The sequence below is a fragment of the Hibiscus syriacus genome, unplaced genomic scaffold (genome assembly GCF_006381635.1).
Source record: "Hibiscus syriacus cultivar Baekdansim isolate YM2019G1 unplaced genomic scaffold, ASM638163v2 tig00110328_pilon, whole genome shotgun sequence".
Taxonomy (NCBI): Eukaryota; Viridiplantae; Streptophyta; class Magnoliopsida; order Malvales; family Malvaceae; genus Hibiscus; species Hibiscus syriacus.
Window position 1 is genome coordinate 1,847,258 of NW_024062685.1, and position 144,179 is coordinate 1,991,436.

Consider the following 144,179-nt stretch of genomic DNA (forward strand, 5'->3'; position numbering starts at 1 on the left):
ATGGAGTGATATATGATATCTGATTACTGATCTGATCTGATACATTCTTGTACATCTGTCTGGCACTATATGTGCATTATGATATTCATGATGTTTTAACTTCGTGAATTATCATATCTGGTTCTGATTTAGTATAGTAATGTTGTGTTCTACAGTAATTATACTTCTGTTTGGCACTAAATGTGATGTATATTACTGTTAGTGTAATACCCTAGACTAGTACGACACACCGTGGACCGATCTGAATGCCACATGGAACCATCGGAGTGGCTAATCAAAAATTTTCTTTAATTGTTAATTTAAAACGATCACTTGAAACACTTATGGCAAAGTAAATCAACCACAAATTAGATTAAATGAGTTTACACCAGGATATCCCAAAGTAAATGAATCAAAATATACAAACCAATGTTTAATAACGAAGTTACTACTAGAATATACAAAAAGAGGTCTACAAATATACATGACATCTAAAGAAATAACTCGAGGCGTACTCTGTTCTGGGTCTCGGTATGGACCTCGGCTGAACAAAAGGCTTCTCAATTGCTTCTCCTACTAACCTGCATAAGGAAACAAATTCCAAACGCTGAGCTCACTAGCCTAGTGCTACACTAACAACAAAACCATACTAAATGCGTTCATTAAACACTCAAGCTATCAAGGGAAATGTAACAGTGAGTATACTTGTATATTGCACTCTCAACTCTATGGTAGACATCATGGTGCGGCTGAGGGTTTTGCATCTTGAAGCTCATGCACCCCTTTAGTCTGCTGAGGATGAGGCCCGAAATCTCTACATCGGACACAACACCTTCAACTAACCCACTCCTCGTGACTGTCGGGCCTCGGCCTTAGTTAGTAAGTTTAAAGTGCCTCACTCACTACCTAAGGATATCTTAACTGATTCTATTTCTCGATACTAATATCATTTACTAAAGTAACTCGGGTGTTCTGATCGTTTCTCGAGTATTCAATAAAGGTTAGTTTTATGTCGCCTTAATTGATTTCGTTTCTAAGTGTATTTGATTATTAATTGTTCTCACTTGAATCTTATGGATAGTAATTAGGGAGTTATTGGAAAACCTCATTACATTGTAAAATCCTTTAGATTTAAAGCCCCAAAATATATGCTAATATTGATACTAAGCATCTCAGTATCGATACTGAACCAAGAGTATTGATACTTCACCTAGGGTATTGATACTCAACAATTGGTTTTAACTAAGAATTAAGGGGGTAGTATCGATACTCCCATCCCAGTATCGATACTCCCAAGCTAAGGTATCGATACTGACCAGGGTATCTATACCAAATTTGTATTCAGGAATTTAATTTGTAATCTCGGTATCGATACCACCCGATGGGTATCGATACCATCCCTCTAGTATAAATACTCCATTTATGATTATCAGTACTCCCTTTTTAAAATTAGGTTGATTCTACTTCTTAATGAAGAACAATATTAGTATTGTTCTTATAGTATTGATACCTCAGGCAATTGCCCTAATTGGGCTCAAAATTACCATTCAATCTTATTCTAACTTTTCTATTGAGGTTCTCAATCATTATTAATGTTTTATGGAGTATAAAAAGATCATAAAGAAGGTTTTAAACATGCTAATAACCATAAAACATCGAATCTACCATGAATGCTCTATAACTCTAAGCTAGAATGCATCTCTAATGACTCATAAGTTATATGAAGAAGTTGTGAATGTGTTACCTTGATTTTTTTGGCTGCAAGAATCGTCCTCAATTCACCCAATAGACAATTTCTCTTCTCCTCTTTCCCTTGAGCTCTCCCTTACTTCTTTCACTAATCAAGGGTAAGAAAAATGAATTACTAACTTAACTAGGTGATTGGATTAAAGTTAAGAACACTTCCTATAACTTGAATCTACTGAAAATGAGCTAGAATCCATAAACCTCTTTAAAACCCATTTTTGGAAACTAAGTGTAAAACTTGAGAAATGAGGCTTAAATTGAAGCTTGTTGATTGTAACACCCCAACCCGTATCCGACCCAGATACGAGTATGAGGTTTCACATTGACTTTTCAAACTTTGACTCTTGACAAAATTCAAAGAAAATTTAAACATTTCATTAAAGTAAAAGCGGTTTAGTTACATAAACTGACCACAATAACCAAAATCAATCAGAGCATACTTAATTCAACCAATTAGTACATGCCAATTATACTCAAAATAACCAAAAACATTTAAATCCTCTATTTTCTGATCTGAAACTTTGTAAGGGAGGTGCTGACTTATCTTACTCTTCTTCTCTTCTCTTCTCGCTTCTGTAACCTACGTGTGAAACAATCACACGCTAAGTCGAAGACTTAGTGAGGCAATAAACATATAAGGTAAACGGTAACTAATAATCATACATAAACAATTACTACTATCATTTCATACAACTTATACTTTTACATGTAACAAATATATATACATACATATATGTCATTATCATTCATATCTCTTATCTCATGTTCCTATGATCTCTTATGTTCATATCATATATCTTATAAACTTATTATTATATTATCATTTCAATCAATTATACTCATTCACATATACCTTAACCTGTACTCATGTATATCATATAACATATACCATATATACTATCATAAAACACGTACACCTAAGCAACTATAATATCATCTTCATTTTTATTAATATTATCTATTTAATAGCCCATGATACACATGTGAGAACTAAAGATATGCGAGTACATAGAGGTTGTGCACTAATGGTGTCACCACAGCTCATATAATTGCATCGAAGTGCCACATATAATTGCACCGGAGTGCCGCATAGAATTGCACCGTAGTGCCATATAATAATGTCCATAAGGACCACATATCATTCCTTAAGAATCATATACATATACTAGGGATCAAGTATGTGTCTCACCAGACTTCGCACATGTTCCAAAGAATGTATATATGTCCCGAAGGACCACATATCATTCCTTAAGAATCATATACATATGCCAAGGATCAAGTATGTGTCTCACCAGACTTCACACATGTTCCAAAGAATACATATATGTCCCGAAGGACCACATAGACCCTCGACTCTTGGCATGCCAACTATACCCCTAGCTCTCATGACACATAACATGGACATTAATATTTATGTTAACATACATTCACATATACACATAGTCATGTAGTCCTTTCACATAGCTCATTGTCATATAAATCACATATCCCATATACATATAAACACATGGTTTACTTACGCGTAGAACATTTTCATATAATCACATAGTCATATAATATTTCATATAACATATATTTTCTCTTTCATATATCTCATATCATATATCATATCTTGTGATCATATAATCATGTTACTTATAATCACATAACTTCTACTCATAGGGTTCAACATCATTAAACTTAGTTCCCTTTTTCATATCATCATACATTTATATATTCTTATATGTCCTATCAATAACCTATAAACTTACTCATATTCTCATATATCATATTTTAATATAATTTGTATAGTAATATTCTATAATTGTATCATATAATGATTTTACCCAAGTACTCCTTTATAAAGTTTATATTACAGGTTCAATTAGTCGCATTCTATCTTATAAATAATTTCCATTTATTTTATATCATTTTCCTTTTCCACTCACATAAACCATCTATTTATTTAGTTCAATTTCTCATGACTTCCACAATACTCTTTAATAAAACTTTGTAGCTCTTCACTTTAATACATAAACCATAGTTTCCTTTAATTTATCAATCTTCCCTATATAACTTATGTATCCTTATTTATGTTTATGCCCTCGAATTTATACTATCCTCGTAGAGTCTCCTAACATTTCTCGTATAATCACTTATACCATATCATATGACTTATATTTGATTATATTATTCTCTCATGTTCATTTCATTTCTTAGGACTCTATCATATAACTTATTCCATGTTTTTTCCATTATTACATAATAAAGTTTTACATAAATCATATAGCATATACAAAACATATCATTATCTTTAGTCATGCATACATACAATCAATGTAATACAGATAATCACATATAATTATAACAATACATAATCATGTCCATGACTTTATGCATATTACTCTAGGAAATAGACTCATCGCAAGTCTTATTTCCATTAAACACTACATGTCACTAGTATGCACTCACCTTGGACTCACTAATCAATTCCAACCGCTTATCATTCCCTTGATCGATCTTACTTGCCAAATGTTCTGGAATTGCTTTACGCTCAGAATCTACATAAATGTACATTTAAGGAAATCATTAAATACCTACACCTTATAATTTGATACTAGCAACTTAAACGAACTTATTAAACCAATATTCACATTTTTCCTTTAGGGGGAATCGATTCCCTCCTGTGGGGGAATCGGTTCCCCTATGAGATTCTAGAATTTCTGGTTCTCTTGAGGGGTATCGATTCCCCATTGAATGGGTACCTATTCTCTTGAATGGGTACCGATTCCCCTTGCCCAGAAATCATATTTTCAGTACGAAATTTACTTCATTTCATCTTAAACACTTCATATTTCAACCTCTTCTATATACTAAACTCAAACACACATACTTAAGCCCATTTGTACTCATTTAATCCATCTTAATTCTCAAAATCCTCTCCTCTTAATGAAATTCAAGAATTATACTCAAATTTCAACATGTTCTAAATTCCTTTCTATCACTCCAAATCTCTTAATTCAACTATTGACAAGTCAAATTCAACTTAAAATTCAACTTATCAACTTTATTTCAAGATTTCATTCAAAAACTCAAAATCTTTAATCTCTCTTGTACCTTTCATCTTGTTGTTTTAAAACCAATTAAGCTTTCCTTAAGCTTAATTACCATCCAATGATCAAAACCCAACCTTTAATTGAACAAATAATCAACTAATGAAGAAACTTACCTTTGCCCTTGAGCTCTTACGGGAGGAGAAAGAAGAAAGGAAGAAGAGATGAAATGTTTTCATCTTCCACGTTTTAATCTCCTATTAAAGGGGATAAAAATATCTTTATTGTCAAATGACCATTTTGCCCTTTATTATTTTGGATAATTACTAAAAACTTCCAGGGATTATCTCCACATAAATCATTGAACTTTTCAACTTTTCCACTTTAATCACCAAATTCTAAAATTTTACAATTTAGTCACTAACCCATAATTTGGGATGTTACATTTATTGTAGATTAACATTCTTACCTTATCTAAACTCAACTAGGCTTGAAATACTTGAAGCTTTCACTTGAAAGAGGAAGGATGAGAGAAAAATATGTGATGGAAAGGAAGATTGTTTGGTGAGTGTTTGGGGGTGGTTCATGTAAAAACTTATAAAAATATGGGTTTTCAGCTTTTGATTTAAGAAATGGGTAAATTGCACTTTTGAACCCTCATTTTTTATCTCACAATAAAATCATAACCATTCTCTAACTCTTGGGCCCAACACAAGCCCACTACCAACTAAATTTGGTCCAAATTATTCTAATAGGTCGTTTAGGTTCAGATTATGGGTCTCTGGTTGACCCAAACTACTAACCCAAGATTTGGGGCATTACAGTTAGTGTAGTGATGTTGTGTCTACAGTACATATACTTTTTTTTAGCACTAAAAGTATTATCTATTATTGACAGTAAAACTGCATATGGCACGCGCACTCGTTATCTGACCCGTGTACCATATATTCTCATGAAAATACAATGGGCAATGATATGAACTAAAATAGAAAATACATATATGAAAATGACATAGTACAGTCTGATTTATAGATTTTTATAGTAAATTCTTATTACGAGATCTGATATGATGTTATACATATTTTATTTTAATAATGTTTTTATACGATATTGTTCATTTTATATGTTAAAAAGATTTTATTTATTTTACTTGTTTCCTCACTAAGTGAAAAACTTAGCGTTTGATTGTTTCACACATAGGTACAAGTAAGAGAGCACAATAGACAACGTACCAACATCATTTCTGAAGAATCAAATTGCTCCAGAATCAGTAAGGACATAAAGAATTTGATCTTCATTGTTATATATATTAATTATAAAGTGGTTTGTGACATAAAACTTAGAGTTGTTATAAACTAGATAATATTAAGTATTATTAGTAATATAAATTAATAGTATAATATTAAATTATATTTTAAATATTAATTGGTTAAATTTTAAATTAGACAATTTTTAGACAGTTTCATTTATGTTATTGAACTGTACAGAACTGCTTAGTTGCTACCTAAAATCATATTTGATTTCAATATTAAATTATTAAATTATGATTTTATACGATTATTGGATTCAAATTAAAGAAATGTGATTTGGAAATTTTAAAGAAACAAAATTTCACTGGTTTTTGAATAGTAAAAGTTTTATTCAACTGACATGACATATTTGACTCGTATACGGGTATATATATGGGTTAAGGGTATTACATTATATATTCTCTATGTCACATCAATAATCCGTTAAAATTCAGAAGACATTTAACCTTTAATAACTACATCTTAATTAAATAAAAATGAAAATAACCAAATCTTATGTTTTTTTCTGTGAAGAAAAATATATAAAACTTAAACGAAAGTGAGCATGATGCAATTTACTCGTTAATCTTTTGTATTGATATACTTTTTTTAAAGTAAATAATTACATATGTACCAGGAAAGTAAATAATTAAATATATAAAATAATGTAATGTAATTTGCTAGCCAGCTAATCGAAAACAATAATTGTAAAAAAATCCAATTATATTAATGAATATTTGTATCATGTTTTTGTATTTTATTTTATTGTATATTTTTAAAATATTTTATATTTATATAAAACGTAAATTACATAATTTATATAACCCAACTATCTTTTCACTCTTATTTAAGTCATTAAAATTTAAAACCTTTTAATTTATTCAATTAACTTTAGAATGAATACCTCTTTTTTTAATTACTGTTACTTATTTTATTATTTTTTCTACCATCCGTCCACTGGCACTACACCTCCCAATCCTTGGCGTCTTGATTGATTGTACTTCAGAACACTCATCTATCACTATCGAAGCAAAAGCATAAGCAAATCTCGAATTAATGGATCCATCACTCTTGTAAGCTCACAATTTGATTAAAAAAATAATATACTAGTCGTCCTTATCATTCATCTACGGGATGTTTCAGGTACGATAATCTTAATATACAGCTAAGAAAATATATTATTGGAAATGTTAATATTTTTTTAATATTTTCGATAAAATATTACCTAAAACATTATTTTTTTCTACCGAAAATATTAATATTTGACGTTACCTAAAATATTTAATATTTCCGGTAAAACGCTACCTAAAATATTATTTTTTCTATTAGAAATATTAATATTGGGTTCTACCGAAAATTAGTTAGCGAAATTAAAATTTCCGAGTAAAAATAATATTTTAGGTAGTGATTTACCAGAAAATTTTTAAAAAATATTAACATTTTCAATAAAATCTTTCCTTAACAATATATTAAGACTGTCGTACTTCATCTACTCTTCTTTCATCAATGTGTGAAGTCTTTGATGTTGGGTAATGGAATACCTAGAATCAGAGGATTTTGTTGCGCTAGTTGATTGGTTAAAGGATTCACTTCATTCAATGAAAAAATAGCATTATAAATCATTGGCTAAGACCAATAAACAAAACCAACCTACCAATCACAAAAATAAATTAAGAACAACAACAATAAAAGCAACGGAAGTCGCTTACACATGGAAGCCTCGAGAGTTGCAGATAATTGACGAAGGAGCCCTTGTTCCTCGAGAGCGAATGTCGACTGCCATTCTTTAATCCATTTGGGTTTAGACGAAGTTGCAGAACTTAGGGTGAGGGTGAAGTCGTCGGGTGAAAATTTGTGATTTAGGGTCTAGAATTATGGTTTGAGTAGGATTTTAATTTTTTTTATTTAATTTTCTTTTTTATTTTTAATCCCACGTGGCATATATTAAACAAATAATGTTAGCATGTTAACAAAATTGACTAACATTTGTTATTTTGTTATTAGTGGACTATATAAACCTATCAATGTAATGGACTAAATGTAGCCATTGTAGTTCTTTCTATTCATTTGATGAAATATCTTATTTTCCCCTTTTTTTTATTTATTTTTTGTTCTCTTCACCAAACTATAGTTACTGGTTCTCCTTTCAATGTTGACAGTTGTTGTTCGGTAGCCTCTGGTTACCATGCCGGAGTTTCATTACTCTACAAATAGTAATAATAAATGCCACATCATAAAAAATAAGTCGAAGAGATTAAAACAATATGAAATCAAAGTCCATAATTTATTTAGAATTTATTTTACAATTTGTGGATCTCATTCACTATGACTATTGTAGACACTCATTTTCTTCCGAAGTTTTTTTTAAAATATATAATAATATAGTATAGTTTTTGAAAAAAATTTCGAAAAACGTATAACATATAGTTTTTAAAAAACGGTTATTGAAAACATATAATATATTCTTTTTTTTAAAAAATAGTTTTCGAAAATATATATATTATATAGTTTTGAAAACGGTTTTCAAAAATATATATATAATATAGTTTTGAAAATAATTTTTAGAAATATATATTATATAGTTTTAAAAAAAATATTTTTGAAAACGTTTTGAAAAATATATATAATATATAATTTAGAAAACATTTTCGAAATTGGAAAAAGGTTACAAGAGGAAAAATGTTACTGACCTAGAGAATCCCTTTAAAGACAACAAGAACAAGATGTCAAAACGATAGTTGAAATTGGAAACAAGCAAATGAACTTCAGATAATTCCTATCGATAGAGGGCTCTAATGGCATTTCCGTTAGGGAACAAGCTCAGCAAAGAGTGAAAGTCAGAGATGCAGTCGTTCGAGACTTTTTTGGAACAAGTACGAAAATCAACTCGATACTTGCACGGTTTAGCCAGAGAAGCCGGAGTGGTTCAACAGTATATTCAACCGGTGACAGAAGAAGACAGAAGACTGGTTAACTTGTTAGAAAATGTTCGAGGTCTAGAAGCCTTAATCAGAATGTACCTTTAGGATATTTTTGTCTCTTAAGAAATAAAACTTTTGTCCCAATAAAGATTATTTATAACAACATACTTGTTTTTGGATCAGTGCCTCGAAACTTCATGCATCATGCATTCTTGCATATTTCACATTATTTTTCTTTTCATTACATTCACATTAACTAACAAAAGATGTCTCATAAAAAAGGAACAAACATCAGGTTTACCTCCACAAGCTTTGGACACGCATCATCCTCACAACACCCGCACAAAGGAAAATGGAAGCCAAAATTGCTCAACTCGAAGAGAATATGTTGAGGTTACAAAAAGAGTTAGAAGAAAAAAATAAGTCAGAATAATCAAAATACTTTGGAAACGATCACTAAGAGCCAATAGTCTTTGGTCGATCAAATTGTTGCCAAGTTATCTGGCTTAAATCAAGCAAGTAAGCCTAGGGTAGGGGCATTTGAGGGTATTGTTGTACCACTTACTCCACAGTTGGTTATTTCACTTGGAATCTTACCAGGACGTCAAGGGGATTCATCTGTTGTAAAAGCGCGAGCCGTTGTAACCAGCCCTCAAAATAATCCAGATTATTACCACATCCTGAAGTTTGATGAGGAAGTCAAAACAAAGATGGTGGAAATGACCATTAAGAAAGGAAAGAAAAAAAAAGATAGGTCGAGTAGAAAACCTCCTATGAAGAAGAAAGAAAGAGAGATCATTAACGACTTCAACACTAGCAAAGGCGTTATAATCTCCAACCCAAAATCAACTGCAACTGTACCGTCAGGTACTTCTAGACAAGATTCGAGGGAACCAAGGAGAGAAAGAGGAAAGGAGTATTTCGATCTTATTCCCATGACATACAAGGAGCTTTATCGACAAATTTTTGACGCACATATAGTGTCACCATATCCAGAGAAACCTCTACCCTAGGTGGTATGACGAAAATGCGCACTGTGAATATCATGGCGGTGTTCTAGGGCATGCTATTGAAAACTGCCTCACCTTTAAGAGGATTATCCAAAGAATGCATAACAGGAGCTGGATTCATTTTAACAATTCAATATCACCCAACGTTGCACAAAACCCTCTGTCTAATCATCAAGAGAATGAGGAAAATGCAATCATTAAGGAGAAGGGTAAGAAGGTCAAAACTAATGTTTCTGAAGTGAAGTTACCTCTTGCTTGGGTGTGGAGGAAAATGATAAATGCGGGGTTTCTTGCACTGCATCCTAGCACATCAGATTGCAAATGTGGCAGTCATTGTTGTTGTCATAATGAGAATGGACATGATGTACAAGATTGTGTTGAATTTAGAGCCTTAATACAACTAATGATGGACAGAAAAGAGCTGGAATTTTACGATAAAAGCAAGGACACTCCCAAAGTAGAAATTTGTACGTCTGAGGGTTTATCTAAAGAAGCCATGGCAAGTGAAATGATTGAGAAATGGGGAGAAAATGCAGATGAATGCCCTAATTCAGTTATGCACTCAACATTCTAGAAATAATAGGGCATCCTAATGAGGCTTTATTCCATTTTGCAACATCCTGTTTGAACTTGTTGTTTTTTGAACTTTCTCATATTTCTTTTTGTAAGGATATTTAAATGAATTTATGCTACTTTAAAGATGGTGAGCATTGAATCAAATTTACAACTTGAAATTCTTTAGATATCAACTGGATTAAAAAACTCTGTAAATGATTCAGAGTTACATATCTTTGAAAAAGTAACATGATTAAAAATTGGTAAAACAACGTCCCTTGACCTTACCCCAGATGACACACTCGAACACCATATCCTTCTCTTGCAGGGACCGATATAGCCTTCTTCTCTCATAAGTGAATGAACAAGAGGCTTGGTATTAGATATGCATAGGAGCGGACAACATGGGGCATCCTTTGCGTATGACATTACTATACTTTTGTTGAGGACATTCAATGATGATCATGATCTTTACAGATGAAATAGTTGAGTAAGTGAATCTAGTTTAGGTCAGTTGCTTGGAAATTAAACTTTAAAGATGAGATTTTTGACTTTCAACAACACATAGACTATAACAGGTTCTTCTTGACAAGCTTAAGAAATTGAATACGTATACTCATAATGTAATTATATATGTATACAATAAAGCTGAGCTATTCCACTAAAGCAATTGGTTATAGAGGAAACTCAAAAGCCCTGTCTTTATAAATAGATTATATTCAAACCATGAAATTGCTCGGATATTTGGCAATTCAGTGTTTGCTCTACTATAATTGTCAGGTCGAAGACTTTGTGATCCTTCAGCTAGCCTGATAAAGGCAAATTACAATAAAGATGGATTCAGCTAGCCAGACAAGGACAAATTAAACCAAATTTATCTAAATAAGGAGTTTCAGTAAAGATGGACTCAAGAAGTTAAGGAACACCTGTTATAGTCAATTTCACACGAGCACTTAGAAATTTCATTTTTAGATTGATATTTTGGCATTGCCTTTGTTAGATGAGTCTACGAAGCTTAAACAAATGAAAGATTTCAGAGAACTGAAATAGAAGGTCTAGTAATTAATTATGCTAGTTGCGTCATTTTATCCACATCCAATTAAAATACCAAACCAAGAAATATGGGCATATTGAAATGTTTAAAGGGATCGAGAAAAAAATGACATTTTGGTGGCCGAAACCTTAAGAAATAGGAAGACAACCAGAAACCAACTCATCAATTTGGATATTTGTCAAAAAGCTACAACTCTGAAACCATTAAAGAGATATTGATTCTTTTGATTTTCTGTGAACTCATGTTTATGATTTGATTATATTGTGAGGTTGAATTAAGGGGCAATGTTTTACAAAATTCTTATATTCTTTTTTTCCTAAAATAAAAGAAATGAGAAAAACATTTTCAAACAAGACAGTCTCAAATGTGAAAGGTTCTTGAAGCTGGTGAGGCTCATTTTGCCTCTATTGAAGAAAGAATAAACAATGTCAGGATAATTGAGCATTTCACATTTTTGAAAGCAAATAGTTTTAGTGATCAGATAGAACATGTGACATTGTCAACAACCTGAGAAGAAAATGAGACATGACGATTCCAAGGACAAGACCAACAAACAAAAATGAGGCTCCATCCAGGAGATAAAACAATAAATAATTCATGTTGCATACATTTTATACATACTTAAGAGCATCACATTTATCATTTTTTGCATACATAATTTTTTCAGCTTTAGAGTCAAGTTTCAACTTCAAGACGAAAGATACTTGATTCAAAAACACCTTAAAAAAAGATTGATAGTGGTTGCTTAACTCAGCAGTAGAGAGCTACACCTAAACCAACTTGACATATTGAAAGATTGACGTATACGACGAGTGGCTAGTTTCCAATTAACGATTTCAAGGAAGATTTCAACTCCACGACGAATGATATCCAGCTGACAGAATATACCACTTGGCTTTCCCGTGAAAGGGAGTCATCTAAAGAATTATGACCGGCTTAGACCCGTGAAGGGGAGCCATTATTCACTTAAAGAAATTGTTCGTAGCATAGCTTAAGTCGAGAATGACTTGAAGTTTAAACTAAGGTGTTTAAGTCAAGAAGAAGACCTGGGTTGGCTGTGATTTAGCAACAGGGAACTATATCCCAGCCAAATTTACAGCATAGCTCAAGGCGAGAAGGGCTATCTGTCAACGAAAAACTTTTGAGTTCGATTCCATTCAACTCGAGGGCATGTCAACAGCATTGTAACAATAAGGAACTACTTTCCGGTTGAAGTTTAAACTGAGGTCTTTAAGTCAAGAAGAAGACCTGGGTTGGTTGCGATTTAGCAATAAGGAACTATATCTCATCCAAATTTACAACATAGCTCAAGGTGAGAAGGACTATCTTTCAACGAAAAACTTTCGAGTTCAACATGTCAACCGCACTGTAGCAGCGAGGAACTACTTTCCGGTTAAAGTTTAAACTGAGGTCTTTAAGTCAAGAAGAAGACCTGAGTTGGCTACGATTTAGCAACAAGGAGCTATATCCTAGTCAAATTTACAACATAGCTCAAGGCGAGAAGGGCTATCTATCAACGAAAAACTTTCGAGTTCGATTCCATTCAGCTCGACGGTATGTCAACCGCATTGTAGTAGTGAGGAACTACTTTTCGGTTGAAGTTTAAACCTAGATCTTTAACTCAAGAAGAAGACCTGGGTTAGTTGTGTTTTAGTGGCAAGAAACTATCTCCCAGCAGCATAGCTTAAGTCGAGAAAAACTATTTGTCAACGAAAACCTTCGAGATCGATTTCATTCAGTTTGAGAGCCTATCAACCGAATTTTCCAGTCAAATTTTCAAACTGAGGTCTTTAAACTGAGGAAAATACCAATGTTGACTACGATTTGGCAATAAGAAGTCACATTCCGATTCAAATTCCGAACTACGGTTTCAATTTCATGAAGAAGAATATCATTTCAAGACTGACTCGACTTCGCGACGGAGGAGTCATTCACAACTCAATTTAACAGGGAGTTATTCCTAATTGCAATATCAGAGTCAATTTTCAACTCCTCAAGGGAGGATATTAGACTCAGAGACTCCTTCATACCGAACGAAAATTTGTGTCCTTTTATCTTTGTCTTATTTTTCGTTACACAAAAAATGACAAAGAGGGGCAACTGTAGACACTCATTTTCATCCAAAGTTTTTTTTTAAATATATAATTATATAGTATAATTTTTGAAAACATTTTCGAAAAACATATAACATATAATTTTTAGAAAACGATTATTAAAAACATATAATATATACTTTAAAAACGGTTTTCGAAAATATATATTTTATATAGTTTTGAAAATAATTTTTAAAAATATATATTATATAGTTTTGAAAAAACATTTTTGAAAACGTTTTGAAAAATATATATAATATATAATTTAGAAAACATTTTCAAAAATATATATATAATATATGATTTTGAAAACCTTTTTTAAAATAAATGTAATTTTCATTTTCATTTTCATTTTATATATTTCATTTTCATTTATTCATTTACTTTTCTTTTTTTTTCTTTTTTAGAGTCCAAAACAGTTCAAAATGAGTCAAACCGGGACTGACCCAGCCCAATCAAAGGATTAAGGTTTCACGCTTAAGCAGGGGCGCCGCAAGAGAAGGAATCAATCACGCGCGTGGAGATATGCACTAACGAGTTGGCCGAGACTTGCGGCCGAATACCCGAGACTGAACCATCCTGGTATTTCCGGCCCAACGATGACCTCAACAGAACGTGAACAAATCGAGTTAACCCCGAGATTATCAGGACCCAAGCAGCCCTTCGAAGACTATAAAAAGGGGGCCTCACCAGAGCACAAGATACATTATCAACAATCGACAAGCAACCGAAATCACCAGAAAAACATACAAACACAGCCAACAAAAAACAACGAAAATACCCATCACAACATCAAAGCAAAAACAAAAAAAATCAAAACTACACAGCAACCCACAAACCACAAAGACCACAAGGAACCCAAAGATAATTTTCGATTTTGGCTTGGGAGAGGAGAAGTCAATGAGGAAGCAAAAGGATATCACCGAAAGAAAGGGTAAAAATCGAAACTTTATGCTTAGATCTACGTCGGAAAAGGCATTTTTATGAGGTTTTGGGTTCGAATTTTACTTCAGGGTGTTAAGGGGAACGATTTGGGGTATTTTTTAGTTTTCCTCTGGTGGCCGGAGGGACAGTTGGCGGCGGTCCGGGCGGTGGCACCCCTATCGAGAATGGGTAAAATGATTTTTTTTAGTTTTTGGGTTATATATAGCCGAGGGACTAGAGGGTAAATAACAAATAATTTACTTATTTTTGTGGCCCCTATAACTTTGAAATATAATTCATTTTGGTCACCTATTGTAATTTGGCTCTGAAATTTTGAATTAATTCAATTTAGTTCCCATTTATATTTCTTATATTTTGCAAATTTGCCTCCTAACTTTCATTTTTCCTTTTGCAACTTTCAATTAACATCAATTCGATCCTTAACTTTTAATTCTTTCCAATTTAATATTTTTTAATTTGAATTTTCTTTCATTCCTTTTATTTACTTTTTTTATTTACTTTATTTCGTTCTTTTCGTTCTTAATACTAACTCTTTGTTTTTGTTTGTATTACTTTTTAACTTTATTTTTGATCGTTTTAGGACAATTTTAATGGATCAAAAGGTAAATAATTATGATCGAATTTTTAAATTTTCGCAATTAAGACAACTAATAAATTGAAATGGTATCGAAATGGCAGTTCAAGGGTATTAATTCTTCCTTGACTGTAACCGACTCCCGAATCTGACACATTTCTGGTAAAATACAGATCATGTAAGATGGTGTCTGATCAACCAATTGTTTTTTTTTTAAAAGTAAATGATCGGTAGCGGCTCTAACGTGTTTTAGTTAAGTCGAAGCTCAATTTCGAGCACACCCAAAAGACGATTGTGACAACTATAAATGACATAATGAACCAGATCCATCAAATAATTTCTCGTTTACCAAGCAATGTACGTAGGCGTAATGACAAGTATTGGCCGGGTAAACCAATAGAGCAGAATACTCCACGAAGAGCCTTAAATTAGGTATGAAAAACCCTGAGATAAGCCTAAATTAAGCTTTTCAACTTCACTCGTCTATTATTCTTCAAACGATGATAGTGGATCTCGAAATACCAACACTAGCAACAGTCCCACCCAACAAAAGCATTATGAACAGTGTTATTATATAATGGTTAAGAAATCAAAGTCCACCTAATACTCTTAATCTTGTCCCCTTCTTTCGAATTCCATTGAAAAACAAAGTTGCTGACTCTGAGCTTCGCTGTTTTCCATTCACTAAAGTCACCATTAAGTAAAATCGCATGCTTATTTGCCACTAAAGTTTTGGCTTATCAAACCCTGTGGCTCTCGATTCTTGAATATTCTATATTCTACCCCACTCGTTATACTTTCTTATAAATTAGGGCAAGGTATACGAATGATCCCTGGTTATAGTATGTTGTTGTTTTTGAATTTTCCGATTATTAAAAGTTATAGAATGTTTATATGGCAATTGATAGGTTATAAACTCGGTATTTTCCGTTAAAAAATTGACGACAATCTGAACTCGACGTTGACCTCCTGATTGAGATATGATAAAATCTGATCCTACAATCTCAAACGACTATACAACTCAAACGATTCCGGAACCAGATTTACCATATCTCAGTCAGCAGGTTAACACTCTGTTCAGATGATCGTTAATTTTTTAAATAAAAAAGGATGAGTTTAGAATATATGAATAGTTAAATTACCAGTTTATAACTTTTAATAGTCGACATACTCACTAAAATAACAATGTATAATCGAGATATTATTTTTTAACTTTTAATAGGTACCCAATACAATCATTTAATTAATATCTATTTATTATAAATCATTTTATAGATATAAAATATAGTAAACATAATCATGGCATAGAAATAATTAATTCTGAGATTTACGTACACCTCTACTTACTTCCGTGACTCAATTGGCATTTAATTTTATAGGTTTAAATATTTATTAGATGCTCAACATCCACCCCCATTTACTTTAGCTAATGGAATCAGCTGTTGGAATTTGACATGCATGGCACATTTTTGTTTATATATTCTAAGACACCAAACGCATTGCTACATACTAAACGCTCTCCGGAATTCTCTTCTTCACAAGTTCACAAAAGGTACCTGTATAGATGTTATATATGGTTATTATCTACATTTTCAATTAATTATGCCAATATTACGTACATTTATTTTTACATCGAAACATATATCTCATTATGTGTTTTTAACCTAATTTTTTGTTAAGATGGAACAATTCGATTCATTTCAAAAAAAAATATTATTTTTTATTTTAAATAATTCGAATCAATTTAAATTTTCTATATGAATTTTAAGTCAGAATAAAGTTTAAATCTTTAAAGTTTGAATAATCGAAAATTAGAAAAAAATTAAACGATATCATTTTGATCTTACCCTAAATAATTTGAATGTTTTGCTACTTAGTCCTTTTTTTGTTTTTTTCATTTTAAATATTTTTTTACCAAACATAAATCAAATACCCCAACCAATATAGATTAGCTATGTAGCTTCAATTTCTCTTTTTGACAACAAATTTATTCCTTTTGTATTTGAGTCTCAACTTTATGTTGTTTCCTTTTAAGTCCATTTTTTGACCCAATTTAAACCAAATGCTCATCTATAACTGTAGAATACTTATGTAATTTCAATTCCAATTTTTTATAATATTTTTTTTCAATTTAATATCTTAACTTTACATTATGTTCAATTTAATCATCGGATTGTAGTTCTTTATAATTTTTTTCTTTCCACCTATTCATTGACTCTTTTATACTCTTCTCAATTCTTTGTCCTTAAAATTTGTTCTTCAAAATATAATATTATAAATATAATAAATAATTTCAAATGATTTTTTATTTATTAAATAACATTACAAATCTTACTTATACATAGGGATGGGCACGAGATTTGTACCCGACGAGTTCTGACCCGATCCAACTCTATTGGGTCTTTTTTTTTTAATTCAGGTTCGGGTCGGGTCGAGTTTTTTAGAGGATATGTTCAGGTCGGGGTCTGGTTTATGGTGAAAAATACTTGACCAACTCGATCCGAAAAATAATATATTATACCTTATATCTAGAGATAATTGTAATAATACACCTCTTTATATTTATTTTTTAATTAGATCTCTATTTTTATTAAATAAAAGTAACACATTTTTATAAATGTATTTATTTCGGGTCAGGTTCAAGTTTTTTTCTCAAAAAAGTGGGTCGAGTTCAGGGTAGGTAAAGTCACCCTAAATCCAGGTTGAGACGAATTTCAGGTGGAGGATGCATATTTTTTTGGTCAAGTCGGGTTGGCTAGAAACCCGACCCAACACGACTCATGCCCATCTCTATCTACACATGCAAATATATATATAATATGATTAAAAAGAATTGTTAAAATTAATATCATATCATTATATTATATATTAGATTTGACTCGAATTTCATAAACTTAATTTAAAAAAATTTGAATGACCATAAATTTCAGTAACTCAAATTTTTTATACTAGAATATTCACCTCTACTTTCCTTTTGTTCTTACGCGTAACCTTTAATTGTAATACAAGTATAAATTATCCAGATTTCAAAACTCAATTTTCCGAGTTGCAAAAATGATCTCGAATTGCTGCTAAAAGAATCAAAGACGTTATATAATATCTTTTCCATTTTTCAGGCCAATGGGGTTATTAAATCTCTTCATTGTGGCACTAATGCCCGTTCTCAAAGTAATTATGATAACTGGAGTTGGCTTGTTCATGGCTTTGGATCGCATAAAGCTCTTGGGACCCGAGTCAAATCACCATTTGAACCAAGTAATTCCATATAAATCAACCCTCCCCCCCCCCCCCCCCCGGACGGTAATTCTTCTATTTCTTTTCTAATTAACGTTTTATTTTTCTCATTTATAGATTGTATTCTACGTGTTAAGCCCTGCACTTGCAGCCACCAGCTTAGCTGAAACGGTCACTTTCCAAAGTTTCATGACACTGTTAGTTCCACACCTTCTTGCTTTTATCTTTCTTTCCTGCAATTTTTGGTAATGATTTTGGGTAATCAGGTGGTTCATGCCATTGAATCTTCTGCTGGGATTCGTTCTGGGTTCGATACTGGCATGGCTTCTCATCAAAATTACTAAAACTCCTAAACACCTTCAGGGCATCGTCATTGGTTGCTGTTCTGCAGGTGGATTCACCCGATTTATTCTTCTTTCAGATTTAAATATTATGGATTTGCGGATATCAATAACTCTATTATCATATTTTGCTTTGAGTTTTTATTTGGGCTATTTAAATTTAATTACCATGGATTTTCAACAGGAAATACTGGGAATTTGCCGCTGATTATGGTTCCAGCAGCGTGCGAGGAGTCAGACAATCCATTTGGAGATCCATCTATTTGTTCCATGCATGCTAGGCCATATGCTTCACTTTCTTTAGCGGTATTATAATCTTAAGTTTTTTTTACCACTTAATGTCATTAATTATTGTATTTTGTCTCTAACCGTTAATTTTATAACAAGATATGTTAGTAAAAGAGGTTAATTTTTAATTTGGCCTTTTTAATTTTATATAGAATACGAATAGACCTCTAAATTATATATAGAATATCTTATTCACTCATATACATTAGATGAAATATCAATTTAACCTTGAATTCAACTAAGGTCTCCTGCCATCAGTTGCCACTCATCACCGTCGCCTTCGATCGGCATTGTCCGCCATCACTGATCACTATTGGACATCAAAATTTATCCTTTTTTTATCTCTAATCTAACAAATAAATTTTATGTTAATTTTTTAATATAATAATTATGATTTGAATGACATTTATATAGATTGGAGCGATTTATATATGGTCGTACGTGTTTGTTGTCCTGCGATTGTATGTAAATACAGAAATGGAAAATGATTCCACTTCTGAAACACTCCCCAGGAGTTCCACTGAATTAGCTGTTCTTCCTTCAACTAATCCAATGCATCTCACCAGTTTCGGTGGAACAATGACCAAGGTCTGTTTCTTTTCCCATTCTCAACTAAATTTCGAACTTTTTTTCTCATAAAGATTTTTCTAATATAGATGTCAGCTTGGAAGAAAATAATGCAGCGAATGAAGAGCATTTCGAAAAAGGTTGACCTAAAGAAAGTGTGTGCACCAACAGCAGTTGCAGCGGTATGCTAAAATTGAAAATCCATCATATTTGTATATACTTCTTTCACGTATCGTAATCGTATGCGCAGATTGTCGGGTTTATAATCGGAATAGCATCTCCAATCCGGAAACTATTGATCGGAAATGAAGCTCCTCTTCGTGTAATCGACAGCTCTGCATATATATTAGGGTATGAATGCATGCTTCCTTACACATTCTATATATTCATTTCATTTACAAATAAAAATGATGTTAAATGCAGGGAGGCAGCGATTCCATGTATGACTTTGGTCATGGGGGCCAATCTTTTGAAAGGCTGGTGTTTTTCACTTTATTTTTTTTAAAACAACTAGAGTAGACTCTATTTGGGTCATTTTGCAAAATAAAAACTAATAATAATACTTCTTGTTATCTTTTAACAAATATGATTGTTGTTGTTGCAGGTCTAAAAGGATCGGATGTGAGTCGAAGTGTGATAATAGGGATAATAGCGGTGAAGAACGTATTATTACCATTAATAGGGATCGGTGTTGTTAAAGCAGCTCTCCATTTGGGGTTGGTCCCATCAGATGATAAGTTATATCAATTCGTTCTTATGCTTCAATTTGCTGTTCCATCTGCAATTGCCGTAGGTAATGTCTGTGACACCAATAAACGATCAAGTCAAAAATCTATATATGAATGCGAACAAACTAAATATATAACACACATTGAATAAGAATATAATATGATTAAAATACACCAACACAATATAAATATTTGAATATTTGATAATCTGTTGAACATTGACAGGTACCATGACCGAATTTTTTCAGCTTGGTCAATGCGAAACTGCAGTGATAATGCTTTGGACTTATGTAGTAGCAGCATTCACCCTCACACTTTGGTCTACCTTGTTCATGTGGATTCTGGCTTAGTTATTTGCTGCTCAAATACCAAAATCAAAAGGAATAAAAAAGGTTAACTTCCCTAGATGGGATAGAATATTTGTAGCTTCTAGTTTGTTTAGATTTTCATATAAAGGATACTGGAATTTTGAATGTGTAGTAAATTTGATCTAGTTTGAACAATTTATTTACAATGACGAGTTATGCTTAATGGGAACTGATATACGAGGCTAATATAAGTTCAATGCAAATGTACTTACATTATAATATTTTCTAACATATTAAATAACACTTCCAATGCAGATATACTTTATAAATGTGAACACTTTATAATATTTTCTAACAATATTATTGCTTTTCACTTAAATAACACTTTATAAAGTGTTCATATATTTTTCCATAAATATTAAATATGAACACTTTATAAAAATATATATTTCTAAAAATATATTTATGAACGTGTTCTTTAAGTAAAAATTAATAATATTGTTAGAAAATAAGAATGTGGTAAAATAACGTCAATAATATTGATAAGAAAGTGACAATGAAATAGCGTATATAGAAATTATTATTTTAAAAATAATTATATTTGGATTGGTGTAATATTGAAAGTGAACACTATCTTACAAGATTAATATAACCTTTCAAACTTTGTACCGTACTCGGAGTGAGGAAGTGAAATTTACTTGTGTTGCTTTCTTCTACAGGAAATTTTTATGAGAAGGAAATACTGAAACCATTAATTGTGTGTTCAAATTAGGGAGAGAAACTATTCATTTTATAGGAGTAGTATAGGGTAAAACTGTAAGTGACAATTATTCACTCCAGTCACTCCTTAAATATGATAATTCACTCCCAAAAAATAGACTCTAACACCTTGCATTACTAATAATCCCCAACTAATGTAAATAAATAGAGAATTTTGAATACGAGAAAAGAATAATAACGATATTAACCGCTTAAGTACTAGTGAACATATCTAAAACTAATACGTAGTGGAATGAGTGATTTTTCTCTTAATAGGTGAATGAATCTAGAACTTGTTAAAATAGGAGTAAACTCAACGTACGACTAACTTCTTTAACAAGTGACTTCCGTGAAAGATCAATAAATTTAGTCAAATATATCCCGAGATGTTGGTAAGTGCTTTAGAAAGATAGTCCAAAGTCATTCGTAGAAGGTGGCTAATCCTTTACACTTACGTAGGTGATTTCATCATGTCTATCTCAATATAGACCACTCAAATCAATGATATGAAAGCATTAAGAATATTTAAAAAGCTCAACCTCTTAATTTTTAGGATTTAATGAATTCATCAAGTCCGTCTCACAGGTATTACTCAAAGCATGAGATATGAATTCATTAACAACATTTAATAGTTCATATCACAATTTGATGTATTAATTATATGTTCATCTTACAATGACTACTCAAATCCTCAGCTACGAGCTTTTTAGAGCATAAAACTCAACCTCTCAAGTTAATGAATCCATTAAATTCGTTCTCCCTAAGGTCATCCAAATTTTGGGCTATGTATTCGTTAAGAATGTGAAACTCATTCTTTCACGTCGGTATATTTATCAAGTCATTCTCACTAGAACCATCTAAGATCTAAACAATAAATTCATTAAGATAAAAAACTTGTCTTAAAATAAATATTATATATATATATATATATATATATATATTTTTTTTACAATAATACTAAATATTTAAATCAAACAATCAAACACTCTTTTAAAAAGTATTTTTTGCATTAATTTTCAAAACCAAAGTTAAACTAAACATTAAACATATCAAAGTTAATTATTCATAAAATACAAGTAAATTTAAACAAAATTTAAAATTAATGAATATATATATATAAATCCCAAACTGTACATATTTTCTCATTTAGGTGTCTGAATCTTTCTTTTTATCTATTTAGGTGTCTAACGTTTCCAATGTTATTATTTAGGTACCTCAACTATAACATAAGTTAAAAAAATTGTCAACCACTTAGAAAGTGACACGAGACGCCTTTATAAATTTTTTAAAAAAATTATTTTTTAAAAAACTTAAAATTATTATAAATTTTCAAAGGTCTCAAAGTTTCTAAAATCTCAAAAATGTTTCTAAAAACCTTAATCCCAAAACATCTACCCACCATCCGTCCACTACCATTGTCACCCCCACTTATCGCCTACCCACCCATCATTGTTCCTCAATCGTAACTTCAAATCCCCAAAATCCACAAACCAAAACCCTTAAATTTAAACTCTAAATGCTTAAATTTTAACACATATCAATCCTAATCAATGTGTGAATTATCGAAGGTTGGTCGGCAAGTGAGTGGGTGGTCACTTACTATGATGGTGGCCGGTGGGGTGAATTAAAGCTCTTGTGGTATTTTACGAAAAGTATGAAAAGTTAGTGGTTTTTTATTTATTTATGAATTTTATTTTTTAAAAAATTAAAAGAAATAAAAAAATTTTGAACACTTGTAATAATTTTATAAGTTAGGTACTTATACTGACTAAAAAAACCTTAAGCACGTAAATAAAAAATATATAATTTAAACACTTATTTTTATATTAAACCTTCCAAAAATTTATAGCATGAAACCCTCATCAGTCACCACCACTCATTCTATTTGCCCAATTATATGTTTAAGTTCAATTAATTTTGCTTTCTTTTTGGTACCACTTTTTGTTCAATTACTATTATAGTTAAACCAAATTTGGTAAGATTTGAAAAAAAAAAAAACTCAAGCATAGATGAAGATAGAGCTCGCAATAAGTTTAGATTTAGTAATTTGTTTGTACTTTGCATAAAGATTTATTTCATATCTAATAAAACTAGCCGGTATTAGTTCAAAAATATATAATTTGTTATTACTTATTATCATTTGAAAAATATAACTCTAATTATTATCAATTATTTACTAATTTCACATATATATATATATATAACACTTTAGAACTTTATTTTCTACCTTTTCAATTGATTATATCTCTCATCACCGATTTTCAAAATTGTTTCTAGCTTGAAACCACTTTTGTTCTTACATAATTATAAGGGTAAAGTACATAAATAGTCTCTCCATTGTAGGATCCTATTTTATTGAGTCCCTCGACTATTAAAAGTTATAAAATGATACTTCGATTATAGACTGTTGCTTTGTTGAGTCCATTAACTATTAAAATTTATAAAATGGTCATATATATGAGTATTCATACGTTTCAAAATTTGTCATTTTGTATTTAAATGTTGACAACTATCTGAGTTAGACGTTGATATGATGACTGTGATATGATAGTCATTTGAGATTTTGTGATCATATTTTATCATATCATAGACAACATGTTATGTCCAGCACAGACTATCGTCATTTTTTTAACCGAAAGGACGAGTTTGAAATATATGAATAGTCGGGTGACCATTTTATAACTTTTAATAGTTGAGGGACTCAACAAAATAATACTCTATAGTCAGAGAATCATTTTATAATTTTTAATAGTCGAAGACTCGACAAAACAATATCAGGATCATTTGTGTAGTTTATCCATGTTACAATAAAAGTACAAATTATCCAGAGTTGAGTTTTCAGAGTTACAATAAATATCCGGTGTTGCAGCTAAAAGAACTTAAGAAATTGTATAATTTATTCTCCATTTTCAGGTCAACGGGGTTTGCAAATCTCTCCGTTGTGGCACTAATGCCCGTTCTCAAAGTAGTTCTGATGACTGGAGTTGGCGGCTTCATTGCATTGGATCGCATAAAGCTCTTGGGGCCTGAGCCAAACCGCCATTTGAACAATGTAATTTCGTATAAATCAACCCTTTTTGTCTTCAATTCTACGTGTTAAGTCCTGCGCTTGCGGCCAGCAGCTTAGCTGAAACGGTCACTTTCCAAAGTTTCATGACACTGTTAGTTCCATATATACCTTGTTTTAATCTTTCTTTTCCTAAATTTCCCTCCATAAATCTCTGATATATGTATTTGTAGAGTAGTGAGTTGATTTTTTGTTCATGATTTTGGGTTATCAGGTGGTTCATGCCATTAAATCTTCTGCTGGCACACATTTTCGGTTCAATACTGGTTTGGCTTCTCATAAAAATCACTATAACTCCTGGCCACCTTCAGGCCATTGTCATCGGCTTCTGTTCCGCCGGTAAATTTGTTAAAGATGGAATACATGGTATCTGATTATTTCTTTGTTGGGCTTGATGTTTTAATTATCATTTATAATCGACGTGGACATTAACCTTATAATATTCATTATTTAGACTTTAGATTACTTTTACATATAAGAATAAAGATGCACGAATCAAGCTACCTCAGTGATTAAAATAATAGTTGTTATTTTTAGGGTCTCAAATTCGAGCACTAGAGACTTTAAGGTATTTAAGAGTTCATAATCAAATATTTTTAAGTTTTTAGAATAGATACTACCACTTGAAAGCACCCTAAATTAATAAAAAAACATATAACAATTAAGATATTTAAATACTCTATTTGATATTTCAAAAAAAATTTATTTGAAAACTCATTTAGTTATCTTAATAATAATAAAAAAACATTCTTCTATTTTTAGAGGATTTGAATTTTAACAGTTGTATTTCTAAGGTGAATGTTTTATTGATTAATTAAGAAAATTTTGAACAAATATTATATTATAATCTTCAAAGACTATTAAAAAATAATGTAAATAACATAAGAATTATGAATTGTAACTTAAATATTATAAAAGATATAGATATTAAACTCTGTGTTATACCTTATATGTATCTATTTTTTTATTAAATTTTTTCCTTTGATTTTGAACAGGAAATGTTGGGACTCTCACTCTGATTATGATCCATCTCTTTGTTCTTTACATGCTAGGCCTTATGCTTCACTATCTTTAGCTGTATGTATCATTCTATATCTAAATTCACACACACGGATATATTTCTGTGGCTTTTATTATTATTTTATGAATGGAACGACCTTTATACAGATTGGAGCAGTTTACATATGGTCATATGTATATGGAATCATTCGGTTGTATGTAAATAAAGGTATACAAAATGACTCCACTTCTGAAGCAGTTGAAGAAAGTTGCACTGAATTAGATGTTCTTCCATCAATTGACGACGACGGTATTCCACTACTTCCCACCAGTTTCAATGGAACAATCGCAAAGGTTAGTTTCTGTTTCCTTTTTCATCTAAATCTCGAGCTTTGATTTCAAAATTTGTCTCTTCATAGTTGTCAGCTTGGAAGAAAATAATGCGGCGAATGAAGAGCATTTCGGAAAAGGCTGACCTAATGAAAGAGCAATTGCAGCGGTATGCTAAAAATGATGCATAGCCTCTCCGATCCGAAAACTACTGATCGGAAATGAAGCTCCACTTGGTGTAATCGACAGCTCAGCGTATATATTAGGCTATGAATGCATGTTTCCTTTTAAATTCTATTTATTCATTTTATTTACAAATAAAAATGATGTTAAATGCAGGGAGGCAACAATTCCATGTATGACCTTGATCATGGGGTCAATCTTTTGAGAGGTTGATGTTTTTACTTCATTTTTTAAACAATATCAGATATGAAATCAATTGATATATGTATGTACATGGTTTTCGTTGCAGGTTTGAATGGGTCGGATGTGAGTAGAACTGTGATAATAGGGATAATAGGGGTGAGGAACATATTGTTGCCATTAATAGGGGTCGGTGTTGTTAAAGAAGCTCTCCACTAGGGATTGATCTCATCAAATAACAAGTTATATCAGTTCCTTCTTCTGCTTCAATTTGCTGTTCCACCTGCAATATCCGTAGGTAATGTCCGTAAGTACACCAACACATGGATAAAAGATTAAGTCCAAATGGCTGTCCCTTGTTCCCATATGTAATGGGGTAAGGGGAGGTAAGAAAGTAGGCTGCCCCCAACACCAGGTAAGTCCAAATCTATACATTAACAAGTAGGAACTAGTAATTTAAATATATAGCATTTTAAATACGGTTATACTTTAAAATTACACAAAAGTAACATAAATATATGAAATTTTCTACTATTCTGATAATCTGATGAACATTGGCAGGTACCATGACCCAATTTTTTCAGCTTGGTCAATGCGAAACTTCAGTGATAATGCTGTGAGCTTGGTCAATGCGAAACTTCAGTGATAATGCTGTGGACTTGCGTGGTAACAGCATTCATCCTCACACTTTGGTCTACCTTGTTCATGTGGATTCTGGCTTAATTATTTTCTGCCCAAATACCCAAAACCAAAAGAAAAAAAAGAAAGAGTTAACTTCCCTAAATGGGATAGAATATTTGTGGCTTCTAGTTTGTTATATATGATATTGGAATTTCAAATGTTAACTAAATCTGCTCTACAATTTATTTTCAATGATAAGTTGAGCTTTTCTTGTAAGGAACCCTAAACCCTTGGGAGAACTTCTAATCTTATAGTTCTCTGGCAGGTACACTTTTCTTCTTCTCGTTTCTGGGTCTTTTAGGTAACTAAAGATGTAGTTAAAAGAAGCAAACTTTGGCTGTCAAATGTCATCTTTTTATTCAGAATAAATTGAGTTCGATTAGCATATTATTTTATTTTATTAATATGCGTTTACGTTTGATGCTCTATTGTTGTATGATTCTTATGTGAATTGCCGGTGACCCAAACTTTTCCGTTTCATTGTAATTATAGTGATAGTTGGAAAGTAGTTTCAAAGGGTGTGGTAGTGATTATATGCCAAATTTTTTTAGGAAATAGAAAGAGCGTGTATATGTGATCGTCTTTTAGTATATTATTCAGTGTTGTGAAGAGCACAAGACGCACTTTAGGTGCTAGAATAGCAAAACAGAGTTTTAGCGGTGCTTTTTTAATCCTATAGCGGCGTTTTTAAGCGTCGCTAAAAGCCCTTGCGGTGATTGTAAAAACGCCGCAAGAAGCGCCGCTAAAATCAGTGCCGCTAAAGTTAGCGGCGTTTGAGAACAAAAAACGCCGCCATAGGTCAAGATCTATAGCGGCGTTTTTGGAAAAAACGACAAACGCCGCAAAAGGTTGATATCTATACAAAAGGTTGAGATCTATAACGGCGTTTGTTCAAAAAACGCCGCAAAAGGTGAGATCTATCGAGGCATTTTTTTATACAAACGCCGCGAATTACCTATCTTTAGCTAAGATTAATTGATTTTGCATATTTCATTTCTGTTGTACATCACCTAAATTTAATATCATGTAGATTTATCTAATTAACAACAACCATACATTTTCATTAAGACACAAGTTATGCAGAAAAATACTTAACAACAAAATAAAATAAAATTTATAACATTAAGTATTAAAAGTAATGTAGTTCGACATTATTCTCTAGAATTTAGTCTAGGTTCTTTCACTTTCAACTAAAAAAAATATTGTTCACTAGAATTTAATCTTCATTGCTTCTTTGTGGGGAAATGAAGTAAAAAACAGTTTTCCTTGTTTGATGAGGCATCGTTCAGTGCTTCACTTGACGGGAGCTTCTTAATTATAGCCTGCCAACAAAAGTAAATAATCATCATGGATTTCTATGACAATCAAGAATTTTTCTAATTTAACTCAACATTATGTATGTTTTTAACTTAATCAAGACATTTTCATTGATTGAGAACTATAAACGACTGAATTCAACCAGAATCGGATTAGGCAACATCGGCAAAACACCTTAACAGTAAATAATCATCCAAAAACAAGTTACAGCGCAAAAAAAGAAGAAATGGAACAAATATCTTAAAAAAATTACCTCAGTGTATACTCTTGCAAATCCACTCAAAAGAGCCATCACCTGCAAAGCAAACAAAGATACAAATGATTAAAAATTTTGATTTTGAAGCAACCAATCAATTCTACTTTTCATCTTTATGGAACAAAAAGGAAAATATTTTGTCAACTTATAATGGCCATTATCCAACCTGGCAGAGGTGTTTGAAGTACTTGATCGGAACTACAAAACATAATGCAAATTTACTAAGGAATAGCCAAATGATAAACCCCATAAAAAACTCAAATTGAGAACATCATGTCCATATCCTCATGGGATTGAGAATTGAGATATCGGTTTCCCTTTCAAATATTCTACCCATAACCATATAAAGCATACATGTTAAAATTGTTCAATCATTATCTGACAATTTTTGGCTTTCATCAAGATGAAATTGACAGGTCTATCACGTTAAACCATCATAGAACATCACTAAGACAATCTCTAAAGTCAATAAGTTTGCATCAAAGTAAAAAACATGTGCTTAAAAACAAATTCTGGAAAAATTAGGAAAGGTTTAATGTTTCTTACCGAGAATTTATTTGTGTTGTTGTGCAGCCAGCACATAAGAGAATAAAAGCTGCCCATTGAATCTGACTTAATCTGAATTAAAGTATCAATAAAAGAAAATTTTATGGAATCCAAAAGGTGCACAATATATGTCTATTATGGTGTTTCTTCCACTTTAATGTATATTAGGTTTATTTAATTGAAATTTGCATAACTGAGATTCTGATCATTTCAATTGTTATGCTACGCTATACTGAACAATCAGCAGATTTTATCCATAAACTCTTTTTATGGAAAACATCGACGTGCGTGGTTTTAAGCAACTTACCATAAAGTACTGATAATATTCAAATTCTTCAGTATTTGATAACCCGGTGCGTTAACATAGGCAAAGATGTAATACTGCAAACATAAAATTGAAAAGGACATACAATTACATTTTGGAAAATAAGACCAAGATATAGTTACAAGGAAACCAAAAATCAAAGTCCACCCGTAAGGTCAATCCCATTGGCACCATGTCAAGTCATAACACAAGATGACTATTCTACTCACCATAAAGTTCGTTTTGGTAACACTATACTCATACTTCCCAGCTCTCTTTGACCAGACAATAAGTATTGCTTGTGAAATTGTAAGAAAAGTCAATGCAAGTGTAACAATTGTCCTAATCAAGGTGGGAAAACCATCAACTTTTTATCTATTTCATCTTTTTTAAAGCTAATATTAGTAAAAGGAAAACAAATCATGTAAGTTGATCTTACTTGCGTTTCCACTTGGGCTGTTCCCTTGGAGGAACATTACTTACGAAAGCTGCATATCAATGGAAATCATAAGAAATGAGAAAAACAAAAGATGAAATTTTGTACAATTAAAATTGCATAGCAATCAATCAAGCACTTTTAACCAAAACATATCAACCCCTGGAAACCCTGTGCCTCTTAGATTCTCAATGTCATCACTTACAGTTCCTCCATCATCATCCTACGAATCAAAATTCACTCAAACAAGAATAAAATATCGGATTTAAACCTCTTATGTAGATAATTTCAATCAAATCTAGGACAAATTTCACAAACTCAGCAAGTAAACATCATTCCTTCAATTTTACAAATCAAAATTCACTCGAACAAGAATAAAATGTACTATAATCATAAATACTTTAAATTAGCTTTCCTCCAGCAAACAATTACATTAAAGTTTCGAGGAATTCAAGAAAATTAGCCACCAAGTTCACAGAATAAGCTAAAGCAAATGACGTTAAATAAACAAACTAGGATTTTCAGGCAAAATCAACGTAAGCAAAGATATCAGTGACGATAGATCCAAATTGACATCCGAATATGATCATTAAGAACGTTGAGACGTACGAATTGAGGTGAAAAATAAAAGGAAGAAATCCACATTATCAAAGCACAAATTATAGATTCGAAACCCTAGGATTTAGAAACCAAGAGAAAAACAGATAAAACCAGTCGATAGATTAGATTTTTCCTCCAAACAATTCAAGCACAAAAGCTTGAAAAAAATAGATCTAATGGCCAGAAAAAAGGATTTCATAAGTGAATAGAAGATACTATTCGTACCTCAAATCAGAGAGTCAAGCGTTGATGGCGACACATTGGAGGCCTCGACAGCTTCGACCGGCGACGAGCAACACCAATTTTGCGTGGATGAAAAATATGAAAAAGGGGAAAGGGATTTGAAAAAATAGATCTAATGGCAAGAAAAAAAGGCTGTCATAAGTGAATAGAAGATACTATGTTTGGCGGAGATGAGCAAGAGGAAAAGAGGAAAGGGATTTGAACAATTAAAATTATCAAATTTTGCGGCGTTTGTGCCACCATTTATCATTTTATAGCGGTGTTTTCTAAAAACACCACTAAAGTACATGTTTTTTGTGGTGTTTGTGTAAAAACGCCGCTAAAGTTCTAATATGTTGTGGCGTTTATTGGGAAAAAAATGCCAGTGAACCCTATTGTGGCATTTTTATAAAAACGCCGCTAAAGTACTAAACTGTTGTGGCATTTGTATAACAAACGCCACTATAAATGGACCTATTGCGGAGTTTGTATAAAAACGCCGCTGAAGTACTACTATGTTGTGGCGTTTGTTGAAAAAACGCCACTACATATGTACCTATTGCGGCGTTTATATAAAAATACCGCTACAATATTACTCTATAGCGGCGTTTGTTTAAGAAACGCCGCTAAAATATCATTTTGTGGCATTTAGATTGTAAACGCCGCTATATGTTTAAATTTTACGGCGTTTACTTTCCAAACGCCGCTAATTTTGTTGTAGTGAACTAGTAAAATTCTGCTCTTAGTTCCCAGTAAATTGTTTGAACAAAATATTCGAAGCCATGGCTTAAATTGTTTGAACTTAGGTTTATTTAAAGACAAAATTCTTTTGGGTGTGTTTTGATAGAGCCATTGATGTTGTGTAGAGAGTAATAACGTAAATCAATAGAATTAGGCTGAAAAAACAAGAAGAAAGAAGTTGGAACTATAGAAAACGTAGAGTTGTAGAAAACCTCTAGTTATGATAGAACCATTGGTGTTTTTTTGGGGGGAAACAGCTGTAGATGAATAGAATTAGGCTGGAAAATGAAAGAAAGAAGCCGGAACTCTAGAAAACGTAAGCTTTACAGTCAACAACATTATGTCATTCTTACAATCTTACTATTTTCTTTGAATTAATAGAGAGAAAGTGGAGGTTTTTTTATAACCTTGTGTTTTCTAGCGTTCCAACCTCTTTCGTATTCATTGGTTCAGCCCTGTTTCTATTGTTTATTGATGTTTTTCCCCTAAACCACATCAACCATAGGTAGCCTAGCTTTCCTGTAGAAATTATTATAAGGCTAAGATTTGGAGAATGTTCTTGGTAAGCTAGATATTTTTTTCCTCACATGCCTCCTAGATTGATCTGCAGCTGTATAAGATCAATAGTTGCAGTATTCCGGTTATGGATGACAAGGTGATTGTATGTTCTCATGTTTATTTGATAATATATAAAGTCAATGGAAGATATTCTAACATTTCATGACAGTTAAATACCTGGAAGAATTGCTGATAACATAACGGAGGCCAACTTGTTGAATTTAATATGCTTGTAAGTTGTAAAAGGCAGAGTATACTCATGGGAGATTACTAAGATACCAACTTATCTTTTATATTCTCTTCCAAATAAATGGTTTATTCTACCAGTGGGCAATGTTGTTAAGACGTGCAACTAGGTACTTATAACTGCTGTCCCAGTGTGAGACAACAAAAACACTTTAAATCATTTCAAGCGAGCCACATTTGATCAACTACAAATTTGGTGAGCCTAGGCTGGCTATTTTCTAAGGTGGTAGATGCAGAAAATGGTTGCGTGATTGAAGTTTTCTTTAACTTTCAAATCAATTTCTCTACTCGTTGTTTAGTCTGGGAGCATAAGGAAATCATGCATGTTAGCCAAAAAAAAACAATTTTTTTTGCATGTTTTGTAGGGTAAAATGGACTGCTGTTCAGCATTTATTATCGTAATTATATATTTGAAGTTTATTATATATATAGAATACTGACACACATAAAAAAGATACACATATACACCTTAATTCACTTGGTTGAGTGCTTTCTCTGCACCTTGTGCTTTAGAAGATATAGGGGTTCTAGCATCTATAGTGTGCCCCCTTGACTGCACCACTTATGAGAAGTTCTGATGATGATTGGATCTATGCTTACTTTCAACTGCCTAAATCACTTCATCACTTACTACATCCCTTCTTCATCTTCGGGTGCCTAGGTTTTTTATTTTCCTTAGTGTTAAGATGTGACATCTGAGAAGCTGTATATGATATTCAACATTTAGTGGTGTTTCTATTGGGAGCTAAGATCCAATTCCTACAGATTCTAGTTATTTCTACTTTATTTATAACATTTCCTTCGTTCATTTTCAGGGGTAATTTAGGATGGTTGAGTGAAAATGATTTTACCTACCTACCTCAACAATTCCTATGCCATGAATGATTCTCTTTGTACATTTGTCTATATTGTTAGTTTCTATGTTATTCAGACTTAGGTTGGAATTTCGGATTGAGGTATGTGTCAAACATGGGTATATTTGATTTTTAAAAAGTTTTCGTGTATTTGTTGATTCTCGGTGTGTCATATCCCCATACAAATGTCCAGATATGCATCTAATTTCGTGTCGGATAGGAGTGTCAACAATAGTTCTTCAAGTAAAATGAAGAGTCAGAATAGGTTATTTTTACAACTTAGGTTGCAGTTCTGGTCGTCTTTACCTTTTACCATAATCTTATAGGTTTGCAATATTGAAATTGATCTTCCTTTTTCTTTTAGCAATCTTGACTTTATCTTGAGGTACAAATTGTACTTCTGAAATTGATTTTCTATCCTTTTTCTTATATACAAATGTTTTACGATTTTTCTTTCTTCGTGTACTTTTTTTTTGGTTGCTGTTTTTGTTTTCTTCTATTAGATTATGCTGTGTCTTCCACCATTTTTCAGGATTCTTTGCTTTTTTTCATACTTCTTAGGGTTGCAAACCAAAAAAAACCGCGTAAAAGTAAAACTGTTTGCAGTCAGAAATTAGTAACCTTTGATTGTTTAAGTTAATGCTATTTGAACCCTAAATTAATATACTGTATTGATTCTATACATAGATATGTTCTTTATAAGCTATGTTGTATGGACTCGTATTTATTTGTCGGAAATAGGTGTCTGTTTAATACAAGTACGTTCAATTTTTGTAAGTTCTTTTATATATCTCGGGCATGGGAGAAACACATCTCTGGTGACTAGCATAATAGTTGGCTTGTGCTTTCATTGGATCAAAGGAGGAATCCTCCCCAAAATCCCATATTTTTTTAGACTGCAAATTAAGTGGATTTTGTCCGTTCGGGTATACGCTAAACCCCAATGGATCCCAAAGACTGTAGCCTCCTGTCTCTTATGACGTTTGTTTTGGCGATGCTTTTCTTTAATCGATTATAGTAAATAAATTGCTGTTGATGGTGTATTTTAAGTAAGCTTGAATACATGGTTTTTATCTTCCATTCCCAATGCCATTTTAGTTGGTTAGGTGTTTGGCTTATCAGATGAGTTGATTTGGTCAGGTATATGCCATTGGAAAGAAAAGAAGGAGATGGGATCCAAGAAGGAATCACCCGACGAACACGATCAGGCTCCCGCTATCGATGACTCTCAATATGTATGATTCTCGAATTTTGTTTTTTCGCATTCCAAACTTGGGAGTTATACTGAACCGAGACCTTTTAATCTTTTGTGTACCTAATGCTTATATTTGCTGGCTGTTTGTACTTTGATATATAGAATTTCATGATTTTCTTTCTTTCTTGGTTTTTTCAATTGGTCATCATGACCTCCTCTTTTGCTCACATGAAGTGCCATGGTGTTGCCATGCGATCTTTCATAAATGTATAACCATTCGCCTTACCTTCTACATGTTATATTCTTTCACTTTGATTAAAGAAAAAGACTCTTTCACCTTCCAAGTATTAATTTGGTGTTGTAATTGCCCTGTTATTGACTCTATTGCAACATTTTCAATGTCTCCTTAATTTTTTTATTATTTATTATCACATTTAGGTATAGTAAATATATTATTTATATGAACTCATTGAGTGACGTGGTTAAAGTGAGTGTTATTTGCTCTTGAGATATTAGGTTTAAGTGACTGCGCTTGCATGGTGTGTACGTTATCAATGGTTAAAGAAGATTATGAACATATATTAATCTAAGACCTTAATAAATTACGTCAATATAAATTTTTCTCACCTTCTCTTTCCTCATTAAAGGTGATCGAAAGTGATGTCTAAACACTACTTAAGGTTTAAGAATTAAACTAAACTTGGAAGAACTAAAGAAAGTATAGAGGGATAATATTGATACTAAAGGTAGTTTAGTTAATGAAAGTTGTGCTTACTTATGGCGTAAGTGTTTGTGTCACATTCAAAGAAGGATAATGAGATTGAAAAAGAATGAAACTCTCCTAAATCTGAATCTTACTAACTTTGAAATATGTGTAGACTGAAAAATATCAAACACACAATTAAGAAAGCCACTATAAAACACACACAACTCTTTAAATTTATACACATGCATAAAAGGTGAGAATTATTAGGTATGACAAAGATGGTAAATTTTATGGTAAGTACAATGAAAATAAACAATATCCTAATTCATTTGTTAAATTTCTGGAAGAAAAAAACGTGACATTTAGGTTTGGTGTTTGGCTTATCAAATGATGTAGAAATGCTATTGCTAATTTCTTTAAAAAAATTGTTATATGTATATTGATTATTAAAATTAAAATAATTTGATAGTTTAAATATTAAAATAAAAACAATAAAGTAAAAAATATAATTTAAAGATTAAATAATGCATTAAGTCTATATGATTACCGACATCTGATTACAGTGGTCACAGTATCAACAACGTAATGCATGAAAACGCTGCATGTTGCAACGATTTTATCCAAAAATCACCTAAATATATTATTTGCCAGACACATTTTCCTTCAATTTTTTTAATCTAAAACCCTTTCTAATAAGACGTGTTTAGTGAAACGCGCCTTTACTTAGGTGGACCGAAGGCGCGTCTCATTAAATACACTTTTCAAGGAAAATATTGACATGACACCATATGTGAAGGCACGTTTCAAGAGACATGCCTTCTAGGTTTTTTGCCACATCATATTCCCTAAAAGTATTTTTAAAAAAATATGCTTTAAAAAATTTTAAAAAATAAAACTATAAGGGTGCGTTTGGTTCACGGAATGTAAGATTACCAGTGGGAATTAAAGATTATCAGGAAATAGGATTACTGGGAATGTTGTATTTTGTGTTTGGTTGGTTTAACAGGAATGTAAGATTATCGTGTTTGGTTAAAGGAATAAAAGATTATTGGAATGCATATTTTACCAAATTGTCCTTATTATATATTTGTTTTTTAACAAGTTGGAAAATATTTATATATTTTCTTTAAAAAATTTAAATTAATAAAATTTATATAATTTTTTTTACAAAATTAAAAATATAAAAAGATTTAATGAAATGGTAAAATTTTATTTTAATCCCTGAACTTTATATAAAATTTTAATTATAGATTTTTTTTTTTGTAAATCTAAAATAGTTTAAGGATAAATTTGTAATTTAACCTTTGTATAATTTTTATCATTCAATGACATAATAAGAATTTTTTTGAAAGATTTTTTTTAAGGGCATTTTAGTCCAAAACGCTGGTAATCCAACAATACCTAAAGAAAGGAAGTTAATGACATTCCCGATAATATACCCCAAAAAATCCACTATTGGTAATGTAAGATTATCGGGAATGACATTCTCGGCCAACCAAACAGGGGAATGTGGATTCCATTCCCATGAAAATCTCACATTCCCCCAACCAAACACACCCTAAGGGTTAACATCATAATTTAATACATATTAGTTTCATGAGTTGAAGAGGTTAATGGTGTTAATTTATATAAGCATATTGGAGCGTTTAGGTAATGTTTCATGACAATGTGGGATAAATGCTAAAAGGTTTATTTCATAACTTTTTTATATCTATATCTAATGAATCCACTTATACACTATTATTAAATTACATTATGTTAATATTTATTAATTAAGATTAGATATTTTTATATATTAATATATTTAAATATTTATTTTTAATTATGAGTTCAAAAAAATTATGTTGAATCTAATATAACAATATCAGATTAAACATGCATGATCATGACACCATTGAACACTTACAAATGGCTGATTTCTTTGTTGCTTATTTATACATAAGAGTTTATGCAACCTTCTGGTGTTTGTAAATTGTAGCCTCTTGTCAAAATTGCTCTATTTTGGTATATATGCAACAACTATATATATTACAAGTATGATTTGGTATGTCGAACTCGATTCACCATATATAGCTTTTAACTGTTACCATACTTCTAAAGAATTATGGTTCTCCAAAGAGGTATAACATTTGAAACGAATGACACTCACTTTAACATTTCGTAATATATTAGTGATTGTGTTTCAAATGGTATAGTCTATAATGGTAACATTTCGTAGGTGTGATGATTTATTTTACGGGCGAGGTCTCTGGTTCAAGTCTAGGATAGCTCAACTGTGCCAAGAAAAATAATAGAAAAAGCATCTGACTCCTTCATGCTTGCTCCACTTGGCTCGAGGGATATAGCTCAGTTCGTAGAGCTTCGCTCTTGTAATTGGTCGTTGCGATTACGGGTTGGGTGTCTAATTGTCCAGACGGTAATAATAGTATCTTGTACCTTAACCAGCGGCTCACTTTTTTTAAGTAACAGGGAAGAGGATCAAAACATGCCACTAAAAGACTCTACTAAGACAAAGATGGGTTGTCAACAACGTAGAAGAGGTAGGATATGTCGTTGGTCAGATCTAATATAGATCATACATGGACGGTAGTTGAAGTCGACGGCTTTCTTAGGTTTCCCCATTCGGGATCCCTAGGGAAGAGGATCAAGTTGGCCCTTGCGAATAGCTTGATATGAAACCTACCCTAATTCTAATAAGTTGGGATTTTCAATTGAAAAAAAATATATTTCTAACTAAATAGAATATATTTTTGACTCCGTTTAGATACAGGTAAATAAGTTTAGACATAGACAAATGAAAATCCATAATAATCAATAAATTAATAATAAATTAAATAATTTATTATTATTTATTATTAAAAAAAAGAAATACATAGAATTAGAATAATATAAATATGATAGAATAGTATAAATGGAAAAGGAGTCAAAGTGATATAATACCCAAAAAAAATTTGGACTTTTCAATTCATGCATGTGGATCTCATACCTATGAATGGGGATATTCTCAAAACTCACAAATAAAAAAGAAAGTGAGTTAGACAAAAAGAGAAGCAACTTGAATAAAAAGAAAAGTAACTTGGACCAAAAGAAACGAAGTGATTTAGACAAATCTTTTATCACGAAGAGTATCGCATAACTTAAACAATCACAAAGTAGAATAAATTGCAAGTACTAAAGGCAAGGGATAGAAGCTGTTTTACTCGTAAGGGGTTTGGTACCGAACTTACATTTTCATGCTCTGCCTTTGAATTAGCTTCTTTATCGAGCAAAATTGTCATGTTCATTTCGTGTACGATCTTGTTTATATTATTAATTAAATTTGTTATCGTAGTCCTCACCTCTCATATATATATATATATCAAATGACGTTAGTAGTTAAAGGGGATGTTGTTTTCCCTAAAACTCTCGTATATAGGATATGTGTATATTCACTATCAATTAAATGAGCGAATCATAAACAAATATTATCTTATAATTACATTAATCCTAATTTGTTGTCTAATAATAGTTTTCGAGATAAATAAAAAAACACATTTTTGTCAATGAAACAAATTATAAATCGTATTGAGTCCATAAACTTCTTTATAATACATTTCAGTAAGTTGGAAATTATGGAGGACTCAATCAACAAAGGGAAACCCAACAACTTTTACCACTTTGCTTACCAAGTAGTCATAATACATTCCAATAAGTCCAAACTGATATTAGGTGTGTTCAAAAATACTTGAAACCAACTATATGACCCGTCAATCCAATATAAAATTATCAAGTATTTTAAAAGTAAATATTCGATTTTGCGGGTCGGGTATCCGACCCTTTTTTGTGAGTTTACAAGGTGGGCCAGAGTCACAAAATTATCCTTAATTGGGTATCAGCTGACCCACCAATCTAGTTTCCCTTTTTTATTTTATTACTATTTTCTTTTAAATTGAATTTTTCATCTAATTTCAAAATTATTTTATCCTAACCTTCTAAATCTCTATTTTTTTCAAATTATTTCACCTTAACATTTAAATTATTTATTTTAATCTTAAATTATTTTAAACTTAGTTGTAATTTTATAATTTTATTTTATTTTTTATATTTTTAAATTTCACTTTCAAATTATATAATTTAAATTTATAAATTTTATGTTTATGTTACCTATTATAAATTTCTAAGTTTAAATTTTATGCTTTTTCTACATAATTTTTTTTAAATAATATAATATAATTTAATAAAATAAAATAAATATTAACATGATACTCGTGACCCAAAAATGTGGGTACCCAACTTAAGACTATCCACCTCTTATGGGCCAGGTCATGAGCCAAACTTTTATGACCTGAATGATTTAAACACCCTGATATGCGTGTATATATATAATCTTCAAATCATCCTCCATGTAAATTTCAAAAGATAACATCATATATCCTCATGGAATTACTAATGCTTGTTTTGGTGATCATTGCCACGTTGGTGTTGCTTGCACTTTCCGGCATGTTCATTAGCGTATTTGATGCCCTTGTTTTGACGCCCAAAAGGGTTCGTTCCCAACTCCGACTTCAAGCTACAGGCGAAAATGCTCTGCCGACGTCCTTGCCCAGAAACTTTCAGCCCCGAAACAACACAAAATCCAAAGGAAAACAGGTGAAACTAGTTCATCATCTTTAGTTGCTTTACTAGTAACATTCATATCTACAACCACGATAAACACAATATGTTATTTGGATTCGTTAGGTTCAACTCATATGTTTTCACCGAGGGGACCGCAGATTTTGCAGGGGAAACATTCGGATATGGCCGAACATTGGTACAACATCAGAGCAAAGATCATGATTACGAGCTGGATGAGTTGGGTTTTGCTTATCCATGGAGTCTCTAAGTGTCAACAATGTTGATCAGATGATGCTACAGTGGAAGCTTAATATTTTTATTTCACCTGCCCTTTTTCTATTGGTTCTTGTCTTCAACAAATTATATGGACTAAATATCTACGATTAGGTTGTTCGGCTAATGTAACAAGTATTGAAAGGATATAAATAAAAGTAATAAATGATCTCAATGGTAAAAAGAAAATCATTATTTAAATGATTTGAGTATAAATAATTGTATGTCTATATAAATAAGTTTGTTCATATTAAAAATTAAACCTATATTTGATGAAAAATATTAAAAATATATATTATTTCATAATCAATTAAAATCTTAAAAAATAAATTTACAATTATATTATTCATGTGGATAACATGTGATATTCACAAAGACAATTAAAATTACATTTATATCTTTTAGTTCAAGACTAAGTCCAAATTTATCTTGGGAAAAATTATAATTTTTAAAAGTTTAAATATAGGAGTAATTATTTAAGAGAAAATAACATCAGTAACCGAAAATTCCTTATAATATATGATTTTGACCAACTTTTTTTCAATTTGCCAAAATGACCAACAAAATCGCAATGCGATCTCTAAATCGCAACGCGATCTTCAGTATTGCAAATCAGTTTCCAGATTTGCAACGCGATTTTAACTATCGCATTGCTATTTTCCAAATTCGCGTTGCGATTTTCAAAGCGCCATTAGTATCGCAACGCATATTTTATTTTCAAATTCCAAACACGAATATTAATATATCCCGTAATCGCAACTCTTAACCTAAAACCCTAAATCACAACTCAGTCCCATCTCCATCTCTCACTCTCTACGGCGACATCCGTTCCCATCTCCGACGAAATCCGTCCCCGTCTCCGGCGAAATCCGTCTATCTCCATCTCTCAGAGCCACCCTCACAATCATTCACGATCAGAAATGGAAAATCAACCAAATCAACCACTGAGGGTTAGTTTTTTTTAATTATTTTTATTTTGAAATTTTTGCATTATTATTAGGTTTTTCATATTGAAATTGATGATAAATTTACTGGTAATTTCAATAATAGATTAACCATTTCACTTAGATTGCTTATTAAATTTATTCGATTGCTGCCAATACTGCTAAATTCTTTAGTCTTTAACCCTGTAAAGTTAGTATTTGTATTTGTTTTATCTTTTGGTTGACGTAATGCAATTTATTCAAGTTTCAATTTTAGACAATGACTATTTGAAACCGAGGATCGCAACGCGAAATGAAAATCACAACGACAAAATCGCAACGCGATTTTAGTTTCGCGTTGCGATTTTCTCGTTGCGATTTTCATTTCGCGTTGTGATTATCTCATTGCGATAGTCAAATTCGCGTTGCGATAGTCATTTTCGTGTTGCGATTTTCATTTTCGTGTTGCGATTTTAAGTTTCAGAAACTATTCTTCTTCTGCAAATTGAAACTTGAATGAATTGCATTACTTCAACAAAAAAACAAAGACAAATACAAAATTCACAGTGTTGCAAATTTAAGTTTGAAGAATAAACTACTACTACTCTTTATGTTTATTATTGTTTTTGGTATATCTTCACAGTGTAGTTTTTGGTATATCTAACTTGGTATGTTTATTGTTTTTGTAGAACATTTTTTCGGCTCAATTGGCCTTAAGGAATAAAATAAGCCTAGTCACTACAATTGCGTCGAAGCTTTCACCTGTACAAAGAAAATTGTTTGAGGATACTTGCTTCGGGCCATGGCTGAAAGTACAACATCCGGGTGGAGATGCTATGTTGACCCATTTGTGGCTTCAGACCATGACTAGCAATCTACCCGAGAGTATAAAACGTGGTAATGAAGAGACATGGTTTCATTTTCCACCGACGTATACGTGTTTTGGGCGGGATGAGTTTTGCTTAATCACTGGTCTACGCTTCGGACACGATGATGTAGGTCGATACACTAGTCATATTACCCGTCCATCATGGTTATCCCAGGTTTTTCCTGAGCTGTCAATGGAGAAGCCGAATTTACACGTCGACGACTTGACGAGATTATTGAATAAGAAAGATGGTTTTACTCGGATGGATGACGTTGATGTTATCCGAGTATGCCTTTTAGTACTTTTGCATGCCGGCTTTTTAGGCAGAGAGGCCAGACAACCTATTCCTAAGGACCTAATATTATTGGTAGAGGACCTAAATGCATGGAACATGTTTCTGTGGGGTTCGTATCTATGGAAAGCTACTTGGAATAAGTTGTCGTCTGCCTTTGATGACCGCAAAAGTTTGCGTGGCGATGGTTCCAAATACACTTTGTCAGGCTTTATTTGGGCCTTTAAGGTAAGAATTTCTATATAATGTTTCCAAAATTATAATTACTTATTTAACAATTACTAATGTTTGTGTATTATATTGTTTGTAGATTTGGATATTTGAGGCTTTTCCCGACATGCAGACATATGCATTAAAAACTTCAAATGATATTCCTAGAGTTATTTCCTGGAAGAGGAAACGGCGGCTGTTGATTTGGGAAGAGTTACTACGGTATACGACATTAAATGATGTAAGTTAACACAAATACTACCATATAAACAAGTTATTACTAGTACACGTTTAACTTTGTTTGAGCTTTTATATTGTTAGGAGGTCAACACTCCATTACAGAGGCTGACACCCACGGAGGCTGAGCTTGCCACTGATTAGTGGCAAGCTAGTAAGCATTTTTTTGATGGCACGAATGATGAGCAGCCTCCACTTCGAGAGCCATCACCTCACCCAGAGCCATCACCTGATCGACCACACTATACACCTCGACAACGAGAGCCATCACCTATTCCGTCACATCATCGAGCCTCTTCTCAACCATCATCTCATGATAGGCGACCGGCAAAGATGCCACAACATTTATCTCCCTGTTCTCCACCTCCACGGGATGAGTTAGGGGAGTTACGTGATGAGGTCAATGCCTTGCATGAGGAGGTTGGTACTTTACGCGATGACAATGGTGCATGGCGTGATGGGGTATCTACTTTACGTGGTAAGGTAGCGACTCTACGTGAGATGGTAGCATCGTTGCAGAATGAGGTTCATACTCTACGCAACGAGGTAAGTTTAAGATTTTTCATATTTAACTTGATTTACTCGTAATTTCACTTAGATTAACCATTTCACTTAGATTGCTTAGTAAATTCATTCAGTTGCTGCCAATACTGCTAAACAGTTCTAAAATAACCCTGTGAAGTTAGTATTTGTCTTTGTTTTATCTTTTGGTTGAAGTAATGCAATCCATTCAAGTTTCAATTTGCAGAAGAAGAATAGTCGCAACACGAAACTAAAATCGCAACGCGAAAATGACTATCGCAACGCGGAAATGACTATCGCAACGTGAATTTGACTATCACAACGGGATAATCGCAATGCGAAATAAAAATCGCAATGTGAAAATCACAATGCAAAAATGAAAATCGCAACGCGAATTTAGTTTCTCGTTGCGATTTTTATTTCGCATTGCGATTATCTTGTTGCGATAGTCAAATTCGCGTTGCGATAGTCATTTTCGCGTTGCGATTTTAAGTTTCGTGTTGCGATTTTAAGTTTCAGAAACTATTCTTCTTCTGCAAATTGAAACTTGAATGGATTGTATTACTTCAACCAAAAGACAAAGACAAATACTAACTTCACACTGTTGCAAATTTAAGTTTCAAGAATAAACTACTACTCTTTATGTTGTCCTTGAACATGCACTAAACCTATATGATGTCCTTTTAAATGTTTATATAAGTGCTTACTTCTGGAATGTTATCTGATGCATTTTGTGAACTATGATAGAATAATGACTTAGGTGAATACCGTGCAAGTTTGAAACATATTTGTCTTTGTTTTCACTGTTTAATATCATGTCTGTTTATTTACTGATTTATGTATTAATTTATTTTTAGCGGCCCGATAAGGTGGATGCTTTACGTCGGGTTTTTCTTGCACGACGGGGTTCACGCATCAGACGGCATGCACGTGCCATTACGTCTCTGTTCACCCCAATAGTGCAAAGACTCCGTAAGAAGAAGCCCGACTCACCTGTCATCGTTCAAGAGGCCTCTCCTATCGTTCAAGAGGCCCCTATTATCCCTCAAGAGTCCTCTCCCATCGTTCAAGAGGCCCTTCCCACCATTCAAGAGCCCGATTCACACGGCGTAATATGTCGAATTATTGAGAAACCCTCTCACGTGCCGGACATGATAGATGACTGTTGCCTTTCGTATGAGTTACCGGCCAGTACCATTCCGGCAGATGAAGTGGAGAGGAGAAAACTACCGGAAACAATTCTGGATAATACCCTTTGGGCTAAGACCGCAGTTGATTTTTATCTACATGAGCGGAGCCAGGGGTGTTACGCTGACATATACAAACTCAACGATGATATGCATTTGTTGATTGATCGGTCTTGGTGGGGTGTGTTATTAGGGGTTGAAGACAAAGTCTATTTCGATGGGGGGGGTAAGTCTTATATTTTTCTTATATTTCATTTTGATTAATTTTTTTTAAATTTATGTAATTCACTAATATATATGTATTTTTTTTGTAAAACAACATATTGATGCATGGGTGTCACGTCTTCTAATGATAAGGAAAATGAGGAAAAATAAAAAAATACGCGATATACAATTATGCCGACATCTTTTCACGTAGTTCACTTGAAGAATCAACGACAGAAATCATACGTGTTGGCTAATGGACAAGCTAAACTTTATCCTGTATGGTAGGAGGTCGATAAGGTTAGTATTTATTTTTTAAATATTTTAAAGGTGTTCATAAATAAGTGTGCAATTGAATTATTACTTATGATTGTAGGTGTTTATCCCTATTTTAGAACGTACTCATTGGCTTCTCGTCGAGCTTTAGCTCCCATCCCTGAAGACAATAGTATATGACAACATGATAAATTACATATCATTGTCTGATTTGAGAGATATTATTTAGGGATGGAGCTCTCATTTGGCTAAATTCTTGGATGCGATTAATTATTAGACTTATTCTGGAAACAAGAAGTCAAAGAAGTTCAATGTTACAGTTATCAGAGACGAGACCGCGCCACAACAAACGCATGAAGCCAGAGGGGATTATGGTCCTCTCGTATGCATGTGCTTGGAGCATTTGACGACAGGAAGTACACAGTTTCTACCTCCCACCGATAGAGATAGAGGTGCAGTAGGCTTGTGGTTTCGACATTTTATGGCTAGAACGATATATGCGAGATGTTGTCTACCTGCATCCGCATTATGAAAGTGTCCATAAACAATTTGTAAGTCAAATGCAAGTGTTGTTAAGTACCTAGAATTCAATAATAATTTGTTGTTTGTTGGTTTTAGATGTGTAGAAAGTATTGTTTGAGCAAATGTTTGGTTTCTGCAGGTTAAACCTGAAGTGAGCTGCATGAAATTGATGTATGGGTGCATAAACAACTGTCTGGGTACACTTTTTTGAATGTTTAATTGATTCTTAAAAGTCTGATTTGTTTAATTGATGAGGAAAATAAGAATTATTAGCATTTTTTGCTTGTTTAATTGATTTGTAAAAGTTGATTTGTAAAAGTTGATTTGTTTAATTGATGTGTAAATAATTCTTATTTGTGCTTGTTTAATTGATTAAAATGTAAAAGTTGATTTCTTGATTTCAATCTGCATCACATTGAAGGCAAAATACATGTTGAATGTACACTTTCGCAACGCTAAACTCGAAATTGCAATGCGAAAGTCAAAAGCGCAATGCGAAAGCCAAAATCGCAACGCGAAAGTCAATTCGCGTTGCGATAGTCTAATATGTTTTGTGATTTTCTCGTTGCGATAGTCAAATTCACGTTGCGATTTTTTTGTTGCGATAGTAAAATTCGCTTTGCGATTTTTGCGTTGCGATAGTCAAATTCGCGTTGCGATATTCAAATGAATGTGTAATAAGTGATAACAGCTAAACAGATCATAGCAATGTTCAAACTCAAGTTACTAATACATGTCTAACTGAAAATGTTAAAAGTTTACACATAAAATACAAATAATAGTCAAATTCGCGTTGCGATTTTCAAATGAATGTGTAATAAGTGATAACAACTGAACAGATCATAGCAATGTTCAAACTCAAGTTACTAATACATGCCTAACTGAAAATGTTAAAAGTTTACACATAAAATACACATAATACAACATTTGCATTTAAAAATCACCTAAGTTAATAGTCCCAAAAGGTGAAGCCGATTGTGATTGTGATTTTGATTTTGATTGTGATTTTGATTGCCTTTTTCTTGACACCATATGAGCTTTGGATTTTGATGAGGATCCATATTTTGGTAGAGGAAAAGATGATTGTGATGGCACTGGTGATCCACATGTCAACCTTGTATGACCATTTTCCTTGCACCGACTACATGTCGATCTCTTCTTCTCTTCACCCTTAGACGGTATACGATCGTGACTTTTTGGTCGGCCAGGTAGCCTTCTGTCCATGGTTGGTGGCAAAGCTGTTTGTAAGTCATCTGGTATGTCCCACTCAGAAGGATGTGGAATAGGGTAGATAATCTTGGCATAAGTCTGTCGATATACTTCTGTAGTGTAGCAATCCATAGCGTATGCGCTTGAATCATCTTGGTTTAGATGAAGAACAACTTTTATAACATGGCCACACGGATAACCAGATGTTTGTCATTTCATACAACTACACGTCTTTGCATTTAGATCGACAAGCCCATTTAAGTTATTATCCAGTACTTCAAACAAAGTGTTTGAACATGGTTCAACTCTCCATGACGTTGACTTTACAACACGTTTCGTTATCTTTTTTTCAGTCCATGGTGTAACACGATGTTCCAATGTTCCTGTAAATTTAAATAAATAATACTTAGTAAAATATATGATAAGTTACGAATTTAAAGAAATAATACATGCATGGTTTCTTTTCTTGTAGTACCACTGTTGAATAGAGGATCGAAAAAACTCCATTAACATAGTAATGGGTAATTTCCGGGAATGACAACTTAGAGCGTTGATTCATTCTGCACTATTAGACGTCATGAAACCATATCTTGCTCTAAGTTGATGTACTCTTGACCATCTTTCAAACCCGACATCTTCTAGTGTTTGAGCACACTGAGGCAAAACACGTTTTAAACAATTTATATGCTTATTAAAATCCACTTCCCGATAAGCTTTTACAGCCTTCTAGTATGTCCATTTGTGATTTTTTATACCAGAAGACCTTGATTTTAGATTTCTATACAAATGAACACCACAAAGTCCATGAAAAGCATATGGGAAACACCTTCTAACAGCGTTGTCAATTGAGTTTGCCCTATCGGATATGATTGTCAGATTGCTAATAGGACCTATGCAATCCCTAAGATGCCCCATAAACCATGTCTATGAATCAAAGGTTTCAGGTTTACCAACCCCGTAAGCTATTAGCAATATCCCATTGTTAGCATCCATGACTACTGCTAATAAGTTTACTCCAAGGTATTGACCTTTCAAATGTGCTCCGTCAACTATAATAATTGGGCGCATGCAAGTAACAAATGAACGAATCTACAAAATAATATACACAAGAAATATAATCATTTAAATGTGAAATGCATGTAACTAACAAAAATGAGTCAACAAAATTATATTGATTTACTAACCACAGCATCAATGGCGATAAACAACAACTCAAAGCGTCCATCTCTATCTGTTTTGATATAAGTTACCGACCCAGGATTTTTCAGCTTTAAATTGTGACAATAAGCCGGCAGTTGGGCAAACGATGCTTCTGGCGACCCCCTCAACAATTCCAAGGCATAACATTTGTCTCTCCAAGCTTGAGAATGAGATACTAATCTTGAACCGAGCATTCATGTCAGTCATAATTTCATGTCCCCGATATACCCTGTCATTCAAAAAAATTAATTCAGCCAGAAAACCACCCAACACCTTTTTGTTTGCCTGTCTATGGTGAGGAAAAACTTGGGTTCTTGAACATGTATGTTTATCAATAAAAGTCCTAACTTGAAACATTTTGCAATCTTTTATCCTCTTTGCAATCATACGCCACGTACAGTTTTTGTCAATCATACACCTTGTTTCGAAACGATCTTTGCTTGATTTGTTAACTTTTAGTTGATAGCCATCTTCCACACATTTCGTATACAAAGCTATCTTCAAGTCTTCCTTTGTATCAAAACAATCATCTTTCTTGATACGAATAATTTTTGTGTAACAATCAACTGCTATCTTTACCAACTCTTCTTCTGGTATCTGAAGTAATTCTGGCATATTCCAGTTATACTCCCATGGCATTTTCTTCGGGGACTTTTCTTCGGGGATTTATTCTTCTTCTTTTTCTTCTTCAGGGTTATATGAATTACATAATGGATGTTCAACATGTTCATTCACAGTCTTAACTTCCTCCTCATTATCATCAACAACATCTTCCTCGGTAGCGGCTGTTTAATCATCAAAATTCGGGTATTGACCAATATCAAAATCATTACACGCAGGGTCTGTTTCTTCTTCTTAAACAATATCAAAATCCGAGTATTGACCAAGATCAAATTTCGAATACTGATTAGTACTCACAATTTTTTCTGTTGGCTCATCATCGTCTAAATGGTCAATACGAAAACCGAAATTTGGTGCTGAAAGTTTATTGGGATTTGGATTAGGGAAAGGTTGTGGGTTTTGAGATTGTGTTTGGTATTGGAAATATGGTGAAACAAAATTTTCTTGGTGATGAAATTGTGGTGGAACCATTAAATTTTGAGCACCATAAACTGGGGTTGAAAAACTTAGTTGATTACTACCCGCTACTGACCCAACTTCACTACTTCTAGGTTCAACAACATACAATGTAACATCATCTTGCGAAACACTAATATAAGCAATGAATCGTTCAACATCTTCATTGTCGGTTAACAAATAAACTTTACCTTTTCTCTGATAAGATAGCCTAAATCCACTTAAGGGCTCTAAATTCAATTTATTTGCAACACGTAACATTAGAGTTTCATAAGTTAACTTTTTTAATGACAGTTTTAGTTGAAGATTCATGGGTAAAGGCATATATTGTAAAACACCATGAACATTCTCTCATGACCCTCCAAAACACAAATCTATCCAAACATGATCAACATTAGATGATTTCATTATTGTAAATTAATTTACTAAACAAACGAGCTGCGAAACTAAAACATGTTGTCGGATGGGGAAGGATGTCGTTGGATATAGGAACGGATGTCGCCGGAGAGAGTGATAGATGGAGATGGAATGAGTTACGATTTAGGGATTTAGGTTATGAGTTGCTGCTGCTGCATAGTTATATACCCAAAACATTTGTGTTGCGAAACTAAAACCTATTACAAATTTAAAATTCAGTGTTGCGACAGTCAGAATCGCGTTGCGATTATGTATTATTGCGTTGCGATAGACAGAATGCGTTGCGATAGTCAGAATCGTGTTGTGATTATGTATTATCGTGTTGCGATATTCAAAATCACGTTTCGAATCTGGAAACTGATTTTGTAACAACCCAGAAATTTGAAAAAAATTATTTAATTGAAATTTGAGGTTTTAATTATGAAAATTGGTAAATTTTAGGGATTAAATTAGAAGCTTTTAAAACTTGTAGCTTATTTTAGAGTTAAAGAAAATTCAGGGACTAAGCCCTGAATTTACCCAAGAAAAGTTGGTCAGATTGGTGTTATATACGTGAAAATGGTTTCAATCAGAAAGCAATTGCTCCCAAAATCCTCTCTCCCAACCTCAACTTCCGACAACGATTCCGACGCCGTCCGAATTCTGATCGTCGTTTTAAAACCACCATCGTGTTCGTTATCGAGTGAGGAACAATTCGCTTAAATTAATTGAAGTGAAACGCTGCCAAACGTCGAAAATTTCAAGACAAAGTCTCGACGTTTTTGTTTAGCTCCATCGCTGAGAAAATCTTAAATTCATCGCCGATCGTTGCTCCGTTTACGACACCTCCGGCATCATCGTGTTTCTTATGCCGTTCCGAGTCCACCGATGTCCTCCTTTTTCTCCAGCGGCGGCGGCGCGTGTGGTGGTGAAACGGTCAAAGTTTCCGATTTGGTGAAATCGAGCTCTCCGCCGTTCAAAAATTTGAACCGATCTTTGTAAGTATCTCGAAATCGCTCAAAATAATTTTTAGAAATTTTTCCGTGAATTTTACGCAGCCAGAAGAGACCTCACGTGCCGCCACTGCGCGTGGGGAAGGAAAAAATAACCGGTTTGACCGGTTTTTCAAAGGGTTTGACCGGTTTTGACCCGACCCGACCCGTTGACCCTACCGTTGACCGTTGGTCGGGTGCTATTTTGGGAATTTATTCGAAATGGGTGCTATTTTGGTAATTATTTTAAAAATGGTGTTATTTCTGTAAAATGGTTGACAGTTTGTTGACCTCCTTTGACCAAAACTTTGACCGGCTTTGACCGGCTATTAAATAGCCGTTAATCTTTTCCGATAATACCTATCCTGACAGTTTTCGACATCCCGAATCTGTTTTTAGGGTCCGTTTCGCTAAATTCAAACCCGAAAGTCTCCAAATCGTTAATCAAACCCGTTGTCTTTGATTTTGACCAAGAATTCAAATTTTCGGAAAGTCATACCTTATGTTTTTCGACATCCTGAATCTGATTCCAAAGTCCGTTTTGCCAAATTATGACCCGAAATTCCTGAATCGAGCTTGTAAACCCAAAAGGCTTAATATTTCAATATTTTGATTAATTATTTGAGATTTAGTTAAGGAATTGATTTAATAAAAATATTTTATGAAGGTACTCGTGTTTCACCTGAGCAATGATCAATTAGGTCTGGTGTTGTCCGTTCATTAGATCAGCCTGAACCGCGTACTACGAGAATTACCCGTAGGTTTCCGAATAATAGTTAAATAATATTTAGATTATTTATATTAGTTTCCAATATGGATTTTTCCAATTCGTAGGATCTAGCGCTGCAGCAGAGCGTGATCGACAAAACCAGTAATAAGCATCCCTATCTGATTTCTCAGACTGTTACAGGTGTGTTTCATGACAGTGTTATTTTACTGTTTTAAAAATATTGTTTGAATTATTTTAGATTGGTGATAATTCATAATATTGTTATGACATGATACATGATACTTGATTCTTGAATATTGATTTGTGTATTTCGGTATATGGTTTTTTTAAGCATGAATTATTCACCAATTTTACTTGAATACATACTTGTTTATTACTGACATTGAGGGAGAAAATTGTTGGAGGAAGAATACTTGCAGGCTCCTCGGCTTTGTGCTCAGGGCCTTACTGGACGTGACGGGGTGTATGGTTCTGGGGAACCTACACATTTTGTTCGTGACGGATGGGGGTAGTGTTAATATTTTAAATAAAACAAACATGTTTGATGAAATGATACTACTGAAATATTTTATTAAAATGTTTTTATACACTGTTTGAAGCACACTGGGCTTTTTAGCTCATTCTATAGTTTTTACCCTTTTTCAGATAACAGCAGACCGTAAGCTAGCAGATTTGGCATCAGGGAAGATCAATTACTTATTTTGTACGAAGATATATCTCTACATATTTTTTGTTGTATCTGGTGACATGTATTTGCTATCATTTTGGATATATCCATATTATTAATATTTTGTTTTGTATTAATATAATGTATTGTAAGATATATAAAAAAAACCTCTGAATGGGATATGTGACCACTTAGGTTTGGGTCTAACTTACAAACCGAGTCTGGGGGGTTACAGATTTGCGATACTGGAGATCGCGTTGCGATTTAGAGATAGCATTGCGATTTTGTTGGTCATTTTGGCAAATCGAAAAAAAGTTAGTCAAAATCGTATATTATAAGGAATTTTCGGTTACTGAGGTTATTTTCTCATTATTTAATTCTTTGTGCCGTAGTTATGTACTCACACATAAGACGCACATGTTTAAACCTATACAAAGTGGGCGGTGGTTGAGTTCGTTTGGTAACCCATCTAAATATTAGGAGTCACTAATATCATTGTTGTAAGTGTTTGTATATACACATAATTTAAAACTATTTAATAAAAAACTAAAACCCTAGTCGCTATCTCCTTTCCTTCTCTCTTCGTCTTATTTTTTTTTATAATTCGTGTCAATTTTTATAGATCAAATCAACATTTTGTTCTTTGATTTTGTTTAGCCGAAAGCGACATCAGTTTTAATACTGGTTGCCGATCGCCAATTATTTTTTTTCTTTTTTTTTAGTTTTTTTTAGTTTTTTAATGATAATAATTCTGTTTTTGTAACATATTTATTTATATCTTTATGACTCATTTATCTCTGTCTTTGTGGCACGTTTTTCTCTGTCTTTTGGTAGTTTTCGGTCGTTCGACCGTTGTTTTCATTTTTGTTTTCACAGGGTTGGATTTCACATCGCCACAACTGATCAAGATGGCGCTTATTTGTTATCACGCTAATCTTCCCTGTTTTGGACTCTCGGATTGATTTGGTTATGCATTTTGCGCTCGTGGATATTTTTCTCACGTCGTTTGACTCTGATTTGTGATTTATCGGTGATCTTTCAGTAGCGTCATCTCCTTTTGTGGTTCATTTACTTATGCACTCATATTTATCAGTATCTTTATTTTGTTCGAGCATTGGTTAGGTTTTTTAACCTTTTCTTTTATAGTCTTTATGTGATCTAGGTGGTTAGTTTTTGTGTCAATAATCATAAGAAAATGTCATTATTATAATTTAATTTACATTTATGATTATACTTATAAATCTTCATTGTAATTTTGATTATTTTCTATTTTTAATAAAACTTAAGTCTTTCTATCAAAAAATTATATAATAAAAATATATTTATAATTATTTTAAGAGAGAAAATAACCTCAGTGACCGAAAATGCCTTATAATATATGATTTTAACCAACTTTTTTTGGATTTGCCAAAATGACCAACAAAATCGCAACGCGAACTCTAATTTTTCAACTCAGTTTCCAAATTCGCAACGCGATTTTGCGATAGTCCAAGTTCGCGTTGCGATTTTCCAAATTCGTTGTGATTTTCCAAATTTACGTTAGTCCAAATTCGTTGCGATAGTTCAAGTTCACGTTGTGATTTTCCAAATTCATTGCGATAGTCGAAGTTCGCGTTGCGATAGTCGAAGTTCGCATTGCGATTTTCCAAATTCGTTGCGATAGTCCAAGTTCGCGTTGCGATTTTGGAAAATCGCAACAACTGGTGGTATTGCATTTGTTTCTTAAGAATTTTCTCTAAAAAGATAGTATCCGTGCGGGCGTGTCGAAGATACGTATTACCAAGACCACGACCCGAGACGGCGGCGGCGGCGGTGCGCGAGAGTTCCCCTTGTTCTCTTCCACTCAACAAGGAAGTGTGAAATCCAAGCCTTAAATACTCATTCCCAATAGTGTTTCCAATACTATGTGGGATTGAACATTGCCAACACTTGGGAATCTTTTACACTATCGCAACACATTCTTTATTGTTTCAAACTAAGATCTTACAAATGGCTTGGGAATCTTTTACACTATCGTAACACATTCTTTATTGTTTCAAACTCCACGTGAATTTGGAATAGTTAAAATGTAAACTTATTTTGGTTTTTTCACTATCGCAGCACTTTTTCACTATCGCAACAACACGTTTTTCAAACTCTCGCAACACATTTTAACTATCGCAACACATTTTAACTATCGCAACACATTTTTCAAAATCGTTTTGCGAATCTTACAATCGCGTTGCGAATCTGGATATTCGCGTTGCGAATTTGGAAACTGAGTTGAAAAATTAGAGTTCGCATTGCGATTTTGTTGGTCATTTTGGCAAATCCAAAAAAAGTTGGTTAAAATCGTATATTATAAGACATTTTCGGTCACTGAGGTTATTTTCTCTTATTTTAATTAAAAAGTTGATGTGATGTACTACATCATTAATTATGCATCTATAATAACGTTACATCAATATTTTATTTTAAGTGAATTTATTTAATTAATAAAAATATTAATATTAGTTAATCGACAATTTTTATTTTGTAAACATATTTTTTTTATTCTGATGTACCGTTTGAGTGTAAAATGACACTGTGGGTCAGTATAATAGGTCTTTAATTATCATTGTGGATTGTGGGTTCTAGCAGGATGAGTGAGGCTCGACCAAGGGTAGATAAGTGGCAGAATGGGGATGGTGAGCCAGCAGTACTGGATGATGGTTCATTCAAGAATGAAGATGGCTAGAGTTATTGGTGAGCGGCTACTGCCTACAATATTAATTAGGGTAAATTAAAGAAATGGTACCCTTACTAGGGTAATGCTTTGTTGAGTCCCCCAATTATTAAAAGTTATAAAAGTGTCCCTCAACCATAGGGTGAAGATTTGTTGAGTCCCTCGAATATTAAATGTTACAAAATGATCACCTGACTATTCATATGTTTCAAATTGTCATTTTTAATTAAAAATTTGACGTTCGTCTGAGTTGGACGTTAATTTATTTATGATATGATAAAATCTGATCCTATAATCTCAAATGACTATACAATTCAAACGGTTCTGCAATCAAATATTATCATATCATAGTCAACAAGTTAATGTTCAACTTAAATGATCGTTAATTTATTAACAAAAAAGGATGAGTTTGGAATATATGAATAGTCAAGTGATTATTTTGTAGCTTTTAATGGTTGAGAGACTCAACAAAGCATTATATATAATCGAGAGATCATTTTGTAACTTTTAATAGTTAAGGACTCAACAAATCATTATCATATAGTTAGGGATCATTTGTGTACTTTCCTATTAATTAATACACTATAATATAAAGGCTTAAAGTAAAAATAAGTATTGCTTTAGGTACTTATACTATTTTTGGTCAAACTAGGTACTTAAACTATTTAATTATTTTAAGTCATAATATTTTTTCAATTAGAAAATTATTTTTCGTTCAATAAAATGTTGGCACGTCACACAAAATTATATTTTTTTGACCAAAAAAATCTTTTAGGTGCTTAAAGAAAAAATTATAGTTTTGGGGGATTATTTTGAATAAAAAACTAGTTGAGGTTCTTAAATTGATTATATATAATAGTTTAAGTATTTATTTTAACCAAAAATAGTTTAGTTACTTAAAGCAAAAAATATATATAATTTAAGTATTTTTTTTTGGTTTAAGCCTAATATAAATTAAGATGATTCTTCTAAACTCGACGAGAAGCGATGAGTACCACTAATTACTAGCATTATTAATTTAATTTATAAAAATTTAAATTCTAAAGTACTCAAATTATAATTATAAATTAGTTAAAAATTTAAAGAGAAATTATTTAAAATAAAGGGTAAATTATACATGTGACCACCTAACTATTGTCCCTTTTAATTCTAAGCAATATTTTTGAAATTCTATCAATCAGATCGCTCAACTATTTAAATGCATTCAATTAAGCCACTTGTCGTTAATATTTATAGAGAAACTGATGTGGCAATTAAAATATTTGGTATAATTACACATTTGGTCATTATTACTTAAATATTCTATCAATTTGGTCCTATTTTTAATAAATTAAAATAAACCTAACCCTTATATCAAATGGTGCCATATATAATGACACAAAATTTAACTTTTTATTCTAATTTATTTTAATTTTAAAAGTTATGACATATTTTATATTTATATCAAAACAAAATTTATAACAAAACATTTTTTTTTTCTAAAAAATTGAATAACTCAAGCAATAATTTATGATATTAAATTTAAAGCAAACTAAATTTATTGTCCTTTTGATATAAGTCAATCTCTTAGTACAAAAGTTTTTATGCTAAGTCTACCGAGATAAAGATGGACATAAAATTTTATGGTAGGAGATGAATTTTTAAAATTTTAGATGAATTTTTAAAATTTTAATGGAATATTGTGCAAAAGTGAAAGAAATATATGTCACATTTTTCTATTAGAAATTTACTAGACTGACGAGATGCTTATAAGAACCATAAATGAAAATTCTGGTAAAAGTTTTGTTTTGTTATAAATATAGAATATGTCGTAACTTTTAAACTCTTTTAGAATTAAAGATTTGAAGGTTAAACTATTAAAATTAGGACCAAATTGATAAAAAAAATACAAGTAACAGTAACCAAATGTGTAATTATACTAAATATTTTAATTACCACATCAGCTTCTCCGTTAAATATTAACGGCAAATGGCTTAATTGAATGCATTTTAAATGAAAAGAGGCAATAGTTAGGTGGTCACTGGTATAGTTTACTCTTTATTTTAAATAATTTATCTTAAATTTTTAACTAATTTATAATTATATGTTAAGTCCTATAGAATTTAATTTTTTTATAAATTAAATCTGTTGAAAATATTTTGATGTTTCGATACAACAAATAAAGTGTTATTTGATTTTAAGATTTTATAATCATTTTTAAAGTAATTTTGATAAAATTATTCGAATATCAAAATATTACTCCAAGTTTTTCAAATGTCAATTTCAATCCTTACTTAAGTGTAAAATTGTGTTTTAATCTTAAAATATTTTTGAAACAATTTCGAGCCTTAATTGAGCCAAAAATAATTTTTAAATAGGGAGGTACCAATACCCCTCATAGGGTGTACCGATACCCCTATGCCAAATTTTGGCTCCGAGAAAAACATATTGCCCAATGGATACCGATACCCCATATAGGGTACCGATACCCCTATGCATGTTTTGGGTCCGAGAGAAACAGAATGCCCTATGGGTACCGATACCCCTTATGGGTACCGATACCCCTAGTCATTTAACGGTCGAAATATTTGAATTTTACACTGTAGGTACCGATACCCCACGCTCCCAACCGCCTTTTTCAAGAGGGTTTTCACACTACAACGGCTCTAACATCACCCAAATGATTCACAACGGTTAGAATCAATCCAAGGTGTATTTAAACAAGTTCTGAAGCCATTGATCAACAAGAATTCATTGAGAAACAAGAGAGAAAGCATTAAACATCAAGTTTGTGCATTTCAAGCCAATTTTCCTTCAATATTCATTTTGCTTTCAAGAACACATATTGTGCTCATTTGTAATCATCTTTGAGTGTTCTTTTCTTGTTCTAGAATTGTGCAAACACATTGCCTTGTGAGGTTTTTCTAAAAGTTTGCAAAATTTGTATTGTTCTCTTTGGGAGAGAGTGTTCTCAAGAATTTGGGGTATAATTCTTGAGGGATTTTTAAGGTTACTCTTTGTCCTCAAAAGAAAGACAAATTAGTGAATTTGTGGAAAATCCTTAGTGTGGATAGCTAAGGTAGTGGACAAAAACTTTGGTTGAGAAAGTCGAACCACTCTAAATTACTATGCAATTATTTTCTATTTTCTGCAAAAGCTTCCACCAAAAGTTTAATTGCCAATTCACCACCTCTTAGCTATTTCGTCGATCGATTAACTCAATAATTGGTATCAGAGCCTCACTTATTTGAAGGTTTAATCGCCTCTTGAGTCGATTCGGGAAGAGTTATATCGATATTCAAGTCATCAATGGCCTCCACTTCAAGCTTCGACCTTGGTCTTGATTCAATGTCTGTCAACAAGCCTCATTTCTTCAATGGAGCAAATTATGATTATTGGAAGAATATAATGAGGTACTTCATTCAAGCAAGTGACATGGGAGCATAAAATATCATAGAAGACGAATACTTCATTCCTTCCACTCATTTAAGATTGTGGAGTAAAGCATAGACAAAAATATTCCAGCTCAACTCAAAGGCTATCCATATTATTTTCTGTGCTCTTGGACCAGATGAATACGAGAGAGTTTCATCTTGTACAACCACCAAGGAGATATGGATAAACTACAAGTCACTCATTAAGGCACTAACAAGGTAAAAGAATCTAAAATTACTCTTCTAACTCATAGCTATGAAAATTTAAGGATGAAACCGAATGAAGATATCAAAGCTATGAGAGATAAATTTTCCACGATTGTCAATGGTATCAAATCATATAGAGAGATTCTTCGAAATGAGAAGCTTGTGAGGAAGTTAGTTTACTCTCTTCCAAAATCTTGGCAATCAAAGAAGACGGCGATCATCGAGGCTAAACACTTAAAATCTTTAACCCTTGATGAGCTAATTGGTTCTCTCCTCACGCATGAAATGATGTTTCAAGATGAGGTAGACCTTGAAAAGACAGACAAGACAAAGAAAGAGATGGAGAAGAAGAAAAACGTTGGAGTTGCTCTCAAATCCATAAAGGATGAGAGTGATTCAGATGAAGATGACAATGAAGAGAAAATGACATTATGTGCCAAGCGGTTCAGAAAATTAATGAAGCCCAACAGAGGAAGAAAATTCAAATGAAATGAAGGCTTCAAAATGAACCAAAGGAAAAAGACCCAATCATTTGCTAAAAATGCAAAAAACTGGGACATATCAAATACGATTGCCCATAATTAAAGAAAAATGGTCAATCCAAGAAGAAGCATAAGGAACATGTGGCTACATGGAGTGATGATGAAGCCTCTTATGAAGAGGAACAATAAGTAGCAAACTTGTGCTTGATGGCTTTCGGGGAGGATTCTTAGGGAAAGGAGCATTTCTACAAGGCATGAGAAACAAGTTCAAACTCATGGTACCTTGATAGTGGATGCTCATGACACATGACCGGAGACAAGAGTCAGTTCATCGTGCTTAATGACAAAAATGGAGGAGAGGTGACTTTTGGTGATAATTCAAAAGGTCACATTGAAGGTATAGGCACTATAGGTAATACCTCTTCCATACAAATTAAAAATGTTTTATATGTAAATGGGTTAAAACATAATCTATTGAGTATTAGTCAATTATGTGATAAGGGATACAATGTCTTATTTAAAACAAATGGTTGTAAACTCATTGACATTGCATTTAATCGGATTATGTTTATTGGTCATAGAATAAGAAACATATACATGGTGCATTTAGATTCTTTAAATATGACTAATTTATGCCTAGTTGTTAATGATGAACATGATAGTTGGTTATGGCATAGGAGACTAGGACATACTAGCTTGAGTGTTTTACAAAGACTAATTCAAGAAGATTTAGTAAGAGGGTTGCCAAAGCTAAAATTTGATAATGATAAAATATGTGATGCATGTGCTAAAGGAAAACATAGAAGAGCTTCTTTTAAGTCCATTAATGATCTATCAACTAGTAGAGTATTACAATTGATCCATATTGATCTTTTTGTGCCAATCAGGACTGTTAGCTTGGGTGGAAAACAATATTGCTTTGTATTGGTAGATGACTATTCTAGATATACTTGGGTTCTATTCTTAAGTACTAAAGATGAAGCATTAGAAAAATTCATCATATTTTCAAAAGTAATCCAAAATGAAAAAGGTTACTCCATAACTAGTGTTAGGATTGATCATGGTACTGAATTTGAAAATCTTGGATTTATTGATTTTTGTAATTCTAATGGTATTAACCATAATTTTTCAGCACCTAGAACCCCTCAACAAAATGGAGTTGTTGAGAGGAAAAATCAAACTTTAGAAGAAATGGTTAGAACCATGCTTTGTGAAAACAATTTACCAAAATATTTTTTGGCGAAAGCCACAAATACCGCTTGTTATGTTATAAACCAAGTAATGATTAGGCCTATTTTAAAGAAAACTCCATATGAACTTTTCAAAAATAAAAAACCTAACATTAGCTATTTTCATCCTTTTGGATGTAAATGTTTTGTTTTGAACAATGGTAAAGAAAATCTTGACAAATTTGATGCTAAAAGTGGTGAAGGAATTTTCTGGGTTATTCCTTAAATTCTAAAGCTAATCAGGTATTTAATAAAAGAAATTTAGTTGTAGAAAAGTCTATACATGTTTTTTTCGATAATAATCCTCTTCCGAGGAAGGATTCTTGTGTTGATGATGACGTAGGTATTATAAAAGCAAATGACGTTAGACATGACATTGGAAAACCATCATCAAAGGAAGAAACTAAAGATGAGGAAACTCACGATGTTCTTGAGAATCCAACCATTGAAGAAAGGGAAGTATCTTACACAAGCGAATACAACTATGTCAAGGATGGTGAGATAATAGGTGATCCATCAAAATGGGTAACAACTCGATCTTCTCTTAGAAATATATGTAATTATATTGCATTTATTTCATTCATAGAGCCTAAGAATATCAAAGAAACATTAGATGATGAAAATTAGATTATGGCTATGCAAGCAGAATTAAATCAATTTGATAGAAGTAAAGTATGGACATTAGTTGAAAGTCCTAGTAATAAATCTGTTGTAGGTACTAGATGGGTATTTAGGAATAAGCTTGATGAAAGTAGTAATATAGTGAGGAAACATATCCTCTCATAGCTAGGATGGAAGTAATGAGAATGTTATTAGCATTTACATGTTTCAATGAATTTAAATTATATCAAATGGATGTTAAAAGTGCATTTTTAAATGGTTTTATAAAAGAAGAAGTGTATGTGGAATAACCTCCTGGTTTTGAAGATTCAAAATTTTCAGATCATGTTTTTAAATTGAAAAAAGCGTTTTATGCTTTAAAACAAGCACCTAGAGCTTGGTATGAAAGATTGTCAAACTTTTTAATTGAAAAAGGTTTTTCAAAAGGGAAGGTTGACACTAAATTGTTTTTAAAGCATAAAGGTAAAGATTTATTAGTAGTTTAAATCTATGTTGATGATATAATATTTGGTTCTACTAATGATGCTCTTTGCCAAGAATTTTCTAAGCTAATGCAGAGTGAATTCGAGATTAGTATGATGGGGGAGCTCTCATTTTTCTTGGGACTCCAAATCAATCAAAGAAAAGATGGCATCTTCATCAATCAAGCAAAATACGTCAAGGATATGCTCAAGAAATTTGTATTGGAAAATGGAAACCTCATGCCACTCCAATGAGTTCATCAACAAAACTTGACAAAGATGAAGGAGGTAAATGTGTGGATGTTAAATTATATAGGTCAATCATTGGCTCTTTGCTTTATCTAACCGCAAATAGACCGGGCATTATGTTTAGTGTTTGTTTATGTGCTAGATTTCAATCATGCCCTAAGGAATCACATCTACTAGTCGTTAAGAGAATCTTTAGATACCTTAAGGACACTCCTAGTTTAGGACTTTGGTATCCTAGAGACTTTAGCTTTAGCTTGCATGCCTTCTCTGATGCGGATTATGGAGGATGAAAAATAGATAGGAAAAGTACCTCTGGTACTTGTCAATTCCTAGGAAATATGTTGATTTCATGGTTTTCAAAGAAACAAAAATGTGTTACATTATCTACCACTGAAGCGGAATACATTTTAGCCTGTAGTTGTTGTGCACAAGTTTTATGGATGAAACAACAACTTTAAGATTATGGAATTGAAGTAGGTGCCATACCCATCAAGTGTGACAATATAGTGCTATTTGTCTCACTAAAAATCCCATCCAACACTCTAGAACTAAGCATATTGAAATTAGACATCATTTCATTAGAGATAATGTCACAAAAGGAGATATAGTTCTACAATATGTTGATATTTTGCATCAATTAGCGGATATTTTTACAAAACCTTTAGATAAAGAAATATTTTGGACACTTAGGAGAGAATTAGGTTTAACTGGCCTATCTTCACTTAGTGTTTAAAATAATTTTTAACACTTTTAATTAAAATTGAAAAATACTTATAAAAATAATATTTTTGAGTGCATTCTTTGCTATTAGTTAGGGGGAGTTTATGATCTTGAGTGAAAATTAGTTATATGTTAAAATAATGTTTAAGGATAGATTTGATTGATTGAACATTATTAATTTTAGACATATGAGTTGCCAATACCACTAGAGCCCATTAATTTAGCATTCTAAGTGTTTAAGTGCAGATTTTTTAACATTTTTGCGCACCAGGTATCGATACCCCCTTTGAATGTGTATCGATACCCCCATAAGGGTACCGATACCCCCTTCGAGTTCTGGTTCTTAAATCCTTAAAATTTGTATTTTTAACCAAAACCCCCAAATATAACATCTAAACACCATTTGCTCTATCTTCAACCCCAATCTTTGTTTTTCTCATTTTCAACAAAATTAAGTCGGATTCACTCGATTTTTAACTCCTAATCCTGCTAGCATCATCAAAATCGTGCAAAAATCATCGCATCCTCTCAATCCAAAAATTTTCAAAGGTATTTTCCTAAAAACTCTATTTTATTGATTTTTGAACTCAGGACTAGTTTTGATTAGTTCTAGGTTGAACTATATATCATACATTGATTATATGATGTTTCTAAACTAGATTCTACAACCAATTTCATTAAAAACACATGATTTGATCAAAATTTTTCAAATTTTGAAATAAAAAAAATGTTTTGATTTTAAAATTATTGTTTTTGATTTAATTATGTTGTTTTGAAAACTACATATTTATTTTCAAACATAGTTTTCAAAATTTCCCATTAGGATTATTTTAGAGAACCTTGAAATATTGAGAACTTATTTGAGTTTTGGGAATTAATTGTATTGCATACATATGTTTTAAAATTGCAAGTATCTATCCTATTCCGATTTCTTGAACCATGTCTCATAAACGTCCTAGCTCATCATCTAGTCGTTCAAACCGACCTCCAAATCCACCTACAATCCAACCACAAAATCTAAATCTCGATGATTCTAAAATGACAATTCAAAATTCATGCTTTAACGAACCTGGCCGTAGGGATAACCTTTACCATAGGTTTTTTTATCTTTTTGAGTCTTATAAAATTTGAGAAGAACGTATTCCTTCTCTTCGAGTTATGGTAGAAATGAACTTTAGATATCTTCCTACCCTTCAAGCTTGGAAATTTGATAAACTTTTTCAACTCGAACCAATGGTTTATCAACAACTTGTTCGAATTTTCTATTCCAATGACGTTTGTATCCAAAATCAAGCTAGAATTCGAAACAATAGGAATTCGATCATATCTTCTAGGTCAATTCATTTATATTGACACGGATTACATTGATAATGCATTTGGTTTAGATAATATCGGTTTAGATAATGAAAAAGAAGTTGTAGGTACTCCTTACAAGGTCAAGTCGAGTGTGAGTGTGTTAGATCACCACGATCGTTTTCTCCATTTGATGATCTCCTGGTGGTTTAGACCATCCGGAGGCAAATACTCCACTTTTAGAGCTTTAGACCTTTGGTGGATACATTGTATCCAAAATAATAAGAAAATAAACCTACATCAAATTATCTTTTCTGAACTCGTTGAAACCGTAAACCTTGTCCCTAATAAGAAAATTTGTAAAACTCTAGTTTACGGTTGTCTTCTGAGTAACTTGTTTATCAAAGCCCAACTTAAGGTTCGACTTGATGTAGCCATCCCTCTCAAAAACGAAATCAAACTGACATCTTTAAAGAAATTAGGATGGAAGAAGGAAAATGATCAATGGGTTCGATCCCCTGAGAAAACACAGGGAGCTAGTTCTTCATGAGCTCTGCCTATACCGGCACTAGTTGCGGACGATGATCTAGAGCTTCAACAACTTATGCAAGATATCGACGATATCGACGATGAGCCGGCACAGCAAGATAGTCATATGCCTCCATACTTCTGATCGTTTATGGAGAATCTTGATATGAAGTTTGCCTCCATCGACTCGCACCTAACTACTAACAACGAAGCAATGAATCATCGTTTCGATGCTATGGACGAGAGGGTCGACGCGCTTACACATGATGTGGCCAATATATGGGCACATTTATCGCCTCATGCTCCACCGATGGACGATTAGACCATTCTTGCTTTGTTTTCTTGGATTGAACTCAGGATATTATTGTTAAAACATTTTGAATATTTGGATTTGTTTGTTATGGAGTTTGGATGTTTGAATTGTTTGTTTGGATGTTTATTTTGGTTTGAATGAGATTTATTAGTTATTTGAGTTTTGATTTAATCTTTAAACATTACATTTTTGCATCATTTAGAATATATGACCAATTACCATTACACAATGTTTATGAATATTGATTATGGACTAATGGCTAATCTTCTCTTGACTTTGATCTTATCAGCTTATGCTATATCTAAATATCAATTGGCGAATTTTTCAAAAGCCTTGTTTACAAACGTTTTAGAGTCTTTTTGATTTAACAAAGAGGGGGAGAAGTGTTATAGTAAGGGGGAGTAGTAATTTTTCAAAACTGATTTCAAAAATCATTTTTCAAAGAAAATCTTAAAATTACTAAAATGTTTTGTTATATCAAAAAGGGGGAGATTGTTGAAAACATTTTAATGTTTCGATATAACAAATTAAGTGTTATTTGATTTTATAATCATTTTTAAAGTATATTCAATTAAATTATTCGAATATCAAAATATTACTCCAAGTTTTTCAAATGTCAATTTCAATCCTTACTTAAGTGTAAAATTATGTTTTAATCTTAAAATATTTTTAAAACAATTTCGAGCCTTAATCGAGCCTAAAATAATTTTTAAATAGGGAGGTACCAATACCCCTCATAGGGTGTACCGATACCCCTATGCCAAATTTTGGCTCTGAGATAAACAAATTGCTCAATGGCTACCAATACCCCACATATTGTACTGATACCCCTATACATGTTTTGGGTCCGAGAAAAACATAATGCCCTATGTGTACCAATACCCCCTTATGGGTACTGATACCCCTAGTCATTTAACAATCGAAATATTTGAAGTTTAAATTACAGGTACCGATACCCATTGAAGAGGTACCGATACCCCACGCTCTCAGTAGCCTTTTTCAAGAGGGTTTTCACACTACAACGGCTCTAACATCACCCAAATGATTCACAACCGTTAAAATCAATCCAAGATGTATTTAAATAAGTTATGAAGCCATTGATCAACAAGAATTCATTGAGAAACAAGAGAGAAAGCATTAAACATCAAGTTTGTGCATTTCAAGCCAATTTTCCTTCAATATCCATTTTGCTTTCAAGAACACATATTGTGCTCATTTGTAATCATCTTTGAGTGTTCTTTTCTTGTTCTAGAATTGTGCAAACATATTGCCTTTTGAGGTTTTTCTAAAAGTTTGCAAAATTTGTATTGTTCTCTTTGGGAGAGAGTGTTCTCAAGAATTTGGGGTATAATTCTTAAGGGATTTGTAAGGTTACTCTTTGTCCTCAAAAGAAAGAAAAATTAGTAAATTTGTGGAAAATCCTTAGTGTGGATAGCTAAGGTAGTGGACGTAGACTTTGGTTGAGAAAGTCGAACCACTCTAAATCGCTGTGTAATTATTTTCTATTTTCTGCAAAAGCTTCCACCAAAATATTTGTTGCCAATTCACCCCCTCTTGGCTATTTCGTCGATCGATTAACTCAACAAAATCAATAGTGCTCACCATTAGTGGTGCTTATCGCTGTTCGTCGAGTATTGTAGAATTTTCCTATAAATTATAACATAAATTGATTAAAAATAATTTTGAAATTCTCTCCTAAAATATAATATGAAAATTCTACAGCGCTCGAGTAGCGACGAGCACCACTAACGACGAGCACTATTAATTTAATTTATAAAAATTTAAATCCTAAAGGGCTCAACGTATAATTATATATTAGTTGTATATTAGTTAAAAATGTAAAGATAAACTATTTAAAATAAAGGGTAAACTATACTAGTGACCACCTAACTATTGCCCCTTTTTATTTTGACCAATAGTTTTAAAATTTTGTCAATTAGGCCACTCGACTATTTAAATGCATTCAATTAAGCCACTTTCCATTAATATAAATGTTAAAACATTTCTCGGCCCCTCCTATGTATATAAATGTTGAAACAATAAGTTGAAATTAAGCTACCATCACTAATCCTCCATGTAACTACTATGGCTTCTCATGAATATCATTCTCACAATGGTGTTGCTTGGGTTAACTGCCATCTTCTTTCGCCTATTTGATGCTCTTGTTTCCACCCCCAACAGGATATGTTCCCACCAGTTCCAAATTCAAGCTATCCACGACGATACGCCCTCATCTTTCTTGTCCGAAAACTTTCCGGCACGAAACTGCACAAAGATCAAAGAAAAACATGTATGTCGACACCATTTTTCACCCAAGTGGGGAAAGACCGATACCAACTCGGGGGTTTTCTCTTTTTAAAAGATTTTTTTTTTTGAAATGTAAGGAGTCACCACCAATCATTTAAGGTGCGATTGGGATACCATAAAACTGGGTTATTTTAATAAACCATTTTTATTTTTATCAAAATACCAAGTTTAAGGTATGCGAAAATCCAGAAATCAGGTTCGGGAGTCAGTTACACGTGGGGAAAGATTAGCACCCCCACAAGCGTCCAAAATTTGGTACCTAGTTGATTACCCTGTATTTAAAATTGAAACTTTTGTGCTCGATCTTTATTTAACTTAAAAATAATTACGGATGCAAAGTTAAAAGGGTATTTGTTTATTGAGACCAATAGCATTCACTCACAAGTGTAAATGCGGGAGATCAACTATTGTGCCTAATAACCGAATATTGCCACATTTTTAAAAAAAATCATGATGTGGTCTTTGAAAAGAATGTTGACCTATTTCGAGAATCTCCAGTAGTCACCCCTAAGCATGATTGTGGGAAATATACTATTAATTCCCTAATAAGTGAACATTTCCTTAGGGTTAAAAATAAAATGCAATCAGACAAATTTTATTTATCCTAATTAAACTAAAAGTAAATTAAGGTTTTTTCTAGCTTAAAGTGTCAAATTATGAAAATTAAGGAACCAAGGGGCTCAAACCTAAAAACGTAGCTTCTAATATTAATCCCATTTTATTTTAATTAATTATCGAATCGAATAACCGAGATAGTCCCTCGAGCATTTACGCGAGGGTCAACTCTAATTATTCCCTAAATTAAGAGGATTATATTGAAATCTAGCTAAAAAGGAGGCTCTATTAACCTATTTAATTATGTCAATATTAAAGTTCTAATCAAAGTTTGGGGACTAAAAAGTCAAAGGACTAAAATACCGGGCTCTAAGAGACTAAAAGCTTAAGAACCTAAATTAATAATTTCCAAAGTTGAGGACTAAATCTAAACTAAAAACCTAATTATTATGTAAATTATTAAAACTAAAATATTTTTTAGAAATCATTAATTATTAATAAAAAAAATTTACCCGAGCAATCGATTCAAGTAATTGGGCATCTTATGCGAAAACTCAACTCAAATTTCTCCCTAATTAAACTAGAGTGTCATCCTAATTTCAAAGCTTGATTCGAGTGTTGATCTAATTTAAAACTAAATTTAAGAATTTAAACTATGAAATAATCAAAACAAATAATAAACTTAATTTTTAAAAAAATAACAATAAAAATATAAAAACAACATAAAAACAACATAAAATAAAAATATAATAAACATAAGTACAAGGACCTAACTGCATAAAATAAAATAATAGTTACTAAAATGCAAGAAAATAAAAGTTTGTAGTTAAATAAGAAATAAATAGTGATCAAAATGCAAAAAATAAAATAATAATAGTTAAATCATAAATTAACAGTGACTAAATTAAAATAAAACAAAACAGAAAGATAAAATTACAATAAATTAAAAAAAGGTCCAGTGACCTAAATGCAAAAACACAGCAAACATAGGGGGACCTAGAATGATATTTTACCAAAAAAGTACAAAGCATACATGTGAATGGGAAAATTATGAAAATAATCCCTAACAGTGAGTATTTTGCAAAAATATGACAAAGTTTGGGGATTTGGAATGATATTTTACCAAAAAACAGAAAGCATACATATAAATTGGAAAATTATAAAAAAAGTCCCTGACAATGACCATTTTGTAAAAACACAAGAAAGCTTGGGGGACTTAAAACGTGCTTTACCCCAAAAATTTTCTATAAATACAACTATTTTTCTTTTTTTATAATTTCATTCTTTTAAAGCTAGAGAGAGAGACTCTCCCCTATCTCTAGAAACCTGGCCATCACCGGTGGCCACCAAATTTTACCGGGAGACTCGTCTCGGCCTCCTCGTCGTATCTATCGGCTTATTTCGCGGCATTGGGGGTTAAAATAAAAAGGGACAATAGTTAGGTGGTCACTAGTATAGTTTGCCTTTTATTTTAAATAATTTATCATTAAATTTTTAACTAATTTATAATCATACATTGATTCCTTTGAAATTTATATTTTTATAAATTCAATTAATTGTTCTCGTCGTTAGTGATGCTTATCGTCAAGCGTAAAAGAATCATCTAATAGAATATCATTACTATTTTCATTTAGACTTGAATCATTATTTTTGTTATCATCTTTAAATCATCCTGCATGCAAAGTCAAAACATTTTTCGGCCCCTCCTCTCTATATAAATATTGAAACAATAAGTTGAAATTAAGCTACCATCACCGATCCTCCATGGAACTACTATGGCTTCTCGCGAAGATCATTCTCACAATAAGTTGAAATTAAGCTACCATCAGCGACAGCGGCGGCTGGAAAGGCGGCCGGCGATAGCCCGATGACCGAGTTTCTAGAGAGAGGGGAGAGCCTCTCTCTCTAGCTTTTAAAAAAACAAAAAAATGAAATTATAAAAATAGTTTTATTTATAGAAAAATTTTGGGGTAAATCACGTTTTAAGTCCCTCAAGCTTTCTCGTGTATTTACAAAATGATCACTGTCAGGGACCATTTTTATAATTTTCCAATTTACATGTATGCTTTGTATTTTTTGGTAAAATATCATTCCAGGTCCCCAAACTTTTCCTTACTTTTTTGCAAAATATTCACTGTGAGTGACGATTTTCATAATTTTCCCATTCACATGTATGCTTTGTATTTTTTGGTAAAATATCATTCCAGGTCCCCCTATGTTTGTCATGTTTTTGCATTTTGGTCACTGGATCTTTTGTTTTAATTTATTTCAATTTTATCATTCTGTTTTGTTTTATTTTAATTTAGTCACTATTAATTTCTAATTTAGCTATTATTATTCTAATTTTTGCATTTTGGTCACTTTATTTCTTATTTATCTACTAACTTTTTTATTTTCTTGCATTTTAGTAAAGGTTATTTTATTTTATGCAATTAGGTCCTTGTACTTATGTTTATTCTATTTTTATTTTATCTTGTTTTTATTTATTTATTTATTTTATTTTTTATTATTTTTATTTTATTTTTTTAAATTAAGTTTATTAATTGTTTTGATTATTTCATAGTTTAAATTCTTAAATTTAGTTTTAAATTAGATCAACACTTGAATCAAGCTTAGAAATTAGGATGACATTCTAGTTTAATTAGGGACCAATTCGAGTCAAGTTTTCGCATAAGATGCTTGATTACTCGAATCGATTGCTCGAGTAAAAAAATTATTAATAATTAGTGTTTTCTAAAAAATACTTTAGGTTTAATAATTTAGATAATAATTAGGTTTTTAGTTTAGATTTAGTCCTCAACTTTGGATATTATTAATTTAGGTCCTTAAGCTTTTAGTCTCTTAGAGCTCGGTATTTTAGTCCTTTGACATTTTAGTCACCAAGCTTCGATTATAACTTTAATATTGGCATAATTAAATAAGTTAAATAGAGCCTCCATTTTTAGCTAGATTTCAATATAGTCCTCTTAATTTAGGGAATAATTTGAGTTGACCCTCGTGTAAATGCTCGAGGGACTATCTCGATTATTCGATTCAATAATTGATTAAAATCAAATGGGATTAATATTAGAGCCTAAGTTTTTAGGTTTGAGCCCTTAGGTTCCTTAATTTTCATAATTTGACACTTTAAGCAAGAAAAAACATTAATTTACTTTTAGTTTAATTATGATAAATAAAATTTGTCTGATCGCATTTTATTTTTAACCCTAAGATAATGTTCACTTATTATGGAATTAATAGTATATCACCCGTAATTATTCTCATAGGGTTACTACTGATGATTCCCAAAATAGGTCGACATCCTTTTCAAAGACTGCATCACGATTTTTTTAAATGAGGCAATATTCAGTTATTATGCAAAACAGTTGATCTCCTGCATTTACGCTTGGGAGCAATTGTTATCGGTCTCAATAAATGAATGCCCTTTTTAACTTTGCATCCATAATGATTTTCAAGTTAAATAAAGATAGAAATCAAAATTTTCGATTTTAAATATAGGGTAATCAACTAGGTACCAATTTTTGGATGCTTGTGGGGGTGCTAATCTTTCCCCCATGCGTAACTGACACCCGAACCTAATTTATGGATTTTTACAGACCCTTAAACTTGGTATTTTGATAAAAATAAATTTTTTTAGTAAAATCACTCGATTTTCATGGTTTCCCAATCGCACCTTAAATGATTAGTGGTGACTCATTACATTTCAAAAAAAATCTTTTAAAAAGAGAAAACCCTCAAGTCGGTATCGATCTTTCCCCGCCCGAGCGAAAATCGATGTCGACAGCTTGGCGACTCCACTAAGGGCATTTTGTTTTTAAATTAACTTTAAAGTCGAACAACGTGTTGGTTACCCTATGTAGACACCCGTTTTTGACTGGGCTTAAACAAATATTATATTATTATATTTATTATTATTAATATTATTAGTATTATTATTAATAATAATTTTGGTTACAATGTTTGCAGGCCCATATTACAACAAAACCCAGTAGATCAGGAGCCCAGATCCAAACTCAGCCCAATTCAACAATAATATTAGTTAGGGTTTCAAAACCCTAAATCCAAAGCTGCCACCTCTAATAGTGACCAGTCAACTGCCGAGCCATCGCCGATCACCTCGTTGAGCCAGTCGAAAACCAAGCTACCGAAGCCACCATGGGTCGTCATTGCTTATGTCAAGTTCAACTAAATCAGTGCAAAATCAACTATCCACTGAGATTATTTTTTAATCAAATAAAATCCTCAAAAATTTGGTAATATATCATACCACTATATCAGTAGAGAGTCTATTACCCAGCAATAAAAGTTGGTTATAAATACATGAAGGGAGAATCGAACAAAAGGGGGAAGACAATTAACAGAAGAAAATGGGGAGCATAGCAGCGGTACAAGGGATTTCATCAAAGGATCAACGATTAGCAAGGGATAACACCAAAACAACGGGGATCCATTGTAAGAAAAAAAAATAGTACATGTAAAAGGGATTAAGCCTATTTTTTCCCGAAACAAATAGAAGCAATTTTTATTTTATTTTACTCTCAAAATCGAAAATCAACATTCACAAAAGGGCATTTAGCATTTTTTTCAGGGGAAAATAATACCAAACACGGAGAGTATTAACAAGGATGTATCTAACTTATTTTGTTTATTTTTATAATATTCGTGTGTGTGGTATTTGCTTGAAAAAAATAAGGATCAGGAGCTTACCAATTTGAGCCACCGGGATTGTGACCGAAGAGTTGAAGGTTGCTCAGGAAACCTTGCATAAGAGTTAGGGGTTAGTTTCTATGGTTGGGGTTTCTTGGAAGTGAGCAACGCAGTATGGAGTGGAGAATAAAGAAGAGTGATCGGTCGAAGAAGATAACGAGGAAGAGAGTAATAAAGAGTAAAAAGAGAATAGATGAGAGAAGGGTGAAAAAACGGCGTAGAGAAGGGGGAAGGTTTAGGTTTGGATAAGTTTGTTTTATTATTAGGTATTCTTAATAAAGTAACAAACTAAATATTGTGATTAGAATATTACCTTGCTTCACATAGCAAGAATAGGATGCTGGTGGGCTATAAATCCAATAAAATAATAAACTTGCATGTTGAATAGTCTTATTAAGAAAATAGGTTTAGTTTAAAAATGTTTGGGTAATTTATTGGCGTGAGAATAGCATTAGTTTACTTTAGTTTATATATTAAAAAGCTTAGGTAAAATTAGAGTTTAAGGTCACTAGTTTACTTTTAATTTACATGTTTAATTTCACATTTATTTAAATTTAGTCATCATTTTAGATATGTATTTTTTTTAAATTTATAGTTTGGCACGTTATGTTTTTATTTTTTTGCATTTAAGTCATATTTATGAATTACATATTAATATATATATGTATAATTTATAATTTATAATTACATTGTACATAGAAATTATATTATTGAATATGTGCATGTCATCACCCGTCCTAATATGTCGTTTCATTTTTTTTATACTCAAGTGATTTCTTTATGTTATTTTATTTTTTATATATATATTAAATATATATAATTTGATAAAAATATAGTAATGATCATTCAAATGGGGAATCCATAAAAACATGCCTTAACTAATCAAGAATGTGTTTTTTAAGATTGTCCATACTAATACCCCTTATATTTTTCATTAAACGGATCATAATTTAACTTGATATTTGATTCAGGATTTCCACTATTACAACAACGTGTAAATGACACAGTACCAATTTTGGGCGCTATGGGGGTGTTAATCCTTCCCCATGCGTAACCGACTCTCGAACCCGTTTTAATAGAATATTTGGTAAACGCATGCCAGCTTTTGTTTTAAAAAATGATTTTTCTTAAAATTGTTTTTAAAAGACGTTTTTAGGTATTCGACCTACCTAACCCAAAGGTTGATGGCAAATCTTTCTAATTTAATTCAAATTAATCCAAAATCACCAAATTTTCCAAAATTAAAAATCGTAACTGTTTTCTAAACAATAAACGATTGTCCCGCCGAAAAACGGTTACGACAGCTTGGCGACTCCGCTGGGGACTTTTTAGAGAGTCAAGTTGTAAGTCGTTTACAGATTGTCGTTGTGATGGAAATTATGAGTTTGAATTTTTAGTTAATTTATGATCATTTTATTGAAGTTTTTAATTGCTTCATTTTATTATTGTCTTACTAACATTTTTATTTTTGCTTTTAGATCTGTCCAAGTTTTTGACAAGAGGTTTCGTTTTTCTTTCGAGTCAAAGGGTTCCTCCTCACACACATCATGAACATTTGCATAACATAAGCTCTGAACCTTTTTAAGTGGGGGTGAAAGTGATGCCTTCGTGAGAATTTATTCTCTGTGCAGGCCTAGCAAGTAACATTAGGGATTCATATACTTTATGTCTTCGAGGGAATTTATTCTCCGCATAGGCATAAAGGAATGTATCCTCTCGAATTAAACTCATTCCGCTCGAAACCTATAATGGGTGAGGATCGAGGGTTTGGCAGCCTAAGGGGGCATCGATATCAAGGACAATTCGAGTACCTTTTCCTGATAGAGCCAAAACCATGCATATAGTGAACAGTAGAACGGTCACCCTAGGTATAGACATACCGAACCTCTGTCTATCAATAGATACCCAAAATAAGTGTACGCAAAGGAGGAGTGTTTCTGAACCTTTACTTTTTTTTCTTTATGTTCGTAGAATATATTTGTTCTTTTCGAATAACAGCATGTGAACTAGATACCATGCGGTTAGGATTAATTTCTTGAAAAAATCATTTTGGGTAGATAGCATGTCAGGGTAGGATTAATATTTAAACAAAGTATATGGGTAGAAATCATGTTGGGTAGGATTTACTAAAGCTTGATTGGGTAGTCAGCATGTGAGGGTAGGTTTTATTTACAATGCTTATTATTTTGTTTATATTATGTGTAATAACCCATTTTGGTTTTATGTCTATTTTATTTTGGATTTATTGCATTTGCATCCTCAAGTCATCCAAAGATGTTAATTCACAAGTGATTGACTAATAAGAAGGCTGGTCATAATGAGGCAAGAAATTCTTAACCTTGTAGTCAAAATCGGGAGATCCAAAAATGTTCAAATGATCCATGAAGAATGTCATCCGATGAGTGAAGAAATTTAAAGCTGATTGAAGACTTCCTTTAAAAGTACAAAGGCCAAGATATTCCCTCAAGAGATAAATACAGTCATACTAAGAACGAGAAGACCCTTCGTAAAGATATGAAGACCACTTCGTATTGGAGGTAAGAATGGAGATTTCAAGATTCAATTCAAGGACATCTGAAGCCATCAAAGGTGATAAAACACACCGACAATTTGGGGGTGCAATGTTAGATTCCATGAAGAGTATGACTCAAGGAAATTGAGAGATGAAGAATCACATTTATATTTTGACTAAATGGTGTACTTACTGAATTCTTGTCGTCTAAATGAAGGTTGTTCTATGGTGGTCACTTTTGAATTAGCACCTTGTGCATTTGCATTTGCATTTTGCATCCGTATTCTCGTTTTGAACTAGCTTATTAATTTATTTAATTTGTTATTTGCTTCTATAATAATTCTTGTCATCTTTTTATCATTTTTTTGTATTAACTAGATTATATGTTTTTTCCTTTTTGCTTACATTACATGATCATGACATAATCAAAAGGTGTTGATTTGTGAGTGGTCATCATATTAAAAGGTTTTCATGATGGACAAAGGGTTTCATGATCAAGTAAACTATAAAACAACTAAGGAATGTCATCTTGATGAAACTCCAAGAATAATGGAGAGCTATGTGTTCAAGGATCGTATGTCTGACGAAGAGCAAAAGGAGATAAGGGAGCAAATGTCCAAGATGATGGATAGAATAACTGCTTTGGCCAAAAAAAAAGACTTCTATAAAAGAAAAGATTGAGCTTGACAAAAACAGTTATACGATGTCAAGTACACAAAGGGCTACTTTAGAACAAGCTAATCCTAATCAATATGAGAAATCATGCACAGTTACCATTCATATCAACAAGTTGAATGGACACCCTAAGGAAATGGTGACAATTGTAGAAGTCCAGAAAGATGAAAAGAAATCATGCAATCAGAACTTGTAGGCATTTGAGAGTATAATGTCAGGAGGAATAAACCTGAAGACTACAGTTCAACCCAAGTCGAAAGGTGGCTCTCATTTTGATTCTATCACAATTTCATATAAGGAGTTGTATGATACATTGTTAGAAGCCCGAGAAGTGGCCCCGTATTATGTGAAGCCTCTGTAGCCTCCATATCCAAGATGGTATGACTTCAATGTTCGTTGTGAATATCATGTCGGGGTTTAAGGACATTCCATTGAGAATTGTACCGCCTTCAAACATCGAGTCCAACATCTTTTGGATTATGAAGTTTTGGAGTTTGAAATGAAAGGTCGACTAGGTTTGGTGACTGATTTTCCTGTTAAGGTGGATCCAACAGTGTTCAAAGGTAAGGGTATCAGTGAAGACATGCAAGAAGAAGATCGTTTACCAAAATATGAAGCTCAAATTTGTCATTTAAGGAGCGAAAATGACAAGCTGAGTAAAGAGATGGAAATTGTGCAAGATAGTTTTCAAAGGATCGGTCAAGCTTTTAACTTTGCTGGTATAGGAGATGTCCCAGATGAGTAGATAACAGGGGTCTCTAAACTTAAGAATGACACTGAACAGTGGAGAAAGAATTGTAAGGTGCTCGAAGGTTGAGCCAAGAAGCTTTCTAATGATTTACAGATTGCCGAAAGAAGGCGCGATACAACTATCAATGATTTGGGTAAATATCAAGTTGAAAATCAGATGTTGAACAGGTTCATTGCCAATATGGAAATTTTATATCAACGCCACAAGCGGGCGACTAATGTTGAGCTAGAAGCCACTAGATCCAAGAATAAGAAGTTGATGAAGATTGTGGATGACTGTAGTGATCTTATGCGAGAGTTTCGTAACCAAAATGACTTTCTTACAAGGAAAAATCAACAATAGTGTCTGCAACTCTGAGAATCGGCATTCAAGATAGAGAAAATGGACAACGTCATGAAAGAGGTTATGACCCAAGCAAGCAATGTGGTTGACAAATGGGTTGATTTAGCTGGATTTACAAGAGATTTGAAGCAGATTGATGGCTTATCATCGGATCATGCTTGGAAGATAACCTTCCTTCTGAAGGAGATAGAAAAGCTAGGAGTGAAAGCTGTCCATTATCTGTAAAGTTTGTTTGATGTACCGAGACCTTTGTGTTCAATGAAAGTTGTTTTAAGATAGTCACTCTGGAATGACACCTTTTGCATTTGCATTTGGCATCTGCATTTACATTCTGCATAACATTCATTTAAGCATTTTTACATGCATAATTCATAAAAAAAATAGAGCTAATTCATAGAGGATTCTATAAAGTGGTCCTACCACGTGACACTACATAAAATCAAGAAGCTGAAATAAGTATAGTTGGAGCTTGTTCAGCTGATTGTAGGACTGAGCCTTCCAGAATGATCTGAGAAAAGAGTCCCCATATCCCGAGGGATACGATGTTGATATTTTGCATAATTACCACATAAGAAGCTCATGGCGTTCCTTCGAGAATTGTGAGGCACTAAAGTGCAAGATCCAGAACCTGATTGATTCAGGGGCATGGATAATTAGAAAATGATAGGGGCATTGCATATATCATTACGTTGAGAGCATTGTTTTGTTTGAAATCATTTTTGTTCTATCTTTTATACTTGCTTAATCTTTTAAGTGACTAAACTTATGCTACCTTCTAAGGTTGAATAATTGAGCAAATTTTAATCTTTAGTTCTTCAAATATCGAATGAATTCATGATTTTTTATATGAAAAAATCAGACCTTTCTTATCCTGTCCAAAAAAAAAGTCCCTCGATTTTTACCCAGAATAATTCATGGAGATACAAAGAGTCATACTGATACCTTTGAGTTAATAAAGTCACACCATTGTCTTTTTAGATGCAAAACAACATTTTTTTTACCAATAAAACCTGTAGACATTGAATTCAAGATGTTCACTTGAGCATGAACCTTCATACCAGAAGACACAACTTGGGGCATTTCGTATCAATTTTCTGAAGTTGAGCCTAAACAATTGAGACATACTGGGAGCAAGAAGCAGAAAGGAGAATGAATTCGCAATAACTCTATCATGCATTAATTACATTTTTTCATGTGAATAAAATTAATTCTGAAAATCTATCCCCCTGGGGATACCTCTTCTGCGATGACTTTTGTGTATGAGATGATGAACGACTTTGTTTCATTTATCCATATATGTATATATATATATATATATATATATATATATATATATATATATCCCTAGTTTTCCCCTTTTGAGCCTATAGTGTTTTTCTTCGGATTCAACCCTAACCAAGGATCACCCTCCACACTAGGGGGCAAGGTGGAAGAAATCTGCTCACATGAATGTAGACATCAATCCAGATGAGATACCAAAAGGTGAACCAAAATATCAAGTGTGTAGATCCAATCAGAAATAAAGAAACAAAGAGCAAAAAGAAAAGGAAAAAAGAAATTAAAGCAAAGAAAAAATAGAAATAGAGCAAAAAGAAAAGAAAAAGAAATAGAAATAGAGCAAAAAGAAAAGAAGAAGAAAAAAATTAAAGAAAAGAAAAAGAAACAAATAGCAAAAAAAAATGGACGAGAATCAACACAAATGGCGCATCAAACTTCAAACCATGAGATTAATCAAGCACAATCATTCCAGAACCACTTCACTCGAAGATCATGGAGCATCCATAGAGCATCAAGAGAAGCACATACAAACAGATTCAAATTGAGCAAGACATGATTAAAGCCATCAGAATGAATTGATCCTTGGTTCAATACCCTGAAACACTTGTTTTGGCCTGATTATCCTTTTCTTTCATAACCATGAACCATGTCCTACATTATGTGCCTTAAAAAGTCCTTTCTAATTATACATAGATTTCTACACATAAGAGGCTATCTTCATATTTCATCCCACCCATCAGGATTAATCTTTATTTGCAAAAAGTTTTCTAAAATCTTTAATGCATGATAGGGAAAAATAACAAAAGGGGGTTTAAGACGTAAATTTTGAATGACGTTTTGAAACCAAAGGAGGATTCGAGTTGAAAACCTGAAATGGCGGCTCGAATGTAAAAATTGTCCAACTAAGGCGATCGCAAAAATTTCTTGATAAGGCATTGTACAATCCGAGTGTGACCATGAGAGTTGGGAGTCGGAGAACATTTCTAGTAGATGAGCTACCCCATCAAATCAGTGAACATCAAAGAAATAAGAAGGCCAAATCATTGACCAAACACAATAACCTAAGTTTCATTTTACCCTTTCCTAACCATTTCCCAAAGATAGCTTTGATCTTGACACTTGTCAAAAAGCAATAATTTATTGAAGGATTAACAGCGTAATTAATTCTTTGATATCCAATGAACTCTAGTTTTATGATTTGTCGCAATTATAAAACTTAGAGAGGGGCAATATTTTTAAAACTTTTGTTTAAACATTTTTCAAAACTCTTCTAATTGATATTTTCAAAACTTTTGAAAATAAAAGAAGAAGAAAAACACTTTTCAAACAAGACAATCTCTCTAGAGTGGATATTGGTATTTGACATGTGACTTTCAGACACAAAGCTCATGCTTAGAATTAGTTCTGAAGCAATAGAGGGCATCTTTGAAGATTCAACATCAAATGTTGGGGCATCTTTAGAGATTCAACATCAAATGTTGGAGCATCTTTGGAGATTCAACATCAAAATGTTGGGGCATCTTTGGAGATTCAATATTGAATATTGGGGCATTCAATATCCTAATGCGAACGATCAGATCTTCTGAAGGCATTTCATCCACCTGCAGGAACAAGAAAATTATCAGTATCCTCTGATGTTGTTTCTTTTAAAAAGAATTTTTTTTGTCTCACTTGAGATAATTTTTCAAAACAAATTTTGTCATACCTGAGACAATTTCTCAAAACAAATTTCGTCTCGCTTGAAACAATTTCTCAAAACAAATTTCGTCTCGCTTGAGACAATTTTTCTCTGAGATACAAATTTTGAGTTTGTTTCACTTGAAACAAATTTTATAATCTTTGAGTCAGTTTCTTTTGAAACACCCATCTGTAAGATCGTTTCTTTTGAAACGAATTTTGTCTCTCTTGAGACAATTTCTTTTAAAAAAATTGAGTATGTTTCATTTGAAACAAAGTCATCTCACTTGAGACTGTTTTACTTGAAAGAAGACATTTCATTTGACTCAAGATTGTTTTTCTCAAGACAAGAATTGTCTCGCTTGAGACAGGTTTTATTCAAAACAAGACATTTTGTTTCTTAAAACAACTTTCGTCTCGCTTGAGACATTTTTTTTCTTACTAGAAATAAAAAGATTTATTTCACTCAAGATTATTTTTAAAGAATATTTTATCTCACTTGAGATAGTTTCCCTCTAAACAAAAGATTTTGTCTCACTTGAGACAGTTTTTGCTCGAAACAATAAGATTTATTTCACTCAAGATCGTTTTTCCTTGAAACATAAGATTTTATCTCGCTTGAGATAGTTTCCCTAGAAATAGTTTTGTCTCTCTTGAGACAGTTTCCCTAGAAACGAGTTTTGTCTCCTTTGAGACAGTTTCCCTTGAAACAAATTTTGTCTCCCTTGAGACGGTTTCCCTTGAAACAAATTTTATCTCCCTTGAGACAATTTCACTTGAAACAAAAGATTTTATCTCGTTTGAGATAGTTTCGCTCGAAACACAATATTTTTATAAACTAAGCCTGATTTTCAGGGGTTTCTTGATGAAAAGTTTGAAGGACCATCGTGATATGAAGGGGTTCCTTGATGACAAACTTAAAGAACCATCATGATATGTAGGGGTTCTTTGATGACAAGATTGAGAAACCATCGTGATATGTAGTGGTTTTTTGATGATAAGATTGAAGGACCATCGTGATATGCAGGGGTTGCTTGATAACAAGTTTGAAGGACCATCGTGATATGTAGGGGTTCTTTGATGACATGCTTGAGAGACCATCGTGATATGTAGGGGTTTCTTGATGACATGCTTGAGAGACCATCGCGATATGTAGGGGTTTCTTGATGATAAGCTTGAAGGACTATCGTGATATGTAGGGGGTTCCTTGATGACAAGCTTAAAGGACCATCGTGATATGTAGGGGTTCTTTGATGACAAGCTTGAGAAGCCATCGTGATATGTAGGGGTTTCTTGATGAAAAGCTTGAGGGACCATCGTGATATGTAGGGGTTCCTTGATGACAATCTTGATGAACAATTGAGGGACCATCATGATATATAGGGGTTCCTTGGTGACAATTAAGAAATTGAGCCTTTAGGGGTTTCTTGATTTTTAAGTCCTTCGAGCCATCAATAAGACCTTCAGTGCAGGATGTTTTCAAATGAGATTTTAAGAAACTAAGCCTTCGGGGGTTTCTTGATTTTTAAATCCTTCGAGTCATCTGTAAGTCTTTCGAGCAAGATGATAAGACCTTTGGGCCATCCATAAGACCTTTGGGCAAGATGCTCTCAACATTTCCTTTTCTTGATTCGCAACACTTCGAATCAGCAACGTATCACTTGAAGGATCAACATTTTATAATGAAGGATATCCAAATCAAATGATAAACATAAAAAAGAAGACCGGACAAAAACTGGTTGTCTTTTTTCATCTTTGCCCTATTCTTGTTAATACAAGAATGTGCAAAGAGGGGCAGCTGTAGACACCCGTTTTTAACCGGGCTTAAAAAATATTATATTATTATATTTATTATTATTAATATTATTAGTATTATTATTAATAATAATTCTGGTTACAATGTTTGCAGGCCCATATTACACCAAAACCCAGTAGATCAGGAGCTCAGATCCAAATTTAACCTATGTCAATAATAATATTAGTTAGGGTTTCAAAACCCTAAATCCAAAGCTGACACCTCCAACAGTGACCAGTCCACTGCCGAGCCATCGCCGATCAAATCGTTGAGCCAGTCGAACACCAAGCTACCGAAGCCACCGTGGGTCGTCATTGTCTATGTCAAGTTCAACTAAATCAGTACAAAATCAACCATCCACTGAGATTATTTTTTAATCAAATAAAATCCTCAAAAATTCGGTAATATATCATGCCACTATATCAGTGGAGAGTTTATTACCCAGCAATAAAAGTTGGTTATAAATACATGAAGGGAGAATCGAACAAAAGGGGGAAGGCAATTAACAGAAGAAAAATGGGAGCATAGCAGCGGTACAGGGGATTTCATCAAAGGATCAACGATTAGCAAGGGATAACGCCAAAACAACGGGGATCCATTGTAAGAAAAAAAATAGTACATGTAAAAGGGATTCAGCCTGTTTTTTCCCGAAACAAATATAAGCAATTTTTATTTTATTTTACTCTCAAAATCGAAAATCAACATTCACAAAAGGGCATTTAGCATTTGTTTCAGGTGAAAATAATACCAAACACGGAGAGTATTAACAAGGAGGTATCTAACTTATTTTGTTTATTTTTATAATATTTGTGTGTGTGGTATTTGCTTGAAAAAAATAAGGATCATGAGCTTACCAATTTGAGCCACCGGGATTGTGACCGAAGAGTTGAAGGTTGCTCAGGAAACCTTGCATAAGAGTTAGGGGTTAGTTTCTATGGTTGGGGTTTCTTTGAAGTGAGCAACGCAGTATGGAGTGGAGAATAAATAAGAGTGATCGGTCAAAGAAGGTAACGAGGAAGAGAGTAATAAAGAGTAAAAAGAGAATAGAGGAGAGAAGGGTAAAGAAACGGCGTAGAGAAGGGGGGAGGTTTAGGTTTGGCTAAGTTTGTTTTATTCTTAGGTATTCTTAATAAAGTAACAAACTAAATAATGTGATTAGAATATTACCTTGCTTCACATGGCAAGAATAGGATGCCAGTGGGCTATAAATACAATAAAATAATAAACTTACATGTTGAATAGTCTTACTAAGAAAATAGGTATAGTTTAAAAATGTTTGGGTAATTTATTGGCGTGAGAATAGCATTAGTTTACTTTAGTTTATATATTAAAAAGCTTAGGTAAAATTAGAGTTTAGGGTCACTAGTTTACTTTTAATTTACATGTTTAATTTCACATTTATTTAAATTTAGTCATCATTTTATATATGTATTTTTTTAAATTTATAGTTTGGCACGTTATGTTTTTATTTTTTTGCATTTAAGTCATATTTATGAATTACATATTAATATATATATATATATATATATATATATATATATATGTATAATTTATAATTACATTGTACATAGAAATTATATTATTGAATATGTGCATGTCATCACCCGTCCTAATATGTCGTTTCATTTTTTTTATACTCAAGTGATTTCTTTATGTTATTTTATTTTTTATATATATATTAAATATATATAATTTGATAAAAATATAGTAATGATCTTTCAAATGGGGGATCCATAAAAACATGCCTTAACTAATCAAGAATGTGTTTTTTAAGATTGTCCATACAAAATAATACCCTTATATTTTTCATTAAACGGATCATAATTTAACTTGATATTTGATTCATGATTTTCACTATTACAACAACGTGTAAATGACACAGTACCAATTTCGGGCGCTATGGGGGTGTTAATCCTTCCCCATGCGTAATCGACTCCCGAACCTGTTTTAATAGAATATTTGGTAAACGCATACCAGTTTTTGTCTTCAAAAATGATTTTTCTTAAAATTGTTTTTAAAAGACGTTTTTAGGTATTCGATCTACCTAACCCAAAGGTTGATGGAGACTCTTTCCAATTTAATTCAAATTAATCCAAAATCACCAAATTTTCCAAAATTAAAAATTGTAACTGTTTTCTAAACAATAAACGATTGTCTCTCCGAAAAACGGTTACGACACCCTATATTTATGATTTTGGAAATTATGAGTTCGATCTTTTTTAATTTATGGTTCATTATTTTATTTCAAAAGAAAAATAGATTTTCTCTCTGATTAATGCTTACACTTATGTGAATATTTAGGATTATTGCATATTATAGCTCTAAACCCGATCTCAATCGTGGTTTACCTAAGTAGGGTGAAACATCACACATCATGAGGAGCATTTGGATTCCTTGTGTGGGTCTAATAAAGTATCTATGGAAAGCATCCTAAGTTACCTACCCGGATATTAGATCCGAGGTAAACCTTTGGTGGTGTGATCCCCTGAGCCGAATCTGATTTGCCAGTCTATTATGGGCTAGAATCGGAGCCAACCTTAGCAAGCTGTAAAGATGGCTTGGGAACCCGTTGATAGAATCCAGCCTTATGTAGAGAATTTAATAAACCTACCCCGCTAGAGCCATGTGTATAACCTAGGAGAACTAGAACGCATGCAGTTAAGATTATTAATTTCCTTTATATGATTTATTTTTCAGTCTCAACTTTTAGTCGAATTTAATTATTTCTTCTAAGATTACATTTCTTTGACTTATCATTTCAACTAACTTTATTCTTTTTGCTCGTTTCTACTAACATTTATTTTCCTTTTGTTTGGTCTTATTGCATTTTTTCATGAACATGACATATCATTCAAAGATATTGATCCCTTAAATAACTGATCATTTAGAAGGTTCTTGAAAAATAATGCCCACAACAATGCCTTTCGCTGTGATTGGAAGGATTTTGGAGGTGCTCTACATAGATCGAGTAGCGTCAGGAGAGAGTCTACCTACTAAGGAGACGAGCCAGACGTATGCATGTTGAGGTGACAAGTTGGACTCGAGACGATTCGAAACTGAAACCAATAGTTGAAGATCACGAACCAGCTCGAAATATTTTTGAAAGTAGGAGACGAAGTAGAAGCTTTGAAGATGATGCAGTACCCAAATGCTCGCAGAAGTTGGACAACTTATATATGGACCAGATTTTCACTTCCTCAGTGTACCGAAACATTGTTGATATTTCAATAATTGTTCAAGGAACAATTATTTTTGGGATCAATTCCTTGTTGCATTTGTATCTAGCATTTTGCACTCCCATTTTTGTATCTTTGCATTCGCATGTGCATCTTTGCATTTTTGGATTAGTATATATACATTGTACATTACATGGTATAAATTATATCTCAACGTGCATTAATCAATGATTCTAGGAATTACTTGTGGAGAATATCATGATAAAAGTTTTGAGGTAAAATGAAGTCACCCCATTCGTAACTAAAAGAGGATTGAGAGCTATGGATGTGATGTTAGCGCCGTCTGAAGTTCGAGGCACATCATTGAGATATATGGGGGAACTGAGAAGCAAGGCCCATTTTTTTGTTTGACCCAGGGGTATTGACATTTAACTCGTAATGAGACATTTTGAGGCCAATTAAAAGAAGTTCTTTCACCCACCATGAAGCCTTATGACATTGGTTTTGTCTTGTTTGAACGTGCTTTTGTTCTTTGCATACTCAATATATATTTTGTTGATTGAACTTATGGCTTTTCATAGGTTATGAGCAATAAATCAAGTTTTCATATTGCAATTCTTTGAATATCAAATTAATTAAAGGTTCTTTTACTACTTCATTAATTATAGATCTTTAACAAGGGATAGGATTAGATCTTCCATACCCCAAACAAAGCTGAAAGAACCATTAATTGTTGGGTTCCTTACCCGAAATAACACACATTTACTCCCAAAAGACCAAACCTTGACATCACTTCCCTCTGAGTCATGCCCTTCCCCCCGAGGCACAAAAACCTGTATTTTTACCTTCCCAGACAGAAATAACCTTTCCATAATGTTACCTTTTTCAGAATTACAACTTTAAAGTCACACATTTCCCTTTCTAGACACGAAACCAACATTCATTTCCCAACCTTAATGAATCCTGGGGGCATAACGAGGACCTTTCTTGCAAGAAAGATAAGATTGAGTGTTGCGGATCAAGTTTTTGAGAATTCAAATAATTAGGGCATACTAGGAGTGAATGGAAGAAGAATAAATAAAGGGAATCGTTGAAATAATTTTATCATGCATTAATTACATTGTTTTCATGTAAAAAAGGTTAATTATGAATACTCGTCCCCCTGAGGACACCTCTTTTACAAAGACTTCCGTGTATGAGATGATGAACGACTTTTTTTCATTTATCCTTTCAAATATATATATATATATATATATATATATATATATATATATATATATATATATATATATATATATATATATATTGAAAGGATAAATGAAAAAAAGTCGTTCATCATCTCATACCAAGGATCACCTTTCGATAACAAGATGTGAAGAAAATCTACTCACATAAGTGAAAGCCATCAATCCGGATTTTGTTACAAAAGCAAGTCGTGATGAAATAAAGTAAGAGATAACAAGATGCTACGAGGTAGACCAAATAAAAAGCACTCGAAGGTCAAATCAAGTTGACAACACAAAAAAGAAAGAGAGAAAAAAAGGAAAAAAGAAGAGAGAGAAAAAATAGAGAAAGCAAAAGAAAAGAAAAGAAGGAAAGAAGAAAGAAAATCGATCAAATACTTCAAGACGAGCGGTTTAAAGATCTACAATCAATTCACTAGAAGATCAGAGAACACTAAAAGGAAAAAAAATAAAAATACACACGAGCATATTCAAGTCGAGCAAGACAAGATTGAAGACAACAGAATGAATCGATCCTTAGTTCAATAACCCTTAAACACTTGTTTGAGCATATTTATCCCTTTCTTTCATAAACTTGAGCCCTGACCTACTTTATGTGCCTGAAAAGTCCCTTCTAATCATACATGGATTTCTAAGTGGAGATACTATCTTTAGATTTCATTCCTCCCCTCAGGGTTAATATTATTTACAAAAAATGATTTCTAAAATCTTTAATGCATTATAGGAAAAAGTAATAAAAAGAGGGTTTAAGATGTAAAGTTTTAGATAATGTCTTAAAACCAAATGAGAATTCAAGTTGAAAACCTAAAATGAAGCTCGAACAAAAAGATTATCAACCAATATACAGAATACAATCTTATACATTTTGGTACAGCACTACACAACTCAAAGGCGCTCGATAGGGCTGGGAACCAGTGAACATTTCCAGAAGAAAAGCATAACGGCTACTTCATTAGATTAATGAACACCAGAATAAGGGATATAAGATTTCAACCAAAGAAGCCAACCCTGAAACAAATTACCTTCCCAAGTCAGTCTAAGCTTTATATCAGCATTAATCTTTACACTTTCCAAATGTATATAATTTTTGAAGGATTAAAAGAAAATTTGACTTATTTGATATTCAATGAACTCTTGTTTTACAATTTGTTTTGATTGTGAGCCGGAAGAAAATGACAACACTTTTGAATTTTATGCAACATTTTTCACATTTCTAAAATAAAATAAAAAACATTTTCAAATAGGACAATCTCAAGTGAGAAAGGTCCTTGAGGCTGGTGAGGCTCATTCTACCTCTGTCGAAGAAAAAAGAACAAACGATGTTGGAATAATGAAACATTTCTTAAAAGCAAATAATATGAGAGATCATAAGGACTAGAGGACATAACTTCTAACACTTCATTGTGACGTTGTCAGAAGCAGATTATCGCCTTAGTTGAAGATGACACATATCCTAGCTCATAGTAAAAATGAAAGACATTTATGTTAGAAAAATCGATCACTTTTTAAGTATCCATCTGGTTGTGGCATCATTAAGAGAAGCCCTCAAGCTATTCGTTAACATTGATAATTAGCAACACAAGAGTAAGACCATTCGAGATTAAGGTCTTGGCACAAATAGAGTCATGAGTACCCACATTGGGGCATTACCAAAACTATATGTCATTAAGATCACAATATTTAAATCAAGCAAATGTGGCGGGTGAGCCTCACCGTTTGGAGTGCCTAGTATAGAAAACAAAAACAAAAGGATCTTACCTTGAGAAACAAACCATTCAAACTTCAGTTGGAAGACATGTCCTGAGAAATAATTTTGATTAAAAAGTCGAGTAGGGGACAGATAAGGTGCCTAGTCATCCACAAGAATTCAAGAGAGAAAACACTTCTTCTAGAATTATGTTGAAGAAGCGGGACAGAAGATAGAAGACGGGAGGGACATGATTGTACAATGATTAGTTTGACCATGTTGATGGTAGACTCCATACAAGAGTAATCAAGTGAAGGAGGATCGCGATCTCCATTTTGAAGTCAAAAGAGGATTACTGATAAACATTTCTGTATATAAGAAAGTCATGCATTACATTTAGATACATATCTATTGCATTCACATTTCATCCATCAAGATAGTCTTACAGACTGTCTAAAGAAAAAGAAGAATCATTACTTTGATGTGGGGGCACGTTACCCAAACGAGATGATATTTTCAAAAGAATTTTTTAAAAAAACCATGTCTAGTTTTCAGAGGCTCATTGATAGGATGTTTTCAAATGAACTTTTAAAAAGAGAAGCTAAGCCTAATTTTTAGGGGTTTCTTGATGTTTTCAAATGAGTTTTAGAAACTAAGCCTGATTTTCAGGGGATTCTTGATGATTATTTCCAAAGAATTTTTTAAAGAAGCTAAGCCTAATTTTTAGGAGTTTCTTGATGATAACTGAAAACGAAAGATTTTAAGAAACTAAACTTGATTTTCAAGGGTTTCTTGATGAGTAAGTCCTTCAGGCCATCAGTATGTCTTTCGAGCATGATGTTTAAATCCTTCGGGTCATCTATAAGTCTTTCGAGCAAGATGATAAGTCCTTTGGGCCATCCATAAGACCTTTGGGAAGGATGTTTTCAACATTTCCTTTGCTCGATTCACACATTTTGAATCAGCGACGCCTCACTTGAGAAATTAACATCTCGCTTGAGATAGTTTCACTCGAAACAGAAGATTTTATCTCACTTGAGATAGTTTCACTTGAAACGGAAAATTTCATCTCGTTTGAGATAGTTTCACTTGAAACATAAGATTTTATTTCGCTTGAGATAGTTTCACTCGGAATAGAATATTTATCTCGCTTGAGAAGTTTCACTCGAAACAGAAGATTTTATCTCGCTTTAGATAGTTTCACTCGAAACATAAGATTTATCTCGCTTGAGATAGTTTCACTCGAAACAGAAGATTTTATCTGGCTTCAGATAGTTTCACTCGAAACAGAAGATTTTATCTCACTTAAGATAGTTTCACTCGAAACATAAGATTTATCTCACTTGAGATTATTTTTCTTTAAAAAAACTACGCCTCACTTGAGGGATCAACATTTGCTTTGCTTGATTCACAACATTTTGAATCAGCAACACCCCACCAGAGGGGTTAACGTTTCTTTTGCTCGATTCACAACACTTCAAATCAACGACGCCTCACTTGAGGGACGAACATTTCCAGTAGAAAGATCATGATGAGAAGATCTCGTAGCTTGAATAACTGAAGATGGAGACTCAGCCAAGAGAACGAAGCAAGATGACATCAATTGTAGCAAGGACTCAACGATTTCACAAAAAGAGAAAAACTGACATTCCCAGCGAAGAGTTCGCAGAGTGACAAGAAGAGACCAAGATGAAAAATGGTTCTTTATTTTATTTGTTTCATTCCCATTTTACAACAATAAACAAAGAGGGGCAGTTTTGAGCACCATTTTTTCACACAGAAACATATCCAAATAGCCCAATCAATTGATCCAGATACAACAAACAACCCAGAGCCCAAAAAACAACCCGACTCGGGTCTAACCTTAGACCCTAGGCAGCCGCCCCTGAACTCCTATCAGATCTGCCACCCATTCCCCCAGCCAGAGGCTGTCAATCACTCAACAACCAGAGGAGAGCCACGCCCGCTCACCAGCACACCAGCTCCTGCAAAAAACATCAAGGAAAGCAACAAAATATAATCATCATTTTTCTCTTCGTAAAACTATTATAAAACCCAAAATAAAACAATGTAATCGGGGTTTGATTTTTCCATTCAAAAATCAATAAAAAAGAAGAAAATCGAAAAATTTCAAGGAAATTTATTACTGTTTTTTTTATTTTTTTTCAAAATTTTTTAAAGTAAAAAAAACGTTATCGTTTAGTTAGAGCCTCGTCGGTGTTCAGGGAGTTGGTTCGTATATCTAAACAATGAGGAGGAGTGTCTCAAGGAGGGGAGCAACATACTAAAATTTGGGCCCGATCCAACGGGGGACGGCGGAGATCCGGGTGGTGGAAGTCGAGGGGCTCTCGGCTCATTTTGCAGCGTTGGGGGCCAATTCTCGTGAAACCAAGCTCAGATTCTACGACAAGGAGGCCAAGATGGGTCTCCCGGTAAATTTTGGTGTCCACCTACCATCGACAACCGTGGCGGTCGGAACGACGACGAGCAATGATTCTACAATCGGCGATGGTCGAGTTTCTAGAGAGAGGGGAGATCCTCTCTCTCTCTAGACATTTTAAAAAACAAAAAAAAAATTATAAAAAACTAAAAAAATAAAAAAAAAATAGTTGTATTTATAGAAAAATTTTAGGGTGAATCACGTTTTAAGTTTCCCAAGCTTTCCCGTGTTTTTACAAAATGGTCACTGTCAGGGACCTTTTTATATTTTCCCAATTTACATGTATGCTTTGTATTTTTGGTAAAATATCATTACAGGTCCCCAAACTTTTCTGTGTTTTACAAAATAATCACTATCAGTGACTATTTTCATAATTTTCTCATTCACATGTATGCTTTGTATTTTTGGTAAAATATCATTCCAGGTCCCCCTATGTTTGCCATGGTTTTGCATTTTGGTCACTGGACCTTTCGTTTTTAATTTATTGCAATTTTATTGTTTTGTTTTGTTTTGTTTTGTTTTGTTTTGTTTTATTTTAATTTAGTCACTATTAATTTCTCATTTAGCTACTATTATTTTAATTTTTGCATTTTGGTCAATACTTATTTCTTATTTAACTACTAACTTTTATTTTCTTGCATTTTAGTAACTGTTATTTTATTTTATGCAATTAGGTCCTTGTACTTATTTTTATTCTATTTTTATTTTATGTTGTTTTACCTTTTTTATTATTTTTATTTTATTTTTTAAAATTAAGTTTATTAATTGTTTTGATTATTTCATAGTTTAAATTCTTAAATTTAGTTTTAAATTAGATCAACACTCGAATCAAACTTAGAAATTAGGATGACACTCTAGTTTAATTAGGGATCAATTCGAGTCGAGTTTTTACAAAAGATGCCCAATTACTTGAATCGATTGCTCGAGTAAATTTTTTATTAATAATTAATGTTTTCTAAAAAATACTTTAGGTTTAATAATTTAGATAATAATTAGGTTTTTAGTTTAGATTTAATCCTCAACTTTGGAAATTATTAATTTAGGTCCTTAAGCTTTTAGTCTCTTAGAGCTTGATATTTTAGTCCTTTGACATTTTAGTCCCTAAACTTCGATTAGAACTTTAATATTGGCATAATCAAATAGGTTAAATAGAGCCTCCATTTTTAGCTAGATTTCAATATAGTCCTCTTAATTTAGGGAATAATTTGAGTTGACCCTCGCGTAAATGCTCGAGGGACTATCTCGATTATTTGATTCGATAATTGGTTAAAATCAAATGGGATTAATATTAGAGCTTATGTTTTTAGGTTTGAGCCCTTAGGTTCCTTAATTTTCATAATTTAACACTTTAAGTTAGAAAAAACATTAATTTACTTTTAGTTTAATTAGGATAAATAAAATTTGTCTGAGCGCATTTTATTTTTAACCCTAAGGCAATGTTCACTTATTAGGGAATTAATAGTATATCTCCCACAATCATGCTCAGGGGTGACTACTGGTGATTCCCGAAATATGTCGACATCCTTTTCAAAGATTGCATCATGATTTTCTAAAAAATGAGGCAATATTCAGTTATTAGGCACAATAGTTGATCTCCTGCATTTACGCTTGAGAGCGAATGCTTCAGTCTCGATAAACGAATATCATTTTTAACTTTGTATCCGTAATGATTTTCAAGTTAAATAAAGATCGAACTCAAAATTTCCGATTTTAAATATGGGGTAATCAACTAGGTACCAATTTTTGTGTGCTTGTGGGGGTGTCAATCCTTCCCCAAGCGTAACTGACTCCCGAACCTGATTTCTGGATTTTCGCAGACCTTAAACTTGGTATTTTGATAAAAAAAAAATATTAAAATTACTCGTTTTCATTGTGTCCCAATCGCATCTTAAATGATTGGTGGCGACTCCTTACATTTTGAAAAATCTTTTAAAAAGAGAAAACCCCCGAGTCGGTATTGGTCTTTCCCCGCCCAAGCGAAAAACCGTGTCGACAAGGTACATATAACTTCTGGTAACCGATGGATTCATCGTTCCGACTCTCGTTTATCGAGCATCCGTATTCGCAACGACGGTAAACATGATATTTGTGTTTGTGTATCTGTAAGGTTCAACGCATATGTTTTCACCGAGAGGAATGCAGATACTGCTAGGGAAACATACGGATATGGCCGAAGATGGGTGCATCAGATGAAACATGAAATATAAGTTTATCATTGTTTTCACTTGTATATTTGTAGTTTTTTAGGGACCAAACTACACTTTTATCAATTTAAGAGGAGTTAAAATGGAATTCATTATTGTATTAAATTATAACAAAAAAACTTTCAAAGGGACCCAATTATAACTTTTCCATTTGAGGAGGCCAGCCCCGAAGATCATTCGTGCGAGCTTCAAGTTGCTCAGGTGCCTTTTCTTTTTATTGGTTCCCTGTGTTTCAGCCTCAATTCATGCACTCTCTGTCTCTCACTTTTAAATAAATATTATATTTATTTTTAGTGTTTTTTTAAAGTAATTTAGTTTAAAAATAAATAAATAAATAAACATATTAATCTATGTTAACATGTCATTTGGACTATGATATTTATAAAAAATTTGATCATGCATAGAAGTTTAAGTAAAAAATCTTAAAACTAGTTTAAAATATTGAGTGAAAGAAAGTTTTTTATCAAAATCTATAATTCTATTAAAAAAATTATGTGAAAGTACCATGTTTTTTTAATTTATTTTACCCTAATCCAACCCCAATATTAACATATAACACTAGAATTAAAAGAACAATGAATACATATATAAAGTGTTTGGATTATTACAACTTACAAGATGACTCAAGCAACGTATAAAATGTTCAAATTGTTATATTAATAATTATATGTTGAAGATTGGTTTAATTAATGTTATAGATTTTTATTAATGTTTCTTTTTTCTATTTGTACAATGTCTATCAAAAATATTAAACGACTTAATACATTAAGAAATCAACCTAAGAAATACTTATATAGAATGTAAACTTAATAAATTAACCAATCAACCTAAGAAATACTATTAGAATGTAGCTGGGGATTGACACGAGATTCGAACTCAACGGGTTCTGACTCGACCCTATTCGATAATGTCAAAAAAAATTCAAACAAATTTAGGTTTGGATGGAGTCGATTCGGGTTTTTTTTTAGAAAATATACTTGGGTCGAGTCGGATTCGGGTTTAGGGTGAAAAATATCCGACCCAAAAAATAATAAAATTTACCTTATACATTTAGGGATAATTACAATAATAACCCTTTATATATTATTTTTTAATTAGATCTCTATTTTTATTGAATAAAAATAATTTTTTTATAAATATCTTTATTTCAAGTCGGGTCGAGTTTGATCCAAATTTTACCATAAAAAATCAGAAAATATTCAAATTAGGTGAAGTCATCTCTAAACTCGGGTTGGATCGAATTTCGGATGGAGGGTTTATATTATTGGATCGGATCGAGTTAGCCGAAAACATGACCAGAGTCAACCCATGCCCCCATCCCTAAATGTAGCTGTTGTTTACTTGGTAGCCAAAATATGGAATGCTTTGTTGTTCTTTTGAATCCTACAACAGCTCAAAGTTTAACGTTATAAATAATAGGCATTATTATTTGGTATATCATAAACAATTTTTTCCATATTAGAATCATGTTAAATATTTTTGTCAAAATGTCATTTGATACACTAATGATAGATATTTTTTCTACAAACGATCTTAACCTATTTTTATGTATTCTTAATTAGTATTTAAATAAATATTTAATGACATGAGAATATGATGTATTAAATAATAATTATTTTCTTTGCATATTAATGCTGTTTTTTTTTTGGAGGAGAAATATATATTTGATAATAATCCCATTAATAGTGTCCCTGCTAAGGGTGTTTAATGAGTTGAGCAACTCGAACTCGATTAAGTCAAAATTCGATAAAAGATCGACTCGGGTTGACTCGACTCGACTCGGGTTGACTCGACTCGACTCGGGTTGACTCGACTCGACTCGAAGTCGAGATCTTAACGAGCTGAGTCGAGCAAAGTCCAACTTGACTCTATAAGTTCGCGAGCAACTCGTTAATTTTTTTATAATTTTTTACTAGTTATCGTAAAAAATTATTTCATTAATTTACTAATTTACTAATAGATGATAAATGATCAATCTATTAATTTTCAAATAAAATATTAAATTATTAATTAATAATTATTATTTTACTACACCCAAAACTAAACCCTAACTATTGTTTTAATGTATTTGTGAATTTTTACTTTGGAGTTGAGACTTTGAATTTGTTTTATACTCTTTTGATAACTTTTTGGTTAAATTTATCAATTTACGTTTATATTAAGCTTTATATAGTATTAGAATATTTTACATATAATTAAAAAAATAAGATAAAAATTTTGATGAGCTTAACAAGCAATGAGATGGGTAACGAGTTTAACGAGCACGAGTCTAGCAACAAGTTTTATTAATGAGCACGAGGCTAGCAAAATGTTAACGAGCAACGAATCAAGTCAAGCAACAAAAATTTTTAACGAACACGACTTAAACAATGTCTAACTTGCTATCGACTCGCTCAATAATCACCCTATTCCCCGCTGGTTGTAGACGACAAGGCAACAAATATCTCATGGAACAACCGTTAAAACATGGCATTCAATAAGCTTCGAATCTAATCCTAGGAAGAAATTTCCATTTTTGGCTATCCATATTTTGTTGTTATGCCTAGGAATGGTATTTTAATTTGACATTGATTATTCCCATTCCACCTGATTTGATAAGTTTGTAATTTTACATAAATTTCAGGTTCAGGTAAAGTTGGGTCGGGTTCGGATAGAGGGTAAAAAACTTTGACCTGACCCGGAGTAATAGTATAATTTCTTCAAATAAATTTATAGATAATTGTTATAATACCCTCTCTCCCTATTGTTTTTTAATTAAGTTCTTATTTTATACTGAGTTGAGTTAGATTAAGTTGGGTGAAGTGTATATATATTTTTTGGGTTGGATCAAGTTCGGATGGAGAGTATATATATTTTTAGGTATGATCGAATTGATCAAAAACTCGATCCAACCTTATCCGTTGCCATCTCTAGTTATACCGTCTATGACATCATAATCAACCTCATAATATAATATAATACTAAATTTATTTAGATTTTAATAAATTAAACGTAAATTTACCAATTTTAACTTTTATACACTTAAATAACGGAAGTAATCTAATATATTTATCCAATGAGAATATAGTTTATAACCATATATATTCAAGGGATAAAAGTTAATAATTACACATTAATAATTAAAAAGTGGATGATTTGTTGATAGAATCATGAAATTCATTGATTTGGAAAGAGAAAGATGACAAAAATCAGAATAAAAACATGTAAAAATTTTCATCTATCTTCGAACTCTGGGATGCCATTTTCTGTCAGCGCAACACTCTCCTTGTAACGATCTTCAGCTACATAAACCATGCCTCATACCACCTCACAGTCCACCCTGCATGCTTTCTTCTTTTTGATGTTTGAGCTGTCAAACGTTAATTGCATAGCAGCAAAGAAGAAAGGCAACGATCATGGCATCGGCATTGGCAGGAGACGACCTTGTCCGGTCGTTGAGCAACGCTCGATCGATGAGCAGGAGGAACATGAGTTTGGTATCCGGAAGGAAAAGAGGTTGGGCCTCGGGTAGTATCCGAGAGGCATGGAACAATCAAATCGACGTTTTCCCGGGCTTTAGACGGAGTGTCCGACACGAATACTTCATGTCCGAGCAAAAGAGTTCTAAAGATTTAACTTTTTAACTATGATGTGATGATAGATTCTTGGACTGGATATCTGTTCTGATATTATGGTGGGCGATGACATGAGAAGGGGCATATCTGATGGACAAAAGAAACGTGTAACTACAGGTAAATCATTTGTAAAATTCGTTGTTGTTTGCACTTCAATTGGTAAGAACAGCCTAAAATGAGATTGCTGTACAAAAAATGCAGGGGAAATGTTGGTCGGACCGGCCAAAGCTCTTTTCATGGATGAGATTTCAACCGGTTTGGATAGTTCCAAAACTTTTCAGATTGTAAGGTGTATGAAGCAGATGGTTCATATCATGGATGTAACTATGGTAATCTCTCTTTTGCAACCTGCACCTGAAACCTATGACCTTTTCGATGACATTATCTTGCTTTCTGAGGGTAAGATAGTGTATCAAGGACCTCGAGAACATGTTTTCGAGTTCTTCGAAAGCCTTGGATTCAAATGCCCCAACAGGAAAGGAATTGCAGATTTCTTACAAAAGGTGACTTCCAGGAAAGACCAGCAGACGTATTGGTGTAGAGAAAATGAACCTTACCAGTTCGTATCGGTACCGAAGTTCATGGAACATTTCAACTCCTTCCATGTTGGTCGAAAGCTCGATGATGAACTCAGGATACCTTACGATAAATCCGGAGTTCATCAAGCTGCATTGGTGAAAGAAAAGTATGGAATCTCAAACTGGGAACTTTTCAAGACTTGTTTCGCTAGAGAATGGCTACTGATGAAGCGCAACTCGTTCGTATATATATTCAAGACCACACAGATTACCATTATGTCTGTCATTGCTTTAACAGTGTTCTTCAGGACCAAAATGGAAGCTGATCAAATATCAAATGGAAGAAAATTTTATGGTGCACTCTTCTTTAGTCTCATTAATGTCATGTTCAATGGGATGTGTTGATAAATCGGGCAAAGTAAACGAAAGAACACAAGAATTTTAACGAGATTCGGCAATGTGCTTACGTCCTCGGTGCCTAGGCGGCGTTAGAAAATTTTTATTCAATGATAATAGGTTTAGGTTACATCTCTATTTATAATAGAAAACCCTGGTACATAATTCCAAAATTAACCCTGTACCGTACCGCGGGGGCACAGCCCCCTCACCCCCAACCCACATAATCGTAATCCCCTCTACAAGACTTTCTTTGTAAGGACAGTTGATGTTCGCTTCGCTCACTCCGCTCCATCCCCTGTCCTCTTTACCGGCCATACCTTACAAATCTCCACCTTGGCAAATATCCTGCCCCTTAGGAAACATTCAATGTAGGTTGGGTTACCTTACTTCTTTAACAACTTGAAACATTCAACAAGTCCAAGCAATGCTTGAACTTGTCTGTTGTAACTGGCTTGGTGAACATATCAGCGGCATTCTCATCAGTGTGTACCTTCTGAAACAAAATCTCTCCAGATGCAACCAACTCTCTGATCTTGTGAAAACGTACATCAATGTGCTTAGTTCTAACACGATATACCTGATTCTTAGCTAAGTGAATAGCACTTTGATTGTCGCAGAGCAGCTGAACTCCACCTTGCTGAACACCTAACTCCTTCACTAAACCAGTGAGCCATAAAGCTTCTTTTGCAGCTTCAGCCGCTGCCATGTACTCAGCTTCAGTTGTAGATAGTGCCACAACAGATTGAACAGTAGACTTCCAACAAATAGGTCCTCCACCAAGAGTAAAAACATACACTGTCGTAGATCTTCTATTATCCAAGTCACCTGCATAGTCTGAATCCACATATCCTACAACCAAAGGATTATCTCGTTGACTACCAAAAACAATTCCATGTCCCACAGTACCCTTTAAGTACCGAAAGATCCACTTGACTGCTTCCCAATGTTGCTTACCAGGTTTAAACATGTACTTACAAACTTGACTAACAGCATGAGCTAAATCAGGACGAGTACATACCATTGCATACATCAAGCAGCCAATAGCATTAGAATACGGAACCTTTGCCATATCTTCAGCTTCCTTATCTGTCTTAGGGCACTGTTCTGATTAGAGCTTAAAGTGGTTCGCCAATGGAGTGCTAATTGGTTTTGCGCTGCTCATCGCAAACCTTTCTAGCATTTTTTTAACATAACCCCGTTGAGATAGCCACAGTTTCCTTGAGTCTCTGTCCCTGCAAATTTCCATTCCAAGACTTTTCTTTGCAGCACCTAAATCTTTCATATCAAATTCTTGACTCAATAAAGTTTTCAAACTGATAACATCATCCATGTTCTTCGCAGCAATCAACATATCATCAACATACAGTAATAGAAAAATAAAAGAACCATCATCAAGGCTCTTAACATAGACACAACAATCATACTCACATCGGTTGTAGCCAATCTTGATCATATAAGAGTCAAACCGTTTATACCACTGTCTCGGAGACAGTTTCAACCCGTACAAAGATTTCTTCAATCTGCAAACTAAATGCTCGTTTCCAGTTTGAGTGAAACCTTCAGTTTGCCGCATATAGATCTGCTCCTCTAAATCACCATGCAAAAAAGCAGTTTTAACATCCATCTGCTCTAAATGCAAATCCCAACTGGCCACCAATGCAAGTACTGCTCGGATTGAAGTGTGTCTGACCACAGGAGAAAAGATTTCATCATAATCAACTCCTTTCTGCTGTGAAAAACCCTTTGCTACCAAACGAGCCTTGAACTTCTCCCCCTCTTTTTTTGTTACTGTTGGTTTCTTCTTATATACACATTTGCAACCAATCGGCTTTTTACCCTCAGGAATGGGAACCAACTCCCATGTACGATTTTGATTCAAAGACTCCATCTCCTCAACCATGGTTGCCATCCACTTCTCGTTTTCCTGACTAGTAACAGCGTCATGAAAAGTAACCGGATCATCACTGCTAACAATAAGTGCAAAAGAGATCAAGTCTTCAAAACCCAATCTACTCGGAGGCTTTATATTCGTCCGTCTCACCCTGTCTCTGGCGAGACTATAATCCTGCAGATTATCTGTAGTGAAACCACTAGAAGTCGGTTGAGACGTTTCTGGTTTCTCAACTGGAAACTGTTCGAAATCCACCACTGTCGTGTCTTTCTTCTGTTGCAACATGGATTGTTCATCAAAAACAACATCTCTACTGATCACAATTTTCTTCGCAACTGGATCCCAGAACTTGAATCCTTTGACACCTTTCTTGTAACCCAGAAAAATGCACTCCTTCGATTTTGCATCAAGTTTGGATCTCTCATCAGCAGGTACATGCACATAAGCAGGACAACCAAAAATCCGTAAGTTATCAAAACTAACATCATGACCAGTCCATACCTCTTCTGCAACTTTCCCAGCCAATGATGCCCTTGGCGATCTGTTGATAAGATAACACGCCATGTTAACAGCCTCGGCCCAGAAGTGTTTGGGAAGCCCCGCATTCAACCGCAAACATCTGGCTCTTTCATTCAACGACCTGTTCATCTGTTCCGCAACACCATTCTGTTGTGGTGTCTTGCGCACTGTAAAATGTCTCTTAATCATGTGCTCCTTATAGAAGTGTAAGAACTATGAATCTGTGTACTCCGTACCATTGTCAGACCGCAAACACTTGATTTTTCGTCCTGTTTGGTTTTCTACCTCACCTTTCCACAGCTTGAACTTCTCAAAAACTTCAGATTTTTGTTTCAAAAAATACACCCAAACTTTCAGTGAAAAATCATCAATAAAAGTAACATAATACCTAGATCCACCCAAAGACGATGTCGTGGAAGGCCCCCATACATCAGAATGCACATAATCAAGAATCCCTTGAGTTGTGTGCTTCGCAGTCTTGAAACGGACTTTAGTCTGTTTACCAAGAACACAATACTTGCAAAAATCGAGCTTACAGCTTTTGACACCATGTAACAGATTTCTTTTGTGTAATTCTGTCATACCACGTTCACTAAGATGAGCAAGACGCATATGCCACAGTTTTGTAGTATCATCGCAGGACTCAACAGAATGAACTCCACCTGCAACGGTACTCCCTAACAATCTATAAATATTTCCTGCAGTCATCTTTCCTTTCATCACAATCAAAGCACCTTTAACAATCCGAAGGGTTTCCCTATCCTCATCAGCCTTAGGGATAAAAACATTCTTGTGCAAAGTGCCCAAAGAAATCAAATTCTTCTTCAAATCTGGGATATGTCGAACACCACTCAACGTCCGAACAGAGCCATCATACATCTTAATTCTGACATCACCAATACCAACAATATTGCAACATCGATCATCACCCAAATAAACAGAACCAGAATTAACCGACCTGTATGTCGAAAACCATTCCCTATTTGGCGTGATGTGATAAGAACATCCAGAATCAAGAATCCACGCATCCGTCAATTGAGTCGTTGAAATAGAAAGCATATCACCCTCACTGCAATCAGAATTGTCATCCTCGACCACGTTCACAGACTTGGATAAAACATCATGCTTCTCATCAGTCTGCTTTTTCAACTTCGGACAGTCTCGCTTCATATGTCATGCATCCTTGCACTTGTAACAGTGACTTGTCTTCTTATCCCTAGATTTGGATCTGGAATTCCGCTTTCCAGACCCTGCCTTCTCTGGCTTCCGTCCACGGTCTCGATTACCCTTGACATATAAGCTATCAGCTTGAGAGTTTTCCCCTGCATTCTGCTTCCGCTGGTTGTGAGCCAACAAGGCTGCAGTAATCTCCTCAACGTTGATAGTCTCTTTCCCATATGTAAGAGTAGTCACCATGTGTTCGTAAGAGGGAGGCAACGAACACAACAAAATCATCGCTTTGTCTTCATCCTCGATTTTTACATCAAGTCGAGCCAAATCAGAAACGATTTGATTGAAGACATTCACGTGTTGCGCCAAATCATGATCGTCATGCATCTTCAGCCCATATAGCCGCTGCTTTAGATACAGTTTTGTCGTTAAGGATTTGGACAAAAACTGACTTTCCAACTTCCTCCAAATTTGGTTTAGAGACGATAGATGCATGACGTGATACATAACCTCGTCCGCCAAGCATAATCATATGGTTCCTGCCGCTCGTTGTTGCAATTCTTCCCAATCTTCCTCCTCCATCGACGCCGGCTTTGTAGGTCGCAAAGCCTTCAGGATCCCCTGCTGCGCCAACAGATCTTTCACCCTCGTTTGCCATAATCCGAAGTTATCCAGACCATCGAATTTCGCAACTTCGAATTTTGCTCCTTACATCTGATACCAATTGTTGATAAATCGGGCAAAGTAAACGAAAGAACACAAGAATTTTAACGAGGTTCGACAATGTGCTTACGTCCTCGGTGCCTAGGCGGCGCTAGAAAATTTTTATTCAATGATAATAGGTTTAGGTTACATCTCTATTTATAATAGAAAACCCTGGTACATAATTCCAAAATTAACCCTATACCGTACCGCAGGGCCACAGCCCCCGCACCCCCAACCCACATAATCGTAACCCCCTCTACGAGACTTTCTTTGTAAGGACAGTTAATGTTCGCTTCTCTCACTCCGCTCCATCCCCTGTCCTCTTTACCGGTATATTTATAAGTCATACCTTACAGGATGGCTGAGCTTGCACTCACCATATTTAGGCTTCCAGTTTTCTTCAAAAAAAGGGATTTCTTATTCTATCAGGCATGGGCATTTGCGTTGCCGATTTGGGTCCTTAGGATCCCCCTCTCTTTGGTAGAGTCTGGGATATGGATCATCCTCACATATAACACCATTGGTTTGCCCCATCAGCTAGCAGGTATGGAAAATGCAATAGAATTGCAGTTTCCATTTTCCTACTTATGAGCTATGTCAATCTAGAATCCTATTAATTTGCACATCAACAACGTTTCAGGTTCTTTCGACAATTCTTGGCGTTCTTCTGCATTCACCAAATGGCCCTCTCTCTCTTTCGATTTATCGCTGCAGTCTGTACAACACAGGTTGTGGCAAACACACTCGGTACATTTACCCTGCTGGTGGTTTTTGTACTCGGTGGATTCGTTGTTGCCAAAGGTTAGCACTTCTTTATTTAAATTTGTTACACGTCTCTCCGGAAGAAACGAATGGTTCCTTAACCAAAGCATTTGTTGTTGGTTCCATGAATGATAACGAAAGATATCGATACTCCGGTTTTGTTTGTCTTTACTGGATATTATTAATCTCCTTTTGTAGATGACATCAAGCCATGGATGATATGGGGATACTACATCTCTCCGATGTCCTATGGACAAAATTCCATCGTCATTACCGAGTTCCTTGATAAACGATGGAGTGCTGTAAGATTTTCCTTAGAACATGCAAAAAAAAATGTTTCTATTATTGCATAGATGATATTGGCTTATCTTGATATTTTTCCTTTACATTTCCATTGCAGCCATTGAACTCCAGCTCAGTAGGGAAGGTTCTTCTGAAATCTCGAGGCATGTATAGAGAAAAGTTTTGGTATTGGATTTGTGTTGCAGCAATACTTGGATTTTCTCTGCTTTTTAATCTCTGTTTTATTCCCGCATTGACCTACTTGAACCGTAAGCTACTGAAAAGTCATGCTGATATCCATTACCAAAGTGTTGGTTTCCAGTTTTAGAAGTAGTTTTCGACACCGAATGCAGCTCTGGGAGATTCCAAATCTATTACTATGGAAGAAGACGATGCGAGCAAGAAGCAGTCGTCTTCTGATGGACAGCCTAACTTAAAGTCCATAGAAATGAGTTCACCATCTACCGATATGGCGGTGAATAATAATCTCGACAACTTGGTTCTTAGTGCTGCAAACCAAGCACCTTCAAAGAGAGGAATGGTGTTACCTTTCCAACCCTTGTCACTCGCATTTGACCTTGTGAATTAATATGTTGACATGCCTGCTGTGAGTAGTCCCTTATCCAAATTTGTACCCTTTACCAAAAGACAAAAGAATATGAACATAAATTGATGGTAAACTTTGGTATCCTACTCAGGAAAATGAAGAGCCAAGGAATCGAAGAGAATCGTCTTCAATTACTACAAGACGTAAGTGGTGCTTTTAGGTCTTGTGTGCTAACAGCATTAGTTGGGGTCAGTGGAGCAGGAAAGACCACCTTGATGGATGTTCTAGCAGGAAGAAAAACAGGTGGCTATATCGAAGGAAGTATCAGTATTTCTGGTTACCCGAAGAACCAACAAACTTTTGCTCGGGTTACCAGTTACTGTGAACAGAATGATATCCATTCTCCACACGTTACTGTTTACGAATCTCTCGTGTACTCTGCCTGGCTTCGTCTTGCCAAGGATGTTAATGCAGACACACGAAAGGCATGTTCTTCTAATCCGGATCTTTATTACTGAATTTCATATACTATGTCTAGCTGCTCCTTAAAGCGAAAGAAACTTACATTAGTGTTGCGTTCATTTTTGCAACAGATGTTTGTTGAAGAAGTAATGGAGTTGGTAGAGCTAAATCCTCTCAAGAACTCTCGTTGGCCTTCCCGGAGTCGATGGCCTCTCGACTGAACAAAGGAAAACGCTCACAATAGCTGTAGAATTAGTTGCTAATCCATCAATCATCTCATGGATGAGCCAACATCGGGCCTCGATGCCAGAGCAGCTGCTATTGACATGCGTACCGTGAGAAATACAATGGATACAGGAAGAACTGTGGTCTGCACCATTCACCAACCTAGCATAGACATTTTTGAAGCCTTTGATGAGGTATTCTTAAATTTTCGGCCTTGGAAAACCTTCAGCTCCTAATGCATTTGCTTAATGGATTCCCGTTTTTATTGAAGCTATTCCTGATGAAAAGAGGTGGACAAGTCATTTATGCTGGACCTCTTGGCCGCCATTCTCACAAACTTGTCGAATATTTCGAAGTAAGAATCAATCTCGAACCGCATAGTGTTAGAATTCTTCGAGGCTTCGATCGCAACTTATGTCTAAAAACTTTCTGTAGGCTGTTGCTGGAGTTCCCAAGATCAAAGAAGGTTACAACCCTGCAACATGGATGCTGGAAATTAGTTCCACTGCTGTGACAGCACAACTCGATGTCGATTTTAGTGAGATTTATGCCAAATCTGAGCTTTATAGGTAACTGGAACTGAAACTGCTATATCAATAACTTCTGCTTTAATTGGCTTTATTTTCTCGCCTCCATTTTTATTTCTACCAAATCTGAAATGTTGCTAATGTACCAGGAAAAATGAGGAACTTATAAAAGATTTAAGCACCCCCGTCCCTGGAACTAAGGACTTTCACTTCCCCACTACATACTCTCAAGACTTCTTTACTCAATGCAAAGCCTGCTTCTGGAAGCAGTACAATCCGTAATGGAGGAACCCACAATACAATGCCATTCGATTCTTCATGACGTTTTTCGTCGGTATCATATTCGGAATGATTTTTTGGGACAAAGGAGACAAGATGTAAGCCCAAAAATTTTTATTTACTTATCATTTTGGTAGTTTTCTTATTTGTCATTGCAAATGGAATCAATTTTGTAAACCATTTTTTTTAACAGACACAAAGAGCAAGATCTAATGAACCTGTTGGGAGCTATGTACTCTGCTGTCCTTTTCCTAGGAGCCACCAACACTTCAGCTGAGCAATCTGTCGTGGCAATAGAAAGAACAGTCTTTTATCGCGAAAGAGCAGCCGGAATGTATTCACCATTGCGTTATGCTTTTGCTCAGGTAAAAAAAGGAAACTGAAACCTCTCAATACAAAACGAATTCAACAGAAAAAAATCATGACATAAGTTCATATGGTTTTCAGGTAGCAATAGAGGCAATCTATGTTTCGATCCAGACATTGGTGTACAGCCTATTGATTTACTCTATGATCGGATTCCAGATGAACATGGGGAAGTTCTTCTTGTTCTACTACTACATACTGATCTGCTTCATGTACTTCGCACTCTATGGGATGATGCTTGTAGCTCTTACTCCTAACCATCAATTTGCTGCCATTGTCATGTCCTTCTTCCTAAGCTTTTGGAACCTCTTCTCCAGTTTCCTCATCCCCAGAACGGTACGCACCATAAGATCAAATCAATACCACCTCTTAATATTATCAGAAAGAAATGAAAATGATGCCAATGAATCGAGTACTTGCAGGAAATTCCAATATGGTGATGGTGGAGGTGGTATTATTGGGCTTCACCTGTGGCATGGACAATCAATGGACTTGTGACATCCCAAGTGGGTGATAAAGTTGAACCTGTTGTGGTAACGGGAGAAATCCAAATGACAGTGAAGGCTTACCTTGAGACACACTTGGGGTTTAAGTATGATTTCCTTCCAGCCATTTTTGCTGCTCATATTGGATGGGTGCTTCTGTTCTTATTTGTCTTTGCATATGGAATCAAGTTCCTTAACTTCCAAAGAAGATGAGGAACTGCCCGCAAATTCTCTTTGTTTGCATGAATAATTGTCAATGGATTTAACCATTGTAATTTTTTCTTGTTTCATATACGTTCACATTGTAATATGTTTGTTCTTTGATAATAAATGTGTTGTATTATTGTTTGCCAGTGCTTTGTGTTCCCTCTTTTGTATTATTGTCATGATAAATACAGAATGGAAGCAGCTAGGACATAGCGTAAAGAGAATGTAATACTTGTAGATTACGAAGTTTCAGTTTCAGTCAGAAGAAAGTGTTCCCCCTATATTGACTTTGAATCTTCAAATGATAACTATGGTCAACTTGTTTAGCCCATATTCCTCTCCTATAAAAACCAGTTTGTTTCATTCATTTGTTATGCTTTCAGAATGCCTGAACCAAAACCCCATCTTCCGATGTTTAGCCTATTGGCCGCCATAGCTTTACTTGTAAACCCAGAAGCATGTGCAGGTAGGGCCACAACCAACGATTGCGCCCTTACAACGTGCGGAAACGTTAGCATCGGCTACCCTTTTCGCTTAAAAACCCAACCCCACCGCTGCGGTAACTCCAACTTCCAACTGGACTGTGATGAGAAGGATAACCGTACGATTCTGAGGTTGAAAAATGGGAACTTCCTTGTTCAAGACATAGCTTACGACAACTATATGATCCAACATGTTGATGCGAATCTGGCAAGTGATAGTTGCTCTCTTCTTGGAAGCCCTTCCGATGTGCTCGATACATGCCTGATGTCGTAAGCCAGATATTACCAAGATTATCCTTTCAGCGTCATGTATCTTGTCAACTGCACGATGCCGATCGAATCTTCACAATATGTTGGCGCCTCCCGCTGTTCCAATTGCTCTTCCGCCCATGATCCACCTTCTTCGTATCGCTACTTTTTAAATGAACGATGCCACTCGATTTCAGTCCATTTTGCACGGTCATAACTCATGTCCCAGTTATGCTCCACAACATCACCGGCATGCCTACTTTGGAGATCTATCAAAAGCTATCAATGGGATTTGGATTGTCTTGGGGATACAGCATTTGCATCAATTTGGACGCTAACCATAGCATGTAAGAATTTTCAAGCAAATTTCATTTACAATAATCTCTTCATTTCATTTCATTTTTGATTGAGTTGCACTGATCTTTCTATTAAAAAAGACACACAGATCGAATGTACTGAGGGAAATCTTCCATCAGAGATTAGAAGCATTGTGGGATATCTTCCTAGACGTCATCAACAGCTTTGTGTTTTACATCTTCCATCACGCCCCTCTAACCTTTGGATATACTTATTATTCAGCTTATATGAAAAGTATGCTTTCCCAAGAGTTCATCACTATTATCTCCATTAGGTTTGCTTTCTACTTCCATGTGTTCAAAATAGTAATAGATTTTTTTCCTACAGGAAAGTATATTATTTGCCTTTGGACAACAGGAGGAATAATCTTATCAAGATTCCTGCTGGGAATATTGAAGATACTAATTTTTTTTTACCCATTATTATTATTATAATTATTATTATTATAATTATTATATATATATTATTATTATTATTAAAAAATAATTACAAATAATATTATAGGCCCAACAGACTAGCCCAAACAAAAAAAACTAAAACCCATTTAGGGTTTGATCTCAACCGCCGCCTTGCTTCTCAGCCGTTGGATCTAACTCAAATCCAACGGTCCAGATGATTCCAGCAGGAAACCCTAGGGTGATGATACCCTAGGGACACGTCCCAGCCGCCGCCGTAGCTTCCAGAAGACCACGCGGCGCCTCTTCTGCTGTCAACACCATTGCCGACGCTCCACCAGTGCCACGCCTCCGATGAAGACTCCAGAAGACTCAGAGCAGCCGCACACGTTGAAGTCTAGAGTGAGTCACCACTATAGCTCGGTGACTCACCGAACTCCACCCTTCGGACCGGTCCGAGACAAGCGTCGGTGATGGCTATAAAGCCATCACCCAACCTGCAAAGAGAAGAGGAACCAGCAACAACTCAATAACTAAAAAAAAAAAGAGAGAGAGAAGCTTACCAAGGAAGCCACGACCGCCGGACCTCACCAAAACCTTCGAAAATCGAAGGTACTTTCTTAGATTTGCTCCAATCGGGAGCTATTTAGAAGAAAAGATCACCGGAACCGTTATTAGGACGGTCCGATCTACATTGTAGTGTAAAAATAGATTTTTCCGGCCACCGGATGCGGTGGCCGGCGGTGAGAACTACGGCGGCAGACGGCTGTCGTCCGGTGACCGGCTTCCCTCCGGTGAGGGAAGCTAGAGAGAAGAGAGAGCGTTTTCATTCTCTCTCAGTTAGAGAGAGAATGATAAAGGGAGAAATGAGAGAGCTGGCCCGAAGGGCCAGCCGGTTTCGGGTTTAAATAGCCCTTCCCGAACGACGTCGTTTTGGGGAGGGCTATTTGTGTAATTTTTAATTGTTAAATCCCGTCCGCAACCATCCTAACTTGTAATCTTTACATTTTAGTCACTAAATCAAATTTATAATCCTTTTAATTTGGTCTCTACATTTTATTTTTTTATATTTTAGTCCTTAACCGTATTTATAAATATTTAGGATAAATAACATATTTAGTCCCTTAATTTTAATAAATAATACTTTAATCCAGAATTATATGTTTTAATTTATTTTAATCTGATATCCAAATTTAATATAATTTTATTTTAGTCACCAAATTAATAAATAAGGAAAATAGCATGTTTAATCCCTATAATTTTAAATAATTAATTAGGATTAGGTATTTAATTTTATTAGATTATAATTTAGTAATTAATTTTAAATATTTCCATTGCTTTTAAATATATAGTTCTAATCATATTTTTTATTATTGTTTATTTATGTTTTAATTTTACTTATATATAAATATTATTTTTATTATTATATAGTCATATAAATATATATATAATAAATAATAATTTATATTTTTTTACATAAATTATTTTAATATTTATTTTTCAATATCAAAGAAAATGACAGTCTTAATACAACTGGATGCCCTATTCTGGTATTTTAAAATTAAATATTATAAAAAATTATAATTTAATTTTATTTAAATTATTATATTAATATCGAAGAAAAGAGCTGTCTTAAGGCACCTAGAAGTCATTTTCTGATATTTCTAAATAAATAAACATTTTATTTATAAATATATATAAATTATTTTTTTCTCATAATTATAATTTTGAAATAATAGGATAATAAATTAAATATATTTTTGAATTTTTAAATTTCTAATAATAGAGACAATTTATAATTAAAAAGTACCAATTTTGGGCGTTGTAGGGGTGCTAATCCTTCCCTAAACGTAACCGACCACGAATCCCTTTTTATTATTAAAAAGAAAGAATTTTTGCTTATAAACGCAGATCAGTTCATCTTTTAACTGATGTTTTCTTATAAACTCTGTTAAAAGATAATTTTTAGGTATTCGACCTACCTGACCCAAAAGGCCGTTGGCGACTCCCAAATTATTTTCAAAACCATTTATTCACATCAATTTTCTCACCAAGTAATATTTCGTGCCCGGACGAAAACAGGTTATGACAGCTTGGCGACTCCGTTGGGGAATGGTCAAACTTTAAAATCAATTATTAATTGTCTCTATCAATTAGAAAATTAAAAATTCATATATTTAATTTATAATTCTTTCTTTTCAAATTTTTTTTATATACTTATTATTTTCATAGTATTTATATATTTTCTTATTAATATTTCATTTTATTTGCAAATATTTTATTTCATTATTTATTTTTTCTGTCAAAGGTTTGAACATTTCTCCTCACACACAACACTTGCATTGCATAACATAAAGCTCTATAATTGAGTTTGTTCCTTTTTAAGTGGGAGTGAAAGCTAATTCTTCGTGAGAATTTATTCTCCGTGTCAGACCTAGCAAGTAACTTTCGGGGTTCATATGCTCTATGTCTTCGTGAGAATTTATTCTCCGTGTCAGGCATAGAGAAATGTATCCCCTCGAATTGAACTCGATTCACTTTAGTCTGTGATGGACTAGGATTGAGGGTTAGCAACCCAAGGGGGCACTAACAATGACAATTCGGGTACCTTTATTCTTAGATCTGAAACCTTGCATATAATAAACCCTAGAAACTCTTCCAATCTGAAGCCATGCCAAAATTTTGTCCAAAATAGGTGTACACACAGGAGAAATGAATGCTAAATTTCCTTTTAATTTATTTATTTATTTTCTTACTGATTAAATTACATGTAAATTTAAATTATTTAAATTATGAAAAAGCATGTTTAAATAAAGATATTTAGGTAGATATTATTATTAAATTTCTTTATTATGTAAACTAATTCATTTCTTTTTGTGTGTTTTTTATTTTTTCTGTTTGCATAGCATCATACAGGATAAAAGGCATTGATCCTCGTGTTAATTGTCTCATTGGAAAGCCTTCATCCATGGATAAAAAGTGTTCAAATCAAATAATTCTAAACTCAGAAGTAAGACAGTAGGTTGAGGACTTACAAAGACAAGGAGGAGACAGTCTGCAAGATGATTATGTATCAGACTTGGCCAGTTATGCTCCAGTTTCGCTAAAAAGAAATGATATGCAAGATTTGTGAAGTATTTGGGAAAGTTGGGACTCAAACAAAAAATTACAGTTTTATCAGACTTACGGAGACATCCCATATTTGCTCTATGTCGAAGTTGATGATGACTTACTTCGAGCCCTAATTCAATTCTGGAATCCATGGTACAATTGCTTCACTCTTAATAAGGAGGACTTGGTCCCTACTATTGAAGAGTACACAACTTTGCTACATATAGAAGGGGCTTTGGAGAATCGAATTTATTCAAAGTCAATTAAAACTCAACCCTTTCGAGTTAAATTAGCAAAGATTGCCGGGGTACGAGAAGAATGGGTGGCATCCCGTACAAAACAAAAGGGCGAAAGCGAAGGCATTGCTTGGACCAACATTAAAGAACTTATTCAGAGTCATCCAGACACTAAAGTACGATTAGATCTATTTGCTCTGGGTATGTATGATGTGGTAATCTTCCCAAAAGTATTGGGATATATTGAAGCTGCAGTAGTAGATCTGTTTGAGCAGCTACCAAAAAAGATTAATCCTGCTTCTGCAATTCTAGCAGAGACTTTCAGATCATTAAATGCTTGTAGAAAGCTAGGAGGTGGACGATTCTCAGGGTGTACCCAGTTGTTATATGTTTGGATCCGTAGCCATTTCTGGAGGACAGAAAAGGTTTCATACCGGCGCTTTAATACGGATTACTCACCATTAAAAGAATTTCTGGAGCAAGAATGGCCGAAAGAAATTAAGAAAGATATGTGGATTAATGCCTTTCAAAATCTGCAAAGCAATGACATTGTTTGGCGAGCCCCATGGCAAATCCAAAGGGAATTATTTTACAAATGTGGTGATTACAACTGGATAATGCTGCTCGGATTGTGGGGAGGAATTGGATATGCACCACTTCTGGTCATAAGACAGTATGAAGGTCGTCAATTTGTACCTGTCACCGCTGGATTACATTTATCTGAGTTCGCATTCCACAGCAAAAATTATAAAAGAAATATCATGGAAGCCTTTACAGCTTGGAAAACAACTTTTTGTATCCGAGCTAAGGCAGCAAAAGAAATGCTAACTCCTGATTATGAGGAATGGAGATCTATCAGGAAAAATGAAAATATTCCTCTACCAGATCAAAATCAGGATATATCTATGGAAGATCGCATTAAGGTGGTTCCATCAGAGATTGAAATCCTGAGAGTTGAGTTTGAAGCAGAAAGAGAAGGCTGGTCGAGAGAATTAGAGCAAATGAGACGAGATAAAGCTATGTTGGGTGTTGACATTGACTTTCATTCATCACAATGTGCAATGTTGAGAGAAAACAAAGAAAAAGTTGATGGTGAATTTAGAGCATTAAAGAAAAATTACCAGGAGTTATATAAATCCCAGAAAGCATCAGGACCAAGCCAATCAACAGTACAGATGACCAGAGAATTGAACATCGAGAAAAGTCGAGTTGAAGATCTGAAAGGAAAGAATGGTCGTTTACTCAAAAGCCTTGAGAAAGGAAAGCAAAAAATGGAAGATTTTGAGGTTGATAGAAGAGAGCGAATTATAAAACACAAAGCTGAACACTGCGAGATCATGAATGAACTGCAAAGAGAAATGGATCGAGCCAAAGATTTAGAAGAGATGAAGAATGACATCTTTGATAAATTTGAAGGTGAGAAAAATATCATGTTCAAGGGTTTTGAATCTGAAATGAACCAGCTGATTGCTGAACTTGAAGTCAGGGGCCAAAGGATTGAAGAGTTCAATGTTGAAAAAGGAAAATGGGAGCTGGAAAGAAATAATTTCAACACCAAACTTGAGGTAGAGCAAGAAGTGGCTAGCAATTGGATGCAAAGATGCAGAAACAAGAATGTTCAAATCCAGAAGCTTAATCAAAGAACGCAAGAAGCATGAACAAAACTTGAAGAAGATCTGGATCAGTCTAGAAACAAAAATGCAGAGTTTAACGCTTATATTTTGCAACTTGAAGAGTCGTTATTTCAAGAAAAGGTTCGTCTAGGACCTAATGATCTCAAAGAAAGTAATGAGGAAAGTGCTTCACTACGAAGACGCATTAGAAATCTTGAAAAAACTCTGCACAATTGTCAAGTCAGAATCACTGAATTAGAGCAAACTCTTGAAGGAACTAATGAACAATGGCAAAATTCAACTGATTTCTATGTAGAAAGAAGTGAAGAAAGAAGTAATATGGTATTCGAGGCCATGGTACAAATAAGAGAAGTTGCTAGATATGTTGGGGAATTAGCTGTTGAAGCTAAAATAATTGAGCATCACGTAGATCCAGTTTCTAAGTTCGGAAAGAAGGTGTCATGGTTAATGAAAGAAATTATAGAGCTTAATAGGAAAGCTACGCCTTATCTGTAGTTATGAACTTTTATAAAGAAACTTTTGTATGCCGATGAAAGTTGTTCTATGACAGTTAACTTTTTGGGATCAATACCTTTTTGCATAGATACATTTTGCATACATTCATTATTCATTTCATGATTTTCTTTATGTATAATTTTTATTATTAAGATAAAATTCATTAATTAAAATTTGGAAAAAATAATATCAAAAGATTTTTCAATCGCAGTTATTCTGGCCAAAAGAGAAATACAACATCACTACGGTACTAGACAAGCTACTAAGAGAATTATGGAGGTAAAATACAACGTATTGAGGAACAGCATAATAAAGAACAAGAAGAAATGAGGATGAAGCTGGAAAAAATTGAAGCCAGTATTGCAAATTCACAAGACAGCATGATGCAGAAAATAGAAGACATGTTTAAAAGGCAGGCTATCATTGGAAAAATGCATGAAAATCATGTATCTTTCAACCAAGAACCTATGTATCCTTTAGGTTTTCCACCAGAACCAATTTATCATTCTGGTACTACACCTATACAAATCAATGCTCGCACATCAGCATTTCAAGAAGCCAAACCACATGAAAATCGACAAGTGGATCATGCATCTTCAAGCAAAAATCCACTTATATCAGATGTGAAAATAGGGGATTTTAATACTGAGCATTTAATCCCAGATTTGAATGAGCTGAATGAAAAAGAAAATGAAAATGAAGAATTGACCAGACAGATCAAGAGCTTAGAAGAACGAATGAAATCCGTGGAAATAACTGAATCATTCTATGGGTTTGACGCTAGTGAGTTAAGTTTAGTTCCAGACTTAATTCTACCCATCAAATTCAAAGCTCCTGAATTTGATAGATATGACGGTGCCACATGCCCTTCATCCCACATTACTATGTTTTGTCGCATAATGGCAGGATATGTGAAAGACGAGAAATTGTTAATTCACTGCTTTCAAGATAGTTTGACAGGACCAGCTTTAAAATGGTATACTCAATTGACCAAAGCCAACATTAGATCCTGGAAAGATCTGGCTAAAGCATTCCTAGAGCAATACCGCCACATAACAGACATGGTCCCTGATAGATGGACTCTCCAAAATTTAAAGAAAAAGAATAACGAAACGTTCAGACAGTATGCTCAGAGATGGCGTGACACAGCAGCCCAAGTTCAACCACCTTTGTCAGAAAAAGAAGCCACAGTAATATTTGTCCATACATTGAAAGCTCCTTATTTAAATCATCTAATGGGGAATGCAACCAGAAATTTTGCAGATTTGGTCATTTCTGGAGAACTCATTGAAAATGTCTTGAAAAGTGGCAAAATTGAATCAAATGAGGGGTCTAGTTCCAAAAGACCTATGTACCGGAAAAAAGAGAATGAAGTCAACAATGCAAACTCTTACAACAAGGATTCATCGAAAAGTGTTACAATAACCCAGCCAAGGGTTAAGAAAGAGGAAACAAACACTAATCGAGCAGAGTCCAGAGGATCTCGAAAGGAAAATGAAAGGTTGTCTTTTACACCTTTACCAGTATCCTATGCAGAGATCTATGATTCGCTGATAAAAGCAGATGTCATACGGCCCTATCCTTTGGTTCCCATGCAACCACCATTCCCTCCATAGTATGATGTAAAGGCACACTGTGTTTACCATGAAGGAATTACGGGTCATTCTATTTAAAACTGTTTGGCATTCAAAAGGGTGGTTCAAAATTTGATCAACACTGGAAAGTTGGAATTCAATTCACCATCTACATCAAATCATCCGCTGCCAAATCATGGAGATAAAAACGTAAATGCAATTCAGGAAGAGAACAGAAAGAAAGCAAAAACTGACATTTCTGAAATTAAATCTCCTTTTGTTTGGATATTTCAACAACTCTCTTTAGCCGGTATAATTCCACAACAATTCAGGCCAAAGCATAATGAAGGCAAGAATTATTGTGAATATCATCAAAAGAAGGGGCACGAAATTCAAATATGTCCTGAGTTTAGGGATTTGTTGCAAGAATTGATGAATAGCAGAGAGATAGAATTCTTTGAAGAAGAACCAGGGAAAAAAGAAGATGATGTTTGCTCATCAGAGGATTCTAAACCTAGTCAGAGAACAAGTGATCCTGTGATCATTAATGTGAAATCATCTACGGTGATTCCTGCACCAATAAAGCCGAAAGTAGTTATCACAACTCCTTTACCATTTCCATACAAAGATACCCGCAGGGTACCTTGGAATTATACTACCAATGTTTCAATGGTAGGAGGATATGTTTCTCTAGAAAAAACGGAAGAGAAAATACAGAGTCTGGGTTCGACGTCTGAAGCAGTAAGTGAAGTCGGATTCTTTACAAGAAGTGGGATATGTTACTCTCCCGAAACAACCAATGCTTCAGAACAAGTGAAAGCAAAAGGAAAAACCATGGTAATACCCCAAAAGGTATTTGATGATGAATCCCCTCCAGCATTCAATGAGCCTGTAACAGAAAAACAAGCGCAAGAATTTTTGAAATTCCTGAAACATAGTGAGTATAGTGTGGTTGAACAACTACACAAACAACAAGCGATAATTTCTATTCTTGATCTATTGATGAATTCAGAAGCACATAGAAATGCTTTGATGAGAATGCTTAATCAAACCTTTATCCCTGAAGATATATCCCTCAATAAACTTGACATAATTGTGGGACATATAGCCGCTGACAATTACATAACGTTCACGGATGATGAAATACCTGAAGGCGGAATGGGGTCAGTAAAAGCTTTGAATATCACGACACATTGTTATGGTCATGTTTTGCCAGGAGTATTGATTGACAATGGATCTGCTCTCAACTTGATGCCTCTAGTTACACTTCAAAGAATGCCTGTGGATAAATCACACATGAAGAGTTATCAGAATGTAGTACGAGCCTTTGATGGTACTCAAAAAGAGGTGCTTGGGAAAATGGAAATACCGTTGTTAATTGGACCAGTCGATTACAATATTGACTTTGTGGTGATGGACATCCACCCTACATATAATTGTTTATTAGGGAGGCCATGGATTCATTCAGCAGGAGTCGTTCCTTCTTCATTACATCAGAAATTGAAATTTGTTGTTGATGGACAACTAATATGCGTAGGAGCTGAAGAAGAAATCATTGCGTCTATAATAAGTGATGTTCCATATATTGAAACCAATGATGATGCTCTTGAATGTTCTTTCCGAGCTCTTGAATTTGTCAATGCAACCTTTATTGCAGAAGGAAGCAAAATTCCATATCCCAGATTATTTGATTGCACCAAGATGACGGTACAACAAACTTTAGGCATCGGAGCTAAAGCTGGGAAAGGTTTAGGAAAGAATCTTCAAGGGATTTCAGTTCCTGTAAGTATAAAGATGAAGAAAGATCGTTTTGGGCTTGGATTTAAGCCCAATTTTCGGCAAAAGAACAAAGAGATGAAAAGAAGGTGTGAAGATAGAAAGGCAAGGTTGAAAGGGGAAGAAATCTTTTGGGAACACATGTTTTTCCCACAATTGAAGACCACATTCAGATCAGGGGGAACAATTAATGTAGAACAACAGCTTGTTGAGGCCTTTAAAGAAGAAAAGTTGATGAAAGATCAAAGCATAGTTGAAGAAGCTATGAATGGATTATTTATCAACATGATCATGAATGACAACAAAACTGGCAAATATTTGGATAGGATTCGCCCATGTTTTCCTAGAGAAACACTCAACAATTGGACCACTGAAGACCTTCCTATAGTTTTTAATATTAACACAGAGTAATATTCAGAACTAATCTTTATGTTTAGCTCAAAAGTATGAAAACTTTTTGTTATCTTGTAAAGGAAATTAGGTTAAATATAATAAATTTTCTTTAAAATTTTCAGATGGCAATCATTCTTTACATTTTCTTACATTTTTACATTTATTTATTTCATAAATTCACTATATTCTTTCGGAAATATGTCCGACTTAAATTTGCAGGTGTCACAACGTTAATAGCATGTTTATTCCTAAATTTAATCAAGAGATAAATTTAGAGCAGCCCATATGTCTGGAAGAAATCAATGGGTGTGAGGATGAACTAGAATGTGATGTTCCTACTGAATTATTAAGATTGGTAGAAAAAGAAGACAAACAAATTCTACCTCACAAAGAAGAGATTGAAACTGTAAATTTGGGAACAGATGAAGAAATAAAAGAGGTGAAAATGGGTACTACTCTGACAATCCAGATAAAACAAGAATTGATAAATCTTCTTCAAGAGTTCAAAGATATCTTCGCCTGGTCTTATCAAGATATGCCTGGTTTGAGTACAGATATAGTAATGCACAAGCTTCCAATCAATCCAGAATATAAACTGGTCCAGCAAAAGCTCAGACGAATGAGGCCAGAAATGTTGTTGCAGATCAAAGAGGAAGTGATGAAACAGATTAATGCAGGTTTCCTACAGGCAGCTAAATACCCAGAATGGGTAGCCAACATTGTTCCGTACCAAAGAAAAATGGGAAAGTTCGAATGTGTGTGGATTACAGAGATCTCAACAAAGCTAGTCCGAAAGATAGTTTTCCATTACCCCACATAGACACCTTGGTGGATAATACTGCAGGACACGCATGGTTTTCATTCATGGATGGCTTTTCAGTATATAATCAGATAAAAATGAATCCTAAAGACATGGAAAAAACAACATTTGTAACCATGTGGGGCACATTTTGCTATAAAGTGATGCCATTTGGATTGAAAAATGCAGGGGCAACATATCAAAGAGCCATGGTAACTTTGTTTCATGACATGATGCACAAAGAGATTGAAGTATATGTAGATGACATGATTGCCAAATCCCGAACGGAAGAAGAACATATTCAAAATTTGAGAAAGCTTTTCCAGAGATTGAGGAAGTATCAATTAAAGCTCAACCCCGCTAAATGCACTTTTGGGGTAACTTCCGGGAAACTTTTGGGATTTGTGGTCAGCAAAAAAGGAATCGAGATTGATCCAGATAAAGTAAAAGCAATTCAGGATCTTCCACCACCCAATACAAAAAAAGAAGTTTGAGGCTTTTTGGGAAGATTAAAATATATATCTCGGTTCATTTCTCAATTAACTGAAAAATGTGATTCAGTGTTCAAATTACTTCGAAAGAACAATCCTGAAGTCTGGAATGATGAATGTCAAGAAACTTTGGATATTATTAAGAAATATTTATCCAATGCCCCCATTTTAGTATCACCAATGCCTGATAGACCGTTAATTCTCTACTTGACGGTCTTCAAAAATTCGATGGGATGTGTACTAGGACAGCATGATGAATCTGGAAGAAAAGAAAAAGCCATTTATTATCTGAGCAAGAAATTTACTGATTGTGAAATTCGATATCCACCAATACAAAAATTATGTTGTGCTTTGGTGTGGGCTACTCGAAGACTCAGACAATATATGTTATATCATACTACTTGGCTGATATCCAAACTTGATCCTTTGAAATTCTTAATGGAATCACCAGCTTTGACAGGCAGAATGGCTAGATGGCAAATGTTATTATCTGAGTTTGATATTGTATATGTCAACCAAAAAGCGATAAAAGGAAGTGTCATAGCTGATTTTCTGGCCAGTCGTGTATCAAATGATTATCATCCTTTGAGTTTCAATTTTCCCGATGAAGATTTGTTGTGCATATCCATGAATGAAGAAGTCAGAACAAATGATGCATCTGCATCTTGGAAGCTTTACTTTGACGGAGCATCCAATGCCTTGGGACGAGGAATCGGGGCAGTGTTAATTTCTCCAGAAAATATTTATTATCCCTTTACAAGTAGACTGGAGTTCTTTTGCACCAATAACATGGCGGAATACGAAGCTTGTGTCATAGGATTGAAAGCAGCTATAGAAAGAAAAATCAAATGTCTCAAGATATATGGAGATTCATCGTTAGTGGTGTATCAATTGCGAGGAGAATGGGAAACAAAAGATCCCAAATTGTTGGAATACCAAAATTTTACCCTCAAATTAGTGAAAGAATTTGAGAAAGTCACCTTCAATTATCTCCCTCGAGAAGAAAATCAAATGGCAGATGCTTTGGCTACATTAGCTACTATGTTTCAGGCAACTAAGAAAGTTGATATGATGCCAATCAAAATGCAAGTATATAAAATTCCTGCACACTGTTATAGTGTGGAAGAAGAGGTAGATGGTAAACCATGGTATCATGATATCCTGCAATATATCAAAAATCAAAGTTATCCACAAAATGCATCTAAAATTGATAAAAGAACCTTGAGAAGAATAGCTGCTGGATATTTTCTTGATGGCGAGATTATATATAGAAGAAGCAATGATCAAATGCTATTGAGATGCTTAAATACCAGTGAAGCCAGAAGCATCATTGAAGAAGTACACAGTGGAATATGTGGAACACATGCAAATGGTCTTTCCATGGCCAGAAAAATAATGAGATATGGATACTATTGGGCTACCATGCACACAGATTGCATTGATTATGCAAGGAAATGTCATAAATGCCAGATATATGCAGACAAGATTCATGTACCCCCATCTCCTTTACATGTAATGACAGCACCCTGGCCATTTTCTATGTGGGGAATAGATGTCATCGGTGCAATCACACCAAAAGCATCGAATGGACATTGCTTCATCCTTGTGGCAATTGATTATTTTACCAAATGGGTTGAAGCTGCTTCATATGCCAATATTAAGAGGTCCACAGTCTGCAAATTCATAAAGAAAGAGATAGTTTGCCGGTATGGCCTACCAAAAAGGATCATTACAGATAATGCTCTGAACCTGAACAACAAAATGATGACCGAACTTTGTGCACAGTTTAAGATCAAACATGCAAACTCAGTGGCATATCGTCCAAAGATGAATGGGGCAGTTGAAGCATCAAATAAGAACATCAAAAGAATTATTACAAAGACCACTGAAACTTACAAAGATTGGCACGAGAAGTTACCCTTTGCTTTATATGCATACCGAACTACCGTTCGAACATCTACTGGGGCAACACCTTTTTCTTTAGTCTACGGGATGGAAGCAGTCTTACCAATTGAAGTTGAGATTCCATCGCTTCGAATATTGAGAGAAACAAAATTGGATGAATCCGAATGGATCCAAGCTAGATTTGATCAATTGAACCTTGTTGAGGAGAAAAGATTGAAAGCTATTTGCCATGGACAGATGTATCAAAAACGGATGATGAAGTCTCATGACAAAAAAGTACATCCAAGAGAATTCCAAGAGGGTGATCTAGTACTAAAAAAGATCTTGCCTATACATAAAGATTTTCGTGGGAAATGGATGCCTAATTGGGAAGGGCCATACGTTGTGAAAAAGGCCTTTTCCGGAGGAGCGTTGATCTTGGCAGAAATGGATGGAAAAATTCTGAGAAATCCAATAAACTCGGATTCTGTCAAGAAATATTATACTTGAAGAAAAAAAAAGGAAAAAAATGAAGAAAGAAAAGAAAAAAAGAAAAAAAAAGAAAAGAAAAAAGGGGGGTCAAGGTGAAAACCCGCAAAGGGCATCTTGTAACCAAATGAAGGATTTGAGTTGAAAACCTGAAAGGGCGGCTCAAATGCATGTTGATATTAGGCATCTGGCAATTGAATCCTCTTAAGATTTTGACAGTTTGGGAGAAACTTCACATCTACAAGCATTTTGACAACGTTTGAGATCTTCTAGACAAAAGCTTACATCATTACTCTAAATTGTGTCAATTTGATTAATTTAGAAATACTTATGCTAATAATTTGTTGAGTCATTTGAATTTTTATCATTCTTATGCTTGCCATAACTTTGAATACAATTCTATCTATTTATTAACAAATTCCAAGTTCAATTTATTTGAGATTCAATTTATTTTCAAAAATTCAATTTATTCTTCTATGAATTAACATAATTTTGAAATAAGTTAAAGATTTCTGAATATCACTTTATGTTAATACTTTTAAAGGCATGGAATACAAAGTAAGCAAATCATCACCATCATAAAGCCATAAACAAGTCATTATTTGCACTCTGGTTATATAGGGTAACATTGGTTACAATATTCCAAAAGTTGAAGATGACAAATTTTACTGTCAAACCGTTCCATGACTCGAGAAGAGTGGGATATATTAGAGCAGCAGAAGAGGCAGTTTGTTGTAGCAGTCATTGCAAGAAAATGCACCAACAAAAATCTTCAAGCCCATGAATGATGTTTATTTCTTCCAGTAAGGTTGTTACGTTTGATGCCACTAACAACAAGGTCGAATTCGACAAAACTACTCGTCAATTTCTCCAAGCGATCATCATTCAGTTCTTGCACATCTATTTTCAAAAGTATGCCAAGACAGTAAAAGGCAACCTCTGCATCATTAATCCCAGAGAAAAGAGACAGGACTTTGATACCACCATGGAACATGTCTCTATACATATCCTTGTATGTGGTTTTTTAGTGAAACCTAGAAGCATTTCCACCTCATCAGGTTCAAGTGAAGTAACTTTATTCCTTCTAACCCATACCAGATTCCATTTTCAGCACTCATCAAGAACATACTTCTGGACACTCGAAGGTGGCTCATTGTCATAATCTTCAAGAGCCTTACATATCCTTTCTGTCAATTTGGCACTTCTTGTACATGTTTGTAAACAGTTCAACTTTGTTCTTGGATCCCAGGAAGGCCATCATTTCTTTGTCAATGAAAAAATATCATGTATAGTGCGTGAAGAAAACAAGATAAGAGGAAATCTGTTCTCAATTGGCAGTTTATGAATATAGCCTATTCTCAGTGTAACAACATGAAAATGCTTCGAATCTACAAATTCTGACTCTACATCGAATAAGTACTGTGATATCTCAGTCCAAACATTAACTGGAACAAGTGCCATGTGCTCATAGCATCTTCTGGAAGTGTTCTTTGAGTTATCTGATCTGGTTTGGTATGAACCCCAAAACCCCATCATTGGACTTAAAAGATGAGTGTGCTCATAACATCTTCTGGAAGTGTTCTTTGAGTTATCTGATCTAGTTTGGTATGAACCCTAAAACCCCATCATTAGACTTGAAATATGAGTGTGCTCATAGCATCTTCTGGAAGTGTTCTTTGAGTTATTTGATCTAGTTTGGTATGAACCACAAAAACCAATCATTGGATTTAGAAATATGAATGCGCTCATAGCATCTTCTGGAAGTGTTCTTTGAGTTATCTGATCTGGTTTGGTATGAAACAACAGAACCAATCATTGAATTGAAAGATGAATGTGATCATAGTAGAAATAAGAAGACCCAATAGCATCTTCTGGAAGTGTTCTTTGAGTTATCTGATCTGGTTCGGTAGGAACTATAGAACCAATCATTGGAATTAAAAGATGAACTGCATGATCGTCTTCATTAAGAAGCTTCTTTTCAAGTTTCTTCTGCTTATTCCTTTCCCAAAAATCATAGCCCAAGTTTCGCCTTTTCTTGTAATTGGGAACATTGCATAATGGCTTCCTACCTTTTACCGGAAGAAGTGCGTCAGCAGCATTAGCCATTTGAGCAGCACATATAAAATCTGTCAATTTTGCAATTGATGATGAACCACATCTCTTCATGGCTATTGAAGCCTCAGCCTCTGAGAATCCCATTTCTTTTCAAGTATAACAGTTTACTCTCCTCATCAGAATCAGAATTCAAGGTTTTCTCGGTATTAAAAGAACTATCGATATTTGCGAAATCATCTTTAAAGATCACTTCATAATCAGATGAGTTGTTATCAGAATCAACATGTTGCATGAGTGCGAGCTTTTCAAGAGTCTATACTATTGAGTTTTATTCTCAAGAGATTTTGTGACATTATACCTACATCTACATTTATCAAAGATGATAGATTCTCTAATTTGAAGAAGAAAGATTTATTGGGTTTCTACAACTGAAGAAATACTCAGTTCACCATTCTGAAATCAAATAACTTAACATTCATGCATCATATTTAGGCATTTGCAAAAATAAGTGCATTTTCATTCATTCTCATCCATGTTGAAATTCGACAGGAATTTCAAAGATTTTAGCAAAGATTCAAATCCATCATTTGAAGATCAACTTTTCCAGAAAAAGTTCATAATGAGAAGAACTCATCTGAAGAAGGAAGAAGAAGTTCATAATGAGAAGAATTTGTTCAACCTTTTGTTTAAATTCATCATTTGATGGATTAACATTGCCATGTAGAGTTCATAATGAGAAGAACTCATCATCTGAAGAAGGAAGAAGAAATTCATAATGAGAAGAATTTGTTCAACCTTTTGCTCAAATCCATCACTTGATGGATCAGCTTTTCCAGTTTGAGTTCATAATGAGAATAACTCATCTGAAGAAGGAAGAAGAAGTTCATAATGAGAAGAATTTGTTCAACCTTTTGCTCAAATCCATCACTTGATGGATCAACTTTTCCAGTTTGAGTTCATAATGAGAAGAACTCATCTGAAGAAGGAAGAAGAAGTTCATAATGAGAAAAATTTGTTCAACTTTTTGCTCAAATCCATCACTTGATGGATCAGTTTTTCCAGAGAAGTTCATAATGAGAAGAACTCATCTGAAGAAGAAAAAGTTCACAATGAGAAGAGCTTATTCAACCTTTTTGCATAATTTTATCACAGCATCAACCTTTCCAGAGAAAGTTCATAATGAGAAGAACTCATCTGAAAAAGAAAGAAGAAGTTCATAATGAGAAGAGCTTATTCAACCTTTTGAATGACTCTATCACAGAAGGAAATAGGTCAACATCATCCCCAGCAGAAAGTTCATAATGAGAAGAACTCATCTGAAGAAAGAGAAGAATTTATCATAATCAAGTGAAGCCAAATGGATAAAAAAAATTTATTATCTTTTCGTCTTTGCCCTATTCTTGTTAACACAAGAATGAGCAAAGAGGGGCAGCTGAAGATACTAATTTTTTTTACCCATTATTATTATTATTATTATTATTATTATTATTATTATTATTATTATTATAATTATTATATATATTATTATTATTATTAAAAAATAATTACAAATAATATTATAGGCCCAACAGACTAGCCCAAACAAAAAAAAAACCTAAAACCCATTTAGGGTTTGATCTCAGCCGCCGCCTTGCTTCTCAGCCGTTGGATCTAACTCAGATCCAATGGTCCAGATGGTTCCAGCAGGAAACCCTATGGTGATGATACCCTAGGGACACGTCCCAGCCACCGCCGTAGCTTCCAGAAGACCACGCGGTGCCTCTTCTGCTGTCAACACCATTGCCGACGCTCCACCAGTACCATGCCTCTGATGAAGACTCCAGAAGACTCGGAGCAGCCGCACACGTTGAAGTCTAGAGTGAGTCACCACTATAGCTCGGTGACTCACCGAACTCCACCCTTCGGACCGGTCCGAGACAAGCGCCGGTGATGGCTATAAAGCCATCACCCAACCTGCAAAGAGAAGATGAACCAGCAACAACACAACAACTAAAAAAAAAAAAAAAAAGAAGCTTACCGAGGAAGCCACGACTGCCGGACCTCACCAAAACCTTCGAAAATCGAAGGTATTTTCTTAGATTTGCTCCAATCGGGAGCTATTTAGAAGAAAAGATCACCGGAACCGTCATTAGGACGGTCCGATCTACATTGTGGTGTAAAAATAGATTTTTCCGGCCACCGGATGCGGTGGCCGGTGGTGAGAACTACGGCGGCAGACGGCTGCCGCCTGGTGACTGGCTTCCCTCCGGTGAGGGAAGCTAGAGAGAAAAGAGAGCGTTTTCATTCTCTCTCAGTTAGAGAGAGAATGATAAAGGGAGAAATGAGAGAGCTGGCCCGAAGGGCCAGCCGGTTTCGGGTTTAAATAGCCCTTCCCGAACGACGTCGTTTCGGGGAGGGCTATTTGTGTAATTTTTAATTGTTAAATCCCGTCCGCAACCATCCTAACTTGTAATCTTTACATTTTAGTCACTAAATCAAATTTATAATCCTTTTAATTTGGTCTCTAAATTTTATTTTTTTATATTTTAGTCCTTAACCGTATTTATAAATATTTAGGTTAAATAACATATTTAGTCCCTTAATTTTAATAAATAATATTTTAATCCAGAATTATATGTTTTAATTTATTTTAATCTGATATCCAAATTTAATATAATTTTATTTTAGTCACCAAATTAATAAATAAGGAAAATAGCATGTTTAATCCCTATAATTTTAAATAATTAATTAGGATTAAGTATTTAATTTTATTAGATTATAATTTAGTAATTAATTTTAAATATTTCCATTGCTTTTAAATATATAGTTATAATCATATTTTTTATTATTGTTTATTTATGTTTTAATTTTACTTATATATAAATATTATTTTTATTATTATATAGTCATATAAATATATATATAATAAATAATAATTTATATTTTTTTTACATAAATTATTTTAATATTTATTTTTCAATATCAAAGAAAAGGACATTCTTAATACAACTGGATGTCTTATTCTAGTATTTTAAAATTAAATATTATAAAAAATTATAATTTAATTTTATTTAAATTATTATATTAATATCGAAGAAAAGAGCTGTCTTAAGGCACCTAGAAGTCCTTTCCTGATATTTCTAAATAAATAAACATTTTATTTATAAATATATATAAATTATTTTTTTCTCATAATTATAATTTTGAAATAATAGGATAATAAATTAAATATATTTTTGAATTTTTAAATTTCTAATAATAGAGACAATTTATAATTAAAAAGTATCAATTTTGGGCGTTGTAGGGGTGCTAATCCTTCCCTAAACGTAACCGACCACGAATCCCTTTTTATTATTAAAAAGAAAGAATTTTTGCTTATAAACGCAGATCAGTTCATCTTTTAACTGATGTTTTCTTAAAAACTCTGTTAAAAGATAATTTTTAAGCATTCGACCTACCTGACCCAAAAGGCCGATGACGACTCCTAAATTATTTTCAAAACCATTTATTCACATCAATTTTCTCGCCAAGTAATATTTTGTGTCCGGACGAAAACCGGTTACGACAAATATCTATATTGATTGCTCTTGTCACGTACAAATTGAAGAGGAGACATTTATGTGCAGAAGATAGAATCGAAGAGTTCCTTCAGAATCAAAACAATTTAATGCCCATCAGGTATTCTTATTACGAAATAAAAAAAAATGACCAGAGCCTTCAGTGAAAAACTAGGTGCTGGTGGTTTTGGCTCGGTGTTTAAAGGAAAGCTTCGTAGCGGCCATCTTGTAGCAGTAAAATTATTGTACGGCTCGAAAGCGAACGGGCAAGATTTCATTGCAGAAGTGGCTAGTATTGGGAGGATTCATCATGTTAATGTGGCGAATCTTGTAGGTTTTATGTGGAGGGATCGAAACAAGCTCTTGTCAATGACTTTATGCCCAACGGATCTTTGGATAAGGCGATATTCGGAAGAGAAAATAACAACAGTTTAAGACGGGAAAAATGCTTGATATTGTTCTTGGGGTGGCTCGAGGGATCAAATACTTGCATCAAGGATGTGACATGAAAATCTTACATTTCGACATCAAACCACACAACATTCTCCTAGATGATAATTTTGTCCCTAAAATCTCCCATTTTGGTCTTGCTAAACTGTACTCCGTAGATGATAGTGTCATCTCTCTTACAACAGTACGGGGTACAATAGGATACATTGCTCCTGAATTTATTTACAGAAACCTGAGAGGTATATCCTACATTGCTGATGTCTATAGTTTTGGCATGTTATTAATGGAGATTGTGGGGGAAAGGAAGAATTTGATGCATTTGCCGAGCATTCAAGTGAAATATACTTTCTTTCATGGGTTTATGATCAAATCCATCAAGGGGAGGACATTGATTTGGAAGAGATTAGGGATGGTGAAAAATTGATTATCAAGAAAATGGTAATAGTTGATTTTTGGTGCACACAGATGACGCCCAGAGATCGTTCTTCAATGAGCAAAGTCTTGAGAATGCTTGAAACTGAGGCTTAACTCCTTCAAATGCATCCCAAGCCTTTCCAGCTTCCTTTTGAAGTATCAACCGACGATTGTGTTGATGACAATCCAACTGGAGAGAATCCAAGTGCATCACTTCTTTCTACAACTGAAGAGAGTACAAGTGCATCACTTCTGTTTCATAATTTCTAAACTTAGCTCTATATTTTAATATATCAAAGATAAATTGGAATTCTCTAAATTCGATCAAAATGTTATTATCAAATCCTTTTAATCACTACAATGACCCAAAATATAGTTCAATGCCTTTAGTGTTTCAAAACCTTGTTTATTAGCTAAACTGGGGTAAAAAAAAATTTATAGAAGTAACTAATTTTATTCAAAATAGAAAATATCTCAAACTACAATAAAGATTTGCAATCACAATCGTAAATTATTAAGCACATAAATAGGAAAATTTCCTATAATCATTGAACAGAAACTGGCAACTTAAGATCACATAAGTATATAAAGCAATATTAAATCTAACCAAGAAACTCAAATAAAGATATATACAAATAGACTTGATGGCATCGACAAACGAACCACAAAATGATATCAAGCTATTGAAAGACTACCGATAAACCGCAAATCAGACTCGAGCGACGTGAAAAGCTATCCACGAAAGTAAATCGAGTATTCAAATCCAATCTGCGGGTCCAAAGCAGGGAAAATCAACAAGATATCAGATAACTGTCATCTTGATCAGTTGCGACGATGTCTAATCAATCCTTAAAAAAAGATAAATGAAAAAATGATCAAAGAATCGAAAAGCATGTCAAAAAACATAAGAAAATGTGTCATAAAAGCATATGAAAATGTGCAACACAAGCAGACCTATTGAAAATTAAAAAAAACAAATATATGATATGATATAGAGAAGAAAAAGACAATAAAGAATACCGACGGTGGACAACTAATATTAAAGTTAGTGTCAATGTTGATCAATAAAAACAAAAAAAAGAAAGAGATTAACGGCACAACAATGAGAGAAAACTAATATTAACTATTTTTTCCTTGGAGTAAATTTAAGTTGTTATGCCAAAGATAATAAAATTAATTAAGTTTAATTATCCAAAATAAATAAAATATTCCATGTCAAAATTTATTTAAAATAGCATAATAGATAAGGGAATTTATTATGTAAATAGAAAACGTTTACCCCCAAATAACCCACAAACCAAACTTTATGCCGAGTGTTTATTTATCTCACTAACTCAAATAAAAAAGCTTTCGAGCATTTCGAGATAACTTTATTGTTTTTAAATGATATAATTGACTATATGTGTTCTTTTCTTAATGCTTTTGGGCAAATAAGGTAGAAAAACAAATAAGATAAAGATAAGGTTAATTGAATTGACGAAGCGCAAAGAAAAGAGGGGTAAGGGTGTTTATTCGGTTAAAATTGTAGTCAACAGAATCGAATTACTAATAATGGAATTAATTAAATTTTTTTTAACCGTTAATCGAACCGATTTTTTTAAAAAAATATTAACCAAACAGAAAAAATTTCAGTTAGTTCGGTTAATTTTTGAATTAATTAAATTTTTTTAAAATTTTCTAATTTATATAAAAATTGAATATTTTTTAATTTTAAAAATAATTTACAATTAATTTAAATAATATATAATTAAAAAATAAAAATTTTATATGGATTTTTTTAATTAATTGATATTGATTTAGGTTTAAAAGTTATTGGATCTTAAATTATTAATTGAGTTTTAAATGGTTTGGGTTGAACCCATATAATATATTTAAAATTTAATTTCGATTAATTAACCGATTTCGAACCGAATTAACCGTTAACTGAATTCTAAAAAATTTCTTAACCGTTCCTTACCGAACTAATTCGGTAGCCGACCAAATTAACTGAACTAATTCGATTCGATCGGTTAATTCTATTAAAACCGAAAAATGAACACCCTAGGAGAGGGGGAGAGAGGGAGAGAGAGAGATTCAATAAATAAACCCAAAATGAGAAACTACACTTTTGAGGGATTAGACTCTTTCTTTCTTTTCTTTGTTTTAGTTCACGGAAAATGGAATAAATAAATAATAAAAATTGGCATCAATTATGAGTGGTAACATGCAATAAAATCCACTAACAATATTCTAAAGATGGTGTTTGCCGAGGGTAATGATGGTTTATTAACTCTAAAAACACATGTCTGTGCTTCTAGTTTCGTCAAAATAAGAATCAATATACTTGAAGTGATCAATTAATGGGAAATTTTATGAAAGAAACAATTACTATGATAATTTAGGACAAGATTTTTTTTATTATAGATTATAAAATCTGATGAATCTCACATGATATCGTGATAAAATCACAGCCATAGATTCTAATTAATGTTCAAACACAAAACCAACCATTTCCTTATGTAATATAAAATCAACTTGTTAACATATAATACAAAAACAAATTATACTCGATAAAATTTGTTCACCGACATTGTCTAAAAAAAATAATAGTTTGTTCACCAATGGAACGCTTGCCTTACGCACCAAATATTTCCTGAGGTCACCCAACCTCAAACACCCATTCACTTCCAAAATTTAATGATATTCAATAATTTTTCATTATCGTATACTTTTTAACATAAAAAATACGCTTGCCTTACTCTCCAAACATTGATTGACCCTTTCCGTTTGTCCATCTGTCTCCGGATGATAAGTGGTACTAAACAATATAAATGTATCAAGTTACTTAAAAAATTCCTTCCAAAACAAGCTCGTAAAAATTTTCTCTATGTAATTTATAAACATTATCCAAGTATTTTCGAGCCACTTCGAGAACTGTGAGGGGATGAGAAAGGTCAATGAAGTGACTGTATTTCGTTAGTTTATCCACCACCACCAAAATACAACTTTGCTTCATGGATAATGGCAGACATTCTATGAAGTCCATGGTAACCACTTGCCAAGCCTGACTAGGTATAAGAAGAGGATGTAATAGACCAGGTTTTGAAATATGCTCCCCTTTAGTTCGCTGACAAACGTCACAGCCCCGAACATAATGAAAAACCATGGTGTTTAACCCGGGCCAGAAAAAATGAGACCGAATCCGTTGATAAGTGGCATGTTGTCACGAATGTCCACTCAAAGGAGAATCATGATGATGAGTAATAAGGTCCTGTCGTAATGACCCCATAGAACCCATGCAAATCCTTTCCCGAAATCGCAACACTCTCCCTACATAAGACTATTCCGTCACATCCATGTTCTGAATTGTTGGTCAAATATGAATACTAGCAGCCGGTGGCTGCTTGATATTTAAAGGTGGGGGGGCTGCTTTGAATAAATGGGTGGCTGCCTAATTTTGTTGAATTTAGGCTTGGGTTAATTATTTTTGGTCACTAGACTTTAGAGTATTTTCAAAGATTAGTCCCTAAGTTTTAACTATAAATACCCTAGCTCATTTAGCTTCAAAATCATCCCAAAATCTTCTAGTTCTCTCTCAAGTGTGTTGTGTAAACACCTGTAAATTTTCTCTTAGTAAAAGATCTGCAGCAGTCCGGAGACGTAAGCATAAATTGGCTGAACTCCGTTATCAAATTTCGGGTATTATTTTTCCGCTTTTATTTCGCATTCTCACTAATCTGGTTATAGGGAAATTACTTGTACTTGGTTTATTTCCTAACAACTGGTAATCAGAGCTTTTGGTTGTGAATTTTGTCAATTTTCTCGAGGTTACTATTCATTACTATTCACGTGAATAGTGAATTTCGTGAATAGTGAAATTTGGTCGGCGATACGAGTTTGTCGACGGAGGTGTTCTAATACACGGCGGTTCGCAGAAATTGTCAGAAACGATCCAAACGAAGCCAGATTCGAGTGGGAGCGATGGCTGCAGACGAAGGGAATGTGAAAATTGAAAAGTTCGATGGTGCGGACTTTGGCTTTTGGAAGATGCAGATTGAAGATTTTCTGTATCAGAAAAATCTATATCAACCTCTTTCAGGAAAGCAACCAGAGGGCATGAAGAATGAAGACTGGGCTCTTCTCGACAGACAAGCCCTCGGAGTTATCCGACTGACGTTGTCCCGAAATGTTGCTTTCAACATAGCAAAGGAAAAGACCACGGCAGGTCTTATGGCAGCTCTCTCCAGTATGTATGAGAAGCCATCGGCCTCAAACAAAGTTCACTTGATGAGGCGATTATTCAATTTGCGGATGACGGAAGGGGCATCAGTGGCTCAACACCTGAATGAACTCAACACAATCACAACCCAGTTGAGTTCTGTGGAAATTGAATTCGATGATGAAGTTCGAGCTTTAATTCTCTTATCATCTCTACCAGACAGTTGGAATGCTACTGTTACAGCAGTTAGCAGCTCATCGGGAAATAGTAAATTGAAATTCGACGATGTTCGGGATCTGGTACTGAGCGAAGAAATTCGACGGAGAGAATCGGGTGAAGCATCAACCTCCTCAGCCTTGCACACGGAGTCCAGAGGGAGAACTTCAGAAAGAAATTCAAATCGTGGCAGATCCAAATCCAGACGGGAAAAATCCAGAACGGGAAAGAAAGATTTTACCTGTTATAATTGTGGCAAGAAAGGTCACTTTAAAAGAGATTGCCGAGCACTGAAGAAAGATACCGGTGCACAGGAATCTGCCAACGTGACAGAGGAGACAGGTGATGCCATGATTCTAAGCGTCAACAGTCCGATTGAATCATGGATCTTGGATTCAGGGGCATCTTTCCACTCCACCCGATGCCAAGAAATCATGGAGAACTATATCAGTGGTGATTTTGGGAAGGTTCATCTTGCTGATGATGAAACCTTGAAGATCGTCGGAAAAGGAGATATCCGACTAAAGCTGCCAAACCAGACCACCTGGAAGCTGACAGGAGTGAGACATATTCCTGGCCTCAAAAGAAATCTGATTTCTGTTGGACAGCTTGATGGAGAAGGATATAGTACAACCTTTTCAGGTTGTGAATGGAAGATTACCAAAGGAGCACTCGTCATTGCTCGTGGTAAGAAGACTGGTACTCTCTATGTAACCTCAAATTTAGAGAATATCATTGCAGTAGCAGATGCTGATGGAAAATCAAACCTATGGCACCAAAGGCTTGGCCATATGAGCGAGAAAGGAATGAAGATACTTCTGTCAAAAGGGAAGCTGCCGGATCTAAAGAATGTGGATGTCGGACTATGCGAGGATTGCATCTTTGGAAAACAAAGAAAGTCAGTTTTGCAAAGATTGGCAAGGCACCCAAGGCAGAAAGGTTAGAATTGATTCATACTGATGTATGGGGACCATCCCCAGTTCCATCTCTTGCAGGCTCACTATATTATGTCACCTTCATCGATGATTCAACAAGGAAGGTGTGGGTTTATTTTCTGAAGAAGAAATCAGAAGTCTTTGATACCTTCAGAAAATGGAAGGCCATGGTGGAAAATGAGACTGGTTTGAAAGTCAAGAGGTTGAGGTCTGACAATGGAGGAGAGTACAGAGACAGTAGATTCAGAGATTTCTGCGCAAACAATGGGATTAAGATGGAGAAAACAGTTCCCATAACACCGCAGCAGAATGGCATAGCAGAGCGCATGAACAGAACTCTGAATGAACGTGCTAGAAGCATGAGGATACATGCCGGATTGCCCAAATTTCTATGGGCTGAAGCTATCAACACTGCAGCTTACCTGATCAACCGTGGGCCCTCTGTTCCTTTGGATGGCGGAATACCAGAGGAAGCTTGGAGCAAGAAAGAAATAAACCTTTCACACTTAAGAGTGTTTGGTTGTATTTCTTATGTACACATAGACTCTGCTGAAAGAAGTAAACTTGATGCTAAGTCCAACAAATGTGCCTTTGTTGGTTATGGCGGTGATGAGTTCGGTTTCCGGTTTTGGGACTACGAAAATCGAAAGATCATCAGAAGCAGAGACATCATTTTCAATGAAAATGTGATGTACAAAGACAGGTCAACCGCAGAATCAAGTAATACCGAGGCTGAAACAAAGGAATTTGCTGAGTTCGAGGAGATTTCTAGAAATGATGTTCAGATCAGTCCTGAAGCAGTTCAAGAGGAAGAACCAGGCACACCAGAACTGAGACGCTCCTCCAGAATTCCTAAACCAACCCAACGGTATTCACCTTCTTTACACTACTTGTTGCTGACTGACAATGGTGAACCAGAGTGTTATGATGAAGCAATGCAAGTGGAGGATTCAGTCAAGTGGGAGTCTTCCATGAAAGATGAGATGGACTCGCTTATGTCAAATCAGACGTGGGAATTAGCTGAATTACCACCAGGCAAGAGAGCGCTCCATAACAAGTGGATTTACAGGATCAAAGAAGAGCACGATGGGAGCAAACGTTACAAAGCAAGATTGGTTGTCAAAGGCTTTCAGCAAAAAGAAGGTATTGATTACAATGAAATTTTCTCTCCAGTCGTGAAACTGTCTACAATCAGACTGGTGTTGAAAATTGTAGCTGCAGAAAATTTACATCTTGAGCAGTTAGATGTAAAGACAGCTTTCCTTCATGGTGATTTGGAGGAAGAAATCTATATGAGGCAGCCAGAAGGCTTCATAGAGGCAGGCAAGAAAAACCTGGTATGCAGGTTGAAGAAGAGCTTGTATGGTTTAAAACAAGCTCCTAGACAGTGGTACAAGAAGTTCGATAGTTTCATGGGTAGTAGTGGTTTTACCAGATGCCAAGCAGATCATTGTTGTTACATCAAGAGGTTCGACAACAGCTTCATTATTTTATTATTGTACGTTGATGACATGCTCGTTGCAGGCTCAAACATGCAAGAGATTATACACTTAAAGCAAAAATTGTCGAAGCAGTTTGCTATGAAGGATCTGGGCGCTGCAAAGCAGATTCTTGGGATGAGGATCAAGAGAGACACAAAGTCGGGGACTTTGATGTTATCACAGGCTGAGTACATCAACAAAGTACTCTCCAGGTTCAACATGCAAGATGCTAAACCAGTAAATACACCTTTAGGTGTTCATTTCAGACTCTCCAAAGAACAGTCACCAAAGACGAAGGAAGAACGTGCACACATGGTGAAGGTGCCGTATGCCTCAGCAATTGGAAGTCTGATGTATGCCATGGTTTGTACCAGACTAGATATTGCTCAAGCAGTGGGAGCTGTTAGCAGGTACATGAATAATCCAGGCAAAATACACTGGGAAGCAGTCAAATGGATCCTCAGATATCTGCGAGGTACCACAAACAAAGCACTTTGTTTCAAAGGTGGAGATATGATACTGACAGGCTATGTAGATGCTGACTTAGCCGGAAATGTTGACATCAGAAGAAGCACTACAGGGTATGTCTATACTCTAGGAGGAACCGCAGTGAGTTGGGTTTCTCAACTACAGAAGATAGTTGCTCTCTCCACAACCGAAGCAGAATATGTCGCTGTTACGGAAGCCAGCAAAGAGATGGTCTGGCTCCAAAGTTTCTTGAATGAGTTAGGCAAGAAACAAGAAAACAATGTCTTATATTGCGACAGTCAAAGTGCTATCCATCTAGCGAAGAATCCGTCTTTTCATTCCAGGACGAAGCACATACAATTGCGATATCATTTTATCCGGTCTCTTCTGGAAGATGGGATTTTGAAACTTGAAAAGATCAGTGGAGCTCAAAATCCAGCAGACATGTTGACAAAGACGGTGACCACGGACAAACTGAAGTTGTGTTCAACTTCAGTTGGCATGCTAGAGTAACAAGACTAGAAAAGCTGCTGCATCGATCGAGGTGTGAAGATAGATTAAAATCAGTCTTCAAGTGGGAGATTGTTGGTCAAATATGAATACTAGCAGCCGGTGGCTGCTTGATATTCAAAGGTGGGGGGCTGCTTTGAATAAATGGGTGGCTGCCTAATTTTGTTGAATTTAGGCTTGGGTTAATTATTTTTGGTCACTAGACTTTAGAGTATTTTCAAAGATTAGTCCCTAAGTTTTAACTATAAATACCCTAGCTCATTTAGCTTCAAAATCATCCCAAAATCTTCTAGTTCTCTCTCAAGTGTGTTGTGTAAACACCTGTAAATTTTCTCTTAGTAAAAGATCTGCAGCAGTCCGGAGACGTAAGCATAAATTGGCTGAACTCCGTTATCAAATTTCGGGTATTATTTTTCCGCTTTTATTTCGCATTCTCACTAATCTGGTTATAGGGAAATTACTTGTACTTGGTTTATTTCCTAACATGAATTGACAAAGCTGGAATTTGTTGGTTAGCCAAGTCATCACCCTCATATGATGCCTCAAGTTCTTGCACCCAAGTAGGTACAATTAAAGTAGCGGATAATTGAGAAAATTCAGCTTCTTCATCATAACTCCGAGAAAGGGCATCTGCAACTAAATTAGACTTTTCCTGCCGAAATTGGATTGTATAATCCAGTCCCAAAAGCTTGGTCAACCCTTTCTTTTGAATAGTAGTAGTAAGTTTTTGCTCCAATAAATGTTTTAGAGGTTCATGATCAATTTTAATAATAAAAGCTCAGCCCTCTAAGTAATGTCGCCACTTGGTATCTGCTATCAAAATAGCAAGGTACTCCTTTTCGTAGATAGACATATCCACATGTTGAACACCCAAAGCCTTACTAAGGTAAGCTACCGCACGACCTTCCTGAGATAATACAGCCCCAATACCTTAGAGCTAGCATCAGTTTCCAAACATAACAGTTTCGGAAAATTTGGTACTGCCAAAACAGGAGCATTACACATAGCAACCTTGAAACAATCAAAAGCTTGTCGAGCCTCCAGAGACAAATGGAAACCATCCTTTTTCAGCATTTGAGTGAGCGGTCGACTAATTTCCCCATAATTTTGTATGAATTTTCTGTAGTAGCCCGTAAGGCCCAAAAATCCCCTCAAGGATTTAATGTTCTTTGGAAGCTGCCATTTTGCAATCGCTTCCACCTTAGAAAGATCCGTAGCCACGCCTTGTGCCGACACAATATGACCCAAGTATTATACTTTTTCTTGCCCAAAAAAACACTTTTTTCTCCTCGCAAACAATTGGTGTTTACACAAAATGTCCAAAACAATCCAGAATTGAACAACATGAACCTCCAAAGTAAGACTGTAAACCAATATGTCATAAAAAAAACTAAGATGAATTTCCTCAGGTAAGGCCCAAATAGAGTATTCATCAACGATTGAAATGTGGCTGGGGCATTTGTTAACCCAAAGGGCATGACCTTGAACTCAAAATGGTCATGGTGAGTTCGAAAAACCGTCTTAGTAATGTCTTCTTCACGAATTCTAACTTGTCAATAGCCTGAGCGTAAATTGAATTTAGAAAAATAAACCGAGCCAGCCAATTCGTCCAAAAGATTTTCAACCATGGGCATGGGAAAAGTGTCCTTAACTGCCCATTTGTTGAGTTGGCGATAATCGACACAAAACCACAATGTACCATCCTTTTTCTTCACCAATAAACAAGGAGAAGCAAAAGGGCTTTTGCTAGTTTGAATGATGGATGTGTCGAGCAATTCTGTGATCTGTTTTCAACCTCTGATTTCTGCTGGTATGGGAAACGATAGGGCCAAAGATTAATCGGAGGAGTGTCCGGCTTGAGAACAATCGCGTGGTCATGAGGAGGTGGTAGACCTTTAGGTTCATCAAAAATCTGTTTATACTCAACAAGGGCTGCAAAAGCAAAGGAACCACATGCTCATCCACGTTGGCACTTAATCAATATAGTTCACCAATAGACTCCGGATGTTTAGAAGTAAGTTTCTGCATCTTTTCGCTCGAAATCAACTTAACACTCGGACGTTGCTTCCTGCTGTGAAGTGAGATAGTCTCATTGTCTTTCTGAAATGTCAACGTCATTGCTCAGAAATCCATCAAAATCGGACTGTACTTCGCATCCAATCAACGCTAAGAACCATGTCACTTCCCCCCATTTGCAATACCCGAAAATCATGCTCAAAACAGTACCCTTGCATGCTCCATTGCAATTGATTAGTCATGGCAGTACTTTGAAGTCTTTCGCCAACCGTGATAAGTAAGGAACTAGTGTGAACCACCTCGACGCCATTGTTTGCCCACTCAGGAGTAATAAAACTGTGGGTACTCCCACTATCCACAAAATATTCAAGTATTTCACCTGAATATTACCCTGTATCCGCATAGTACTATGCCCTGCGCGTCCATTCAAAGCATTAATTGAAATTTCCAGGCCCTCATCATCCATTCCGCCTTCGTCACGGACAGGTTTAGTACAAAAAAGCATCGGATACAGTGACGTATCCCCCTTATCAAGTGGCTCCTCCTCATCCATCACGTTTAATTGCTTCATTTTGCACTGATGACCAGACCCAAATTTATCGCCGCACTTAAAGCACAGGTCATTAGCACGCCGAAAATCCAACAAGGTTTGCCGCTGGTTCGGTGGACCACCAGAAGGCTTCAAGGACGTTCCAGTGGTAGGAACATGAGGTTTCTAAGGCACTGCAGCAGCAATGGCAGGCAGAGATCGGAATTGATATTGAGTTTACTTGCTTTCCACCTCCCACGCCAATTTATAGAGTTCTGCTTTTTTACAGGCAGCAGCTACTGTTGATGGCTCATGGACCTTGACCGTATGGAGAAGTTCATTTTTAAGGCCACTTAAAAATTCAAAGTTGCAAAACAAAAGGTTGTAGCTCCTCAAAACGAGATTGATATTCCTCCGCCGATGTTCGCTGAGATAACTTGTTGAATCCTCAACCACATCTCCCAAATCCCTGTCACAAGACCGGTGACATAAATCGGCCATTGGAATGACTCGAGTTTTTTTCGATTCCGACATGCTCCGAGCTTAGATTGTCTTAAGCTTATTTCGAGTTCAAATAATTTCAAATGCATGGCATTTTTGTTTCAAGTCATTTCAGGTTTGGGGCCTTTGGGATATTTCAGATTAAGACCATTTTGTTTTGATTATTTCTGGGTTCAGTTCGTTTAAACTAGGGTGTAACTTGTTCATGCATTCTGTGATTCTTATTTATTTCATCAATAATTCGTGTTTTTAGAATTTTTTACGTGTTTTCTTCAGTTAGTTTGCTTCTAGCATCTCAATCCGAACCTAACTGATTAAAATGTTGAACTGCTTTATGTCGCAGGTGCACAGTTTGCCTTTCGGAATGCCGCTGCGAAGACACATTACGAATCCTCCCCTATTTCGGGCACTCCTTCCATGTAACGTGCATCGATAAATGGCTACAACAGCATTCCTCGTGTCCTGTTTGCCGAATATCGGTGCGGGAGTTCCCCGAGAAGAAACGGTTAATGCAACCATTGTTCAGTTCATCGATTCGGACTCATTTCAGCACAGAGTCTATCGACAGGCATGCGTACAACTGTGTCGAGCGGGAACCATTTTCCATCGAGAGCCCGTGACATCCCTGCGACGGATCCGATTCGAGAGAATTCTTTTGGAAGAGGGGGAAATCCAGAAGCAGGGGAAAACATGTCCCGTACAATAGAAGATGAAATCCAGAAGCATGTGGAATGCCGATCAAACCCTTGAATTATGTTTGTTGATTGTAAAGATCTCCTGGTTGTGAAGTGGATTAGTTAGATTGCCTTTGTTACATTTTTTTGGTGAATTATCGTAAATATGTCAAAAATTGGATTTTTTTTTAAATAATCCTCAAAGTTGGCTTGTTTTTGACAGTTATGTTAGTTGTAAAACTAGTATTGTCTACTCACAGATTCTGTTGGAAAAATATCTGCACACGGAAGCTATAATATATTACCAAAATTATTAATTAATAATCATGCATTATAAATAAATGCAAGGAAATTCTTCATACAATTCCCCATTCAACAACATCAAAAGTACACCCGAGTGGTTCACACTTCGGGTTGCACTGAAAATGATTCTTCGACACGTATATTTTATATATATAACCAGAAATGGTCCCTCCTCCCTTTTTTTTATTTTTAGTCAAACAGAATTAATTAATTTCTAGAAGAAATGAATATAAATTAAATTTATTCAAGAGTTGAATACGTGTTAGATCGAGTTAGATTAAAAAAATTAAATTACTAAAATTTATAAGTATTACTCTATCATTTGATTTTTTTTAAATGAATCGAATAAAAATCGGTCATACCAAATATATTTATTTAAGATTTTATTTAATTTTAAATGTAATTATTTTTTATTAGAAAATTTAATTATTTATGATATTGATTGATTCTGATTTAAACGACTTCTATAATCATATATAACATATCTAATTTTTTATACTATTTTTCACATTTGTAGGTAAAATTTGTAATGTTATTTAATAGAATAAATATTATATAAAATTATATAATATATTTATAATATTTTTTCAAAGAATATATTTTATGAATAAAATATTGCTGAAAGTATAAAGGAATTAATAAGAAAAAAAATTACAAAGTAATAAAAGTTAAAAGTTAAAAAAAATAAATTGGAAAGAAAAATATTATCTAAAAAGAAAAATTAAAATTACAAGATTGAAAAGCATATGTTTCAAATTTAAGAACTTCAAATAAATTAAAAAAATTAAAGAAAAATAACTAAATTACTCGTTTAAAATTAAAAAAAAAATCATTTTAATTTTATAAACAGGTTTCAGCTCTTCGCTCTCAATTAAAAAAAAAAGTTAAAGTTCATTTTTATCTAACTAATATCTTGATATTTATTGGGTAGTCACATTCAACATCAATTATTTTTTTATAAATATGTGATAATTATAAGATGATATTTATTCATAATTTTTTTAGTCTATCAACAATGAACATATGCACTCTTTACATATATATAATTGTTTGAATTTAAGATTAAAAAAAAAGAATATTTTTTTACTACCGGGATCGATGATTCGACCTCAACTATTTTAAATCCTAGCAAAATATTAATATTTTTTGGTGCATATTTGTTCGATTCACAAGAGTCGAGAGGAGGAACATGCTTAGGGGACATAGTTTTAGCTCTTTCATATGCATCATTGTTAATAATACAACAATTAAGAGAGATAAAAAAGAAGGTAAGAGAGCTAAATTTGTTGATTCTTTCCCTTACTCATCGTCTTCAATCCATACCTGTCCCATTCGTTTACTGCAGAAATATGAAAGGAATTGATGTCATAAGAACTCGAAGGTGAAGACGATGAATCCATGGCAGCCCGCTCTACCCTTTGTTTCACACCGTGAAAGCTCTTGTTTTCTTGACCATCAACAATGGAGTCAAGCCTCTGGAAGTAATCCTCTTTACTCTTCTTGTAACATTCTGCGTTGCTTGCACCACGTTCGTACCCCAAACTCACCATTTTCTCTTCTATTTCCTGGAATCTTCGTTCCCAGGTTGAGATTTCATGTTCGTTCGTGTTGATTTCGTTCTGGGTTTTACTCAACTTTCTCACAGCCGCCATTAATGCAGCATCTCGAGCTTCGATCCAACCTTTCTCCTTAACCCAGAACTCGTGCTCTCTATCAAACCGAGTAGCCTCTCGTCTCCTCCATTCCTCCTCTTTCAACACTCTTTCTTGCTCCTTCTCTTGGATGACCTTCAACATTCTCTCCATCCAAACATCTTGTAAATGGATCAACTTCTTCATTTGCGAATCCACAAACTCCTCCACCTTCTTCGTCTTCCATGATCCCTTCTTGACCCTTGGGCCGTCGTCGAAGTTCCCCGACGAGGAATCATCAAATTCAGATTCGGAGAGGCTGAGGGTGTCGCTTATCTTTTGTTGTTGCATAGATTCCTGCAGCGGGACATTATCATTAATGTTGGTTTCTGGGACTGAAGTTTGAGGATTGCTTGTTTCACCATAAATGGCTTCCAGCTGTTTAAAGAACCTGTAATTTTTCCCATCTTGTCTTCCACCTTTACCATCCTTAGTCTTCTTATAGTATTTATAGAGGTTTTCAAACTTCTCTCTACACTTCTTCCCACTTCTCAGGTATCCATATTCCTCGCCCATTATCCTAAATATATCAACCAGTTAGACATGAAATAATTTAAAATTATAAATATTAAAAAATAATTATTAATCAAGTTCAAATAAACAATTAATCATACGCCAACATTCCTCATCATTATGTCTTAAGTAATAAATTTTAAATTGAAAAGGGTTAAATTATTCCGAAGCATTCCTTTCTGCTTTCCGTTTATGCCAGGAATTAACTACTGTTGCAAAACAAGGTCATCTTTGTTTAAGCTATGAAAAAAGCATCTATTTTTAAAGAAAAAAACAACACCTGCATCTCTGAGTTAACTCACAGCTCTGTTGCTTTCAATCCAAAACTAATAAAAATAAAAATCCATCTGAAAGTAAAAGTTTGAAAACTTTTGTGTTACTTTTCATGTAAGTAGAGAGACAAACTGGTTTCGCTCAGCAAAGCTGAATAGGGTTTCTTGATTGAGCATGTATCATAAAATCGGAACAAAAGTAAAAAAAAATGGAAATCTAAATGAAAAGACAAGGAAGAAGAAGAAGAATAGTGAGGTCAGTTTAATGCATTAATGGTAATATCTATCTATGTATATACCTAGAGACTTCATCCCACAAGGGCCCTTTCAGGTTAGCCTCTTTGAACTTGGGATCGAGTCTAGATCTGATCTCAAGAAGTGTAAGAGTTTCTTGCCTCGGCCACCGGCTGTTTCCGCCATCGCAATTCCCCACGCTCCATCCACCACCACCAGCAGAAGCTGAAGTTGAAGCAGTAAAAGCAGTGGCGGTGCTAAACCTTAGCAAACCACTAGGCATTGCTATCCCATTGCTCAGCATGTAGGCTGCTGCATCATGGTAAGGAACTGACTGAGCCACGTCTCTATGAGCAAGGTATGACTCAGAAGACGGAGGCAGGGTTGCCGGAAAATTGGTTCTCCTTGTCAAAAGCCGCCGGAGATCAGGCAGGCCGTACTGATCACCCATTTCCATTAGGTTTTCCCCCCTTAAAAGAGTAAAAAGAACAATACTGAAGAGAGAGAGGATGTTTGATTTTATGAAGACTTTGTTTGGACCATTTTGAAGGGGACAGGATCCGAGTCTACCGCAACTTTCATCACTCTTTCGTCACTAAATGTATGTTTATCTTTCCTTTTTTTTTAGTAGTTTTGTTGTCCGAGAGCTTTAATATATAATTAATAAAAATTCTTACAAAAAAATATTATTATTTTTTAAATTTTTTGGTAAAGTGTTATTTAAATTATTATTTTTTATCAAAAATATTATTTTCACTTATTAATTTTCTGTAGAACCTAATATTAACATTTTTTTATAGAAAAAATAATATTTTAGTTAACGTTTTACCAGAAATGTTAAATATTTTAGGTAGTGTCCAATATTAATATTTTCGGTAGAAAAAATAATATTTTAGGCAGCGTTTTATCGGAAATGTTAAAAAATAATAATATTTCTAATAGCGTCTTTCCTTAATCGTATATTAAGGTTGTCGTACCTGAGACATCCCTTCTTTTCTCTCAGTGTAAAACTACGATACAAAAAGTATATGTAGATTAGGGGTAGTTCTGATTTAAGCCAGCATGTCTTACCAGAAATATTATTTTTTTTAACATTTCATGTAAATCGATATCTAAAAATAATGTTTTAAATAACATTTTACTAGAAATGTTAAACATTATTAATATTTTTGATAAAAAATAATATTTTAAGTAATACTTTATGAAAAATGTTAAAAAAATAATATTTTAAATAACGCATAACCGTATATTAAGATTGTACATCTTTAGATTAGGGGGCCAATCAGATTTTGCAAAGTGTCGGAGATATGAATTTGCGAAAGCTCAAATGACGCGTGTTGCAGTGTCCTTGCACCTTGTCTTTTGACCAAGGTTGTCGTCCAATAGCTTCGGCTTCAGTTCATATATAATGGATTATTTTCGTTGATCATTCTATTTAAGGTATTTATTCTTTTCTTATTACTATAATATTTTCTTCAATAATTTAAATTAATTATAAGATAATATTTATTCATAATATTTTTTAGTTATTAATAACACAACACTATAAACATAACTGTTTTAATAAGACATTTTAAAAAAAATAACATAATTTTTAATTACTAAAATTACTCGATGAATTAACTAATTATAATATCTTTTTTAATTGTACGACACTATAAACATCGCCAATATCTTAACTTTATTTATCTCACCATGTCTTCAAAATATTTTTTGTGTTTCAAGTTAATTCATAAACTTCAAAAACATTAGGTTCTTAAAGAATCACTATTATATTAATAAGATATTTATATTAATTTAAGTACTAATAAATACCAATTTAAACGTATTTAAAATATGTTGATTAAATTGTAAAGGTTTATGGAATTATTACATGGATAACTTAGATATGACATAGTAAAAATAGTATTAATAAATTTTAAAATATTGTTTATTTCGTCTTAACACGTTATATACAAGTTATCCATACAATTGGTTCAAATATATTTGTAATTTGATTCATATGTATTCCACATGTTCCATGTCGTATTTAACTGACATTTTAAATTTTAAAGTTGATAGGTAGATTAATAGTAGCTAACTAATACGATACAATACTTTAAGGATTAAATTAGAATGTTTTGAGTTCGAAAGACCAATATAAAATTCATATCTTAATTTGAGGATATTTAATGCAACTACCACAATTTTATCTAAACTTGTTTTTATAAATAATTAACCGAAACTCCTTTAAATGACATATTTTCTCTAAATTCTTTTAAAATATGTTATTCTTATTTAATATTTAATAAATTTATACAATTTTATATTTTTAGATTTAAAATATTAATATTTTTAGATTTAATAAACTTATATTATAGTACTATTACATATTGAATGTTATATAATAAAATATATATAAAAATAATAATATAGTATATTACAAAATTAAAATTAAAATAGGTAAACTTGAAGTTAAATTATGTTTGTCATGTTAAAATTGTATTATACTCGTATTATATTTATTGAAATTAATTTTTAAGCCCTAATATTTTTCATTTAATTTAGAGTATGCGGGATGTAGTGGGATCCTAGTGTTAGGGTTGTAAATGAGACGAAACAGATCGTGAGCTATTCAAGATCGACTCGGTCAAAATTCGATAAATGTTCGACTCGAATAGACTTGAATTGAGTTCCTAACAAGTCGAAATGAGCTACTTGATACTTGACTCGAAAAGCTCGTGAGCAACTTAAAAATATAATATATTAAGATTTAATTTCTTTAAAAATAAATTATTAATAATATTAACATTTATGTATTGCTTTTTTTAAAAATATACAGTATAAGATTTGCATGTATTCAAGGTTCAGGTTCAAGTTTAAGTTTGAAGCTTCAATCGAATTAAGTTTAATATTTTTTTTTCATTTTTAGCTTTTACAAGCTTAGATTTATGGTTTCGAGTTCGAGTCGAGTTTGAAAATTTTAAGCTCACAAGTTTTCGAATTGAGTCGAACTTCATTTTAGAGTTTTCGAGTCGAATCGAACTCAACAATACTCGAGATCGAGTTGACTCATTTACGGCAGTACCAAGCGTAGACTTTTGGCACTTGGGCCCTACCACCGTGCCTATGAGTAGTGTTGGTTTGGCTTGCTGTGCGCCTGATTGCCTTCAAAGCACGATAGAAAATACATATTTTATAATGAAAATTTAAATCATATTTTTAGATTAATATTTTGAAGTAGATATAAATACATATAAAAAATACAGTAATAAATATACTAACAAGCAATATATAGGATAAATATAACAACTAGAATGAAACTATATTTTACTGAAAAGTTATATTTATATATTTATAGTCACGTGCTATCATATATAGATTTTGTAGGATTATTGAAGGAGTATCTCAGGATTAATATATAATAGAACTTTAGGATACATTAGATATTATATATTTGTACTCTTAATAATCTTTATATTTGTTGTGCATTATTGTTTCTCTTATCTGCAACTTTTTGTAATAAAAATTCTTTATTGTTTAAACAATAACAAATGATACTAATAATAACAATAACGATGTTTTTATAAAGAAGATATATGAAGAAGGGATTTGGTTGGTTGTTGTGTTGGACTCAAGTGTCACCATCTATCCATACTGTGAAAATTGTTTTATATAATTTCATGGACAGTATAGCTTTGCAGGACAACCCCCACCCCCCTCTCCAACAAAAAAAAATATGTACAAACGCATTTAATTATTGGAATCACCACAGTGTGCATGCAAATTATGACACCCTGCAACTACAACACGCCCTTTTCTATTTTCTGTATTATATTCAACAGCTTTTCAACATATTTTTATCCTCACTGACAGTGGCAGAGCCACAGTTTAGTGAAGGTAGATACGTATTGAAATGGAAATGGAAATGGAAATGGAAATGGAAATGGAAATGGAAATGGAAATTGAAATTGAAATTTTAATTGATTAGTTATTTATTTATTGATGATATTTATTTTGAAATTTTTTATATTCTTTTTAAAATTTGAATTTTTTTATTAATTACTTATTTTATTCATATATATATATATATATTTTTTTTGATAAGCTACTCGTTGATAATGTCATTTCACCCACTTCTATCTCATTTCATTTCATGACATTACAAGTTCCTAAACTACGTGGACTTTAGCAACTTCATTACAATATGGTCAGATTTTATCCATTCTTTTTTACTTTTACAACTTCAATTCAAGTAGAAATTTTTACCACAGTTGAGTTTTTAAGTTTTACAGTTTCGGGAAACTTCAAATAATTGAAACATATAATTCATGTGTAAAAGGCCTAACACGGTTTCTTTAAAAGAAATGGCATAATGACAGTATTTGGCAGACAAATTATAATAAGGTTTTAGAATCAAAGAAATATCAAACTCAACAATCGGCAAACTGGAGGGGAGGTTTTGCTTAGACCGGTTAAAATATGCTTAAAATACAGTGTGACTAGTTAAATAAGTGATCGGTTAAAAACGTTACCGGATATGTTATATGTTTTCACCATAAATGTTATTTGTGTTGGTAATAATAATAGTAATAACTGGGAATATTATCGTTATAAGTAAAATGTGCAAAAAAATATTGACTTTAACATAACCGGTTAATTACTAGAAACATTATTAATCATAATAACGAAACAGGTAGCGCTTATTTAATGTAATAGATAGCATCTGTTTAAAGCTGATGGGGCTTTAAAAATCTGATGATAACAAAATATGTTAAGTACTTAATTTGTTATCAATATTATCAACATATTAGGTAGTGCCTAAAATATTACCAAAATTTAAAAGTTTGGGGTCTTAGAAATCCGATGATAACAAAATAGGTTAATTACTTATTTTGTTATTAATATTATCAACATATTAGATAACACCTAAAATGTTGCCAAAGTTTAAGCTGATGAGGACTTCGAAATTTGACGACAACAAAATAGGTTAATTACTTATTTTGTTATAAATAAATATTAAAATATTAGATTGCTCCCAATAATGATATTCTGAATAAAGAAGTAGGTTGAAATCTAGAATATT

General features: G+C 33.8%; 2 protein-coding genes and 4 pseudogenes across 2 annotated transcripts; 4 read left to right on the forward strand and 2 right to left on the reverse strand.

Annotated features, from left to right (window-relative positions):
* The first annotated feature begins 16,718 nt into the window (after window positions 1-16,718).
* LOC120118449 (protein PIN-LIKES 1-like) lies at window positions 16,719-20,873 on the forward strand. The gene is made up of 11 exons (XM_039138474.1): window positions 16,719-16,750; window positions 18,315-18,453; window positions 18,550-18,629; window positions 18,699-18,823; window positions 18,958-19,079; window positions 19,476-19,649; window positions 19,718-19,810; window positions 19,879-19,979; window positions 20,052-20,104; window positions 20,233-20,421; window positions 20,582-20,873. Exons 2-11 carry the CDS (start codon window positions 18,319-18,321, stop codon window positions 20,704-20,706), a joined length of 1,197 nt encoding a protein of 398 aa, XP_038994405.1. The 5' UTR covers window positions 16,719-16,750; window positions 18,315-18,318; the 3' UTR covers window positions 20,707-20,873.
* A 1,109-nt stretch (window positions 20,874-21,982) lies between these two features.
* LOC120118837 lies at window positions 21,983-26,905 on the forward strand (annotated as a pseudogene).
* A 1,181-nt stretch (window positions 26,906-28,086) lies between these two features.
* On the reverse strand, window positions 28,087-70,474 carry LOC120118838 (annotated as a pseudogene).
* A 23,716-nt stretch (window positions 70,475-94,190) lies between these two features.
* LOC120118839 lies at window positions 94,191-103,759 on the forward strand (annotated as a pseudogene).
* Window positions 103,760-123,725: 19,966 nt separating this feature from the next.
* LOC120118751 lies at window positions 123,726-124,760 on the forward strand (annotated as a pseudogene).
* Window positions 124,761-137,594: 12,834 nt separating this feature from the next.
* LOC120118446 (trihelix transcription factor PTL-like) lies at window positions 137,595-139,616 on the reverse strand. The gene is made up of 2 exons (XM_039138473.1): window positions 139,180-139,616; window positions 137,595-138,615 (listed from the first exon to the last, which is right to left on the reverse strand). The coding sequence occupies exons 1-2, from the start codon at window positions 139,569-139,571 to the stop codon at window positions 137,682-137,684; spliced, it is 1,326 nt and encodes a 441-aa protein (XP_038994404.1). The 5' UTR covers window positions 139,572-139,616; the 3' UTR covers window positions 137,595-137,681.
* Window positions 139,617-144,179: the final 4,563 nt, after the last annotated feature.

Bases quoted from the DNA above. Each gene is read 5' to 3' on its own strand.
- LOC120118449 (XM_039138474.1), top strand. From the start codon at position 18,319: ATGGGGTTATTAAATCTCTTCATTGTGGCACTAATGCCCGTTCTCAAA. The intron at 18,824-18,957 runs GTGGATTCACCC...GATTTTCAACAG, and splicing joins CATTGGTTGCTGTTCTGCAG to GAAATACTGGGAATTTGCCG. The intron at 19,650-19,717 runs GTCTGTTTCTTT...TTTCTAATATAG, and splicing joins TCGGTGGAACAATGACCAAG to ATGTCAGCTTGGAAGAAAAT.
- LOC120118446 (XM_039138473.1), bottom strand. From the start codon at position 139,571: ATGGAAATGGGTGATCAGTACGGCCTGCCTGATCTCCGGCGGCTTTTG. The intron at 138,616-139,179 runs GTATATACATAG...TGATATATTTAG, and splicing joins TTGTGGGATGAAGTCTCTAG to GATAATGGGCGAGGAATATG.